The sequence below is a fragment of the Oreochromis niloticus genome, linkage group LG8 (genome assembly GCF_001858045.2).
Source record: "Oreochromis niloticus isolate F11D_XX linkage group LG8, O_niloticus_UMD_NMBU, whole genome shotgun sequence".
Taxonomy (NCBI): Eukaryota; Metazoa; Chordata; class Actinopteri; order Cichliformes; family Cichlidae; genus Oreochromis; species Oreochromis niloticus.
The window spans coordinates 10,128,875-10,236,214 of record NC_031973.2 but is presented as its reverse complement, the minus strand read 5'-3'; the positions used below and the strand labels follow the sequence as shown (position 1 = coordinate 10,236,214).

Here is a 107,340-nt window from a genome sequence, read left to right as displayed (position 1 = left end):
CTAACCCTGTTAGTTAAAGAATCAGTGTTGGTGAAACCCTGACTCATGTTCAGCAGTTTAGCCCTTGTGTTTGCTTCCTGTGCTCTTTGCTCACCCATCTCTCTGGTGTGGAAAAAAAAGAGATCATCTGCAGAGAATCCTGTGGAGAAAAGGAAACGGTGAACTTACCTGTTTCACCCGGCCTTGAACCTCACTGCATGAAAGCGTCTCCATTGAATCTTTGAACTCTTTTGTTGTAGGTAAACCTGTGAACGTTTACTCTACAGTCCCCCATTTGAGTCAACCTTTGACTATCAGTTGTGACAACTTCAGGGACTCTTTACTAAAACTTTTGACAACAAATAAAAGAGGATATACAGTTGTGGTCAGAAGTTTTAGTAAAGTACACACAAGAGCATAAATGTGCTGGTAAATTTGGGCTTTTAATGATTTCTTTAAAATGTTGTTTTTTCAGGGTGGAATTGTACAACATACATCTTTAATGAATTTAAAAACAAAGAATTAGATTTTGAATTTATTTTGGAGTTTCTCTAAACCACACAGGGATCCAAATTATGCATACAGACTCAAATATATACATACACCCCCACTAATATTTGGTTAAATGTCCTTTAGCAATTTGCATGTTCTTCAGACTCTTTTGGTAGCCATTAATAAGCTTCTGGCATAATTCTGGCTGGATATTTGATTGCATGCCTGTAATGGACCTGGCTTTGAAGCGTAGTCCACAAACATTCAATAGAGCTGAGATCCGTGCTTTGGGGATGCCACTCCAGAAGTTTAATGTTAGCCTACTTTATCCATTCCAAAACCAGTTTTGATGTGTGTTTATGATCATTGTCCTGCTGGAACACCCAGTTCTGTGTGAAGTTTTAACTATCTAATTGTTGATTTAAGATAAAATTGAAGAATTTGGAGGTAGTTCTTCTTCTTCATTATTCCATCCACACAGCTACAATGCCATGCTTGACAGTTGTACAATGTTCTTAGATGTGCAAGACTCATCTTTACTCCTCCAACCATATGTCTTGTCATTGTGGTCAAATAGCTCCACAATGGTCTCGTGTGACCATGAAACTTTTCTCCAGAAGCCATTTGTCTTGCGGGCAGCTGCAAATTTCAGGTTGAGTTTGAAGATGTCAGTTTTGAAGAAGGCTGATACCCTCTCAGTCCAAAACGATGTAAACTTCCTTCACTGTGGACAATGACAGTGGGGTCCCAGCAGTTTCCATTGTATAGCAGGCTTGAGTTTTAGTGGTTCCTGATCATCCTAAGCACTTTCCTCTCATCGGAGGGTGACAGTTTAGGTCAATCAATCACACCATGGCGATATGGTGACACATCTGTATAACTTGTGTTTATGACCTCGACATCTGCAGTTTTTAAAAAGACCTTCCTAACTTGTGTAAATCTACAGTTCTCCTTAGATCTTCAATGAATTCCTTGAACTTTCTCGATGTTCTGAGTGTTGGTCAGCCTGATGACTACTGTCAAATAAATCCTTTTTATGCTGGCAAACAAAAACTACTGGTTGTATTCAATCATAATCACTAACCAGAGGCTAATTGACCTTGTCAAGTTAAAATACAGTGAGACACTGTAGAACCTTTATCACAAGCCCAAAATTACTGTGACATTCATTCACATGACACGTGTCTTTCGACCACAAAAGTAAATGAGATCTATAGCTAGGATAATTTGGGCTATTTTTTGGCCAAATAACTTTCAGGGGACTTGAAAGGACATATAACAAACAATATGAGCATTTTAATTAATTCCAAATTTAAAGCTGAACTAAAAGGCCACTGGATCTAGCTTCTTACTGGACAGATAAAAGAAGGACTGATCTTCTTATCTAACTCTCAGCAAGAAAATAGGTGTGTTTTCCAACTTGGTCTATTATTTCTTAAATCACTCATTTAAAAGCTCGCTTTCCAATACTGAGAGGCACATGGCATGCAATGCCTTTTGTGTTCTTATAGGATCAGACAGCATTTCCTTGTGGGGTAATCGGACTGCTGACTTTATTTGCATAAACAGATGAGTCAACTAAAAATGCCAAGGGTAAAATGTGGTTTTTGGCGTGAAATCAACATTATCTAGGGCTCTAATGTACACATATCACACTGAGGGTACTGAATGGGGTTTACAAGCAGCCACGCTGGCATCCTTATGTAGTCAAAAATCGTTTAGGCATCTTAATCCAAATAAAAATTGCCCGTTGTATGTGACATGCACACTGCGCGCACACACGCAAGCGCACACGGTCTGGATGGTGTCCTGCTGCTCATCCAATTATGACTGTGCCATGGGGGATAGGGATAAGGGCAAATAAGCTGGTCAGCATAGATGAGTGGAAGATGGAAGTAGTAAGAAGGGGAGATAAATGTCACTTGAGGAATAAGAACTGGCCAGCATGTTCTGGACTGAAAGATCCAACATAGTCAGTCATTAAGAAATAGCTAGAACTTTTTTAGAGCACCAAACTGCCTCCAGTGCCTTAAAGTGATGCTGTCACCCTTTGCAGGTGCCAGTACAGTTTTAAAACAGTCCAAAAGTAGAATTAGCACTTGGCATTCATGTGAATTCATCAATGTGAAAGTCAAATATCAGCACTGCAGCTTCAATATCTAAACAAATATGACATATGATAATAATTTCCCCTTCTGTTCTTGTCACATGGTTATTGGTAAAATGAAGGGGGTCACAGTGATCAGCTAATGTTTGAGTTCAAGTGAACATTTGTACTGGATGGATGGATGAGCTCTATCGCCTCTGTCGTGTGGAGTGCTATGGGTTGTTCTTAATGTGTAGCAGTTTGCTCAGTGACCTCCTGTCCCTCACTGACTCAAATGCCTCCAGATTCTGGCCTTGTGGAATAATACGTAGATCCTGCTCACATCTCTTTCACTGATGCTCGATACGACAGACTTGTAGAAGATCTTCCAACATCTTGTTGCACACACTGAAGGATCTGAGCTTCCTCAGAAAGTAGAGTCTGCTAATCACTTTTTTGTACACAGCAACTCTGTTGGTCCTTTAGTCCAATCTGTTATTCAGTTGAACCTCCAGTTTCCTGTAGCTGTTTAGATGTTTGTAACATCTAACTTATGATGTTTAGTTACATTTTGTTTCTTCCAGAAGTCAACCACCATCTCGTTTGCAGTGCTATCAGAGAGGTGGGTGGGTCATTCACTGTTATAGTGCAAATCTGTGGTGTACAGAGTAAACAGGAATGGAGACAGGGCTGCCGTGGTGCTGCAGGATTACTAACCACACCTTCAGACAGCATGCTCCTCCTGCCATACAAATCGAAGCCTCTCTGACAGACAGACAGCAATCCACATGACAGTAGAAGTTAAGAGTACACAAATGGGACCAAAGATAATAAAAACTACTGAAGCCTGGTGCCTTTAGAAATGTCACTCATGTCTGCCGTTCCGCCAGACATAATTTTACATCTGCAGACTCACAGAGCGAGCACGATTTCTATTGTGTTCATAATCACAGAATAAATTTACAATTGTAAGATAGGGAGCAGAGCTACAAGAGACTTCCTACTTATTTCCTTTGAGAAGAAGAGATGTTAAAGAGTATGACAAAAATTAAAAGCAGGCTGCATGAAGAGCAGAGTTCAATTCATGGAACTGTGGACCAGAAGGGAAGGAGAATATTGGAGTAATAAATTATCACACTTGATATTCATCATCTATTTCTGTACAATAGATGTGTAAATGTGAAGTGCAGTATTTTCAATGTAAAATGCTAATTTTCTTGGCCATTTTAATTCAATGAGAATAAACTTGATTCTATAATGAGTGTCAAGTGTCCACGCCAGGAACTGCAGTTTTTGGCGCTTCCTCACAGGCATCATTTTCAGCGCTGGAAGCTGCAACTTAGTGACCCATTGCCTAATTTTATCTGAGCCCCATCCTCTTTGTTAGAACACATTAGAAAAATTCTTTACAAATATATTTTGTTTGACAGGAGAAACTAATTTAAATTCTAGCAATCAAAAGTATTTAGTTATGGAGAAATCATAAATTGTTTATCCATTTTTCTGGCTCCCCAGCTGCTCATCTGTGTTTTTTCTAGAAATAATTACTGTTTCCTCAGTTTGCCAATTTTAACGATAAAATACGATTTCTTTGCATGCCAAATTTCAGTTGATGGCTTCATAATATTAATAGTAACATCTCCTCTGGCTGTGGGGGCAATGTGAACGACAGGAAACAGGAAACCCACTTGTTCTGCGGGGATGAAGTGGAGACGTGTAAGATGTTGGAGAATGCCTGAAAATGGGCAGGATGTGAGTTTGAAGATGAGAAATGGGAAGGATTGTTATTACATGAAAAAAGTGTTAAAAATCAGAGAGATTTAGAAAAGATTTAGAATGACTTAGAGGGCAAGGAGTGTGTGAAGAGCAAGTGAAACAGATTGCTGGAGTTATGAATGACAATAAGCCATACAGAGGTAAGATATTGATTAGCTGCCCTCTTTGATGTCAGTGTTTTCCATTAAAATAAATGTCAATAAAATGTCTGGATTCTGGTGATGTGGTGGAAAACAGATAAAAGCAGGACTTGATGGAACAACAGAGATCAGTCAAAAATAGAAAACAGTACAGGAGTGAATGTTTCTGATACATTAAGGGTTTAACATCCAACTAGCAGCTCTCAATAGAAGAGTGCAATACATCATGCACACATGCAGAGAGAGGACTGACTGTGTTGCTGTGGCTGAGGGCTACTTGTTCGCATATCTCCCAGCCTTTATTCCCATGTCTTTCCCCCCCAAGCCAACTGCATAGCCTCCATTAAATCTCCTCAATATCTCTCGCTCTCTCAATAGGGATAGCTGAAAAGAAAAAAAATAACAGTGCACTGGAATCACAGATGGACTGCAGAAAATGTCATCAAAACCCCTGAAAGGCAGATTTGACTTTTATTTTGTAAAATAAATAAATAAGTCCAGTGTCTGTGTGTATGTGTCAGTGTGTTTGCTATCATTGTGAGGACTGGTTTGGGGTTTAGATCTTAGGATTGCGGACATTGATGCAAATCCTTGGTTTCTAACATGCCTTCAAAGGATGTTTGAGGGTTAAGTTTTTGTTTAAGGATTGAGGTACTTCATAATTAGGCTTAGATTGGGGTTTTAGTGAGGAACTCTTTGTACATTAAGAGCGATATAGAAATGTATGTACAACATTATTTGCCTATGTTGTGAGAACTAGCAGCGCTTTGTTGTTGTGAACACATGCTGGCAGGTTATCTAAGAAGATGAAGCTGATATACACTCACCAGCTATTTATTAGGTACACCTCTTCTACTGCTTGTTACTACAAGTATCTAAACAAGCATTCGCATCTCATCAACTCAGTGTATTTAGGTATATAGATGTGATCAAGATGACCTACTGAAGTTTAAACCAAGATATTTTGTCATTCTTGGATTACATTCTGTACAATACATGATACACAAGATATTTTTGAACAACATGTCAAACCTTGAAGCTGATTGACTAAGAACAGGAAAAGTAAAAGAACTTGAATCTGTTATGTAGGGCAAATGCAGTGAAAGGGATTTTTTTTAAGTGCATTCAAGGGTTAGCAGGTACGGGAACCCTGAGATCAGTGCAGTGGCTCAGCACATGGAAAAGAATCACAGCTCACAACAATTTCTCATGTGAGCTTCAGTAGGTTTTCTTTGTGTACATGCTGTGATCAGCTGACCTTTTGCTCTTTGTGGATTTACACAACAATTCAACAAGATGTCAGCAGACTGAGAAACTATCTTGGCTGATGTCCATCCCCTACACTGACACTACACCGTTTTTAAACTGTCTTTATACTAGACAGTATACAGTTGGTATAAAGTTGTAATTCAGTTAATTAATCTAAGTATCATTAGCTTAAAGGCAAATTCATCTCTGCTGCACCTGATGTAACCCAACTCTGACCATGAGCACCACAGGCTGTGTGCTCCAATCCAGCACAGTGCATTATTGTGAATTCACCCCAGTGCTGCAAACTAACCTTCTTATCATGCACTAAACTACCCTGTATTTACATGCAACATTTGAATAACACAAGTTTGTATAGCTTAGTTTGTTTAACAGGATGTTTCGCAATACGAAATTGCAGAGTTTATGAAAACACATCATATACATAACCAATATTTGATTAAGATTATGACATTACATGCAAGGTTTAAAGTTGCATATCAAGTGTCACTGAAGGGTCCTTACCTTTTAAATCTAACCACTCTTGTTCCTCTCCTGTCCTGTCTTTCTTATCTTTCTCCATCTATGAGTAAAATTAGCTCTTTCTTTTCTCTCCCTGAAAATAACTGTACCTATAGCTAGCACACACTGTCCAATATACTGCACACAAACAGTTTGTGTGTTTGCTGATGTTTGTTGAGCTGATAGAAAGGATTACATTTCAAACCGCCTGCCACTTAAAAAGAAAAATCACTCCCTTCATGTTTCCTCCTCTTCTGTATACCATTAGCTGAATGCTGAAGTACTGCAAACACAACTTATGGACACATGCACTCCTTCTGGCCCACTTAAAACCCCTGAGTATAAATGCTATAAATGAGCCTAAAGTAGCGAGATTGTTTTGAAAATGTTAGGAGTAGAAAGTACAGATATTTGTTTAAAAATGTAGGGAGTAAAAGTAAAAAGTTGTTCAAAAAATAAATACTGAAGTAAAGATACCGGAAAATTGGACTTAATTAATACTTTGTTACTGTTCTTAAGTGCATAGTTTACAGTGCATTCAGCATAGAAAATTTACCGGTTTCACTTGTACCATGTGCAATGGGACTGCAGCAAGAATCCTGCAGTAAACACTACCTTGTATGAAATATTCAGTTTCTGCAGAGACCACAAAGGCTCAACTTGCCGTTTGAGAATGAAAGTGTAAACCCTGGGGAAAAAAAAGGTTAAAAATAATCTGAGTCGAATTCCCTGTTGCTAATTCTCTAAGCTTTCAACTGACCCTTACTAACCTTTATTCAGCAAATGGAGCTGGCTCGATTGTCATCAGGTTGGCTTGATTTAACACTTCTTCTCAGGCAAATGAAAAATGCTGGTTTCATGTAAAAAAAGACTTTCCAGTTCTTTTTCATGGAGACCTCTTCCCAAAAAGAAAAAAAACTACTGTACTGGTCAGAGCCAACACTTGGCAAGGTGAAGGACATACCAGAAGACCAAATGGAGCTAATCAAATTTTTTTTTTTATTAATCTTAAAAAAAAAATCAACATAAATACAGGTTAATTACAGCTACTGTGTGACTGGCTATATCACCAATTAAAATCTGTGATCACAGTTAGGTCATCTTCTTAATTTTGCATTCAACCGTGGGCAGGTTACTGATGCACTCTGATGAGTGCAACTCTATTAACCTTCAGCCCTTGTCCTGTTCTCTGTGATCACCCATAATGTGTTGTAATACAGCCAACCTAACCATTTAGCTGTTCTCATTTACATATTTTTTCTCTCTCTGTTATCAAGCAGTCAAACAAGTAAAAAACTCTGCTCTGATAAAATGCTCCAGAACGGCACCTTTAGTATAAATGCTGTCTGAACCAAATTTAAAATATATAGAGATATGCTGAAATATAACTCAGCTCTCAGTGAATATGCCTTGAATGGTCTGATGACAAGTGTTCCCAAGTTATTTCCCACATCATGATTTATCATATCAAAATGTGCCTCTAATAGGATTCTGCAGGGATGACTCCTAATCCGCTCTCCCTCATCTCGAAGTCAGCAGGATTTTTTGCATGGGTTTTTTGATTAGATGGCTAAAATGAGTCTGTGATTAACAAAAGCTTTTCACATTTTGTCCTACAACACAAAATACACTTTTGTCAAGGCTTCATTTTTTCCAGAGAAGATGTTTGCTAACACGTAGCTAAACAAGACTACAGAAGTTGCTGGGGACGTGATGTCAAACACAAAAGCCTGGTGTTCGGTGTCACAGTTTGAAGTTATACAACTGAGGTGTAGTTCCTTTATAGCCTAATATTCGCATTTCACTTTTGTAATTACATGTATGCTTACAAAAACTATGAAAGTGGCATTATTTAAGAAGGTTATCTCTTCTTCCTTTGGTTGCTCTCTTTAGGGTTCCCAGTAGATTCTTATGTGTTTTAGTTGTTGTATGGATACTGATAACACTGTATGTGTCCAGCTAAACCATGCCCTCACAAACTTTTCACCAGCAGAATGAACCAAATTTTGGTGGGGAAATATTCTCAGCTATAGTTTGGATTACCCATACTCTAAATCTAACTAAGCTTGCCAACCAAAGCAGGCAGCTTGCTAATATTATTATTTTTACATCCTGTGACGCCATTATGAATATAAGCCTCTAGTCGTGTGTGGAAATATGCTTTATTTTGTTGATGGATGTATTTCATTAGAAAAAAATATGGCTCCTACATGAAACTGTTCAGTAGGTTTGTTGAGCTGTTGTATGTGTGTAAGATGGTCATGAGTTCTCTTTTGGTCCTTTGAGGACCATTTGATTTATTTCCACTATAATTCAGAAAGGGAAAGACATCTTTACATATAACATCTCCAAAAGTAACCCTGACTCACACCTAAATAACTAAAAACATGTATATTTGATTTTGGAGTGGGATGTCCCTTTAAGTCATCCCATTTCTTCTCACTAGCGCCACAAAACTGGACAGTAAGTATAAACCTACAGTTACATACATCGCTGTATGTTTAATATAGTTCCACCTTTGTTTCAAACAAGTTCCCGCAACTGTCGATAAAACACGATAAATAACCTTTTGCAAATTTACAGCCAATACACCTGAACAACAGCATACTACAGTCCCCCAAACAGATCAACAGGCACGAGGATGAATGAACAGCCTCCTGACACTTCTTCACAAAGCTACTGTTTGAATTATTTATTAGATTGTCATCTATTCTTGCCCAGTGTTCTCAAACCTATACAAAACCTTTAAGAGAGAAGTAAACGAAAATTTAAAAACAAAAATGAACAGTTCAATACATCAGTGCATTAAATATTAAATTTATTAATGAATGGATAATTGAGGAGTGAGGACTTGGAAATGAATGAGTCTGTGCACGTGTAGTGAGCTAATGGGTTTAAGTCGCGGTTGCTATGGTAACAGTGCTGTCAGCGGCATGCATACTGTAACTGCGTGTTTTACCCCCTTGCTAACGTTCATTCATTCAGAACTACACGCACACACATTACGGTAAAGTACAGTGTTTTGTCCGAAACCCTGAAACTGCAGCCTAGCCGTGAGATTATAAGAATGAGTCACCGCTTCATTCACGAAAAGAAAAATACAAGTTCAACTTTTAAAAGAATTTAATTGACAGGGGAAAGGGAGGACAGAGAAAAGACGAAAAATAGACCAGCAACATAAATAAATAAATAAATACTTATGGCACAGGGGTTTAGAGAGAAGAAGGAGAAGAAGTCACGCCTGTGTGCAGCACAGGGACGCGTGAGGTAAAAATACCCCCAAAGTTTCTATTTCTTTCTCATGTAGGCTCCTCTCCCTCCTCCGCTCTGCGCTATTTTTAGCTCACGATGACACGAGCGTCTGTCTGCCACCGCACCGATAACCGCACGTGAGTCCTCCGCACGTGCACCGCTCCCTATGACAGGCAGCTTTGGCGTCAGACACGACTCTCACCGGTGCCAGCACCACGGAAGACGAGAAGGGGGAGAAAAGAAAGACAGTGAGGAGGAGGCGGAGGAGGAGGAGGAAGAGGAGGAAAGATTACTTCTCACCAAAGAAAGCAAACAACTAAAAATATAGCCGGCATTTTCAGCCGTGTTTTAGCAGCTATTTGTGAATGTACTACATTGCTTGAGTTTGACTACCTGTTGTATGAGGCTAATATACCATGTTGTGCTGTCGAATATAAAAACAGCCCCCTCGTGTAGACATGAATAAGTTATCCATGTTTTGCAAAAGAGATAGATCGGTAGATAGCCCAAGTAAATGCAAAATGCTTTTTTTTTTAAATGATTTCATTTGTTAGGGGGTTGAATTTATCCAAACCTAACTGGTCCTACATTATTAAGTAGGCTAAAATTTCTCAAACAACAACACATCATGCTACAGTCTAAAGACACGCAAAAGCAGATGAGAAGCAAAATCACTGAGTCGAATTCAAGTCATATCAGTCTGGAAAAACCATATTTATGACTTTAGGAGCCATTATTCACAAATGGACAAAACTTAAGCAGGAGTGGACAGCCTACCAAAATGACTCAAAGAGTGTACAAACGACTCGCCCAGGAGGTCACAAAAGAACTCTGAAAAACATCTTACAAAGGCCTCACTTGTCTCAGTTAAGGTCACTGTTTATGAATTAACAATAAGGAAGAGACTGGGCAAAAATAACATCCATGGGAGAGTTCCAAGGAGAAAACCACTGCTGACAAAAAGGAGCACACATGTTTCATATTTGCCAATAAATATATTATTGAGCCCTAAAACTTGGGTACATATTCCGACTGATCTGAGGTCTGAGTGATTTCATAAAAAGACCATCATACCAACAGTCAAACATGGTGGTGGTAGTGTGATGGTCTGGGGTTGCTTTGCTGTAATTGACCTCTACAAGAAATTCCTGTAGCAGAATATCCGGCCACCAGTTCATTCACGGATGCTCAAGCGCGCTTGGGTTATGCCTCCACAGTGCCAGTTATTGACAACACCTGCTTGATAGGATTTTGTAATGAAACCCACTTATATTTTGATTGGAACACTCTGGCTAATGCTGAGTCAAACGCATGACCAATTATCAGTGGAAAAGGCAGATGAATAAATAATAAATATGCAAATTATTTCTCAGGGGCCGTTAATGCCACAGCTGCTGGTGCTTCGGGCAACAAATGCCAAAAAAACATTGCAGCATCTGGAAAAAAAAAAAAAAAAACGATCAAAAATCAGCACTCTGATCAGAAAGAAGGATTTTAGCTGATGATTATTTAGCCTATTCAGAAGGACCTAAGTATAAAGAAGCTCTTTCATGAAGTTAACAGTTTGGGGGGCAGCAAGTTGCAAAGCTGGTTTACTCTCAAACCATGGATTGAAGTTTGTTTACAATAAAGTGTAGCCCTGTTTTCTCACTTAAGGGTTTGAGGTTCTCCCTGAGCCGGAGGACCACACATGTCTCTCTGCATGATGTGGGTTGGATTTTGTTCTTTCTTATCGGGGTGTTTTGATTTGGGTTCTCGGATTTATCCTGGGATTCCTGTAGCCCATTCATTTTCAAAAGGGATTTTCTATTTTGTGCACTTGCCCATCTGGAGTTTGAACTATGTGTGACCTGGTACCATCGGTAGTTCCTTTAACTTCCACAGGACTCCTGCTTCTCTCTGAGCATATTATCTATCCAGTAAAGAGCTTCTCCGGACATTTTTAAGCATGGCTTTGACAGGTTATTGAGTTTACTGTCATCTGTAGTTGTGGTGATGTATTCTATTCCCACACTTCATTACCATGTGCTTTCTTTAGCATGAATGAGAAATTTCAAAATTTGACTGCAAAGTTGACTGCAGGCTCTTGAATCAAATCCTGCACAACTTATATCCAAAATGGAACCTTGCCTTCCAGGGAAGGTCATTTCTGTCGACCCCTTGAGCCAGAGTGAAATATGTGAAAGGCTTTTGGAGAAATTCCTATAAATTTTCTGGTCATCAGAGGGTAAGTGTTGTTGACGGATGACCCTTTGACTTGTCTACTACCAACGTATGCTGGCACTTTGGTGTTTATTCGAATATCCCGACAGGTCAAAAAGCCTGTGTATTTACAGTTAGCACGGCTTTTTGACCTGTGTAGGTTGAAGCTGTTTCCTTGCTTAGGCCTGCAGCATTATTAGAGCTCAGCACAGCTTTTACATATTATCACTGACTTTTGTTACACATACCCGACAGAAGTGAATGTGAGCTCTCAAATGTCTAGCACAGTAGGTTCACACACAAGCCAGTTTTTAACCTGTGAGCTGTCTGTGATCTCTTTTTGTACTATAGCCCAATTAGTGCAGCTAATAGTCCAGATCATTTAACCGCTAGCAAAGTGGACATTGTGTGATGTCATCTGGAAGCTCTTACCGATACTAAACCTTAAACACGTACCATATGTCCGGTAGTGGAAACTCATCTGAAGTGGATTTTTCCCTGCTGTGGAGTTTGTGAGAAAGGAAAACTCTGGAAAATAAACTGACCTAAGTCCTAAGCATCATTTTCCAGTGTGTAGAAGTCCCTAAATTACTGAGATGCTAAAGGACAATGGCTAAACTGTGATTTTTTTCTTAGTCTTAACCAAGTAGTTATGGTACCAAAATATTTATTTTGTACCAAAATATTTATTTTGGTACTTAAACCCAACCAAACAGCAACTGAACAAGAAAACCCAAAATAAAAAAAAGCCTTGTGATTCATGCCACCTCTGTCTCCCCAGCTGTGTGAAATTGTTTCTCCACTTCCTCAGTGAAGAAAATGCCAAGATTGGGATCTTTACCCTGCACAGCAAAAAATTTTCCTTCCCGCTGAGCTCGGATGATCTGATAGTTTCACAGATATGTTGACGTCATAGTTGCGTTTTTTAATACAGGTGCAACAGTTCACACTCATTTTCGAAGTGCCTCATCACACCTCTTGTCTCAGTGCTGTGCGCTGACCTCAGATCAGCATTCAGGAGTTAAGATATTCCTAATTACCTTCAGGTTGTCTGCATTAGTTTCAGCCCATCCTCAAGTAATTTGATTTTCTCTTTTTTTTTCTTTTCTTCTTTGAATTGTTCGCTCTGGCCTTCTGCAGAAAGGGATTCATGTAACTTCATAAAACCTCACACCAGTATGCGGTGTTAAAAATCAACACTAAGTGGGGCTATGAGTGTGAGCAAGTGAGAGCTTTTATCATTACAGACAATTATGTTGCCCAAATTAAATGTATTGTCATCCACAGTTGGAAGCTGGCAGCAGTCTCATTTTATTCCTGATGTAGATTTCATGGCTCACAACAAATTCTTTGACTTGCAGTTAGCTTTGCTTTTTCAGTGTTTGCGTTTTCTCATCCAGGGGCTCATCAGTCTTCTTAACAACTGTTTTCCCCCTTCTTTCAGTTATCCATGGGCAGCACTTTTGTTTAAAGGGTGAAAATGTGGCACTGCAATTTCCTTCAATGTTTTTTTTTTTTCCAGAAAACCAAAGCCTTGAAAGACACTTGAATCATTTATGCTGGTATCTTTGTTGAAGGCACCATCTCCATTTATTCTGTTTATTCTGACCCACTTCCTTTAGTGCAGCCTTATTGTCTTTACTTTTCCTTTCACTACTATTCTCAGGTTGAAATTACTTCTGCGGTTCTCACTTTAGTTCTATTGTTTAGTTTTATAAGAATGCAGAGATAAAGTGCTGCAGAGAGGATGCAGGCAGTCCAACAAGGTGTAACCCAAAATTAAAACTCAAAGTTTACCTGACAAATTGATAAAGATTTGTCTTTACATGCATATTTTTCTGCAGTGCTGTGGTGGTCAGACAGCTTGACTAATGCTGATGACATTTGCAAGGAAGATACACACTTCTCTTAGCAACATCTCATTAATTAAATTTGAAAGGATCCCACTTTCTATTCTGACTCCAATTAGAGACACTGGCATGACATCAGATTAATGCAATTTTATGTGTTTTATAGGTGGTCACTCAACTTTCTCTGAGTAGCTATATAAAAATATATTTTTCATGTGTTCATTATGGAAGCTCAGTTGTGTTCTTGATACATCATCATCACTTATACCATATTCACTGCATCATCAGTGTGCATCTTCTTGATTATTGCACTGTTCGTGGCTTCCGTCATCTCTTCATCTCAGTTTGAATCTTTTGCATCTGCTAAAGATGTAAAACATTTATTTCGTCAACACACAGTTTCATATGTTCAGTAGTCTTAACTTAAAGAAAGACTTTCATAATAAAAGGCTGTCTGGGTAAGTGCAATGTGTGTGCGTTTGTGAGGGTGCTTATGAATTATATCAACACTACTGTGCATGAGTGGGAGTGACTGATTGTAGCGGGTAAATGCAAGCGGCAGGCCAGTGTATCACTGCTTACATCTAGTGGTAGGCAGGCTAACTGCAGACTGACCGAATGGGAGACATAAGTAATATAGCTTCAGAGTTTCACACACATTTAAACACTGATTCAGAGAAATATGAGGCAAAAAATATTTTTGTAGCAGTTTTTTTTTAAGTACTGCAGGAACTAAAGCTGGTCAGTTACTGATCTGCAAAAATGAACAGAGCAATTTCTTTCCTCAAGCTAAACAATCCCTGAATAAATTAATTTTTTTTGTATTAGAATATACATAATATTTTTTATTTTGTTTTTGAATATTTAAGTTATTAAATCTTTAATTCTGCTATACTTATTGCAAACACCACCCCCACAAACACACACACACACACACACACACACACACACACACATCTTTCATATTTACAGTTATAGTCAGAAGGTCAAATGTATACATAAACTCCCACTAATATTTGGTTAAATGTCCCTTAGCAAGTTGCACCTCAACCAGAGACTTTTGGTAGCCATCAATAAACTTCTGGCATAATTACAGCTGAATATTTGACCACTCTTCTTGGTAGAACTGGTAGAGTTCATTCAAACTGGTTGGTTTCTTGGCAAAGACCCCGCTTTTAAGCATAGCCCATAAATTTTAAGTAGGGCTGAGAATCACCACTATGGTAAGGCCATTCCAGAAGTGTAATGTCATCCTGCTTGATGGATTCCAAAACGGGTTTTAGACCACTGTCCTATTAGAACAACTAATTATGCCTAAGTTTTAAGCATCTAGCTGTTAAATTGTGGGGAAGTTGAAGAATTTGGAGATCGTCCTCCTTCTTCATTATTCCATCCACTTTGTGGAATGTATCAAGATTACTGATAGCAAAAAAAAGTACCACAGCACGCTACCACCACCACCACGCTTGACAGTCTATACAGTGTCTAAAGTCTAACCTTTAATGATCCATACATATGCATATGTTTTGTTTTCTCCAGAAGGCATTTGGTTTGTCCATGTGTGCAGCTGGAAATCAAGCTTGAAGGTGTAGAATTTGTAACTGGGGCTTCTTTCTTGGTTGGCATGCTCTCGGTCCATGGTGATGTACAGTAAAACTTGCTTCACTGTGGACAGTGACACTGGTTTTCGCACAGTTGCCAGTTCATGGCAGACTTGAGCCTTGGCGGTTGCTGGGCTGTTCCTGAACATCCTAACCAACTTCATTTGAGGTTTGAGGGGGCAGTCAGTTTTTCACACAGGGTCATGTAGATTTGGATTTTTTTCCCCCCTTAATAATAAACATCTTCATTAGAAACTGCATTTTGTGTTCACACAAATATCTTTGTGTAATATTTAAAGTTTTTTGAAGGGCAGAAACACCAATTTTAAGCATTATTATTAGTTTCACTGACCAAAAATTCTTAAATTTTCTATATTTGAGGAATATTTTAGCTGTAGATTAGTATATTATATATAAATATATGAAAAACACTGCTTAAGAGCATATTTAGTTTTCCCGCTATTAGGACCAGACTGGTGTTGGTTTATTTTTTCTTGAAAGTTAAGTTCTTTTCGCTCTCCTCCCCCACAAACGAATAATGAAACACACGTTACGGTGGTTACGCCCCCCTTTGGGAGTGCATTGTTAATAACTTTATTGCAAAAATACAGGTTCCCTCTTTCCCCGAGCAACACCACCCCAGAACTGACACATAAAGTCTACACACACCCACAAATAACCATCTTTGTCAGTTAGCTTCCCACCCTCCTCTAACGCAAACACACACTTTCATCCTTTAGTTTACATTCATTCGCTCTCTTTCTCCCTCTTGCTCTCTGCGTCCTCGTTGCTCTCTTTTTGCATTCCATTGGTTGAAACATAGCAGTAGATGCAGAACAACAAAGTTCACCAGCAGCAATAAACATGAGATCATCTCTTCCTCCTCTCCGTGTCTCTGCCAGAGTCCATGAGAGCACCCGTGAGGGGTGGGCGTGTCTGCCTCCTGACTGTCTCCAGTAAAGGACTGTGAGGGAAGGTTGATTTGCATAGCGGACTCATGCGCTACAATTGGCTACATTCTCCCACATCCAAAAAAAACAACAAAAAAATCCAAAAACAAAAAACGAAGAAAAAAACTAAAATACAACCACAAAATCTGAACCTAAATGGAAAAATAAATTCTTACTTACACTCTCTGAGTTAGGTGCCATCCTTTGGTTTAGTTACAACGTTCAATCAACATCAGTGAAATCTTAAAGAACATTACATTGGCCTTTTGTTTAATAAGGACTTTGTTAATTTATATGATATTTAACAGAATAAAGCATATAATAAAAGTACTCTACACACATCAGAATGCTACCCAATAAAGGGAAGAGTGAATTAAGTTGTAATAACTGTTCATACAACTGAGGAATGGTTGACATCTCTGATAGCTCACTGGCTGAAAATATACCTCTAATACATATCTATCGTATAAAGCATGTTCGTATTAGACATGTCACTGTCTCAGGTTGAAGATGAGCATTTTTCTGAACACATCTGAGGTCTCAAAACCAGTTTCAGTGGGAGGAGGGAGGGGAATAATAAAGTGTGAATTCATAAGTGTCACTGAAGTTCACCTGAGGCCTTGGAGTGAAAACAAACGGCATCGACTTCTCTCCAGCTGCTCCACGTTCAAATAGCCTTCAGAAAGTGCACTTCTGCCGAGTCACCTTGCAAAGTGCACTTGAGTCATCTGTTTTCATTGTTAAAAGCCTAAGAGAAGGGTTTCCTAACCTACATTCTCTCATTCCTTCTAGACTTTCCTCCGCTGCTGGCCTATTTCTGGTGCTACTGTTTCCTGTTTGGAACAAAGAAAGCAAGCGAGAATATAAGAGAGCAAGAAAAGAAGAGCAGAAAGAAAAGAAGAGGGAAAGAAGCAGAGAAAAAAGGAAGCGCTTTTCTTGTTCAAGCTCCCGGTAGAAACGGGAGAGCTGTCATTAGGTCGGCGAGCGGTTTGGGGGCAGAAACTCCAGCTAGACACTTGTGAAGTGCACTCCACTCCTATTTGAAATGCAGACATGAGGAAGTATCACTTTAAGTTTATCAATATTTGTTAATTATCATTATCAACATTCCATAAGGTCTTATTAATTAACATACAGGTTTCATATGTGAGTTTTCTGTACACGACTTAGTTAATAGAGAGTTCAGTCTCGGCAGATTAACTGTGCGCACACACAGGAAGAAAAACAAACCCGAAAACAAAAAGAGAAAAAAATATGGCTGTCCATCTGAAACAGACCTAGTTCAGCTACGTGTGCGTCCAACAAGAAATGCCCGTGAAGAGAGAGGAAGAGGCGTGGCTACTTGGTTAGAGTCCCCCCCCTGAGCTAAAGGTCCTGTGGGTTGGAGGGCGAGTCTACTGAGAGCTCTAGTCCCAGTTGGATGCGGTTGGTGAGCGACTGCTAAAAGCAGCAAGCTCACCTGGAAACCCTCTGAAAACCCCAGGGGGAGACGAGAAACAGTCCCGGAAAGTAGGGGGAAAGGTTGAGGTTGTAGTTGGGGGTCAGAGTGACTGCATAGACAGAATAGTAGGGGGAGGAGGAAGGGAGGAAGGCAAGAAGGGGCTAAAGCAGGGTGCTGCAGGCGCTGAGGGAGGCTCTACGTCAGTGCAGATGTGCATGTGTGCGTGCATGTGTTTGCGTGTGCATGTCGTTTGAAGGAGGAGGAGGAGGAACAGGATAGGAGCTAAGTCGATCCTCCTGAGCCGATTCCAGGTCCGTCAAAGTGAAGCTGTTGTGGACCCCGGCACTTGTGCCCCACGTGGATGGGTTGCGGTAAGATATTAGTGAAGCACTGAAGGACCCTGGTCTGAGGACAGCTTGACCCCCGTCAGACACAGCCAGAAACTCCCTGAACTGCCCGACAGCTCCTGGACATGAAGATAAAAGGTCAGATTAGTAAGAAGGTGCATGTCAAACACGACAGATGTAGTCATTCACAGGAATATGCATACACGTTTAGATTTTACACATGTATCTTCAATCATGGGATTTACAGAGTGTAAAAGACACAAAATGTCACACACTGATGCTTTAAACACAGTTTTCAAAGACCTCAAGAATTATTTCCCCAAGCTCTACTTAAATTTGTCCCATACAGTCTGATAAACTATAGCTGTACGGCATCCCAGGGGAAATCCCTGTGGGACACCTTAAAAATACTACGCTATCTTTTCCAATTTTAATGGTCAAAAAAACAAACTGTATTTTTTCTAGATAATCAGTATGTTGTTTAAGATTACACACATATATATAGATATATATTTCAATGCATTAAGAGGTCTACCGTTTATTCACTTGAACAAATGTTCCAACTACTGCACTGAAAGAGAAGATTCTTTTATAAGAAAACAGGCCAAATAAATAATTAAGTAATACATTGATACAAAAGCTGAACATCCATATCAAACAATGTTGGATGTAGTGACATCTAGACTTCTTTTTAAGATGTCATTAACAGATATTTGGCTGTTGATAAATAAAAATAAAACAAAAACAGTGGTGATAGATGCTAAAATTTCAGAACAGCCATGCTACTTCTTTATAATCAGCATTTATTTGTTTCTTTGGCCCAAATGGGAAGATTAAATTATAAATTGTTATGTTAAACATGAGTATGGATGGAGAATTTCCCAATCAGTGCACCACCCTCAGCTTCATATAATCTAATTGGTTAAATCTGTTAAATCCCACATTTGATCCTTTTTATATGGAACATTTAAAAACTGGTCATTCTTCACTGTGTATACATGCATATTCTAAACAGTGCACGGTTTATTTAGTATCTTTTGTATCTAGCATATCCTGGTTTCTGAAAACAGCATAAAGCGCTGTTAATGCATAAAACCAAGCACTCTAAAGACGTGCACATGTGAATGAAGCGCAATGCAAGACAGCCAAGAGCATTTGGCAAGTAAAAGCATAGTGCCGGGAGGCAGGTTATGCATAATTTCACCTCGCATTTAAAACAGAAAAGATCAAACGTGCATGCTTGTTGATTCTTTTTTTTTCCTTGCTTGCTTATTATAAGCTGATAACAGCTTAGATGCATAACTTTTCCTATAACATACAACAATAAGACACAAAGAAATTGTATGTTAAAAACTACATATATATTCCAGTATTTAATGCATGTATATTTTTAGATTAGGAAGTTGAAGAAAACCTGATTACTCAATTGCTGACTTTTAAACCAATTGTTTTAAGCCATGATTGTGAGAATTTTGAATGCACTGCTCAATTATTACTAGAAATGATCATTTGTTCTTATGTTTTTCTCTGCTAAGAGAGACCATTGGTGTGCGACATGTACAGCAGCTTGTAAAAATACTTTGGATCGATGTGCATTAGCTTCAGCTCCCACAGCGAGGTGTTATTTTTGCACTGTGAAGCTGAAGTGTAAAAACCTGAAACGACACTTCTGCCTGTCAAACTATTCGCCACAATATGAGTTTAAAAAGAAAGACCTAATATGATGCAAACAGAGCTGACACATCTGCAGATATGTCGTGTGTAATACTGACATAACAGAAAACCTAACAGGCTGAAATGTTTTTGCTTCGGGGGCCTGTTTAAGACATCCCTCTTGTTTTTAGCTTTTTTCCCTATAGAGAGTGGGAAGGTGTCTTTTAACATCTAAATCAAGGTATCAATTTTTACGTTTCAGAATTTCAAATTTCCTTCTGTAAATTTTAGATGAACTGGACACATGACAGATTTGAAGGCCAATTTTTGGTCTTCACATTTTTTATAAATCAGTGAGCATTCCCTGGCTTTAGATATGTGGATATGCAGCCTACTTTTGTGCCAGATGAGCCCGGTTTGCCAGGAGGCGAATATTCACGAGAAAATTAATAAAAAATGAGGAGAAGATTTTGACTTTGCTCTAAAACAGACTTATCTGGCACATAAAGTAGCCCAGCCAAAAATCCACTCTTGATGCAGGCGAAACACACAGTGCAACATCATATGAGCCAGCGCGGTGTTTACCTGTGAAGCAGTGGAGGGAGGTGGTGATGAGAAGGTGTTGGTGATGAGGAGGATGAAGGAGATGATAGTGGTGGAATAGCAACAGGGACTCAGAAGAGAGGAAGTAAGCAAGGAGAGGCACTGACATCAGCCTGCTTCACCTTTGAGAGAGACAGAGGACAGAAGAGGAAGAGAAGAAGAGAGCGGGAGGACAGATTGCAAGTAGAATAGCAGGACAAAAGGAAGAAACAAGACAAACAGCGGGGGTGAGGGAGGGGGGGGAGAAGAGCACAGGGAAAAGCAATGTGACCGCAAGACATCAGGCAGGTGCAGTTTAACAGCATAGCCGCAAGGAGGCAGCAGAGCCCCAGGAGTCACACTCACAAAGCTGCGGGTTGCAGTCAGGCGGCTGCGGCGCGAGGTCACTACTGTGCCGCTCAGGCTGCGTCCAATTCTCCTCAGGTTTTCCCCATCATCAGGCTCCACCCCAAAATCCCGCAACATCATTGGCTGCAGAGGGAGAAAATGTCTGTCAGACGCTGGAAAATGGATCCAACTGATGACCCATGAACAGTTTCTGCAAAGGACTATGAAGGTGTTGCCTTGTTGAGGTAGGTGGGGGTGCTGGTGCAGTCCGCCCCGTACACACTCCTCTCCATGTCTGCGTTGGGGGTCTTGGAGCGAGCCTGCCCTCCCACCCTGGATATGAGCCTCTCCGATGGGCTGCAGCCTGGGAACACACAGATGGTAAAAATATGAACAGAGCGTGGTCTGCAAATTATGTCAGACTGACAGCTTACATTTCCTGTGTCGTTCATGAATTCAATAATAAGTAACTTAAACAAACTTTGCTCATGATTTGACAAAGGTTTACATACAGCATATATCAGGGGTGTCAAACAGAAGGCCACGAGGGCCAGAATCATTCCGGAAAAGACTCAAATCCGACCCAGTGGATGGCTTTGAGAAGGGGGTAATACATTTTGGACTATATTTTCAGAAGTTTTGCAACTTTTCCCACTAAAGAAGACCTCCCACATGGCCATTTATACTACACCAATGTAAATAATGTAATAGATAATCAATTAAAGGATTACAGATGGTTTTTCACAATCACAGAAATTTCTGTTTTTTAATGGATCCACGATAAAAACGAATAAAAAGAAATGTTCTGTGAATTAACAAAAACTTTCCGCCTTATAATTACAGCACAGTCTGGGCAATGAGCTACCAGAACATTTTATTCATTTTAAACATTTATTTCTTACAATTTATGCCAAAAAAAGTTATGCAGACAGATTTCTTTCATTTGCTACAGCAGCATTTTTTTATCATGTAGAAAACTGAGACTGTTGAAATTGCACATCTTTTTTTTAATTGAGATATTTAAGAGATTAAATGTGTAATTAAACTTTTTACACTGGCCAAAAGGGGAGTTTCACTGGTTTGCCCTATGTAGGATCAAAGTGGGAGATACAGTATGGTGCCCACAATGTAAAATAAGTTTCACATCCTTGGTATATATAATGAGCCACCGCGGTGTTTACCTGTGAAGCAGTAAACAGACCGAGACTGAGGCCTTCACTGAAACTCCAAAGTTGTTTTAAAGCATTCTTTATTTTCAGAATTTGTCAAAAAAAAAATCCGTTTGTTGGGCTTTTTTTGTCTCTAAAATTGTACATTTAACGCAGAGAGAGGCGACCCTATAGAAAAGTCAATATAAAAAGTGGAAAGCAGTAACATCTGCTGCAGTAGCCTGTTTACTGCAGTACTCTTTACTGTGTCTCAGTTCTATACTACATACTGATATGCACAGTATATAACATGAGGCAATCTCAACAGTGTACTGTTGTGCATGTTGGAAATTAACAGCTACCACTGCTAATTACAGTAAATGGACCAAAAAATATAATAAAAATAAAATATAATAAAATATAATAATTGTTAAATTGTTCCCATGTTTAAATCACTGTAAAAAAAAAAAAAATAAAGGTCTGGTCTGAGTATTTCAGAAACTGCTGATCTACTGGGATTTTTCCCACACAACCATCTTCTGATGACTACTTCCAGCAGGATAGTGCACCATGGCACAGAGCTCAGATCATCTCGAACTGGTTTATTAAACATGAGAATGAGTCCACTGCACTCAAATGGCCTCCACAGTCACCAGATCTCAATCCAATAGAGGCCTTTGGGATGTGGTGGAACAGGAGATTTGCATCGTGAATATAATTTAAGTTGATAGTGAAAATTAATAATTTAGTCATTACGCCACAACGGCATGTCATATTCTGAGCTGTCCCTATTTGTCATCACGATTAATTTCACTGAATGGTTTAAATGTTCCAGTAGTTACAGATTGTGTTATGGTAGCTCAGGATTTATGTGAGTGTGTCTGTGTGTGTGTGTACCTGTCTTTCCAGCCAGCAAACTGGCCTGGTAAAGGGAATCAAGCTCAGAAAGCTCAGCCTCTTCTCGGTCACAGCAGGGATTACTGTGTCGCCCTGGGGCATGCTGGGAGCTGTAGTGACCTGGAGAGGACTGGCAACTGTAGCTGTAGTTTTGACTGGATGCCTGCGGCCTGATGGGAATGCAGCGGTCTGGAGGCGTCTCATACGGCGTCACCACTGCGTCGGGGCGGTCCAAACTCCAGGAGGACCAATGACGTGTCTCTGAGGCGGCTTCTTCCCTCGGCCAATGCTGAGCAGCGCCCGCGGGGGAATGGGGCCGCGGTGGTTGCCAGAGCGGCGTGAGAGGTTTCCTTTGCCCGGAGGCTTCCAGAGGGGAAGACAGGGGTGGATTAGAGGTCGGAGGGGGAGGAGGTGGGGGAGGCTGTGTGTGAGTGGGTTCAAGGTGTGCGGAGTGTGAGGTGTGTGTGACTTGTGTATCCCAGAGACGCAGAGGAAGCGAGGGCAGAGAGATGGCTAAGTGCTTCCCCAGTGGTCTGACACTCACCCCCCCTGCCTGCAGCAACTCACACAGCCTCACCCCTGTCCCTCCCTCCCATCCTCCCCCTCCTCCCCTCTCCTGCCCGCGCATCCATCCTCCTCCTCCCCTTGGCTGGAAGGTGCGCAAGGGTGAGCGATGCTGAGGGTGAGCGGGGTCGAGGGGAGGGGGGCGATAGGGTGGAGGGGCGGGTTCTGGCCTTGGCCCAGAGCAGCATCCCTGTTGGGCGTTGCCTGGTCCTCTTCCTCCTCCTGACTGGGCGTCAGCAGTACTTGGACCGGGCCAGGCTGTTCACTGGAGGACACAAAAGAGGGAGCGCGTCAGTCAGCCAGCAGCAGGACAGAAAAAACAAAGCTGCTCTGACGTCAGGTGAGTTACTGCATAGAGGGAAGGTCACGACAGCACATCAGGTAAACAAACACACACACACACACAAGCTCACTTACATACCGAACAAACAGCCTTGTGCAAGCATCGCTTCGTGTATGAGATTTCACAGCCATGCTGTTTATGAATCAGGCACAAGCTCAGCTGCACTGACTGACTGATGACAAACTTAAGGGTCTGATTTGAGCATTTCCATCTTGCACAGAATGTAATCAGATTTCCACTACTCTGCACTGGTGCAGTATATCAGCACTGAAAACAATCTATGATATAGACTAATTCAGTCTCATATCCTTTTATTGATTTGCATACATTGATAAATGAGATATATGATATATGTTGAACATTAGTGGATTCTCTCAGAGACATGAGACACTATTAATGTTTGTGTGTGTGTGTGTGTGCGCTTGTATGTGTGAATAGAAAGTCTGTAAATTTGCACATCTATGTCTGTGTAGTGTGCACAGACACACGTGTGTCTACGTGAGCACCCACCCCCATCCCCCACTTTAACTTTCCTGTCTCTTTTCAGCGTTAGTAATTACCCAGCAGGCTTTGCAGCACCGAGCTATAAATCAGAGGCTTATGTTGATCAATAGAGGAGAGGAGGAAGGTAATAAAAGAGGCAGAACGCTGAGAGCTTTGCCTCCACCTCCTCTTTCCCTTCAGTCTCGCTGTTAACAGTTTGGATTTACAATTTATTATTTTAGAAAAAAAAGTTTTACTCCAGTTTAAGCTGAGTTTTAATGAAACACAGACTAAAATCAATATTAACATGGCTTAGTTTGCACATTCAATCAGTCTCTGGTCTCTGCTGGTTCTTCAGAGTGGAGCGGCAAAACTAATTACAAGATCTAACAAAAGAATATTTGAGGTTTTAGGAGTTTAATGACCGCCCTTTAAGGCACCTTTGAGATTAGTTCTCGATTATACATCTAATTTGCTGACTCAGTAAGAATCTAAGATCGTGAGAAAAGATCAGAACTTCACAATAAAGCCCACTAAATTCATCTTTTTTTTTTAATTCTAGGACTTTTTGTACATTTTTTGCTCTTGCATATGTTTAAAATCTAAAGACATTCAGGAGGCTATCAAAAAATTGACAAACAAATGCAGTGAGTTTTCCTTGGGAAACAGTTGGGATCATTAATTGGCAAAAAATCTGCAGGTCAATAACTAAACTGACCTTTTCAACTAACTTTCAGCTCTATTTTTTGTAATGTTTTCATCATTAAGCCTCGTGTCTCTAATTGCATGTGTTGCATCCAATTGGGAATTTTTAAAACTATGTGTGTTTGGATATCAAGTCATCAGTGCATCTCAGATTCTTAATACTTTGATCTTTCTGAATATTAAATCTGATGAAACTGATGTTAAAACTCACTTTCCCCTCCTTACGCAACAAAACTAACACATCAGTAGGAAAACGGACTGACTTTCTGTAACAGACAAACACAGAAGCAGAGAGCACGAAAACAAAGCGCGGCACAGGATCTGTGACTGCAATCGCACGGTAGCACACAGGACAGAAACACAGTGATGGACTGCAGCTTTGCAGTGCACAGAAGGACAGATCAGCAGCACACAAAGAGCAGAGGGAAGCCTTGGCAGCGCAAAGCTACAAAGAGCAGCACAACAACAATGAAGGGAAGCGGTGAAGCACAGAAAAGCAGAGAGAAACTCTCTCTCCCTCTCTCTCTTTTTCTTCTTGATGGCAACACAGAGAACAGCAAAGCAGCTTTTTACTGCATTGCAACAAACACACAAACACAAAGCGGATAATAAGTTGCTGTATATAGTCAAGGGTGTGTGTTTGAGAAAACGTACACATTCAGACACACACATACACACAGAGCTGGATGTGAGAGTGCAGTGCTGGGGGGGTGGGTTACAAAATCAAGCTTTCTGGGATTTTATCCAGCCAGAGCTGAAGACACACACATGAGGGTGTTGAGGCGTTTTTAGACAGCCAGCACCCAGAGGGGACACACAGAGGAGTCCTGAGGTGGGTTTGAGGACAGCTTGAGCTTGGACAAACACGAAGTGAGGGAGGAAGGGGAGGGAAGTGAGGGGTTTTGAGGTGATTTCGAGACAGGCACCGCTGTGGACACATAAGGGTTGACAGTGGTGGTACCTGCGTGGGCCCTGTGGGCGGGCGCTTCCTGTCTCCCGTTCCATTTCCTGTTCCTGCCTGCGTTTGATTGGGGCCCCAGTGCTCCTCATGCACGCAGCTACAGCCAATCCGCTATGAGCGTTAGCCTCATGCAGGGGTCTGAGCACAGCTGAGGATGTTAACAACAGAGCAGGAGATAAAAAGGAGAATAAGACAGAAAGATATAACGACAGAGTGGCAGCGAGAGAAAGTTTGAGGAACGGAACAAGAAAGGAGACACGAGGAGGGATGAGAGTAAACGATTATAATACAAAAGGAGAGAGAAAAGAGAAGCAGAGCAGAAGGAGTGTTTGTGAGGGGGCCAGCATGCATTAAACTCTGCTGCTGTAAATCAATGTGTGAGTATTTTACATAAGTAAAGAGTTGCAAAGTGGGATGTCCTCAAAACCTAACTTCAATCCCCAATCAGTTTGGTGAGAAATATCCAATCACTTAGAAGCTTACAATTCAGGTTTTTGCAGCAATAACAACAAGTTTTTACTATTGTGTTCAGAAGAAACTGGATCCAACACTCAACAGCTGCAATCAGTGGCTTTTAGATAAATGTAGAAACTGTATTGCTGTGTTTCCTCCAAATTTACTGCAAATTTCTTCAGTGCCACAGCTACTGCTGCTAGTACCGAGGCTCACAGATGTCATAGCATTTTGGCATTTAGTGCCTTTTGCAATGCCAAACTGACAGAAAATGCTCTAAATAAAGCAAAAATCTCACCTGACTTAAATTTGACTGCTCCCTCTTTCAAGGCGGTCTACTTGTGTACCTCTTGGCTGCCTCAAATGCTGCGTCTTTACTTAAATCACTCTGTGGAGGTCTCATTCTGACCACTTGCATGTGCCCATAATGTTCCTTACACTACCTATCCTCACTACTATGCTCGCTTGATTTAAATCCTTGCAGCCCCATCCCCAAAATGAGACCCAGACAGAAGGTGCAGAAAGAGGCAACCTTTTAGGGGCGATTAACAAATTGCACCACATAAACCTGTTAAATCTTTAAAACTGAGATTGTGAAACCATGAAAGAGATTTTTTAAAAAAGCAAATGAAAAGTTAAAGGCGCATGAAAGAAAACAGACCCCCGCTCCGTTTAATGCACTCAGATGTTTTGCTGCTTAAGTCTTCCTTTGTTTGGTATGACAACCAGCTTATGCAGGCTCACTGTCAAGTCAAAGTTTGTGCCTCTTCTCTGCCTGGGCTACATTGTTTACCCTGATCCTGTGATTTCAACTTGCACAAAACTGGCAGTTATGTTTTCTCCGAGGACACCCTCTTGTTTTCAAGCTGACAGACACTGACAATATCATAAGAGGAAACAATAGGAAGATTTCATAGCAGGGACCCAGCATCTTTTCCCACTTAGCAACTCTAATGTAATCGCATTAATATACTAACTTGTACTGTTGGTGACTCAAAAATTGAACATTAGATAAATGAGTTGAAATTGAGGCTGCGTTCATGAAGCCACATACACCAGACAAGGGAATAAACTAAAAAGATATTTCCAAGTCCAAGGTTTTTTTTTAGTGTGCACTCTCAGTGGTGTTAGTTGGTTATAAAGAATGCACAAGTGGACAACAAAAGAGCAGCCATCATCCGTTTTGGCTTGAGTTTATAGACTTCTGATTGATAGAGGCAGAAGAAAGGAAGGCGGATGGCAGCTCTGTTGTTGCTGTTGGCTGTAACATCCTCTGAAACACTGAGGCAGATTGTTTGAAGTGCGCCCGAATCCATCGATACGGATGTGGGAACCCAAATTCTGTTACACAATAGCACTGATAGTGATGCCATCTGTTCGTTCACAACTCGTCCTTTCACTTCATCAAGGTTGAATGTACTCACAGGGGTGAGTGTCAGGTACATGAGGCTAAACACAGTGAAGCAAACACAGTAGGGCAGACAGGACACAACATAATAATCCCTGATGTAGATTTAGTTAGTGCTGAGTAGGAGGGGAAAACCTGAACACCTGCAGTTTATATAAAACTCACTTTTGCACACCTAAACACACACACACAGACAGGTTTTCACAATATAACATGACAGAAAAGTATCTTTTGTGGATGGACTGATCAAATATTCATGAAAAAGTCACACACACAGGAATATGGACACATACTTTGGGAACACATATGGTGTTCCCAAAGTCGATCTAAAGTCAAGCCTGAAGTCACACAGGCCGTGTCCGAGTCTTTAATTTGAATGCTGAGTCGAGACAAGATGTGAACATAATTCTTTCAATGCTATTTATAAGCTGGTAGCTGATTTGCAGCTGAGGTTGTTTCAGGTATAACTACTTAAACAGCATGAATGACTTTGTAAGTGGTGCCTGACACGAGCTTATTTGTTTTTAATTGCATAAACAACATTTAAGATGTTGATTTTGTGTGTGAGCGTGTTAAAATTTGCTAAATAAAGCTAAATAAAAGGCTGAAAGTATGAGAAAACAAAACATTTGACTCAATGAGCATGCTAAAGGAAAAACTAACTGATGTCATCTGCTTTCAGCTGAAGTTATACTACTTCTATTAACACCAAAATGCTATCCACAGAGCTGCATTTCTGTTGTGGCTAAATAGCATGTGCAAAATATACTGTTCAGACCTGATTAAAGGAACAGCTGAAAGTTTTTGTGATTCTGTGTATAACAGGTAAAAATGCGTATCTGGCTAATTTCCAGTTTAATGCTGTCTCCCTGTGAAGCACTGCACCAGCACTGGGTGCAACTAGTATGGAAGTCCCATTCTGACAAGCTGCACATCTGCAGTGTGTGCTGGATCTCAGTTCAGTTTAATTCAATCTCATTTCTATAGCCCCAGATAACAATAACAATCGCCTGAATGAACTTTATATTGTAAGATAAAGACCCTGTAATATTATAGAGAAAACCCCAACAATCAGATGGCGACAGTGGGACGGAAGACCTCCCTTTTAACAGGAAAAAACCTCCGGCAGACCCAGGAGCAGAGAAGAAAAGCCATATGACGCGACTGGTTTGGGGTGAGGGGAAGGGGGAAAAGGGTGAAGGATGCCTAGGCTCCATCACCTGATCCAGCCCTAACTATAAGCTTTATCAAGAAAGTGGATTTCCAGAAAGCAATCTAAAAGCTGAAGAAGTGCAAGCAAAAGCCCAGAAATGCACAAGGAAGCAACCTTAAAGTGAAAGTTAGCTGTATTTTTAACCACGAAATGAAACTCATAAGATTTAGAATTTAATTTGGCATGATTTTTTTTTTTTGGCAGAAGAAATTGAAGCTTTCAAAGAAAACCGGGCATACACAAGGAGAACGTGCACGCCAAAGTTAGAATCCAGAACCCTCTTGCTGTGAGGGAATAATCACTAAACCAGGTGGAATTATAAAACTTTGTGATCGCACTTCATATGAGTCAGGCACCCCCATGAAGCAACTCTGAGAGTCTAATATTAGAGCCTCACGTCCTGGTACATACCCAAATTTTGAAGTCCATATGCACAGTTTATTATAGACATTTAAAGTCTCAGAGGGCATCAAGTTGAGTAATTATCCCAGAGCCGATACCGATTCTCCAGAGACGGAGAAGAAATCACAGAACGTTTTGTCACAGGCCACATAGCAATACTCATTAACTCACTGTAAAATTAATGGAATGACCCTTAAAGTGTGACTCGAGTCAAAGAAAGACACAATCTAAAGCTCACACCACAACACACAGGCACCCACATCATTATAGACCACACAAGAACAAAAAAGGTAGAGAAACACATTTTTGGAAGCAGAGGAATACACACACTGTAAACTCTGGAGGACAGCCAGGATATCAGAGCACTGAACTTGGATTGTGCTTGTGATTCTAAATAGGAATCACCCAGAAAGAGTTTCCCGCTCTGTGCCGGTCAGTGAACGCCCCACAGGAGTTTCCATTTTTGTAAAAACTAATCTGACAGGAATTTGTGCCCTGCTCTGTTCAGCTACACTGAACACAGCTGGAACTGCTAGATCCACACACACACAAACACACACACGTCCTCTGAAATAAAACACACTGAACTAATTGACGGATAAAAAAAAAATAAAAAAAAAAACATCAGAGAGAGACAGATGGAGAGACAGACCAACAGATGGGAACGAGGACAAAGACGAGGTCAGACAGACACATGGACGTACAAGTCACTGTGACTGTTAATCTAGACACAGGTGACCTCAAAGCTGCCCTAGGCAAGATTTTAGCATAAATATACATGTTATCAGCATAAAGCATAACATTTTAATACCAAAGATACCTTTTATTTTTTGGAAGCACAAATTAAGACACGGAATTGTCTAGATGGGCCTTTGCTACGCGGGTTTCCGCTTGGCGCAGCTTTAAATGCAATTTTGAGGTGTAAAGGTTTAAACACATTAAATTTACATAAATGGTTTCTCACTTATCAGCTGTTGTATAAGTAAATCAGTGTTGATGCGGGCAGTGAAATATTAGGAAAGATCCATTAAACATAGGCAAATGAAGCCCAAATGTCATTCCGCTGGAAGTATTTCATAAGCATATAACTCCCGTACATATCCACTACCAACTTCCAGCCGCTGTTTTTCTATTTTTCCATATTTCATCCATACCCTGGTGTTGGAGCTGGTCCAGGTCCATGAATTTGCTGGGTTTGGGATTAAATCCCATGGCTGCCTCCCGCTCCGCCTCCCTTCGCTTCTGCTGTTCCTGCAGCCGGGCTCTCCTCACTACCTCCTCCTGAAGCTCGTCCAGCTCACTACGCCCTGGGCCTGAAAACACACACACACACACACACACACACACAAGAAATATGGGGAATGAAAATATTAATCAATTTAAATGCATGTTGAAGAAAGTAAGCGTAGACACACACCTGCATTAGTGCCACCACTCCAGGTAGGTGGGGGCAGCTCCTGAAGGATGGCACTGCTGCTCTTGGACTTAGGCACTGAACGCCATGAAGGACCTGACATCAGCACCCGTTTTTGTTGCCCCACCTCCCTGTAAACAAAGGAAAAGGGTAAATGAAACGCAGAAATGTTGATAATGCAAACACACAAATCTGTATCTGTACGTTTCCTACCTGTCGGGGCTGCTGCTGTTCCTCTCACTGCTCTCGTAGCCACTCTCCATCCTCTGAATCAGACGTGGCTGGTGCTCCACCCCTCTCAGAGGTGGAGGGGCAGGGGGACCCATCGTCCGCCCGCTGCCCAGAGACCTGGGCTGCCCAACCAGCCCAAACCCCGCCTCCAACTCCCCGATTTCCCTGGCTTCTACTTCTTGCAATCCCAGCTGTGGAGCAGGTCCCGCTAAAGGGAGTGAGTCCTGAGGCCCTGGAGGGAGAGGCGGGCCAGGCACAGTGTTATAGCCCACAGAGGAGCCTCTCTGTCGGGTGAAGATGCTGTCGATGTTCAGCGCTTCTCTCCTGGGCCTCCAAGTTGGCCTGTAGCGGCCTCCAGAAGAACTAGAGAGCAAAGAAAAAGGATTCAATGCTGAACATGTCTACTGACTGAAATAGAAATATGGTGAAATCCTACACAAATTAGTCTTCTGGTAAAACGTATTCAAAAACTGCAAAAGAAAGTAAAATGTTCTGCAGAATGTCTATTTTTGTTTATGATTCTTTTACTTAAAAGTACAACATGTATAATTTTTCTTGTGTTAAATCCCAATTTCACATTGCACAAGAGATGAGAGTGAACAGTGGTTGCCAGGCCACTGATTGGTCTTTAGGCCTCTATGATTGTCACAGCTCCTCATGTTGTTAGTGGCTGTGTGTCTGCAGAACAGTAATACCTTTATTTATGTGCCCATAATTTAGGGTGTGCTTTAGAGAAGATCCAAAGTGACATCTTTTCAAAAAATAGAGTACACTAATCACTAACATAACAAAATGACCACCTTGCATTACTTTATTAGCAAATTTTACAAAATAAGCACTGCCAGATTCAAGCGGTATAGCTAAACTACAACTAACTTACTTACTGTAGCTTTTTTGCTAGCTTACATTACTGCAGGCAAATTCAAATCTCAGTGAAAATGCTACTTGGCTAGCTTGACAAGCTACCTGCTAATGTGATCCGTGATACTAACTTGTCTATAATGTTTTGATTTCATCAAACAATAAATCTTGCAAAGGTGTAAAATGTTCCTTCACAGAACTAGCCCAGAGTGATGCAAGGCAGCGGCAGTTAGTCGGCTAGCTGTAACTCAGCTAAACAGTCTGGTGATAGAGCTCAAGAGTGAGGTTACAGACTTTGATTGAGAAGCCAAAGCAATCTAACCAAGCACAAGTCTGTATGATATCAACCTTATCTTAACAAAAGCACATTTTATTCACATTGTCACTACTGGAAAAATTAAATTGAAACAGCAACATTTCTGATTGGTGGAGGTCGCTGTTACCAAGAATGCAAACTTCAGTCAGGAGTGAAGGACTGTAACATGTTGATAATGAGGCTATACTTTGTTACATACACATCACAAAATACAAAATATATTCCAACCTTTTATTATACACCAGTATGATAATGAAACCTATTAAATTCAAGAAGGCTGAAATTCCTTTGTTGTGGAAACTAGATTTACAAAGCGTTGCTGGATGAGAAGTTTCTTTACCTTTAAATGTAATTATGTAAACAGTCTTGCACCTTTGGCCTTTTTTTGTTTTCCTTTATTTTATTTTATCCAAATCAAATCTTTTTATGGTCACGACTCACCTCACAACTGTTTGGCTTGGTTCAGGACTGAAAACTCGTTATATAAGGAAATCTCCACTGACATTTCACAAATGCCATTTCAGAAATAAATTGAAAATTCACTTCCAGAACCAGAACTCTTAAAAAAGTGGGCATTCACAACCTTTGAGCATGTGCCCCACAATAGGATGCTAACCACAGTTCACTTAACATTCTTGTGCATCTTTTTTCTTTAAGCTGTGTTGTGTTATTATCGCAAACTTTCACTTAAAGATCAGAAGGAACAGACTGCTGTGTGTCTCACAGTGTGCAGAGCTGTTTAACTATGAACTCAAAGCGAGGAATCTGAGATTTTTCCTCATCTGCATTTTTTTCTAACAGGCTGAAGGGCAGCGTATTAACTTTTTAATTCAATCTGGGTTACAGTGTTGAAATATATATATATTTTATAGTTGTATTGAATGAGTAGCCTAACAACATGAAAATAAGCTCCATATCTAATAAGCACTTCTACTTTTTCCCCTGAAGAGATGTGAGTATTTACGTGTGATTTGAAGAAGGCATTACCGTGAAATATTTTCATTGCTTTCACCTAATTCTACAGCCGATGTGTACGAGTGCTGCAGTACCTGGACTTGCTCTCACTGCTAGTGCTCTCATCCTCCCAGTGGGGACCCCCAATCCCGCCCTCACAGCCCCCAACTCCGGAAGAAGAGGAGGAGGACAGAGGACGGGAGGAAGAGGAAGAGGAGGTCAGAGGCCTGCGGGAGGAGAGGAGGAAGACAGCCGTCTCCTTGTACTCCTGCAGCGGAGGAGAGGGAGGGCGGGGAGGACCCTCCACTGCTGACTCTGAACATGGGAGAAAAGGAAGAGAAAATAAATCCAATAACATTTTTATTTATCCCACGGGGGGCAATTATGCAGGCAGCAGTGCAAATAAATGTGAGAGTAACCACTAACGAGGCGCATAACCTGAAGACTCTGCAGAACCCATTTCACTTCACCGAAACTTGAAAACGCATAACTGTTTGCTCTTAACTATATCAACAATGATACTTTCTGCATCTCCCTGAAAACACTTGAGTATTTCCTGTTATTTTTTAAACCACTGGGGTTTCTTGACTGAAGGTGCAACTGCATTTTTTTTAAGGCGAAGAACATTTGGAGTAACATTACCTCCAGCGTCAGCACCAAGCGGCGGTGTGCCAGTGTCGTAATTACAGACCACTGTGGTCTGGGATTCACTGGAGAGGTGGCTGCCTGTAGACTGGTGGAGAGATCGGCTGCGAGAACCTCGGTGACTCGAGCTGTCCGTCGAAGAGTCCGTACGAGTATCGCTGGATATGGATGGCTCCCGACCTATGGGAGAAAAGAGAAAGAGAGGTGACCTTTTAGGTAATCCTGTATGCGCATATGTTTCCAGTTAAAGGCATGATAATACTATAGCACAGGCTCTGCAGTATGCAGAGGCAGATTATAGGGTTGAAGGTCAGAGCTTTAAAGCTATAACCCCGCATGTTCTCAAATGATAAAGACAGATCAACCCGATCTGATATTTAGCAGAGTGTATCATCTTTGCTGTACCAGAGTCTTCACTGTCGTAACCAGCCTTGCTGCTGCAGTGCTGGAGCTCCAGCTGCGGGTTGGAGCTGGTACAGGGGTTTGGGCTCTCCTGCAGTATCACCGGCGTCCCACGGGGGTCAGCGTAGAGCAGCAGCAGGGGCTGATAGTGGCCTTTGATACAGCGAGACACTACGTCCTTCCACTTAGGGCCGATCTGGAGATGCAGAGCACACACACAAAACCCCACACAACTATTATATTTATATAAGCACACACACATAAAAAGGAAGTATAACTATCTGTTTTAGGATATAACGTTACTCATATTCCTCTAAAAGTAGAAGGTCAAATACACTTTGTGCTGCTGTGTCTTCATTGATATCAAATTATCTCAGTCAATAATCTAATATGACCCTCATTGTGAACTATGATTGATAGTCTAGGACAGGTACATGCACACAAGTTCCTTCTGTTAATTCTGCTGAGTATTCATGAGGATTTTTTTTGCCTTTAGGAAAAGGACTCACACTTAAATTACATAAATAATATGAACACAGTTCTTGCACTGAGATTTAAGCGCATAGATTTAAACAAAGACAGGGATTAAACCTTAAACACATAATCAATCTCAAGCTGCCACTACTGCAAAAGACCTGACTGTGCAGCACTTAAACTAACATACAGCACAGCTCCTGTCATTCCTGCTCTCACAGGCACAAGTGAAGATGCAGCAGATGCTCCTCGTGTTGCAGCATGCAGATTCGGGACTCAAACTACGTCTCACCTCTTTGACGTGGGCGTCGTCGAAGTACATCCACTTGCGTATCTTGGTCTGGAAGAAGAAGGTGGAGTAGTGCTTGCCATAGTAGCACACCATGCCCACCAAGTAGAGCTCCGCCTGGCGAGCCCTCTCCTCTGTCACACGGTAGAACAACTACCGAGAGAGAGAGATAGGAGGGAGGGGGAGGAGACAAGAAGGGAGGGGGGCATGCAGGGGAGAGGTGTGCGGTATAGGAGAGAGAGAGAGGGAGAGAGAGAGACAGAAGAGTTAGTTAATGTGAATACAAGCACATTTTTGCTCACCTAGTATATGCTGTATGCAGTAATTCTTCACTCTCCTCACTTTCCTCTGCTTGCAAACCGCACACAACCCTACAGTGCTGCATACACGCTGCAGTTTTTGAAGCGGAAATGATGCACGGCTCTCACACTCATCTCTTAGTAAGGTCACTTGCTCCAGATGATGCTGCCAGTAACATGCACAGACAAAGGCAGTGTATTGATAGCCATATGTATAATTCTAGCCATTGTGCTTTGATGAACCATATATCTCCACGATTCAACATAATAAGCTAGAATAAATCTAGTCCTGCAACCAGCAATTGCTTTCATTATTTATTATTTTGAAATCTTTAAAATATCAGAAAATACATCTTAACAAGTTTGCACAACCACAACCCTTTTGTCCATCCAACAGCCCATAAATCAAATACATTCAATTTCTGCAGATAAACAACAAAGATCAGCATGAATTCCTTCAAAATTTAACAGCTGATTTACAGTTAACTGAATATAAAGTTTGGTTTACTGCAGCAGCAGCACTACAGTTATCTAATCTGAGGAGAAACAGGGCATAAAAGTGCAAAAAAGGAGGATGGGTAAGATACAGAAAAACAGCAAGTGAAAGTAACTGTGGAGGCAAATCCACACACTTTTCGTAGCTAAACACAATTTGGAAAATTCAATAGGTAACACCTCAGATTTTCTTATTCAACAGCTTGTTTTTTTCCTCACAGCTGCAGGATGAAAACAAGAGACAGAGCAGCAGGCGGAGACAGAAGATAGAGGGAAAAACTTGAGTCACTGTAACACATATTCATATTCACTAATCCATTATTCATGGATATCACTTCGAAATGCGGCTGGAGATGTAACAGGGGCATTAAAATGCATCAACATTACTCAGTCATGACGCGGACTATCAGAGGTCGAACACGTGTGTGTGTGTGTGTGCGTGTATGTGTGTGTGTGAGAGGTGTAAAAGCTGCAGCTGTAAATGGAGAAGTAGCGTTCTGAGCTCTTTATAAGAAAATTGAAAGTCTGGAAGATTGTGTCGTATCTGCACAGAATTTGTTGTTTTGTCGTGCTGAACTTGCACATGTTTGCAAGTTATTGTGTATTTGTTTACACACACACACTGAAAATACATATACATCCATGCTTGTGCTTGTGTCGGACAGTTTGCATGTGATAATGTGCTGAAAAATAATTTATGCATGTGCTTACATCTAGCAGAAAGCAGTTTGCTGTAGATCAAATTACAAATTACTACTCTTGGTCCGGAAATCTAGGAATCTACTGTATTCTGATTTTTCCCACCCTGGACCCTATTCACTTTTATAACAACTCTCCAAAAGGTATGAGATATGCATAAATGTTTTGTTTATAGAAAGAACTAAGACTAGTAGACTGTGATGCATTTTCTCTTAAACAAAAGAGAGAAACAAATTTCAGTGTATGATTGTCAGGCTTGCGCTCTGGAGCATTGCCACTAATCTTCCATGAACCCTTACTTGAAAGGACAGAAAACCAAAAAACTCCAGCACTCCTGCAAAACATTAGCATGCAAATACACTCGGTATGCCAGTATGCATGCACTGTTAGCAAGAGATTACAATTATTTGGCTCTAAGCTTTTAAAAACATGCAAATTTTTCCTGTTGGTGGCACTACAGTAAAAGTTTGTTAGTTTTGTTTTTTTGTTTTTAATTGAAATCAGTGTGAGAAAACCCAGCAAAAAAAGGTTGTATTTACTGGTTGTTGAAATGGCATCCCTTTATATCTAAATTTGACTGAACCTTGAAAGGAGACCTCTTCTTTAACAAACCCAGAACCTTCTTCCTGTGAGATGACTCTATAAACCACTGCAGCACTGTGCAACCAGAGTATCTGAGAACAATAGGCTTTGACTGTCCAGAGTGCAGTACAAATAAGCTCTGCAAGCAAAGATTTTTAAGAAATCCCATCCAGCACTAGTTTGTGTATTTGTTTTGTTTTATTTGTTGATAATGTGTTGCTGTGTAATTGCAAACCTTTCAAACCCAAATACAATGCAAATAAGATAAGATATGCATGCGTTTGCATTTTTGAACAGTAAAGTGTCATGCAGATGTCAACTAAACTTTTTAAATGTCAACAAATTTAATCGTAGACGTTTCCATTGTTCTGCAAAAAAACCAACGCATTTTCACCTTCACTTCAAATAAATTCAAGTATTTATGAGTATTTTTACAGACCCTGACTGGTTTTGAAATTAGTCTTGAAAAGGCCCAGGGGCGTCTGGTGCTTGCTGGGAGTTAACAGCCCTTTTGATTCACATGTACACACTGCACACAAAGCTATTTTAGCCACAGAATATTAGGGGAATTACGTCTGTGTATTCATGTCAGTTTGGGCTCGGCTGCTTGCATAGAAACGCACGACATACGCTAATTTTGCTCAAATGAGTGTATAATGTGAGGTCGCTTACATCTCCCAGACGCAAGCAGGTTCCCAGGCTGTGTATGACATCCTCTGCTAGGTCAGAGTGGTCTGAATCCCACACCAGCCCGATGGACACGATCTCCGGTGAGTTCATCAGCACCCGGCGGATACGCAATACCTCCCCACAGTTACTCTGTGAGAGAGAAAGGACGAGAGGAGGTTAACAAACAAAAAAAAGAGTGCGTGATTAAACAGCTTTATTCATCATGTGTGATGAGGCTACAGAGTGTGCACATCACTAAAGCCATCCCTTTTATTTGGCAGTAATGAAGACGCACACACACGGAAAACCTGAACAGTAGGAGCGTGAGGGACAGAGACAAAAGGCTAAAAAAAACAGAGAAATGATGAAAGGACTGTAAGAGAGAACGACAGAGGAAGAAGTGCTGTGCTGAGTTGTATTTGTCCCTTGGGCCTTCTGTTGAGTTCAGAACCGTGTGTTCTGAATCCTTCCTTTGAGTCATGACCCACCACAGAGCTGGTGCACACAGACACACACACAAACGTACACACATGTACACACGCAAGCATGCACGCAGTGCTGGCAGAGCGGGCTCGGAAACAGCCTGAGAACACCCTGGCAACCAGACACTTTGCCAAACACAGCACTCGCACACATAAGCACAATCGCACACAGAACTCTCCCTTTGTGGGCGGCGGGCCGTCTTGCACTGGCACCAGAAATGGCAGGAAGGTATTTTGCCAGGGTCTGCTTCTCAATTCTCAGAAAGGGACACAAACACAAGCCAGGGAGCAGCAGCCAACCAGCACAGCACTGAGACACGAGGCTATCTGTATGCTTAGGACACATGGATGGGACACACAGCTTCAGTTAGCCCTCAGCGCCGAGGGGAACAGCCGCTGACAACATCATTCATCAAACGGTTGTGCAAACAGATTTGCTCTGCTTCATAATACAGCATTGATCGGTGCAGCCTCATCGTTGAACTTTATATGCAAAGATTTTTTTTCCTACCAATCTTTTTCTTATTTTAATCACTGTGGCCATGCAGACCTTTCCAAGACACGGAGAGTTATATAACAGGGCTGCTGGTCAAATGATACTGTAGGTTTGCAGTATGCTGATTGTGGCAGTCTTCAGATTAAAATGACACAACGCTTGTTGTTGTTGCTTCCTGACAAATGAAAGAGCAGCGGAATTAAAATGCTATCTCATTTTTAATAATGGAGTCACTGAAGAGATTGTTCATGGAGGATTGATAAATGCCTAAACCACCACAGCTGATGAGAGAGGCTGTAAACAAGCCAACAGTTTAGCTAGATTATGTAAACCGCTTTATTATATCAATAAGGATCACAGCCAAATCTACAAAAAATCAAACACGCAGGCCCATTTCACAAGTCATTTGTCACCACCATGGTCACTGACTGCATATAATAAATGTATCATTATAGATAATCCATATATCAGGCCATAAATCTATGATCACTTATATATGTGTACATTTGAATCCTGCACAGCCAGCAGCAGCCAAGTATGTTAAATAACAATTCTAATGTTTTTCTTTCATTACATTTGAGAGTGACATGTCTTATTTTTTCTAACAAATGAACAACTACAGTAACTATAGTAATAGATTACTTTGATGGGGTAACATAGCGGTGCACTGTCGCAGATCAAACCAGTTGCTTAAATCAGCTGCAGTATAAAAACACTGCAGTCTAATTCTGGCTGGTTCTGAAGAAACTTGGTTACTTTATTACAGCACAAAAATGCAGTTTGAATTTGGCATCCAGGTTCTGAGCTCATGAGTATCGTTTAGATATGTTACGTAAAAACTGGGGAGCGGGTGGCATGAAGGTGTGGTGGTTAGCACGCAACACCACACCACATGCGTACTCCAGCGTTCTCCCACAGTTCAAAGACATGCACGGGATTATGCTAAGTGGTGACTGCAATTTGGCTGCCGGTGTGAATGTGACAAATTGGCGACCTGTCCTGGATGGACCGTGCCTCACGCCCTGTAACAACTGGGATAGGCTCCAGCCCCCCTGTGACCCTGAACTGGATAAGTGGAAGAAAATGGATGGATAAAATTGGGGCATAATAAGTAAACAGCCCTCCCGTGGGTGGATGCTGAGGTGGTGGAAGGGTTGAAAATAGCAGGCAGGGATGCCAAGCAACAGCACTAGTACATCGGAGGGGAAGATGAGAATTTCTGCAGCTTAAATTGTGCATTTATGTTATATGTGCTCTGAATTAAATCACAGTATGCACTCTATAAGTCTTATAAGACCTAAATGTTTCAATTAGATATATACACACCATTTCCTACTCAAAAAACATGAACGGGTGCACTGAGTAAATCCTATGAGTAAATAGCGTGTCACATTAAAAGACTACATATAAAACATGAACATTTTTATTTTTTTGTCACGTGTCACAGTGATCCAGTATAATGTCTACATTTTGATGAACATCTGAAGAGCTGAAACGCTGATCAACACATCTACATATTCACTTTATTGCACTGATATTAGTTCACACCTCGCCAAATTTCAAATCGCCTGTGCAAAACTTTGCCATCAATCACATTATCCAGTCCTCACACTGTCCTATCTTCAATCTCACACCTACAGTATCATCCAGCAGCCTCGCTTCCATCCAAATACCATCACTTTGTTTGAGCAAAGCCCAAGGTGGTATTAACAAAAGATCAGCGCTGCAAGTGATGGAAGATAAACACAGACAGGTTGTGTGTCTCCCGTGGGACTGCGCACACAATGCCAACGTTTACCGTGGTTAAAGAAGGGTGTGTGTTAGTGTGGCTGCAGCAGTGGAAGTGGTGATTGTGCTGTGTGACGAGAGGGGCAGCTGCTCGCCCGTGCCCAGAGAGGAGGCTCTTTGTACAGATACTTTGGCAGACAGGGGTGGGTGTGTGTGGCCAAACTGGATCTATTCAGCAGCAGCACTTCCCCATGTGGCATCGCAACACACAAACCTGCAGAACAAAGGAATCATTGAAAATTCCTCTGTTCACGTGCGCCATTCTTTCTCTTCCCGTTATTGCTTTTACAGTTCGCATTTCGTGCACGGCTCTTACTCCAAAAATACTCCGTCTTCATGTATAATTTCAAACCGATCTTCCTCTGAACAACCAAACGCAGTTTTCTCCCGCAAGAAGAAGCTGATGATTGCCATCATTTACTGTACGGGAGGTCGACGAGGACAACTTGGAAAATGCTTCCCGTAATAGAAAGTGAGGAGAAAAATGGGAAGAAAATGCAAATGAGCCGCTGATTATGTAACACAGACCCGCCGTAGAGAGAAGGAGGAAAAATAACAAAGAAATGATGAAACAAGTGCAAATTATATTTTCAGAATGTGATTTTCACCCTGCTTTAGTTTCCTGATTACATTCTTCTCTTGATAAAAGGGAAGCAAAGAACTTGAGCATGGAACGGCACAAAACGAAATGCACGTTTTCTGTGCACGTCGAAAGGCGTGCACGTGCGTCATGCAAAAGTGTCCTGTGTGTGCACGTTCTCACAGGGCAGTTGCGTAGGTCTCCCATGTTGCTGGCGTTGCGGAGCAGTTCTCCAAACATGTCCGGCGTGGGTTTCTCTCTGCACTCCAGCATCCTCACTGCCTGGTTACTGCAGCATTGGATACACACACACACACACACACACACACAAAATAAAATCAAACACCCGGCGAGTGAATGCATCCCAGAGTTAGACCAAAAAAAAGGAAAACTTGATAAGTTTGTTTGTTTCTTTCTTTGCATTTAGATACCGATGCTGGTAATGAAAAATCCCTCCACAGTGGGTAACTTTGCAAGACTAATTTGGCAGATACTAAGATACTTTTCCTAATGCAACTCAGGATTGAACAGGAGGTCTTGCACTCATTAGGCAAATGTGCAACACACTATACTACGAAGCCAAATGAAATTTACTCCAGTATTTCTCTCATTTCATAAACGTTTTATTCTTTATATGAAAAAATAATAAATGAGAAAATTTCTAAACCCTGTCTGACTGATGCTGATCTTTGACCCCACTGTAGTAATTGAGCATTAACTATATATCAGCATTACTGTTGAAGAAGTTCTTCTACAATTATCCACTCAGAAGGCTTTACTTGTGGACCATAAATGCATTTTTCTAGAACAATCTCCTTCACTACAGCATAAAGCAATGAGACTTACTAATACTAAGCTCTGTTTATCCCTTTTAAGTACAATTGTCCTCTGAAGGACAAGCTCAGATACACGTTATAATTCTCTGTGAATACAAAATAAACTTTACAAATCTGTCTCAGGCTTGGTACCATGTACGGGATAATGCGTGCATTTATTCGGCATTGTGCTTTTCTTTTTGTTTGGTTGCTTTTTGCTTTTTCTAGCGACATATTCCTTTCCTTTAAGAATAACAATTTTAAAAACCTGTCCTCCTCCCAGCCGTTCTCCTCGCCTCCTCTCACCTCTTCCATTAGCCTGAAATGAACTCAACCTCTTCTCTGTACACTCTCTCACTCGATTTCAACCCCTTGCTCAACCTCTCCTCTTCAGATACACAGTCAGACGAGGAGTCTAAGAAAGCAGAAAATACAACGACAACAACACACCGGCCGGGTACACTCTTGCACCGTGTGCTTGAACCACGCATTTGTTTTCTCTTTTTGGTGCCCTCTGATTATCTTACTCATGTTGACTTTTGCATATTTGCTTATCTAGACTGTAAACAACAGGCTTCACTAAGGGTAAAAATAGCTTGGCAGTGCTCACAGGCACAAACAGAGAGCGGTGGTACCTCTGTGCCCCACAACTACTTTTTGAGTGTTTATTTGTACTTTTGCCCCCTCCCCGCCATTCATTCCTCTATTTCCTCGGCTGTGTTTCATTTCCAAACGGGATATAGGAGGATCTATCCTCTTATTTCTGTCTTGTTTGGCCTTTCCGGAGCCCTCACTTCAACTTATAGATTTATGTCGGCCCCTGGGTCCGCTAAATCAAACACCTGATTGATCCCCTGCTCCTTATTTCATTGATTCGGCACATGTGCGATTTTTTTGAGTACGCACACACCCTGCATGTGTATTTGCCAACACAACATCATCTACCTGTACATGGGGGAGTTGTTTTGCACATCCTCACCTGCCCTTGCACGAAGATACACATGTGTGGACGTAATGTGTGATTGCCACTCACGGTTCAGTAAGGGACCCGTGCAGGGAAGTAGGGAACATGCTGTACCTTCCTTTACTGCTACCCCACCACAGCTTGCTGCCAGATTTACTGCAGTGTGTGTAGGTGTGTCTGTGTGTGTTCAGGTGTGTGTAGGTGTGCGTCTTGTCTTACCACAGGGATGTAGTGGAGATATAATGAACCATCTGAATGAAGGGCAGGGGGTCTGATGTGGCTCCACAGCTGTTACACACACACTGGAAATGAAAAGCATTCTGAGGTTCATACCAAGATGTCGCGCTCATGTTTTTTGGATGGTTTAATTAATGCATCTAAAAAGTGAAAGATGTAGCAGCTCTTTGAAGGGGCAGAAGGGACAAACATCCCCTTACCTGTTCGAACAGAGTCATGGCAAACTTCTGGTGTGGAATACAGTGTTTTGCTGTGCAGATGTCCTCTCTACTCTCTGCGCTGATGTGGAAGTGGATTCGCATCAGGAGGTTCTCCTGAGAAACACGTGGGAAAGACATCAGCTAACGTGTGTGGTATATACGGGAATATGGTTGGTTATAGTGTGTGTGCGTGTGTGTGCATGCGCGTGTTTGATCGCTCCTCTCTGTTGGTGCTCTTGTTAATCTGACCGTGGGAGCTGCATCTATATTTCATAAGAAGCCGACGAATTCCCTGACTGAACACATTTACTACCAATCGATCAGACAGCGCCTCTCAGGCACACACATAAAACACACACGAAGAAAGAGAGAGGCACAAAAGTGGCGAAAAGAAAGCAACAAGAGGGTTTGAAAAGAGGAACGCGCCGAGGAAGTGAAGTAACAGAACCTGTGACTGGAGCGTCACCAGAATATTTTAGCATCCGCTCCATGTAGAACTCAAATATTTTGGAAAGATCAATCATTTATTTTAAAAATTTTTAACTCGGATCCTGGGGGAGCATATACATTTAGAGGAAATGTATCAATCATGTACTGTACCCTTTAATGAACCCGATGGAGAGTGATTGCTGGAGGTTTCTGGCTGTCCCTAGGTGTACTATTCTGAACCAAGACCTCCTTGTAATTGTTTTGTTTGCTAGCACACAGTTTGAAGACTGCAAACACCTGCGATCTACTTACCAACTGTGAAGCCAGAAAAAAACAGAAAGGGAGAACATTAAATTAAATTTGTGCCTCTTGAATCGTGTTGGCTGCAGCACTGAGGGACAACATTCAAACTGAAGATGAACATTCTCAGTTTCCAGCTGGTGTTGCACATCTTCAAGTTACACTGCCACAGTAGTCCAACTGTGGTTACTGTGGGGAATGCACATTGTTCCCTAGCGACTGAAAGTTGCCAGGGGATGTTTTAAATGATTATGTTTTCTTCAGCTATCAGAAAGGAGTAATGATTTTATATTTTGGTCAGATTGTTGGCCAACAGAATAAGATAGCTGTTTAAGTTTGGTTGCAGAGCTCCTGAAAGGGCACTCAGGGGAGATGGTGTGTTTTCCCATTAATTTCAATGTTTTTCGTAAGCTTGAAGATACATCGGATGAGATGACAAGGAATCCCTCACAGCATAACAGTGTAACAACCCAACAGGCACCGGCGGTGGAGTCACAAACACAGAGAGTCTAAACAAAAAGTGAACACTCCACGCTTGTCAAAAGACATATTTCTTTGAGGCTGCTGTGCTCCATATCTCCTCTCCCCTGAAGGCTTCTGACTGCAGTAAAGATGTGGGAGTTCCTCAAACACTCGCTCAGATCAGCCTTTAGGCATCCCCTCACCTCTCTTATTTATGTGTGCAGGTGTGTGTGTACAGATAAATGTTGTCGCAGACTCACAAAGCACTCAGCAGCGTCGTCCATGATGCCCAGCTGAAAGCGCTGTTCGTCCTGGAAAGTCTTGGCCAGAGCGCTCCGCAGTGCATCTGAAGGCAAGACACGCTCACTGCTGAACTGGAACTGAGCAAAGATACTCTGCAAACAGAAAAACATCCACGAATCTGTTAATTTTTTTTCTTTTCCTCAAAGATCCATTACTTTACTTTTTCACAGAGCAGATCAAAAACCTCTAAACACAGCTGCCCTGTAAAGAGGAACCATGTTCTGTCAAATGACCCATAAAACAAAGAAACACACAAACACAGCTAGTTGTCATCTTGTCAGGGACAAAAGTGCGGCACAACAAAGTCCGAGCGGACTAAAACAAACGGCACAGCTGGCCTCGATATCAGACAGTATCAATAATAAATGGCATTTGTAGTGCACTTTTCTCTGACAAAAACAGCTCTGAGAGTGCTTTGTAGCCGTAAAACAGAAACCAAATCAAACTGTTGCAGGAGGCTCGGAGAAAAAGCTAGGCCACTGAAGTGTGTTTTGAGGGCAGCGATCAGAGTGGAGCGGAGGATCAGTCATTTTGAAGAGGAAGGAGATGGCAATGTTTACGTTCGTGCAGGTGTAGCGACGCAACGCCTCATTTGTTAAGTGTTAAAATTGTGTCTCTCTTTATCATCACGCAACGTCTCAGAGTTTAGATGGTGAGCCACAGGAGAGTCCTGATCCCCTCATTTAGGCATTATACTAGTCTACTTCTAACTGTGCAGCTATATGAAGTCATCTATGTATATTCTTTGATTGTTTGAGGTAATATCTATCAACACAGGTCACACAAATTTCTAATCAAAAAGGATTTTACATTTTAATACCATGGTGTAAGCAAATTTTATCTCCCTTTTTAAATACATTTGGAACATCAACTGCTGGGAAAAACTGATAAAATGTTTCTAATTTCTTTATAAATATTCCAGGTAAATAATTCCTGCCACAATATCATAATTCTGTATTTTTTGATCAGATTAATTTTAATAAGATTATTTAACACAATTAATAATTGATTTTTTTGGCATTAAATTCAATAAAATTCATCTGAAAACCAAAGAATCAGCTGTAAACTGAACTGAAGATGCCGAGCCTGGCGGGGGGTGTATTTTGGCTTTTAGGAAGCCATTAGCCACCACTGTGAAGGAGAGAGGTGTGCTGTGTTTATAAGACAGGGTAAGGCAAGAGAATAACTGCACAAAGAAGTAACGTTGATCATCTTGTCATTTTGGAATTTTCGGAAGCCAAACGTGTATTTGAATATAAAATTAGATTAATGAGACAAACCTTATTACCTTATTTGGTCAGCTCATTTTTGTAAAATTGCCTGTTTGACTTAAATACCTTAAATCCTAGATGCCAAATTTTAGTGGTTGACAGGTTCGCTCTGATAAAACTGAAAGCTCTATACCTCCAGTAATTCCACATACAGCATACTTGTTTTAATATTTTGGTAATATAATATGTAATAAAAATAGATATATTTAGAGCAATTTTGTAAATATTACTGCAGAAATAATAGCGCTGTACTTACTTGGGTCTCATGCAATACACCTGCTAAGGTTGAATTAGATTAAATTAAGGGACTAGATGAACAATTGTCAATTCAATTTCCATTCAATTTCATTTATATAGCACCAAATCACAACAGCTGCCTCAAGATGCTTTATATTGTAAGGTAAAGACGCCACATTAACACAAAGAAAACAGAGAAAACCTCAACAGTCATATGACCCACTGTGAATAAGCACTTTGGTGAAAGTGGGAAGGAAAAAGTCCCTTTTAACAGGAAGAAACCTCCAGCATAACCAGGCCCAGGGAGGGGCCTGAGACAGTTGTAAATAGTGGCAGTAGCTGCAGAAAAAGCAGGGGCACAAGAAAATGTTGTCTGAAACTTAAGCATAGTGATGTAGGTCTTAACACAAGCACTTCACCCAGTATTGAGTTCAAGCAGAGACACCAAGAGCAACTTTTGACTGAAGCTGGACGAAGGAGAGCTGCAGTGTCCAAAGAGGGAGAGATAAAAGCATGGATGGACTTCCTCCAGACTGCCAACGGATAAAAATGACCTAATTTTTTGATGGTAAAAATTCTCAGTAGGGGGAAAGAAAAAAAAAAGCAAAACCGAGCAACTATTTTTGACCAATACTAAAACAGCCCAAAACAGAAATAAACATAAGTCGCTCTGACATGTCGGAGCAGTGGTTGGTGCTCTGCTGGTTTCCATCCCAGTGGTATTTCAGTCACTGATTAGATGGCTGCACTGAAACGCAGCGGGTGCTCTGTGTCTGGAGGACTTAGAAACAAAAAATAAAATGAAAAATATTCTAACACAGTCACAGTTCATCAGCATCCATGTGTCATGATTATGCCTACATTGGTTCCATTTTTGTTTGGTATCCAGAAATATAAGATCACGAACACAGTTAATTTATCTTTATATCTTAAACACCAGCAAGTACTCCTATTTTGTGAATGTTTTTCCATCTATCCCCAGGTTACTGAATCAGTGCAGGTAAATATTGGAATTGTTACATGTGATTAATTGCATTATGGTGAAGGTTTTTAATCGCATTCAACAAAATGCTTATCTAGTTCAGGGTCCAGTGTGTGCTGGAGCCTAACCACCTGACAGGCAGGCTCCAGCTTGAACAGGTCGCCAGTCTGTTGCAGGGCTAAAACACATTTGACACTTAAAATATTCTGAGTGGGTATAACTTTAAATAGATTAGAGCTAGGCAAGCTAAAAAAAAAGTTAATCAGTTAATTCCTTAGCTTCTTAAAATCCACATGAATGCCAGCGAACCTCCTCCAGGTAGTTTTAGATTGAACTTTACTTTTACCTATGCAAAACAGAAAACAGAAGCTGTTCTGTTTCAAAACTTGCATTTCAGCCTAAGAGTTCTTTTTCTCTTATAAGTGTTTGATACTCTGTAGATGAAGATTCTGTTGAACTTGCAAAGACAACTTCAGGAAATTGTGACTTTTCTGACGTTTTACAGGCAAACATAATAAAAGATGATTTTTTAATATTAAAACAGACATTAAAACTATATTTTAAAAAGTGGTAAGACTTTCTGATTGATCCTTGAGGGGAAGCAATAGAGTACTTGCTGTAATATGAATTATATGGTAACACTGTATTGCACATTGTGCTGCAATACCATTCTGCACTTCAACTTGGCAAATCTCACATACAGCACTGGGCAAAAATCTTGACTGTGTCTTTTAAAAAAACTGAGGAAACTGGACAATTAGGGGACAAATAAAGAAGTGGCAGACCTAAAAAACTGTCTGCTGCAGTCCTTAAGAAAAAACTCCAGAAAAACCTGGAGAGATGCATCAAGCCCTTCAGTTGATCCTCAAGCCATTCTTCAGGAAGGGAAACAGGGATAAAACAGTAAGTTATGCTAAATTACTCAAGAAATGGACTGAAACTCTGTGGCAACAAGTCTTACGGAGTGATGAATCCAATTTTGAAATTGTTGCTTCAATATGTACAGAGTAGATAAGGAAAGAAGTACAATAGTGAGTGTCTACATGCATCTGTGGAGACTCTGTCTCCATTTTAACCAGTGGTTTGGGGGTTCTTGTAAAAATGCATGGAATCCAGAAAAATAAAATCATATTTGAACCCAGCCTCTGATTGATTGGCAACATTTTTCATCATGACAGTCATCTCAAACACACCCAGTGAAAGTGTGTTTGAAAGCATACCTGGATAGAAAAACACGCAATGAAACACTATCAGTCAGAGCACAGACCTCAACACTATGGACGCGTTATAGAGAACAGAACAAAAGGCAGCCAACATCCAAAGAACGTCCAAAGAAGAGCTTTGAATGTCCTTCACAGGAGCCTGGAGAACACTTCCCGAAGACTACTCAAAGAAAGTTTGCCTGAGAGAGCTAAAGCTGAGTTGCAGAATAAAGGTGGTCAAACCCAATATTGACCTTCAAGCTCATTAGAACTGTAAAAATTGTTTCTGCCTTATATGCTGTATTGTCATGCTTGCACCTATTTCCTAGCAAAATATTAAGGAAGAAATTAAGGGTGGCTTGAGCCTTTTGCACAATACTGTAGGGCTATTCTTAAGCTGCACTAGCCTTCCCACAGTTGCTGCTCTCCTCAAGCTACTTTGCAACACACCTCCACCTCAGCTCCGCCTTTCATTCCACCCTTTGATGCCTGCTCTATTCTGTGCTGGGGTGCTGTTCTACAAAAACCAAACTATAACCACAAATTGTTTTTTGACTATAGTGGTCCTGACTGTATTACAAAAGGGCGATCCAGCAGAAAGAGCAGAAAGAATCTTATCGAAGATAGAAAAATTTTGCATTTCACTACAGACTGTGACGGAAAATGTACACTCATTTTGATTAGATTACGTTTGCTGGAGGCTGTTCAATAATTTTCTGAAGCTTCAGTCAGTAAGAACAGCAAACAGTAGAAAAGGGAAAAGATGCTGCTGAAAACACAAGTTAACTTATCAGGCAACTTTTCCTCTTTCTTTTAGTAATTAATATATTCATTTGCATCAAGCCATTTACCTAAATTAATTATATCTTATTTTTATGAAATGTGGGGAAGTGGTAAAAATCCTACATGATAAATAATACAGACTTGATTTCTCAAACTGGCTCTCAATTATTATTATTAATGTCGTATCAAATTAAAAGTCAGATTCATTGAACCCTGCAATGACCCTCCGGGTTCCTTCAAAATGTATTTGCCAAAGCAAATAAGTCTGTTTGACAGACAGCTGAGAGTTCACTTCCACCAAACCTAATCTTCCTACGCTTAATCACGGAGCAACCGACTTCAAACATTAAGTTCACAACAAAATTAATGTGAGTTTAAACTGGATTTTCAAGCCTGATTGCAACACTAATCTTAGGTCTAGCCTAAATTAGGATCTAATTAAGCCAAATAAGCATTTAATGAAGCTGTGAAGTGTGATTTATTCTAGCGCAATTAAGTTAATGATTTCTTCATTTCAGGTGTTATTTTTGAAATTGTGGACGCACGATCTAGCAAGATGGCTGTGATCAGGTGGGCCGGGCATGTTATAAAACAATAGGCAACAATAGGCTTCGGTCTGTGTGTGTGCGAGCCGAGGGCTGGCAGTGGGAAAGGTAATGCAGTGAGGGAGAGAGAGAGTGAGCGAGAATAAGAAAGGGAAATAGAGAAAGAGAGAAGAGGAAAACGGAAAAGTGAGAGCAATAGGGTGTGCGTGTGTGTGCTGACTGCAGCAATGCGCCAAGGAGAATGGAGGGGGAATATACCCTACAGAGAGAGGGAGGGAGGAGAGAAGGAGGGAGGGGGAGGAGAAGGGGGAGGGATGAGGCAGAGTGAGTAAGAAAGGAAGGTGTGTGTGCGTGTATGTATGTTTGTGTGTGTGTGTGTGTGAACTCAGTCCGAGTGTGAGGGCAGGAGCAATCGACACAAACTCCCACATTCATTCATCTTTCTTCACCTTCTTTTTTCTTCCTCTGTCTTCTTGCTCATTGCAGCATGTGTGTGTGTTTGTGTGTTTGTGTGTATGTTGTGTTCAGGTACATCTGCATCCAAGTGTGCGCATGTGTTTGTGTTGTTGTTGAGAGAGATAAAGTGTTGCAGTGATTTCTAAGGGGATAGCCACAGGCAGCCTCTGAACTTATGTTTACTACGAAGGCAGGCGCCTTTATCTGCTGCAGATATCCCCCTCCAAAATAAAAGGATCCACAATCTGCATTTATGTCTTTGGCTTTTTAAAGGTGATGCGTGAAAATTTAAGCAACCATTAAAGTTCATCTGGCGTGTGTTTTTGGCTAGTTGTTCAGAGACTTTTATCTCCACTGCTGTAGGGACTACAACCACAATAACAGTTTAGAACAATGTTACATCTGTTCTTTGGTGGGACGGTTAATGGAAACTGACAGGAAAATGTAAACGCTTAGCATGGTGACAATACCTTTGATTTCTACACCTACAGCTGTTACACCACACACCCAAAAGCTTGTGGGTGTGTGTGTGTGTAAGAAAGATTTGTGAGCATCTTAAGACGTACGTGTGTAGCAGCCTAGCGTGTTCGGCATACAAGTAGGACCTGCGTGTGTGTGTAGTATCCCAGCGTGGGCTCTGCTAGCTCAGCGCTTTCAGTCAGCCAATTAATTACAGAGAAGCACTGGAGACAGAGCAGCGTGTGGAACACACACATCGACACCGCTACACACACACTGGATTACACCACACCACATTACACACAGCACTTCTCTTCACTCAGACACATATTTGTCATCACTGATGCAACAAATGGCGGAAACAGAGCTGCATAAGGCTCGTTCATTACGAGGGTCTCACGACTTCACCGATCTCCTGTTTCTGTTTGGTTACTTTGCCGCTGCTGAAAATATGAAATATAATAAATATTCATACATATAAATATGATAAATTAATTTAACCAGTACACAAGTCTATAAATGTGCTGCTTCTAAACACTTAATAAGATCTGCTCTTCACAGAACCACATGTTGTATTTTACACTATGTGCAGAAAGACAAAATACTGCATACGAGCAAATTTTAAATGCAACCAATAACAAAACAGGTAAATTGTGTAGATTAGTAGGTGTGTAATCAAGTTAAAACCTCATCTTTACAAGCTGTAATTTTTTTAATAGTTTTTAAAAAAAAAAAGAATAAAGGTCACAAAGTGGAAAGAAATCATACAAATACAGGCAAGAAAATATATATATAGTGTAGCAGCACCACTTATTCACTGCATCGTGTCTTTGGCTTGAGACAGACTAGAGTAAAAGTGTTGAACCCTTTAAAGCGTGAACCATTAAAGCATGAAATTGCCAAAACAATCAAATGTTTTATTATAATGGACAGTTTATTAAAGTATCCGACTAATTTGTTTAAAAAACAAATTAAATTTAGAATTCCATATATGACTTTTAATTTGTATCGTATTTCCCACATCTGGCTTTTTTAAAATTGCTTAAAATGTACTGTGCAATTTATTTTGTTAGTTGTAGAAGTCTCAAAAACTGTATGTATCAAATATTATACACTAGGCATTAAGGGGTTAAAGTGATCTGATATGAAAATACAAAGCTGGGATATTCATTTTATATATGAACACCTGAGCTGCTTCTTACTCCTGCTGCTTCAGATACCTCTTTTGTATCAGTGCTGGAGCCTTTTTGAGAACAGGGTAGCAAAGAAACTGGACAAATTTTCAATGCAAGAAAATCATGGCCAAAAGAATCTGCAACTGCATCTGCAAACCGTTGCTGAATTCCCTTCAGCAGTGGATTCAGCTCCTTGGTAGAAATGTGAACATCAAGTCTGGGCGACAGCACCATGTTGGTGGTAATGGCGTATCTTGAGGTAAAACCTTTAGCAACAATGAGGCTAATGTCCAAGACCAAACCTCCTTTGAAAATGGTTGTGTTTAAAAGTGGAAGTGAGCTGGTCTCAATATTGCCACTGCATCAATTCCAAAAACACTTTGGATCAATGCCGAACACGTAGGAACAAAATAAGTGTTTCACCATTATCTCATCCAGTTCCATCCAAATGATAAAGAAGCAGAAAAGATGCATTATTTTATTTTATATGTTTGTGTGTCATGGAAGTGTTCCCTTTCCCATATATTTCTCCCATATTGTGACAATGATATATTATATTTCTAACAATATAAAAGTGTGGCATAAATCTCACATTTCTATCTGACACCTAAACAGTTATCATTGAAAAGAATACATTTTTTCCCATTTCTTTAATATGAATGTAAAAATGTAAAAAGCAGGCACTTTTGTTCATTTTGTGTGCTTTTTTTACTCTTTTCAAGTAAGTAATCAAAAGTATTAGAGTGTTACATAACCAGTTGCAAGAATCCCTCCTGCTGAGTTGAAAGAGATAGGTTTCCCCCACCACTGCATAAATGCGTAAAAGAATTTAGTCTCTCATTAGCTTAAAAAAACCCAAAATGGTTTTTTGTTTGTTGTTTGTTATATAGCACAAATAAATGAATATAAAGACATGTAAAAATAAACATTCCTGTTTGTGCAGCTCTAATTGTTTCTAATAATCTTCTGTTAGCTGTTTATTAGTTTGTCTTATTTCATTTGCATCATATCTGCCTCTGTTTATCTGTCATGCTCTTAGTGATTTACTGTAATGGTTTTGTATGCTGTAACACTTCAGATAACAAATAAAAAGAAGGGCCCAATGAAAAGAAAACACAATGACATTGTTTTGTCACCCTACACTGGTTGGCAGATACATGTAATGGAATAATAAACTGTTTGCATGTTAAACTATTAAACTGAAGTATAAGTGAGCTGTGGACCATAATGGACCAACAGAAACTGTCAACCAGGAAAACTGCCACAATGACGTACAGCAGAGTAATGGGCACTGCTTTAGGTTTACAGTAAAACCACTGCAAGCCATTAGAGGACAAAAGGAGGGGATGTTTTACCTTCAAAGCACAGAAGATGCACGAGTCCTCCATGCACTTATGAGTGGTCAGCTGTCGAAAGCTTCTGCGGAAGATGTCAAGATGCCAAAGAACCTGAAAGACAGTTAATGAACTTATTACTTATCCAGTGTTCAAACTGGAACCAAGTCCTTTGTCCCTTTTTGTCTTAATTTTATTGTTTATTCCTTAGATTTCAGTTCCCTCTTGTTCTTTCTTTGAGCTTCAGCATGTTTAAATTTCTCACTTTTGTTTATTTCTGCGCGTTTGATCCTGCTCTCCATCACCGAGAGCTAGATTTTTAACATATCTGTTTTCTTATTTGTTTGCAACTCATGTGTTTCACATGACTTTTAATCAAAGGGTTGTTCTTGCAAAAAGGCAATTTTGGAGTCTCCCAAAGAGCCAAAGCAAAACATTTAGTTAATTAGTTCTTCATTTACTTAAGAATAAAATGCACTTTTGATTATCGAGTGATCAGAAATAGCAGGAAACTGCATTTGATTCATGTCATCTAAAATTAAATCATTCTGCTCCACTACCCACACAGCCCAAAGATCCATGTTACGCAAGTAAAACCCATAAATCAGATGTTGATTGAGCAATAAGTAAAAGTTTGAATACACCCTTCTTTTGGTAACTGATTTAAAAGCTTCAGTATGTTGCAAAAATTCTTAAAAGCTGAACTTTCATTATTTAGTTCTTAAAGCATGCTTGGAAAAGCAACACTTTCATCTATGTCCTTGAAAAAGATCCGATAGAGACTTTTTCTCTTTTGTGCCATCATATACTACCTGCACCTAAAAGCAAAATGCCTGCTTGTGTGCGCACTTTGTCTGTACTGATTTAAAACCCTCTGTCAGGACTTCTGGGAGAAAGGACGCAAACGCAGGACACAGAGGCAGGTTGAATAACAAAAAGCAAGCCCTTAATGGCTGTTATGAAAAAAAGAGATACAGGAAGTCCAAAAGACTAGAAAATAAAAACAGGGAATTAAAAAATGGAACAAAAGAGGAAAAAGATGAACAGGCAATGAGGAAAACACAAGTCTATATACACACGCAGTCGATTAAAGATATTAAAGAAAGTTGAAAACAACTGACACAGGTGAAAGTAATGAGGGTGGGGTATGCAATCACAAAGGAGGGCAAACAGGAAGTAAAGAAGCTAAAAAGACGCACAGTCATTACCAGAGTAAAACAGGAAGTGGGGACAAGAAAAGAACAGACTGGGAAAACATGAACTCTATAAAAACACAAGAAAGATATCAGATAAACTAAAACAAGGCCAAACTTGAACAAATACTAAATTAAAAACCAGGACAGCCAAATTATTGCGTGATTAAAATGAATTAAATCTCGATTTGGAGTGACCTGTTGTCACAAGATTTGTTCTCTTTCTGATGGTTTCGCTGCTTAGAAACTGCACTTGCGTCAGTCGCCATAATCAGTGGAATTACCATTTTTGAATATGCAGTAAGGCTAAGTTTGGTGGCGTGACAGCTCGTGGCTGCAGGTTGGCATAGTAACACAGCATGTTTTCTGGTATGTTAGTTTTGCAGGTACGCAGCAGCCAAAAATAGCGACTGACAGCACCACTGAAAAGGAAAGAGCAGGCCAGGTGCTCTGTTTTTCTGGAGTTAAAAAGTTTGACTAAAATCTAAAACAAATGAGATGCGTGAATTTAATCTGCACCCAGCAGTGTGGCAAAACAAGCGCTTTGTTCTGTGTTTGAAGAGATGAGGCTGCTCACTAATATTTTTGATGCATGGGTTCAAACAGACAGTTAAAGATGCAGCAAAGGGAATCCTCTTTTACTTCTTTCAGCGTGTTTTTCAGATGTTAACATGGAAACCTAGTTTACAATCAGTACATACACCACTCTCTCGGTCTCGATTGATTTAATTTCCATATGTGAGAAAGGATGCTTCAACCTCACGTGTCTGAACTATAGTTAAATGCAGTAATTCATGGCTTAGTGTGATATTTTGACTTTGATTTAAGAGAAAAATGAGACTGATGACATGTTGAAAAGCTAAGCAGACATCAGATTGCACTCAGCAAGTGGACTTCCTCTTTTGCCATCAACCTGATCTGTTGACCTGCATCCAACCAAAGTTTGCCATCCTCAAGAAACCTCTGGTAGTAAACCTCTTCTCTTGTCCTTTCCAAATGATTCTGCATACGGATTTGCAAAATCTGTTTATAGAGGTTACTCACACTGTAGCTTTGAAAATAACTGAATCAAATGACTTTCAGTAATGTGAAATGATTGCAGAGAATCAACACCCAAGTCTGCAGCGCGTGATGGCTTCCAGCCATTTTCAGCTAATTGTTTTTTTTCCATCAGCTTCCACTGAGTGTGCTTTCTGCTTTTTATATTTTCAGCAATAGAAGACAGTCAGCGGACAGAGCGATGGAAAACTACCAGCAAAAAAACTCAAAGCAACTAAAGAGAAAACAAAAAAAAACTTGCAGAAAGGGAAGGTAAACCAGCTGTTGCCGTTCTCCCTCTCTCCAATGCATAATTGGAAGAAAAAGCTTTGAGTGCATTAATTCAGCATGATGTTAAAAGATAATATTAACATAGAAGGTCCCTTAGGCCTCTACAGAGATCTGCAGAACAAATGCACAAGACTGCACGCACTTACAGTATGCATGCAAAAGAAACTGTATGGCAACCTAAGCATTACACTGGAATGTGTGTCTTATAAAGAGAGTGATAAGTGGAAGAAAGAAAAGACAGTTGATAATAGACTGCATGCTGACGCCAGTGTATCCCTTCTATCTTCCCCTCCTCACTGTTTCTCCTCCTCTTTCTGTAGTTTATTTGGTCGTGATGAATCGGCTCCCTGCACAGCACTGCAGCAGCCACAAGGAGGGCACAGTCTCTCCATGCCCATCTCTCTTCATCAGCATGTATCTATCCATCTCATTTTTCTCCTCCTCTAAGCACATCCCTCGCTTTGTTCCTCCCCCTGTCTTTCTCACCCCTGCTATCATTTGTATCATTTGTTTTTCCTTCCTCTTCATTTTTTCCCCTTTTTCGTTTCTTTGTCTTTCTCTCGCAAACAATGGTGAGACTGCAGGAACATCTTAGGGGGGAAAAAAACTACAGTTCTTTGCATGACAAAAACGATGACCTCATCAGCTAATGCTTTACTTGGTGTGCTAAGTGACAGGGTGATACCTGATGCACGAGTGCCAGATTTACGATGCCTTGGAAAAAGTTTGTACAAAGTACGCTCATGTGTTCACTGCATATTTGTGAGATTTATGGTTCCCTGAGACAGCACTTCTGCTCAGACCTGGTGCAGTTTTAGTAAGGCTACTTGTGCTGCCTCGGCTAAAGTCAAGAAAGGCAAGATTACACAGATTACATGAAAGGCTGCAACAATATTGGCTGCGGCTAAATGTAGATACAGACAGGTGGCAAATCAAAGGAATGTCTACTGCAGGAAGGAAACACTATTCATCTATAAGATTTTGCTGCTTTGATGATGGTGGTGAAGACTGCTGTCTAACATCACAGAGGTGGTGATTGGCTTTAGAACAGGGGCCAGAGCATCAATCAATTTTATACTCATCAACTCATTCAGTGAACCCTTGTGCCCTATGGATTGGGGAGCCTTGCCATATGTCAGAGACAAAGGCGATCACTATCAGCAATGTCTTATTGATTTGGCCCAAAACATGCCAGCAGAATGGCCCGCAGAGGTACGCAGGGCCATCAGGACCCCTGACAGGAGAGGTCAAGGGATCGGGCTTTTTTTTCCTTTAATGTGTCATTCCACTATATCTGTGTTACTTTGGCAAATACAGTACCACACACTCATGTGTAATCTTTATCATTCTACTTATTCATGATTCACAGGAATAATACACTGTAAATGTTCATGTTAAAATCAGTGTGTGAGCTCATGGCTCACTGCCTCATCTTGTTGTGTGCATCTCTATGGGTTTTGCAATTTTTGGGGGGTGTGGTCTGTCTCTGGCAAAACTCCCGTATTACTTAAAAAACATGCAGATTCACTTTTTTTAAGGAGTCAAACTGAATTGAAACTCAAAATCAATTACAATTTCTGGTACTTTATTTGAGTTATTATGGCCTGAACAACATAAAATGAAATGAGTATGGTAATACCCAACGCCTTATTTTTATTCTTGGACTCACCTAGAGTAGCTCTGCATGATTCACTGTTCAAAATAACTTACTAATTCACTGACCCTTGGTGCTATTAATCATCAGTCTGAGCATTCGCTTCAACTTTCTTCTAATTGGCTGAGCCTTACAAACAAAAGGTTCAAATAGCAGGTGGGTGGAGCTCTGTGACCACTTTAATGAAGCCTACAAATGTCAGTTGATTTGTTTATAAAGTGTAAACCAAGAGCTAAATAAATAGGTTACCATTACATATAAATGGTGTTGGGTTGTGACTTAGCCTTGATAAACAGTCTTATTATAAATGCCTGTTGCCTGTTACTTGAAAGGCTTCCAAAATGTACATACACACAGCTGCTGTCATTAATGATTGGAAACACTGTCACACGGAGGCATTTCCTGCACGTCAGCTGTTCAGCATCAGCTGACTCTCTTAAATACCAATCACATTCAAACATCCCCCAGTAGTATTCAATAAAGACAATAAGGAGGCCTTCATAATCGGATAACCGGAGCACCACCTGCCTCAAAGTGCTCTTAGGACTCTGTTGGCTGAAATCTGCCCTCCGTGTCCCCAGCTCCTTCTGTTCCAGTCTCCTATTACCACATCTGGTAATGCCATCTCATTTCCTGTGCTTTTTGTTTAACACATGATACTGTTGTCATCGCAAAAGCGAGTTCATAATATCCTGTACTTTTGACTTGTGTATCTGTCATTTAGTAGGTTTTTTAGAGAGATTATGCTCACTTCCATCTTCATATTTTCATTCTTGAAGTTAAAAATGAGCAAAACAGGCTCCCTTTTAGTATTTCTAGTCCATGCTATAGTATCTAAGTGATTTCAGTCTCTAAGGTGGTTGATTTGCAGCATGATGCTATCATAATATATCACGCACAATTAAAGTTTTGTGGATATGAATTAGGTAATACTGCCATGAAATTAAAATTATATAATGTTTTTCTAAGGTGTGATACAATAATGTGGAAAAGTCATGAGCCACCCGTCATTTCTTTATATTTTAAATCCACGAAGCAAGAATTTCTTACTATTTTAAAGAGGTCTTGAGTAGTTCTCCAGGCTTTCCAGAGGTTTTTCAAAGTTTCTCTTCTAGACGTCGGCTGCTACTTCACTCATTTTCAGTTCTGTCCTTGTACCTGACCATTTTCATTTTTTTTTTTGTTTAACCACTTAACACTGACCTTTAAATAATTCAAGCATTTGAAAAAATGTACTTAAGAGATGACACAGTTTAAAGTCAAAACATAGCAGGAAACCAATTTTGAAATGTGTTTTTAGGAATTTTTTAATACCAGCCTATTTCAAACACATAATTTGTTCCCATTTCTTTAGATGAGTCTATAAAATACACCAAAATAAAATAAAAATGTATCTTTGCAAACAAAATGATTTCCAAAGAGCCAACAGCTGAAAACTTGGTATATCTTGGCATGGCATGCTGTGTGTCCTCAAAGAAAATTAAGGAAGTTGGACAATTGGAAGACAAAAGAAGTGGCAGGCCTGAAAACCTGTCTACCTTAGGTGAACAGTATCTAAAAGTCATGTCTTTGAGCAATAGGACAAAAGTCCAGTAAAACTACTGAAACAGGTCCAGAAAGGCGTTCAGGACACAGGTACAAAAGTGAGTGTCTACAGTAATCTGTAAAGCACGGTGGAGGCTCTGTCATGGTTTTGGCTGCATTTCAGCCAGTGGTGTTGAGGATCTTGTCAGAATTGATGGATTTTGATCCACCATGCAATACCATCTGGAAAGGCTCGAAATATATCAAATTGAGGATTGGCTCACAACTTTTGCATATTTCTTTAGCTACATACAATTGCCACACTACAATTTTTTGCACTACCTTCGCAATGCTGAGTTTATTTCTCAACTTTAATCATCAACTGAACTCTGCTCCAACACTCAAACTTGCTCCAAATTCTTCCATCAATTGCTGACTTTCAGCAAACGTCCTTTGTTTTAATTCCCCCTGCATCAGTGATGAGTTTGCCTTTTGCTTCAAATCACAAATATCAGAAATGCTTCAAATGCATGTTTTGTTGGGCTCCGGTTCCTAGGATCATATTCAAACAAGCGAAAACCTCAAACTTGTCTCCACCGCTAGACCTTGAAATTGAGTAATGTTTTCTTTTTGAGTATTTTTTTTATATTGCCTTATAGATATTAAAGGGTCACTGGCATAATAATAACAACCATGCTAAATTTCTCATGTTCTTTGAATATTTTAAAAAAGCAAATTGCTTCACAGTTACAAAGTCAATGCAAAGAGGAGACATTCTCTCCCAAGGAAAACACTGCTGCTAAACTACCTGCAATCCCTTGTTTGCAGTCCAGGTTTTTCTTCCATAACTTATCAGTGTCACTATGTAACACATTTCCATAATGCTCACCTAGCGGCTAGTTTGGCACAGCCTCAAACAAAGAATAAGCAGCTACCTTGCACTCCGGCCTCTTTATTTGCTTGCCAGAGTCTCTAACTGTAAAACGTCTCAGCTACAAATGTTCTGCTGTTGGCAGTCAGAGTGAACATAAGAGTCTTCGTGCACTCACAGCATCCGAGGAACTGAAAAAACAATGCATTACTTTGACTTTTTTTATGGAAGTTTCTCTGCAACAAAATGTCCAAATACTGAACGGCTACTGCGGCTAACATCACCATTAGCTTTGATTGTATGCCCACTGAACAGAAGCTAGAGAATGTCAAAATGTTAGAGTTGAGTGCAATCATAAACTGCAGAAATCTTAGGAGTCAGCAAACAAGAACTGTGTGAATCATTTCTGCTAAGCCACAACCTGAACTCGGCTGGCTTCATTGTTAGCGTTCCCTGATGGTGAATACATGAAAAACTAGAAGGATCACTTCCACCTAGTTTCAAGGAATTAGGCTGGAAATTTTCATAATAATCTTGCTGACAGGCAGACTAAAGGCAGCGGAAACACGTCTTCACTGAAGCTTGGGCGTCAACCTCGACAGGATCAGAATGACCAGTAAAGCATGCTGACCTGCACCATGGCATATTTAGCATACTCCGTCTCTTTGCACACACTAAATATTTTTCTTTACTATTAAGTAGTGTGGCGTGTAACAGCAGTCTCTACTTGTTCAGGGTCAGATTCTGATTCAAGCAGGTAGTGTTGAACTCTGACATCAGTACAGGTCCTGCAGCAATGTGCAAATCTTACTTTACTTTCACTTCAGCTGTATAACTGCAGGAAAACCAATGCAAGCATATGATAAAAAATTTAATTTTGCAATCCATACAGACATGAATCCTAAAATGAAATTAAAATTTGTTTTTGATAAGAGTCATGTAGAAAACGGTGCACATCTTAATTTTGCTCTTCCCTACCCCTGCATCACACACACACACAAGCAGACGCACACGTGCACGCCGATGCCTGATGAGTGAACCCATGTTTCTTTTTTATCAAAGCCAGCATTATCCATACATCCTTTAGCTATGATATTTTTTTACCTGTGTTTACACAATGAAAAGTTGCTGAGCATACGCTTTACCTTGGAGCACCTCGCTCATTAAACTACATAAATTCATACAGAAAAAAAAACACTGATGCAGCTGCTGTCACACAGCAGCTCCACTGCAGCAGCAGCAGCAGGAGGTTAACTTCTTTGCCCAAGGGGCCTTGAGGAGCAGGAGAGACAGTATCTCACTTAGTATCGATGCACAATAGCAGTACGACATTATACAGAACAAAGAGCAAAGCTTTTTTTTTACAGCTAGCTGCTGAATGGACTGGTTGACAGTATTTTTTTAAAGTTAAAAAGATCTTTAAAAAGTGATTTATAAATAAACATGAAAAAATGAACCTAAATGAATAAATAATATGTGATAATGGTTTGTTTCAATGTACAAAAATAAGAATATTTTTGGATTTCAGGCAGAAAAAGTAGGGCTCTGTAAAAATAAAATGTTTCTCTATTTGAGACATGGCATTTGTACATTTTTACATTAGATAAACTAAAATAATCTCTGCAAAAATAATGTTAAGTTGCAGGATAACTGCTGATGAAGCAAGTCTGTCCTAAAGCTGAAATCTGATGTCTGATTGTTCATCTCACCTGCCAACAGATAGTTAATACAAGCAAAAACGCCCACATGAGCACCCCCCCCACACACAGACACACACACACACACACACACACACACACACAGTAAAGTAGTGCCAACAGCAGCTCAGTTCTTTAACACTGCCTCAGTTTATCCTCACTCATCTGTGTCCTGCTAAAAACATCCTCTCCCCATTCTATGTGTGCATGTGTGTTCATGTGTGTGCACATGTGTGCGTGTCCTTGAAGTGGCCCACTTCCTTTGCTGCTGAAGCTGCACTGCATGCCTCTGTTGAGGCATTTTCTTTATTTCGCAAAAAACACCCAAACTATATGTCCTTCACTTTGTCTTTTCATCTCTCTCCCTTTTCCCTGCCTCTCTTTGCTCTTCACAAACATTCTGTTCTTTCTTCTTACCTTATTGGACTCTTTAATTCCTTTATACCTCTGAGCAGCATCCCCTTCGGTCTTCTCCTTGGTTTTTTCATACTGCATACTCCTCATCCCTTTCTTCTCTACTCCTCCTTCAGCAACTTTTCCTCTTCACATCTATCCCTCTGCTCTCTCCGACTCTCCCTAAGCTTCTGCCCCACCACCCCCCTCCCTCTTCAGCTAACTTCTCTCTTTTCTTACTCTCTCTCTCTTCCTCGCTCTCTTTCAAGCCAGTACTCAAGAGGTATTTACTGTGTGTCTGTGTGTGTGTGTGTGTGTGTGTGCGTATGTGTGTGTGTTCATGTGAGTGCAGGTATGTTTGTGCCAGCTGGAAGTCTTGGGAGGAGGGAAGCAATCTTTATGTGTGTGTGTGTGTGTGTGTGTGTGTGTGTGTGTGTGTGTGTGTGTGAAGAGAGAGAGGAGATGCAGCAGCACAGCGTAAGCATCCACACACTCAGACTGGATGTCCACACTGAAGCCAGACGGTCAGCCGTGCCAAAACCAACCGAAACACGCAAACCCTCGTTAATATGGCGCTAATCTCATCCCCATCGCGCTTTAAGAGCAATTTACTGCAGTGCGAGGGTAGACTTGTGACCACTGGCTTCATGAAAGTGTGTGTTAGCATTGTGCATTATGTCCTAAATGTGAAAATATAGACACAGATGTTGAAAAATGAGTTTTTATATAAGGAAGTAGTTGCTATTTTTTGCCAATAATAGACAAACTTAAACTGAAAAATTTTCACTGTAAAGGCTTTCAGAGAAACACAGATTTTGTCATATTTAATCACTGGAGAAATAATCACCTGTATTTTGTGCTTTTCTTAGATAGAAGAGCAAGTTGTTAAGCAGCCAGAAAGAATTTGAAGCTGTATAAATTAGTATTTTTTTATCACTATAGGTAAACATGCAGCTTTTATTATTGAGTCTACATATTTTAGAGGAAGGTAAATGGAAGGGTAGACAAGTTAAACTGACAGATAATCAAATGAAGTCAGATTTTTTTAACTTCTAAGAAAACCTACGAATTTAGAGTATTTGAACTAGTGTGACAATTACTCATGCAGGTGGATTAAGATCAGCTGCCAGTGAATACTGCTTTAGTCGTAAGAATCTGCATGAAAAACATTTTATCCCCTAAAACTTTCTGCATGTGTTTATCTGACTGACCTGCAGGGCGCTGTTGAGGAAGCAGCTGTTCTGTCCCGGCTCGTTGCTCAAGCCTTTGCTGGGTGCGATAGAGGTCATGGTTCTCGGGGTCACCAGCCCCTGCACCCCACCTACTGCTCCACCACCCGACGCAAAGTAGTTCCTCTTCCACGACATCACTACCTGGACGCCCCCGTTTCCACGACAAGGCGGAGAAGGGGCGGGGCAGTAGACCAAACAACGGCCTCTATGTCACTCCCATGAGAGAGAACGAGGGAGAATGAGAGAAAAGCAGAGGAGGACAAAATGGACGGAGGAAGAGGAGGGAGGTGGCGGCCGTAGATTGAGGAGACGCGGTGTGTCTTAGACGGGGATTTGGCACCCATACAACCCTGCCCCTCTCCAGCCGTGTTTTTACTTTAAAATCTGTCCACTTGCATGAGCCAGCGGTTGGCTTTTTGTTTTTCTGTTTTTAGCTCCTCGGATTTAGCAGTTTGTGTTTAAAGACATGAGAACGTTTCCAAAGCGTCCTTTGGCAGATTCTGTCACATGGATTAGACAGCGCTGCAGCTCCCATGTGGGGACTCCGTCGATGCTTTCTTCTCCTCTTTTACTTTGCCTGCAAGACACAAAGACCAACCTGTTAGGACTCTGCACACACGACAACGAGCAACAAGAACCTTTAGCAGGTTTACCAACAGGTACAACTGTGGTACTAAATCCTGTTGACCCACAGACACAGTGATGTTCCTTTAGTACTAATGCAGCTGAAAAAAAAAATGACGAGGACTTGTAAAGACTTAAACAATAAACTCTGTTCCAGGGTATTAACCAGATAAATGAAAGTGAGACTACCCCTCTTGAGAGTTTGTTTGGCAGATACAAGAATATAACTGATAACTATTCCCTCTACTGCCTTTATAGTTGTTACAACACGCTAGCATGGAAACGGCATGAACAAGTAATCATCACATTCGATCGCTCAAAGCAAAACTGCAACTTAATGCAACTTTAGCCTAGATAGCGGCAACATTTGGTCCTAATCAGGATACTTTGGCACTTTGGCTCAGACTTTGAGACTAGATGTGGCCCAATAGTCACAACACACCAACCCAGTCTCATGGCATGGGAATAGTCCACTTCACGTTTTGCCGCGATATCAGGTTAAACACACCTATTGTCTTGCACATGTTAAGTAGATCATGTGGGTCACATGGGTTGCAGGTTGGGAACTCTGCAAGACATTTACAACCAATTTTTGCAAGGCCATATGTTGTTGGAGGGTGAACTTGGTCTATAATTATGATTAAGTGGGTGGTTTAAGTCATAGTATCATACACATGGTTGCCAGTACGCTAACAAGATGATTAATATCATTCCCTTCACATGTCAATGGTATCAATGTAATGGCTGATCACTGTATACTTCTGAAATGTGTCTTGGCCTTTTTTATGGCATCAACACATAAAAAAAGCAAAATAAAATAATGAAATACATTTAAACAAGCAAATTTTAAAAAGGCAGTAAAGGCTGTCGCTTTGCCATCATGTAAACATCATACGAACACAATAATGTGAGGGAGGGTAGCGGTGCATCAGTGATAGGACACAGGAAGAAATCTGTTATGTCATTTCATAATCAGTACTTAGGGACATTATCTGGAGCTTATGCTGGTTCAAGCATCAATATGCACGGCTTCTAAACATGCGTGTGTGAGATGATAAAAAAAGGCAATCTGTGTGTGTTTGTTACTCTACAATATGTGTGCGTGGGTGTGTGTACATGAAGTTGCATAACACCACAGGGCAGTAGCTAACATATCCGCAGTGCCCCCTCCACCCTCCCTTCCTTCCTTCCTTCCTTCCCCTATAGCTTCCCCACTTTTGGCAACGCTCCCTCGCCTGATTGCTGGGTTGCGTTACTGCCACAGCACCCCCTTGGCGAGAGGCCAGAGGGCGCAGGGATGCTGCGGCGAGCAGGTGAGCAGCGTGGGCAGTTGCTATGGCGATGGCCACATGGGATGGGTAACAGTGGGGTGGGGTGATGGGGGGGTGGGATAGAGCTTGGGGAGGGGACATCGTGACAAGGATGGCAAGTGAAATGCATCAGAGCGAATACAGAAGGAAACATTATGCAACTGTTAGGCAGCAACATTGTCAGTTCATCCACTTGTCAGAGACACAGAGTTCTACTGCAAACTCTATCTATCTATCTATCTATCTATCTATCTATCTATCTATCTATCTATCTATCTATCTATCTATCTATCTATCTCTTATATACGTTTATCCGTTAACAAACAAATCCAAATTGCCTGAGGATTTAAAAAGGGATTTGGTGTGCCATTTTTTTCTCTACAGCACAGCATTCTGAGCTTCTTTCTCAGCATACAGTGTGCATATGTGTGTGTGTGTGTGTGTGTGTGTGTGTGTGTGTGTGTGTGTGTCTCCCGCTGAGCCTGTGTGGAGTGTGTGATCACACATCCTCTCTCTGACTGCACCCTACAGCCCCACACAGCCGAGATAGCTCTGGCAAGCCTTCGCACAAGTGCTGTTTATGTGGACCGTGTGTGTGTGTGTGCGTGTGTGTGTGCTCATGTGTTTGTGTGTCCCCACATCTTCGGCTAGTTACCATGGAAATAGGCCAAGCAGCAGGCACGCGGGGGAAAAGCCGAACCATGTGATTTTACAGAGAGACACACTATGCTGCACTGGTTGAGATAGCGCACACACACTCACACACACACTAACACACACTCACACATGGGGCTGGCAAGTGATGATGATGATGTGTATTGATGCTGGAGACTTCCTGGAAGCCAGAGTGAGTCAAGGCACAAGTCATTCAAATTCCCTGACCCCGCACTGGCAGGCATAAGGAAACCAGGACCTGTGGATGCAGCACAGACAGCGACTACAGATGGAGGAGATTTTCCACGTGTGATGTTGAGGTGAGGACACTCTTTGTGCCGTGCATCAAGACACTAACCTGTGACCTCATGTCTGCCTTATCAACTTGGTGGAAGTCAGCACAACCTGGCTTTGAGCATGAGGCAGTTGTCACAGAGTGAGCAGTCACCTTTTCTCAGCAGTCAGTATTCATTTTCAGATATCCATCTCTGCCAGCATCTGATACAAATAAGCAGCGTGGGCTGTAGTGCTCTACTAATAATTTAACTACATTTCTCAGTGGTGTTGTGGTAAGGTTGCAGATTTCGAAATTTAATAACTTTTCAGCAAAGCTTTTTCTTAAGTAGTGCATTAGCATCCATTTTACATTTTACAGAGCATTTCAGAAGCTGAGGAACAGCAGTGGGTTCTGCTGCAGTCTGAGAGAAAACTAAGGGCCAGATTTCCTAACACGGTGCAGCACCGCAAGTTGGGTTCTGGTGTGAAAAGTGGCAAGACTGCATGTAAGAGGTGGGAAGATTTTTGTAACTGACCCTGTTACATATGTATTTCTGGGAGTTCTTTTCTCAAGGCACAAAATTTAGGGAGGACAACATTTAAATGAAGCGTGCAAACTGATTTATTAACATTTGCGACACACAATTCTGCTAATTGCACCAATATTTAATGCCAAAAAATGGCATATCTTATTTTTTGTGCTTGATATTGAGATGAATTGTCTGCAGCTGGGTTTAGAAAACAGTAGCTTTTATAAAATACCCATAAAAGTAACCCCACCTATGAGTGCTATTTGGGAATCACACTCACATGTTATTTTGCCCTGTTTAGTAAATTTGTCCCTAAAGGAGGATTTGGATGTATGGGTTGCTTCAGCATTTTCTAGTGCATGTGCCTGACATTTAGCTGATAACGTTGTTCACTGACCTGTTGTAGGCAGGAGCATCATTACAACATTCGCAGTTGGCATGACCTAAGCCAGCTGCCTGTGTCTTACAGGGTGATTACTCGCCACAATGATCAACTTGTACTTCATTCTGATGTCTAACAACAATCTGCAAAAGCCAGTTTCTCACCACAGTCATTTCCACAGGATTGCAGAGAGAAAAAGTAAGTACACCCTTACTGCTTCAATAGAAAGTAGATGCTGGTGTTGATAATCACGGTGCTGATCTTTAGCAAGTGTGACGACCTCTATAAAAGCAGAAGTTTTGGCAGTTTGCAGATCTGGAGCATAAAGGTTTGTGTTAACACAAAGGTATGGAGCAAAGACATCAGTAATGAGCTTAAAGAACTAAGTGCTGCTACCTATCAATGTGGGAAGCGTCATAAGGCCATTAGAAAACAATTTAAAGTCCACCATTCTCCTTAAAGTTTATCCACAACTGGAAGCCATTCAAGACAGTTGGCAGGAGTGGACCCCAAAGTCTGACTGTGCAATTCTCAGAGAAACTGCAAAATAACAGGTTTCCAGGAGAAAGCATCTTTTCTCTAAAAAGAATATGGCAGAACAGCTTTGGTTTGTAAAGATGTATCTGAACAAGACGCAAAAATTCTGGAACAATGTCCTTTGGAAAGACAAAACCAGAGTTAAGATCTTTGGCCTTTATGCAAAGCACCGTGTTTGGTGAAAACCAAACACAGCATATCAGTGTGAAAATGTCATAGCACCTGTCATGCACGGAGGTAGAGGGGTGATGATTTGCACTAGATTTGTAGCCACTGAACCTGGATGCATTATTATCATCAAGGCGACCATGAATTTCTCTGCATGCCAAAGATTCAGAGTGGCTAAAAAGAAAAGTATCAAGGTGTTGCAATGGCAAATGTGATTAAAATGAACTTAAGAGAGCTGAGCTTAAACAAATGCCTTCAAAGCACACAATGATGTAAGAGAGCAATTACTCTTGCAATAATTGTACTATATCTTCTCTCTGCATAGCTGCTTGAACGATATCCATCATCCATGCAATTAAAGGGACAGTTCACTCCTATTTTGGAGCACTGCAAGGAGTGGGCCATCTACTCCCATCATACACATGAGAAGGCAGTCATTTCTATCTCAAAAACTGGGTAACTCACACCAAAAAAATCGAGGTGAATAAAAAGCACTTTTGATGAATGAAAAAATGAATTTAAAAGCAGTTTAACTCAATTTAAATCTTCTGTTCTGTTCAACTAGTATCAAAAATGTTGATGAATGACACCTGAACGCACACAGCTGCCCACTGTCCCATGTAGACCTCTGTAGTGGCTCCATCAATGCCAGCCTCCATTATACTAGACCTAGAACTAATAAACTATTACCACTACTGCCACTAGTGCTGTTAATAATACATTGCTTTCAGTAATAATATTTTTGATGTCCTTTTCTCTTGAACTGTCTCGTCTTCTTCTGGCCTTTATCCATCTTTTACTCTCCTTCCTGTTTTTCAGCTTTACTTGAGCTCATCAAGTGATACGCAGGAGGTTTGAGGAAGTTTATCCAAGGACAGAATCTGACGGATGGATGGATGCCTGCTTGGTCCCCGGTGCACTATGGAGCCTCCTCTTTGATCCATATTGCGGCGATAAATGTTAACATTCGGTGAAAAACATTCCTCTACGTTCATCTGATATTCTGTGGCTCTATCACGTCAACATTTGACACTGTATGTCAAATAGAGCAAGCTTTTATTGAATTTTCTCTCCTAATCTCAGTCCTGTTCTAAGACTTCTTTCCATCTTTCTTGGCTTTGGGGAAAAAAAGTCATTGTGATCATTTTGTTCCACAGCTTCACTGTGGTCTGTATTATAGCCGTTGGGTTTCATTCAAAGTATGTGAGGCATGATGTATTGACCAGGAAAAACTGAATGGACATATCAAAACTTCTATGTCCCTCCTCCCTATTCAGCTAAGGTTTTTTTTAACACTCTCTTGGGCTTGATTAGTTTTCCAATTAGGAATAAAAATTATTTTATTATTCAGTAGGTCAGGATGGTAAGCCTTTTTAACCTCACATGTGATGAGGTGAGAATCGTCCTTAGAGTGATTTCTTTTTTTTAGTATGTTTAATATTTATAGAATTTATGCAAGGAAAAACAATCAAACCAAGTAAAATTACATAAAAAACAAGCAGTTTATGAAGCAGAAATGCAGTGTGCTCCCTTTTGTTTACACCAACAACCTCCAGAGAAATCAGATAACAATAGAAAATGTTATAATATGGCCAAAATATTAAATATATTAATATTTAACATTAAAAGTCGTGATATAGTTCTGCATCACATTCAAAAACCCTGGGTATTACTACACTGCTATTACAGCCACTCTCCAGATTTTCAGCCACTTCAGTGACGTCTGTATCTGCTGGGTGATGACGTCTGGCCCACAGCTCTCTCAGAGGTGTTGGGATTGTGCACAGAGCCAGTTTGGCTCTTCCACACCCAAGTAGGAAAACTATTAATAGAGCTCACTTTGTGAACAGGGCTATTGTCGTGTTCAAACCAGGCGGTGTCTTTCCCAAACTGTTGCCAAAAACTTGGAAGCAATAAGCACAGTACAATCTGAGCAAATTATACATCAGTAGCTCTTCTGAAGCTTGTGATCGTATTTTACACAGATGGAGTGGCCAAGCTTTAAGTCAGCAAGATTTCGAGTCCTTAAAATGTGTTTAAAATGCTTGGAAATCCGAACATTTGCAATTTTGTCAGAACTGAAAGAGCTCCATCTGCAGAGTAAGACTGAGTGATACGTTTAAAAGATGCAGAACAACAACATCCATCCATTTTCTTCCACTTATCCAATTTGGGGCCATGGGGGCTGGGGCCTTTCACAAATGTCATAGAGCAAGAGGCTACACCCTGGACAGGTCACCAGTCTGTCCCAGGGCTAATACAGAAAGACAGCTTGTATTCCTCTCTACAGCCAATGTAGACTCAACAAATAATCTAACAGAGAGAACCCACGCACCTCTAAAACAGTTTTGGACCTAAAAATCGAATATTTTTAGGTCTAAAACTGTCTACCGTGGCTGACTCCTCTGATTACAAAAATATAATGAAGCAGGGGAAGCTTGTTGGCAAGGCTACCTTTGTGTTTGACAAACATCTACTAAATGAGCCTGCAGTGACTCTCAGTTTCACAGAAACATCCTATCTCAGTTTTAAAATACCAAGATGGCAATGGCAAAAGTGTTCAGTTTGAGCCTTCACAACGAAACTTCACTAACCAACAGGTGATGTCACAGTGTCTTTGTCTTTAAATACAGTATATGGTTACATATACATGAATGACAAGTCCCAAGTGGAACTGATGGTGAATATTGGTATTTATTTATGGTGAACGCAGAGGAAGCGATTCATGACAACCAGAGATCACAGAAAGTCATCAAGCAACGGTTGGATCCTTGGATATGCTTGTTTTACCATGATTGTGTCAGTTTGGAGAGAGCCTATGAGGAGGGCTTTTCAACCTACGCAAACATGCTCCTGTGAAGTCCTCCTAAAACCCAACAGCATGTAGCTCGGCTATGCGTAGGTCGAATGCTGGTTGGTTGGCAAGTGGGCCAAAGAGGTTCAGGGAGTGCCAGGACACTTTTCACTGTTTTTATCACTCAGTCCCACTTTAGCTAGTTTACTGTTAGAACTTTGCTCTTCTGCAGCTGGCTGACAGACCAGCAACAACACAACCAAGAGTAGCCCACAAACAGGCTGTTCATACCTCCCCCACGGTCTGCACTGCCAACCGTCAACAATGTTCACCCCATAACTGCAAATTTATCATACAGTTGCCGGTTTGCATAAGCAAACCACCGATTGATATGGCAGGATGGTAAATATTGTTAGATGATTACCTAGGCAACCAGAAACTGTCTCATTTTATCATGTTTTTTCCCTTTAAGTTGCATTTCCCATCTTAAAACCTGACTGGGAGGTTATTACTTGACACTATTTGCTGTCTCTCTCTCCCCCTCTCTGCTGTGGGTTAGTATGGCTTGGTGACAGTGACACTGGTGTCAAGCAAGCTGAACAAAGAGCTGATACTGTCCCTGAGGACAATAGCCTGCCTCTCACGCTGTCTTCTTCCCTCTGAAGCAAACCTACAGGCGAGAAGTATATTTAAATGTTGCTGTAAAAGAAAGAAAGACTCGATCTTTCAGAAACTGCACGCTCCCTTTGTTTGTCCTTTGGCTGCACTTTCTTCACTCCTTTCCATTCACTTCATTCCTATTCTCTGCTTCTCACTTTCTTCCACTGACCTCTATTTTCCATTTTCATTCACTCTCTCCACTTCTCTCCCACCATTCATCTCTGTCTCTTTCCTTTCAGTTTCCGAAAAACCCCCACATGCATGTTCTCACATACACGTGCACATACATACACACACAGTGGTTTCCCTGTAATTGGGTTATGTGTAACTTCAAATAGCCCCGGCTGACAATAGGGAGAGCCCAGAGTTCATCCTCCCCTCCGTGCTTCTCCTTCTCACCCCTCTTTCCCGCTCTAAACTTATATTTGTGTGTTTCATGTGTGTGTGTGTGTATGAACATACTGTATGAGCACGTGTCGCTGCATGTGTGAGCATATTACCAAGACGTGGGTCTTTTTTTTTAAAGCTTCAAGGTTGTTTTCCTGATCACACTCTGCAACATTAAAGTTTACATGTGAAATAATACATGTAATTTCATGCACCCGCACAAAAACACACACACGACCCATTATAGCTGTGCACATGAGCTCACCCTATCCTATTAGTAGAAAACAAGAAGAGTGGTGAATATTTGCTTAATATTTAGGCTATTACATAACCATCAATATTTACAATGCATTCTGGGAATTGTGTGCAATTTTTGCGGTTTTGGTGAGAGAGAGAAAAGAGAAAGAGAAACGGCATTCAGGGTTGATGGAGGACAGGAATGGAAAGGAAAGGAAGAAGACAAAAAAGGAAAGGAAGCAATGTAAGTAAATGAAAAGAGAGAAAAGATAAGGAAATCAAAGAGAGGAAAGGAAATAAAGAAGAACATTAGAAAAAGAAAAGAAAGGGGAGGAAAGGTAAGAAAATCAAAAAAGGAAAGGAAAGGAGAAAAAGGAAGAAGTTAAAGAAAAGAAAGCAAAGGATGTTAAGGAAAAGGAAGGAGAAGAATGACATGAAGCAAATGGAAAAGAAAAGAAATGAATAGGAAGTCAAAAAAGTAAAGAAAACAAAGGAAGCAAATGAAAAAAAATGATAGAGAAGGAAACTAAAAGAAGGAAAGGAAAGGAAAGGAAAGGAAAGGAAAGGAAAGGAAAGATGAGATCATAAAAGACAGAAGGCAGAGATTGAAGAAGAGAAAAAGAAAAATAGAAAAGGGCACTGCAGACTTGGAGAAAAAGTGGCAAAAGAAGGGAAAAGAAAGAGAGGAGAGGAATAAGTGGGACATTACGCTGAACAAACAACTATGTGTCAAAGAGGACTGGTTACGGGGAAAATGAGAGAAAGAACACTCCAGTGGATGGTAAAGGTCATGGGAGACATGCAATATAAGCGTGTCGTGTCTTTACTCTCCTCCTTCTTCATCTTCCCTTTAATCTCCTCTTCCTTATACCTCAATCCTCTTATAATCGCATACATGTTGACCCAACTCCAACCACAGAGGCAGAAACACTTTAACTGAAACGCCAACAGCACGCAGGCCTATGCTCTGTAAAGCCCAGAGAGCCTAGTGTTAATAAAGGCAACCTAAAAACGGACCCAAAACTCAAAGTTAAATACAAGCATGAAAGAAAAGCTTTAGCCTTAGCTCTGAGGATGTTCATATCACATGTCAAGCTGCTCAGTCACATAAATCACCCTCATTAGTTTGAGTATTTAAATAATTTCAAAGCAAAGTAAATTCTCTCAGAGGGGAAGCCAGCATGTCTCTCTGGCTTTGTGTTCGGGGGCAATAAAGACAAAACAGTCAGAGTTATCTTTCGCTGCATCCCTGCCGCTTGGAGTGTGTCACAGCATACAACATCAAAGCAATCAGGTCATAAAAATACAGAAAAATCGGTGCATATAAGGATACGGCTTTGAGATGGTGTTTTTAAACTGAAATAGTGAGAGTGGCCATGAGTAGACAGCAAATAAACAGGGACGACATTAATATATACACCCTTATGTTTATATTAACCTTAACTTCAACTAAATTTGCTGCCTTCCAGAGCTTTTCATCTCCAGAAAACAAAAAATGATGAGAAAGACCAACTTAAATGTCAAGGCGACATTTCAGCTCAGTTTGGAGGGTGACGGTGGGCTGCTGAGTGCAAGAGAGAGAGAGACAAAAAGAGAGCGAGTGGGATCTTAACTCCTCATGTGGAGGCTTCATCCTGTTCAACCAATGCTCATCTCTGCAAGGTTAGCAGGTTTCGGGTTAAAGCGTAAAAGTTGGGACTTCAGGAGTCACCAGAATGCAAAACAGCCACAAAAAAACAAGTTGCGTGCTCCTGCGTGATGACAAGCCTATAGGAAAACAAGGAGAACTGCCAGCAGCCTATACCCTATTTCCCCCTTTTTTTCTAAGGTATTCACGTGTGTGCGTGCGCGAGGCACGCGGCAGAAGGCTGTGTCACCGTCTCTATAATGTGACGGTGCTGTGGGCCAAAGTCATCAATCACGCAGATCGAAGCCGCAACATTAAATCACTACAGACCCCCACCCCGAGCGATGACAGCGGAGCGTGAATCCGTCCCGGTAAAAAGCCGCGGTCTCTCGGACATCCATCTGTCAACAAGTACACGAAAAACACCGCCAAAGCCAAAACATGCTCTGGCGCACAGGAGCCACGCGCTCAGTAGTGGCATGTAGCTTACCTGAGTGGACTTAGTGGGACGACCTGAGCAATAACACCTGTAACTCTGGAGAAACGAACCCGGGGCTGGTTTGATGGGGAAGGCTAATTAAAGCTGTGAGTGCCGTGCAGCACGAGGGAGAGCAGCTGCGCAGAGAGAATTACTGACCCGAGACCACCTGATAAAATAATAAAACTGACACGAGACAGAGCAACAGAGCGAGCTCCGATCCCGCCCCTGCTGCTGCTCCTGATGATGATGATGATAATGATGATGATGAGAGTAGTGATGATAATCATGGAGATTATGGTGATGGGGAAGAAAGAGACAGCCATCCTCTGAGACTGTCACGAGAGCGCATCTGGTGGGGGGGTGATCACATCTGGCCGACACGCTGACTGCCTCCTCTCCAAATATTAAAAGAGAGACGCACGCACACCTACTCTGTCCGGTGCGGTCACATGCGTTTCGACCCGGTCTTTTTAGCGGTGATGCAGCCCGTGCGGTGCGCAGCGTGCAGGTTTTTACTCACCCCGGCTGCTGTCGCCGCCAGTCTCCGTCCGATCGCGTGTCCTACCCTGTGATTTAACGGGAGAGAGGGCGAGCCGTGGGCGCATCCAGCCCCCATCAGCGCCATCCAGCGCTGCGGTCGCGGAACACCGCTCTCGCGATACCGTGCCATCTCCTCCAGCTCTCTCCGCTCCAACATGTGACGTAGCGCTTTTATCACGCTGTTTGCTCAGCCCTATGCCGCCGCCTTCTGGGCACGAGGCGCGTGGAGTGCGAGGATGGTGATGATGTCATCCCACGGCTCACCTTCTGCCCTTACCTGTTTTTTGATCTCCCTGTTTTTCTCTCGTATCTGACCCGCTGGCAGCAACACGCAGAGGACATCTGTTTAGTTTTTGTAGCTGGAGACGTGCCAGCACCAGTTTAGAGTCACTAACAGGAACTGCTGGTAGAGCAGGTGAGAGGTCATGCGGATACCGTTTAGTTTGGCACTGGGAAGTGCGCGTGAGAGAATAAAACGGTTTGAAGTCTTTCAAGAACATATATGATGTGTCTTACTCGTGTTTGGCATCTTTATCTTGAGGGCCAGTCGAATTTGCCCGCCAATAGCTATCCATCCTCTGCGCATATCCAGACCATCTCAGTCTTGCCTCTCTGACTTTGAATCCAAACCACTCAACACTGACCTGTAGGTGTGATGTACTAATTTCTAATCCTGACCACTGAGGTCACTCCAAATGAAAATGTTAAACAGCTGTGTTTTAATACTATTGAAAAAGGTATTGAAATATTAGGCTACATGTCTGAGAAAGGTGCAGTTAAATATTTCTGGGGATTTGCCTTTTGTTGAGTTAGATATAAATTTTGTTTCGCTTTCTACTTTTTAAATATGAAACTATAACTGCCAGTCAATTAGCTTAGCCCAACACAAATTCTGGGAACAGGGAAACAGTTTGCACAGAGTTAGTCCAAGGTTCCCAGTATAGCCATAGCCTCCCACCAGTGTTGTCCCTCACTAACACCATGTGTGCCAGCGGTCAGGAAGATGAAGCAGCCACAGTTCATGTCACATGTAAAGCAAAGCAAAACAAGTGCAAAGAAGCATTTCTCTCCAGACACTAAAATGACTGAAGTTATTTGTGTGTGTGTGTGTGTGTGTGTGTGTGATGTAGCACCTACTCATCAAAGCTTTAAGCCCCCCCCCCATCTTGCAGACTCCCATGCTCCTTTTCCCACATTTTCTACCAATGAAATCGTTCCTGTTAATAGTTCTTATAAGTGTTGCACAGTTACACAGTTAAGTATCCTGAACCTTGCTGCACAACATGGCATCATTTATAACCTAATCAAATTTGTAATGCCTGTCCCTAGATGTGCTTTTAATATACCTAAAATAATATGATCCTAATTTTGTGTACAGTGATTTCAGTTTGCATGTTTTGCAGGCTGGGTGTTTCTTTTAAACTACATGCATCAAAGCTTCTCATTACTGAAATTACTGAATCATGCTACTTTACATTTTTACTGTTGTAGCACGCCCATAGCTATTGGTCAATTATGCAAAATCATCCATAACCACTAAAACAGTTTAGGGTTGCAGGCTGATGGAGCCTACATCAGCTGCCCTGGGACAGAAGGGGTACACATTCAACAGGTCACCATTCTATGCAGGGCCAACAGAAAAAGACAACCATTAATGCTCATATTCTCATCTACAGGAAGTTTAGAATCAACAATTAACTTAACATGTTTCTGGACTGTGGGAGGAAGCCGGAGCACCGGGACAGAACCCATGCAGGCATGGAAATAACATGCCGACTCTGTACAGAAAGGCCTCCCTGTATAAAATGATCCAAAAGCTAAAAGTATTATTCACTGCCTGATTGGTCTAACTAAGTACAATGTCCTTGTCATATAGTCTAAATCTAAATTTTACAGTGTTTACTTTGTAATTACTGGAATGGTTGTCATTATATTCCTTTTATACTCCACCTACCCCTTCTCAAAAATGAACTGCACAGTGGTTTACTTGCATACTTTATTCAGGAACATTCTTTGTCAATTAAAGTAATACATAATTTTAAAATAGTATTTTTTGTTTTGAGAAGACACTTTGTGTTAACTGTAAATATACTCGCCTCACTTTTTGATGGCTCATTGTGGATAAAGAATAGTCTCAAATAGTTTTAATAAGGGGACCTTAATATTTATAACTGGTTGTTTTGAGCATGAATATTCGCTCTCATGTAGTAGTTTTCTATACCACAAACTTTAATCACTATTATACCGGCTAGTTTGAAAAAAATGTTTATATATGTCATGGTCCGTGGGAGTGTCTGGGGTTTTTTTCACCCGTGGCTGCTGGTCTCCTGTCCATCCCTTTGGGGTGGAGCTTCCTGTGTCTCACCTGCCTCATCTGCAAGCAATCAGCGGGAGAGCTACTTAAACCTGTGCAACCTGCTTTTCCTTGCTAGTTCGTTATGCTATCCATGGTGGTAACGAGGCAGCTCCTCAGTAAAAACCTTTTCCATTAATTTCCTGGTGTAACCCTGTTGCCCCCTATGTTTAGAGGAAATTGTCTCCACGGTTTGGAGTCTCCTGGATATCTGTATGACTTTTGCCCTCCTACCCTCCAGCCTGTCACTATATACAACCCCCTCCCAGAGTCTTCAAAGCCTGTACCTGCAAAGACTCTCAGTTGACAGCTCGTTATCCATACAATAACTCCCTCTCCGTCTGTTAGGACGAGGCGAAAGGATCCCTTTTGCCTCTCTGTCTCCTCCTCCTCTGTGATCAGTTTCCCAGGGCCGCCCTTCTCAGCTCCAGTTGCCACTTCCCTGTAGCCATTTCTAATCTGTCTCACAATCTCTGCTATCAAATAAACACTCTTGTAAATAGTTTCCTCTGCTTCTTGGTGTCTGCATTTGGGTCCACTCCCTGGGCGAACTTTCAGTTCATGACAATATAACGTTAGGTCATTAAAAAATAGTGTAAAATTTTTCAACCTTGAGTTGTTTTCTTCTTTTTCTATTAATTTGTCACTTTCACATAGAGAATGAGAAGCCAGCAGACATTCTGTAAAGGGGAAGTTTATTGCATAAATTGTTCTAAGAGTGCAGAGTGTTTGTCTGTTTCAGGTCTCACAGTATCTCATAATATGCAAAGTCACAGGCTCATTCATAGGTGAGGATGTAAGGGCTAAGACAGCACACAGTAGACCAGGGGAGATCATTTGTCCTTTTCCATCACATCAATTTTAAATAATTTATGTTTGATTAGTTTTTTTTACAATTAAAGTACATGTTGGGAGTTCTTACTGGACTTATGAGTGATTAGGTGCTGCAAATTTAACAGCTCATCACAGGTCATCTGTCTCTCCGTCAAAGGGGATCTCAAGATCTGTGTGGATGTGTGAGTTGTCTTCACTGCAGACCCAGCCGATGGGCGTGCGGTTGAACGAGGGGCGCGAGCGAATGTCGGGCTGCAGTGTGGGCAGAGGTTCAGGCTCCTCGGTGGCAACATTGAGCTCTGGAAGCTCAAAGGTCAGCAACTTGGATGCCTTGTCATAACCACCGTATGGCAGTGCCATCCTAAGGAGAAAAAGGATGACTTCCAAATCAATAACTTTCAAACACAAAATGCAAAAAAAACCCCTCAAAATACATTAAAATTGTGAATTTTCTACAAACATTAAGGTTGACATACTCATCCCACACAACATAGTTTGCTGACTGCATGAAAGAATTACCAGCTTAGAGAGTGGTGAGGATCCTCATGGCAGAGGGTACCTCTGACACAGTCAATTAAACTATGACAAAGACATCTGCACAACTGCTAATAAAACCTCTCTTACTTCAATGCAGAGCCGTGTTAGCGCCTCATTAAAATTTACTGGTTTTATCAAACTCAGCAGAGATGTAGATTTTACCTACTAAACAGCATCTTTAACATTTAGAAATGTACTTTTCTACTTAACTGTGAGCAAACATTTTGCCAGGATGTCATTATCCTAATCTTATTTGAACCCTGGATCTCAGTCCATTGCAATACTGTTTATAATTCTTTAGAAGCACCATAAGAGCAGCTGTATCCTTTGCCATTACTAATGGGTCTGAATAAGCAATAAACCTTGATTGTATTACAACACAACAGGCTCCTGGACACAAATATGTAAAAAGGCCTCCTGCATGGGAGAATCGATGACAGCTAAGCTAAAGTTCACTGTAACTTCAACTCTGCAACATTTGGCTCAAACCTGTTGAAATGTGGGCTGATTGACAAAAGGACAACTGATCTATGTCAGCACCAACATACAGGCATAGATAGAGAACAATATACATAGAAACACTAAACAGTGAAAGGGAGAAGTCATTCACACTCAAGTAAAATGAGACAAATAAGCCAAGCTTGCTGGCATGTAACAAGATCCAAAACAGCCAAAGTCCAAAACTAACCTCAAGGAGTTGGAGAACAACCTCAAAGAGTCTCAAACCTTGAAGAGTCTCAAAATAACCTCAAAGAGTCTCAAAGTAACTTCAAAGAGTCTCAGAACAACCTTAGTCTGAAAACAACCTCAAAGAGTCTCAAACTAACATCAAATAGTGACAAAACAACACCAGAGACTCTCAATACAACATCAGAGAGTCTCCAAACAACCTCAAAGAGTCTCAAAACAACCACAAAGAGTCTCCAAACAACCTCAAAGAGTCTCCAAACAACCTCAAAGAGTCTCAAAACAACCTCAGAAAGTCATTTTTTTAAAACCTCAGTTCCAATTCAACCTCAATGACTCTCAAACTTACCACAAAGAGTCTCAAAACAACCTCATAGATTTTTAAAATAACTTCAAGAAGTCTCTCAATGACCAAACAGAGATTCAAAAGTTTCACAAGACACAAAGACATAGGCTCCATTCTCATCAGTTCTCCCTTGTATGAGGGACTTTTACATATTTGTTTCCAGGGGCCTGTTTTCTTATTATACATCCGAGATTGATTGCATAATCAGGTCCATTACTAATCACAGAGGACACAGCTGTGCAAGAATTATTAACTGTATTACAATGTACTGAGATCCACGGTTCAAATAAGATTAAGATAATGACATCTGGGACCAAATGCTGCTCAGTGGTAAGTGTTAAAGTACATTTTGAAATATCAGGAATGTTATACAGCAAGTAAAGGCTGCGTCTGTGGGGAGTAAAGCCATGGAAACAGATGGGAAGGAAGAAACTATTCACTGCTTCATGATCAAGGGGGGAAAAGCACTGAGCGTTGTTGTCATTATATACTTGAATAGTCATTCAATAATACAGTACCTGTTGAAGCTCTTGTACTGAGGTAGGTCTGGGTGTCTCTGGATGGGTCCAGGCATGCAAGGCTTCATCGTGGCTTTCAGCTCCTCGTTGTCCTTCATGGCCCGTTCCCATGGGGATATGTAAGTGCGTACATACTCCTTCCTCTTCTTCTGCTTCTCCACCTCCTCATCCACAGTCTCCTTTACTACTGAGACATACGGGAATGGGGAGGAAAGAGGTGAGCACCACAGAGATGATATGCATACTTTTAACAGAAGGAAGGCATCAGAAATAGTGAAAAGAGAATTTCTGTGATCATACTTTCTTCCTTTGGCATCTCAGGCTTTGGTGGAACAGGGGGAGGGGACATGATAAGGTTCTGAAGGTTCTGCTGAAATATATTTAAAAATACAGAGGATATAATCTTATCAGATCACAAACATATATAGACAACACAAACACTTAGCTTCTCATATACACAGTCACCATGTTCTCGTTGGTCACGATGAACTTCTCGACTCTCTGCTGCCTCATCTTGAACATCTTGGACCCCTTGTTCTTGAGCAGGGAGAGCTCTTCCAGCATCACATCTTTGGGTGCCTTGATCTTGGTACCCAGATCGAACTCAGAGGCCTCAGGGTCTGTCTCATCGTCTGACAGTGTGCAGAGAGAAGATACCGTTACCCTAAATCACACATATACTATAAAAATACAGTGCTGCAGTGCTTCAAGGTGAATGTCAGGGACAAGTCATTCAAATTAATTGTATTTGTTATGAAAAAGTGGTGCTAGTTTCTTATTTATTTGTTAAATATGTGCAATAAATTAACTACAAAGAAATTTATAATACATTACATGAGAAAATTACGTGTAATAATGTAATATTACTTTTGGATTACATTGCAATACCAGAAATGCCATTAAATCAAGCTACTGTGTCTTTCGGCATAATACAGTGTTGTTAGTAAAGCAACCAGTCAAAATCAATGAAATAATGGCAATGCTGAAAGCAAAGACTCATCGAAATGTCAATATTTCAGCTCAAATGGATTTAATAGTGTTGCAATGGTGGGGTGAGTACATAATGTTGCGGTCCAGGCTCTGGAGAGGCCAGTCCATGACTGATATCCACTGTGTGTTTTTCTGTCCTGGTATGGTTTTGTTCTATTGGCAGTGTGTTTGGGATCGCTGTCATTTTCCAGATGGTTTTGCAATGTTGATCCAAATTTGACTGTACTTTTCTACCTTTATGACTTTATCTATATTGACAAACTCTTCACTGGCCTGAATCCAGCACCAACCATGACGAAGCCGTCACCGTGTTTCACAGACAGATGTAGCATTTCTCTCCTGAACTCCTCCATATAAACTGACAATGTTTCACCATCCAAAAGACCTGCTTGATTTTTCAGTAATTTCAACATCTGGCTCATTGGAAGTGAAATACAACAAAGCTTAGCTCAAGACTTTGCTACTTTAAGACTGACATGTCGGTACCATGTTTGTAGGCAGTTCCTCTGTCACATCTATCCTCTATCAATAATATGCTTTTGTTTTTTCAAAGATTGAACTCGGGGTGGGCAAAATGCTCAAATCAAGCTCCAAGTGTTAATTTCACAAAGTCAAAACAACACAAGCCTTCAAAAAGTGATGTGTGACATGTTGGTGGTTATGTTCATACATACATTTATTCTTTTGTTGCAGGGAAGTTATAAATAAACATTTACATTTTTATCCACATTATTCTCAATTCATATTATTTTTTATTCTGAAAAGTATCCTATATCTTGTCAAAAGGGGTAACTATCGTGTGTGAAAGATAAAATTGTTCAAAGTGAGCCAAGTTTGGGAATGGCTGGATTAGATGAACATGTCTGCGTGCTAACAGTGAAGAGATCGCTTTCTCAACTTTGCAGAAATGTTGCAAATGGAAGAGTCTGCTTCTGCCAGAATGAGTGTAAGAATGTCCACAAAGTCTATCCTAAGCTAAGCTAACCACATCTTGACACCCTCATATTTAAAAAGTGGTCGTTTGGTCAAATACTTGGCAGTGAATAAGCATATTTCCAAAGATTTTTTTATTTTATTCAGTTTTATTAACATTTTCTTCATTTTCCCATTTGAATAAAATAAACCGAGCTATGATTTTCACCTTACACAATTTTTAGTCATTAAAATTGTGGATTCAGAGGTTTGCACACCCATGTCAGCGGTACAGTTATTCTCACTTAAACCCATTTGGGAAATAAAAAGTCAGTTTAAGTGCCTGATATTGAATGAAGGATGTACAGCACAAGTCTCAAAAGTGTATGTTTTTATTGTCAGGCTTCCAGATCATTGTTACAGTGATAAATTGGAGTAGAAACCTGCTGTGTGGTGTTAAAGGATGTGTTCATGTGAAACTGTGGGAGTTGTAGGGGCTAAGAGGCCGTAGCAATATGGAGGAAAAGTACACTGGGGAATTTCACTGCAGCTTTTGTGGTAGAACTGTTTATGGAGGGAAATCCTTATAACACACTACCTCCATCTAGCTTCTCCTCTCTCGGTGATGGAGAGATCTGATAGATTTTACTGCTCCACAGAGCTCCTCATTAAACACTCTTCTCATCCACTACATACACTCTGATATCACTCATAACACCTGGAGTTGAGCCATAAACCAATGCACGTTCTCACTCACATACACACACACACACACACAAACACAAGCACATCTATAAAGCAGGGAGTTGGCATTGCAATGCTGCAGAGAGCTGTTAGCAGTACCTCGTAAATCAGACTTGGGCAAGTAGGTGTGTAGATTGTGTGTGTGTGTGTGCATGCATGAGGGAGAGAGAGAATAATTGAGGCTGCTGAGCAGAGCGAACTCTCCCATGGGGATATTGATTAGAGTGTTAATTCAGAAGAATGTGAAACTGGAGCTGGCTGTTGCTGACTGGAAGAAAATTGGACAGACTGATCGAGGCAGGGGGTGGACAGATGGACAACATAGAGACTGACAGAGATATGAGACAAACAGTCAGAATGACACAGCAGCAGGGATGATGGATAGATCCAGTGGAATTAACCAGAGCAAAATAAGGGATAAGCAGGATAAGCCCTTGAATGACTAAGCGACCGACTGAAAACAAACTGGTGGAAAGATACAGATGTGGCTGCAGATGTGACAGCAGAAGGACTGATAGAGAAAACAGCAAGGGACACAAATGGGGAAAGAAGTCAACAGATTGTTAAATGACACATACAAGCATGTGCCCAGACAGAGCAGATTGCAGATTTCAGATCCAGAGTTTAGCAAATAATATTTTGTGGCTGTGTCTTTTTTAAGTAATACTGTATTATGCAACAGATACATGTAATTTTAACATGTTTGAAATAGCTTTAAACACAGATACCATGCAGCGAGGCTTTGAATGCTGTTAGTTTGCAGGTTTACAGCAACCTCCAGCTCTGAAAGATGAAGCCAACATGAAAGTGGCATAAAGTAAGCAAGTAAAATTTTTATTCATATAGCAGCTTTAAAGATAGGTATCACAGAGTGCTTCACAACAAAAATGCTAAAATAGTAAAAGGAAAAGTTACCCAAAAGCAATTCTAAAAACATCAGTTTTTAGCTGCTTTTTAAGAGACCACAGAGTCCACACATCTCGGGCTCAGAGGAAGAGAGTTCCAGAGTCAGGGTTGCAAAAGCTCTGTCACCTTTAGTTTTCAGCCTCATATGATGCACAGCCAGCAGGCCCTGATCACATGTCCTCAGGCACCTGCTGAAGATGTGATCCATGCAGAGCTCTAAAAGTCAAAACCAGAATCTGAAAGTGGACTCTGAAGTTCATTGGGGATCCAGTGTAACTGAATTAGCATTAGCGATGTGTGACATGAGAATAACTTAGAAGACTGGGTCAGAAATCTGCAGGCATTCCAGGGAGGTGAATGGTGAATTACAATACTCCAGATATCATAATATAAAAGCACGCATAAAAATTTGCAATTCAGAGCAACATAGTAGAACTCAACTCAAGTCAAAAGTTACCCCAAGGTTCCTCTCTTCATTAAGCTGAAGAAAATTATCGGCCATCCAACTTTTAATTCAGCATCTATGTAAGATCTGGAGCCTAGAGACATCGTGGGGCTTATAAGAGGCATACAGCTTGATGTCATCTCAAAATGAACTGAAGACAGTGCAGATATAACATAAATTCTAAAGGCCCCAAAACAGAAATCTGTGACATGCCATCGGTAAAAAAGGTCGAAGAGGACATGTACTTAGAAGCGGCCACAGAACAGGACTGTCACACAGAACAGCTCCAAAGCAGTCCCTGATACACCAGCCTAGTATTTCAGCCTATTGAGTGTAATGTGATGGTCAGCAGCATCAAAGGCAGAGCAATAATAACATTCTCCTGCATGACTTCTATGAAGTTTCATTGGAGACTAAGAAAAGCATTTACAAAAGCCAGACTGAAAACAAGAATGCTATATTTGTCTAAAACCACTGTAAGATGCTTAGTGTAATTTAGAGATTTGAGAATAACTCCTAAGAAGAGAAGGGTCAAGCTTGGCTTCTTTTTTTGTTGCTGTTTGTTTGTTAGCTAACTAAGCTAACTAGCATTAGATAATAATTTAGCACTCCACCAAATTTTTTTGAAGTGTCTGGCTTCAAAAAACAACACAGCTGTGGCCAAAATGCTAATATGTGGGGTCATAGTGGCTACATCCATCTTTTATACTGTTTAAATTGCCATAACTTGCCATGTTAACAGTTTTTCTCTCTAGAGCTAATTTGGCTCAATTTAATAACTATTTGGGTAAACTGTGTTGGTTTAAGTTATGCATGATTTGAGGCCAGGGCCCTTTTGGCTGACATGTGAGTCACTACACAGCTGATGAATGAGGTTTTGCAGACACATGAATGTTAACCACATGACATTGAGCTGTCCATCTTTTTTGGAGAGTGTAAAATTTGCATTCCCCAGCCAGTTTGGTGAGTGCCGTTGCTGGAGGTTGATGGTAGTCCTTGGGAAATGAGTTGCTAAATGCCCATTCATACAGGCGTATAGGGGCTGGTCAGAGACCCCCAGGCGATCACTAGTTGCCAAGGAAGAATTTCCCAACAAGTTGGTAAACCTCCTTGTGATTGCTTTGATCACTGGCAGATTTTAGTGTGCACAAAAGTTGCCAATTTGCCTACATACACATATTGGCTTTTCTCTGAGCAGTTGTGAAATGGAAGAGGAGACCATTTGCCTTCAAAATAAAAGTTGCACCTTTTGAAACTTGTTTGCTGCAACCATGCATCGCACTTTTTCAGTTTTCACTATCGTTCACCTAGTAGTTAGTGAGTGCTTTCCATGCAAACTACACGTGACAATCTGCTAGCGACCACAGCAAGGAGATTTTTTTGTTGCAGGATCTTCTTTGTGACTGATTTCACCTAGTGACAGCCACCACCCTCCAGGGAACGGTCACCAGTGGGTGAACTTGTATCACATACAATATGGCAGACAGTTCTCAGTGATTTGTATTTGTTAAAATGGTAGACAAATAAACCAGTGGGTAATACCAACATCCAAGAGTTGTTAGAGGAGAAGTGAGAGGATCACCAGATTCACAAGGATTCAACTTCTTGATACACGGTTGGTCAACAAGCTCTCCATGGGCTGTAACTGTCTTTGTTACCACAGAGCCAGCCAGCTGTCCCCTGTGAGAACAAACTATGCCCGCTTATCCTTTGGAGGTTTGTACGAGATTGGAATCGATCCAAACTGACATTAGGTTAGAGGCGAGGTACACGATGGACAAGCTGCCAGTCAATCACGGCGCTGACACACAGATACAGACAATCATTTAGACCACGAGTAAAAGCAGTGTAGAGTCACCAGTTATCCTGGATGTCTTTGGAATCTGGAGCAGAGGTGCAGCATTTTAACATCACAGCGAGTTAAAGTGTAGCTTTGAAATGAAGATCACATGATCAACAGTATACTACTCTATCAAGTGAGATTATGACAAACATCCTATCTGCTGAGAAGGTGAACTAAACTAAACAAATACTGCAACTATAGTAATCCTATAAATCTACTCAAGACATTTCCTGTCTTTATTTTGATACTTCTGGTATTTTTGGAAACTTTGGGATCAGCACCAAAATTATAAATAATGTTTATTGACTTTGAATAATTTTAACATGCACAGCATAACTTTGAACAGATGGGCTGTTGGATCTGGCATTATGAACATATTAAACTTTCTATTTTTAAAGTGTCTGTCCTACAGAATGTAGGACAGACACCTTAAAAATGTAACTAAACAAAGAAAAGCACACACATTATAAAGTTTTTAGCTGTTGCAGCTTACAGATATTGAAACATATTGAGAGCAGAGTCGCCCTCTGATATTTTGTGTTGCCCATAATGGTGACAGATTTGTGGCTGCTCTGCCATCTGATAATGACCCACATCCCTCCAGGAATTGCTGCGTGCATGTTAGATATTGTGTTACTGCTTGGAACAAGTGTGCATGAGCGCGGGTCCTTATTTAATTGTGGTATCATACAAGTGAATGCAATGATTTACACCCACACAGTTCAGTTTATATGAGTAGAGTGGGCAGATAGCAGACAGGCACTAAAGATTTGACATTTACTAGATGGGATAATAACATCATTTGGGAAATAAAGTACCGTTTAAGGAGCTGGAATGACTAGCAGAGTGTTTCATGTTTATACGCCGCATCTGAATATGTCGCCGTTGTGGTGTATGTGTGCGTGTGTGTGTGTGTGTGTGTGTGTGTGTGTGTGTCTGTGTCTGTGTGTCTGTGTTTACCATTCTGGCTGATGTTGGACAGGTCAGTGATGATTTTGTTGGCCTTGTTTCCCTTGTTAGAAGGGGCAGGAGTTGTGAGGGACATGGCTAAAATACAGAAAAGACAAAATATGTTTTAAACATTAATCACAGGTCTACCCTTCCAACACTTTTTTATACACAGAGAGAAAAGTACATGACACAGTCTAAAAGAGATACTGATGGTAAATATTTCCCCTTGATCTAATCGTCATCATCAACTGTTTAAAAACAGTCGATCCTTAAGAACTTCCTATCAAACCACTTCTTGCAAAGTCAGGTCCTTAAAAATGAACAGAAACAACAATATATTAAAGTTATGATATATTTCTTTAATTTTTCTAAAGAAATATATCATAAGGTTTGTTTCTATTTTTTTATTTTTTCATGTTTACTATACTAATGTAGATTTTAAATTCAATTATATGGCATATTTGTAACATGCATGTTCTCACGTGTATTACAAAAGTGGTCAAATTATCACCAACTTCTGCTTCCACATTTGAGAATCTTTTCACTCACAGCAGTTTTACAGTTTTGTTGAGTCTCATTACTCCTTTAATCAGTCTGGCCGAGGTAAACCGTTCCTTTCTCCTAAAAATTTGTAATGAACCTTTGCATGCTTCTTGTCTAACATATTTCCACATTTCACTCATGGGCTGGTGGAGACCAAATATAGAGCTAAAAGGAGAGCTCAACATCAATCCATACAGATACTGCTTTTGTATGTAGCAGAGGTGGAAGATAGTTACCTGTCCAAGGTAAACATTTGGGGTGGATACAAGGGTCAGCTTGAAATCAGACTCATCCTTTTGATATTTTAACTTAATTCAGTCACTTAATCCATTCTTGTTTTAAAAGGCAAAGACAGTTTAAATACAGTTTACAGCCTGTTAAAGCACCCCAGGAGGTCAAAATGCTTATAATATTTCTATAATAAACCACTATATACTAAGGACCAACAAATACACACCAACATCACTGGTTTCTTGACTTCACTCATTTTATACTTTTATTCCTTTGCTTTTGAATCAGAATGAATTTTTACTACTTTTATTTGTCTTATTTCTTACTCTAATCTTCTAATTTTATACTTCTTTTTCTTTAATTTTATCATGTCTTCCTATGTTGTTATCTCTTTTGATTATCTTAAATGTAGCACCTTGGTCGACAGTTGTTGTTTTAAATGTGCTATATAAATAAATTAGACTTTGACCACCAGAAAAACACCAAAAAGGCGAATTAATAACTAACATTATTAGTGACATTGGCATAATTGCTTTTATGATCTGTGTTAGACTTTGTATCCTAGGAATAAATTGTCACGACTCATTTTATACTTTAAGAGAGGTTTAAATGAATATTAAGAATCGCTGCCCAAAGTTTGGCTTACATCATGATAGAAATAGCAACAAGATAGTGGCTGGCAGCGAAATGTAAAACAGGAAAAGTGTAAAATGTTTAAGAAGAAGATGCAAACTTAAGTTGTATATCAGCCCCAACAGAATCTTACTGGGCTCCCTAATTAAATAAGGTGCTCTTTAAACATAAAGTGTATCTCCTGCATTCCCTTATGGACACTAAGCAAAGGTGGAAGCTCATGCCTGTCTTGACTAACCACTCAGATCGAGCCTGGCAGTATATCGTTGTCAATTGCTCAGGTCGAAAGCAATTAAGCGAAGCTGGAGGTGAGTCCTACTAAAAGAAAAAGCAGGAGGGCCTGTCTACAGGGAGACAGTTAATGTAATTGCTTTTCATCTGCTGTAATTGAAGCTCGTTTCCTAGCCGGGGATTCAGTCCTGTGTGAGCTATTTTTATGAGCCCATGTTCTATAGCACTCTGGTGAGTGGGACTGTCATCGGCATGAAACATACATATAAATTCAGCACACACACACACTCAGACACATCAACAAAAGCACACTCACACACAGATTTGCACTCAAATAGCTCTCCTCTTGTGATTAATGTGAGTCAGTGGCTGGTGGATTAAAAACTGGAGATTACAGGTGTTTTTGGATGTTCTCTGGGAAATGCAAGATGGAGGCAAACTGCTGCGTTGATGCAACTACAGGAGCTGAGAGTGAAGCCCTGGGTCCTGTTACCGCCTCTCTAAGTGAAGACACGCTCCTGTCCCCAACGAGCAGCCTGTTTTAGCTCCAGATAAATCTCGAAGGGACAGCTGGGGAGGAAGGCCATCAGTCAGCACATTCCCAAATACACACATACATCCTCGCGAACTAAAAACTCCACCGGAGAAGGCCAGATTCCTCAGGGACTACAGTGTTAGGTAAGAAGTTTAAGAGAGGAGATGGACTAAGCTGTCCACCAGCTGGCTCTCATGATCTGACATGATTTAACTGATTTTTTAAGACTGAAAGTGAAAAAAGAGTAAACAGTAACACAACTGTAAACTCATGCACCCAACAGTATTAATTTAAAGGCTGTCTTAAACAGTTGCTGTCTTTTACCATAGCAAACAGTCCAGTCTGCAGTATACTGCTGAGCATCTGCTGCTGATACTCATTAATTCATCCAGTCACAGAGGGCTCATAAGGCCTCAGATGGGAGTCCCTCCTGCAGCCAAAATCTGCTGACCACAGGATGTCAGCGAATTTAACTGGAACTGTCTGCTTGTACTTAGAGGATCGCAAACTATCTGACAACTCAGTGGCCATCAATACCAGATAATCCACAAACATTCAAGGCATGTGTGAGAAAGGTTTTAATGGGTTTTATCGACGCTATCGCACATTTTCACTTCTCCAGTGCCTTACCTACAAGACCCAGGGTATCCGCAGGAAGACAAAAGGTCCCAGAGGATGAGGAATCTAAATTCCCAGATAGATTTGTATCCCAGTGCTAATATTGCACTGCCTGCCCTGCTGTTCGCACTGCAGAGACTGAGACGCTGTCTGTAAGGCTCCAGGAGGGGTGGGAGACCAGGGTGAGGTGGTGTGGGGTGGGGTGAATTGAGTAGAGGGTCTAGAGGGAGGTGGGTGTGGTGTTGGTAATATGAAGCACAAATAATGTACTTTTTAGTATTAGGTATCTATCGAACTATCCGCTCTACCATAATTGTTCCCATCTGTCTCTCATTTTCCAGCAAACCTTCCAGCAACTTCCAAGAAAAGCAACTTAAATCACAGCATTTTGCTGGTAATGTTCAGCACCGAAATGCTGACTAACAGTAAGGTTTCTGTTTATGTGTAAGGGTTAGTCTCATCAAGACTGTTGTTCCAGTTTTAAAAGGTCAAGCTGGTATTGATGCCGATGCCATTATCAGTGCTGCTTATAAGTCTGACTCTTTATTGATTCCCTTGTTGATTCTTTAACACTTTTCTCTGCAGAAAGAAGCAAGCCTACAGGTGTTGGGGATTAACACTGTTTTATTATAGTGCTGGAAAAATGCATCAGGGAGTCTATTAAAGTCTTGACTTTAAAATTATCAGAAAAAATCATACCAGCGTCGACAAAAGGAGTTAAGAAGCTTGGAGACAGGTGGTTTGATTTGAAACAACAATTCGGATCCAGTTCGTGATTCCCAGAGGAATTTCTGATTGTGTCTCAGGCAGTATCCTAAATCTTAAAATCTCAGTCTGTTTCCCTGGCAACAACATTGCCAGGGCAATGATACAAACATTGCTAAGATGAGTAATTCAGTGAATTCCTCCAGCCTCTTTAGACTGCAGGGGGATGAGGGCTTTTGATAACAAACACAAAAGAATAGAATAGGTTTGTTGAAGTTTATTTGCCTGAGGCCATTTATACTCTTATTTATATCTTTTACTCCCCCTCTGACAGGCATTTGCCCTTCACCCTGCAAACCTTTGGGAGTGATCAGCAGCTTCAAGCGTTATTGGTGCCTGGCAGTAGTTACACCTGCATCCACCTCAGCTTTTCGGATTCAACCAGTAAGTCATTATTTTATACAGAGAAGTAAAACTCTGAGTCAAGACTAAAGGCTCTGTATTTTAACGTTCTGTCACTGAGTTTTGTGCAGGTAAGAAATGATAGTTGAAAAGCCCTCTGGGATCGACTGATCATCTGGAATAGCCAAAATTTTCTGAAAGTGAAACAAAATTTTCAAAGAAGCTATAATCCATATTTGTAACAGTGACAATGTATAAACGAGATAATCATTCACAATCAAAGTCTCTTGTACTAATTAATATACAGAAAATTTCTCATTTTTACATCAGCTTTACAGAACAGTTATATTTGAATGTATGTATTTTTCCTAGCACTGTTTTCAGGGGTCTCCACATATTTCCCTGGAGCTAGCAGAGAACAAACGCAGATCTAAAAGAGTTAAATATATAAGGAACTTTTAAAATATTAAAGAGTCGTAAGATTTCTCTTAACAAAGCTCAAATTTAAATGTTTAAGCATGTGTTTAAACATTGTCCTAGCGTGGTGTTATTTGCTTTTCAGTAATAAAAAAAAGTACAACAAAGTGAAGAATAAGTTGTTAACTAAACTTCATGACTATCCATTGAATAGCTGTTAAGACGTTTGACTTATGCAAAACCTAAAATCTCACAGCGATGCTAGAGGAAAAATCTGCAAAATTCATCCAGTAACCTTTGAATACAGTCTGACTGGATCACAGAGGTGACATATCCCAAGAGGCACACCTCTGTAGTGATCCTAAAACTGAATGGGTCAAGTGACCTCAACACAAGACTATGTGTGTAACTAGCCTTCAAATCCATCAGGAATTCAAACTCACACTTTGAGCATCTACTAACCTTGTTTTTTTTTTGTATGACAAATTTACCTCTATCAATACTTTAACCAGGCAGATAACAAAAAAGAAAATATTAAAGGAACAGTGTTTATTTTTAAATAACCTAAAAATGAGTCATCCAAATTTCAAAAAGTCAACAATGTCCCTTAAACCTGGACCCTTGACCCTAAATGCTTGACTCTGCTGACCCAGAAAGAGGGTGCAGGGAACAGCCTCTTTGGCAGAGCAACAAGAAGAGGCTGAATGTATGAGGTAGCACTTCCCCTCCTCTCTCAATCACATTGTAAAAAAAGCCATCAGAATTAAGAGTTGAGCACTGGGCCAAATAGCTGGAGATTAACGGCTCCTAAAATAGGTGAAATGGGCTCTGTATGTGTGTGTGTGTGTGTGTGTGTATGTGTGTGTGTGTGTGCCACTGACCAAGAGAGGAATTAACGGGGAAGAGGATGGCAATCAAAAGAGAGAGAATTATAGAACTCATTTGGTAAAAGGACCTTTAAGTCCTTATATAGGTGCAGTTGTAGCTTTTATGCGGTTTAAATCCAAATTTAAAAATTGCATGAAATTATCCACTTACCTGGTAAGTAGAAACAAATAATAGGCTGCACACTGGAAGCATTTTATGTATAAGTGTGTGTTTCCCTTCCACACAGCATCTAAACTTACCTTCAGACCTGAAGAGGACTAAAGTTTACAGCTAAAGTTAGCACTGTCTGTCAACTGATCCCAGTAAAGGGTTAAAGGTTAGATCCCTTTCTGGTGCCATGGCTGGGTTTCACAGCTCCAAGGCCATCAGGTGACTGTCAGTAAAGCACTTTGAAATGTATGCTATCAAAACTACAAGGACACTATCAAATACAGCAATCAATCATTGGAGCAGAAATAGCAGGTGGGGAAAAGGAATGTGAGAGTTTGAATTGATTTGTCTTCATCTTAGTCATTTGATTTATTAAATATTCTGCATACTTTCAGGATATTAAATAATAAGGGAGTCAAGTCGAATTACTGTTAAGTTTTAATAGCAATGAACTGTAAAATTTAGGAAGACACATAAACTGTTGTGGTGAAACATGTTTGCATGACAAATCTTACTTACTTACTTACTGTAAATATGCAAGAAAAAATTGTGTATGTTTCTGTTCTGTGTCCTGTGTACTGTTTGTTTGTATATGTGTCTTTCTGGCTGCTGTTACAACCAAATTTCCCCTTGTGGGACAATTAAAGGATTATTCTATTCTTACTGTGCCCCCCTGTGGTGGAAGTTTAAACTACTATGGAAACCACTTTCTCAAAGCCAATACTAATGTTTTAATACCTGGCGTCAACGCTGCGTGAATCCTTAGAGAACAGCTGTGCTGCCGGAAGGATCAATAAATGCTCACAGAAGAGGAAAAAATTGGAAAAAGTAATGGGTGGAGGAGATAAGGGGCACCAGTGTGGGAGTGGGTGGTGACGCGAGTGACACAGGGAGAAACCGAATGACAGCTGAGGTGAGTCACGTCTATTTTTATTCAGCCGCATGTCTCTGTGGGAAAGAATCAAAGCTAAACAGACGTGTTATCGCTCTCTTGTTTCATATCAACTGATGAGAAATCAAATCTACTGTAAAAAGCATTTCCCTGGAAAACTACAGCAAACAAAGCACACACACACACACACACACATGCACACTGCTGCAGAGTGAAACTACAAAAACACACTCACTGAACACAAATTCTTAGAATATATTTATCAGAGCGAGAGTAACAGTAGCTACTTCCTGTCCGTAAAGCAGGATATCTAATAGGATAGCAACAGGTTTGTTTACAGAGTGTCAAAGCTGCACTTTTTACACACGTCAGACAACTTTTCCTCGTGTCACTTCATTCTGCTCTTCCTGTGTTTCCTTTTCATCCTTTCCCATCTGACATTTCTGTCACAACAGTTTTACCGTTACACATCCTCTATTCTTCAGTTTTTTATGTTTTAATTTACAGAACTTATTGCAGTTTACTCCAGCTTCTTTCTTTCAGCCTTTTTAGCCTTTAGTTGATTTCCATTTCTTAAACCTTCCACACATTCCAACTCTACTTTTATCGTTCAGAACATAGTTTCTTTTAATTACTATATAACCAAATACTTGAGACGAATAAATGAAAGTGATTAAATGATCGAATTTTCTACAAGCATGGCCAACCCAAGCAGATGTTGTGATTTTTATCACCAGCCCTTAACTGCAGATTTAAAAAACAATATTACAACACTAAAAACGCATGTTTAAAAAAATATTGCTCTGTGTTCCTATAGAGCCCTTATTCATTTTGTCCAGTGTAGCATCTTTTCAGTGCGTGGTGGAACTGGGACGCCAGACGCAAGGCTGCAGACCCAGGTTGGAAGTGCTGAACCTAGGCCTGGGGACCCTGCTGGGTTGAGTGCTGCTGGAGGCCAACTGAGGGGGGTGAGCAGGTTGTAGGGGACTTAGATTTGGAGCACTCTTAAACTGCCTGTTAGCCTGTGCAGCACTGGAGGATTGGGAAAATGTAGGAGGTGAAGCAAGAGCAGAGGAGAAGGTAGGTAATTGAGGGAGTGGGGCGGTCGGTGCAGGAGGCGGTGGGGGAGACAGCGGGGAGGTGGCCCACTGAGGCTGGCACGGAGGTGAATAGCCCTGGAAGGGTTTGGCACCTTCACTGGGTGGAGGAGACATGATATCAGAGCGTCGGAGGGGTTCCCCAAGTGTCGTAGCTGATCGAGGTGCAATAACTTTGAGGGTGGGCCCTGTGGCTGTCGGTGGAGGTGTGGAGAAGCGTTTGACCTCACAGACTCGTGCTGTTTTCTGAGGACCACCTGTTAGTCCTCTATGCTGCTGCTGGGTGGAGGTGTCTTGGAGAGCTCCACTTCCATAGCTGAACAAAGAAGAGTTGAGCTGGTAGGGCTGGTGGCTCATGATGTCCACAGGCTTGAGGCCTGCTTTCTGCCCTTTAGGTCCAGCTGCCCTAGACTTCGTGATCTCGGGTTTCTTCTGTGCCTTAGGAGGACAGGAGGGAGATAGGAGAGGGTTGTAGTTGATGGGAGGTGGAGCACGGATATTGGATGAGTACTTCCATGTGGCAGGGAGGGAAGGTGTGGGTGAGGGCTCCCTTGTCTGAGCAGGAGAGTAAGGGGCAGCAGCAACAGATGGAGATCGCTCTACAATGTACCGATCCATCCTGTTCTGTCTCCGAGCAAACAGCTGGCCTCCTTTCCCTGCCAGCTGTGGCACTTGAGGGGTCTGTGGTTTGGGGGCTACAGGGGGTGGTCTGGATCCACGCTGTGCCTGCATAAAGTTGCAGGCCTCTGCCCCCAGCCTCAGCCAGTCCTCTTCAGGGCCTGATTCATGCCCAGCCTCCCCACTAGGTGTAACTCCAGATTCACCAGCCGGGGTTCTCTCAAAGCGGTCATCCATATTTTGGACCATCGACAGCAAGTCCGGGTTTGGGGAGACATCTCTGTTCTGGACTGAGCTGAACATTGGCTTCTTGTTGCTACGACGACGGGCATCTTGCAGGATGCCAGTGCGAGCCGCTGGGACTGAGATGCGTTGCTCACGTGTCACCAGGGAATCATTGACAGGAGCCTGGGCAGGTGATGTAGCATCTGTCAAGTTATTGTAGGTATGGAAAGATGGAGAAGGAGGAGGCTGGGGTGCAGTAGGAGGAGGAGGTGGTGGGGGGGTGTATTGGGCATGGAAAGAGGTCTGATTAAAATCGTGGGGGTGAGGTGGGGAGATGGGAGGAGCTGAAAAGCAGTTGGAGGGGGGTTGATTAGCAGAAGCAGGGGGAGAGAGGTATGACGGTGGAGCTGGAGGGGAGAGGGTTTGAGCCGGTGAGGCACATGGCAGAGAACCTGCAGAGGGAGCAAATGGGGTGGGAGGGGAAGCATGCACTGTAGGCTGTGGAGAAAATGTGTGTGCAGGAGGCTGAGCGAAAGATGCAGAAGACAGGGAGGAGGGAGGTGAGAGGGCTGGCGGGGGAGAGGTAACAGAGGGTGAAGTGTTGCTGGTGCTATTTCTTGGAGGGATATACAAAGATGTGCTAGACACTGCTCTCCTTGCATCTGACGGAGGATGGAAAGTTGGGATATTCATTGTGGAGACAGCGGCCACAGGTTTGGATACCATCGTTATGGGCGTGGGCTTGGGCTGGGGAGGCCGAAACATCACAGAGGTCACAGACGCACGAGAAGGGGTGGAGCCAGAGTTGAAAGGCCTCGCTGTGCGGTTCAGAACTGCAGGGTTAGGAGTGAAGCTGGAGTTATTGTGTGAGTCTATGATTGGGTTGGGACTATGATTAGGAGAAGAATCAGGGTTGCCATTTTGACTTTGGAGGGGTGTCTGTGAGGGCATGCTCAGAACAACGCTAGCCCGACTGACAACTGCTGATCCCCCATTGGTCAGAACCATAGCTGGTGGAGACATGTGTGAAGGGGAGTGGTTGCTGTTTGGTTTCTTTGTGAGGCTGCTCTCCAGGCTTGATTCTTGATAGGCTGAGCTCTCCAGTCGTGATCCTTCCAACCCTGGGCTTAGATTTGCAGAAGTCACACGTCCTGGGGTCTGATATGCTGAGATGTCCAGTTCTGCACCCTGATTGGTTGTTGGAGAAGTCGGTGTGGTCGATGGGCAGGCAGAGCTCCTTCTGTCCAGCAGGTCCAGATAACCAGTGTCCCACGTAGGGTCAAATGATTCCGAGAATCCCTCTTCCTCAAATTCTGAGCCACTTAGAATGGAACTTCCTCCTTCTTCCTCAGTCTCTCCTCCTGTCTCCCCTTCTGTGTCCCCTCCTCTATCTCCCTCAGCTTTGCCAAAGCAGGTGAGTGTGTACTTTTTGGCTCTCTGTCGGCGTTTCTTGAACATAAGCACCCCTTTCGAGTTGGGGTTGGGAGCATCAGTGAGCAGAGATGCAATAGAGCGGCATTTAGTACGAGCTTCCTTCACCTGTTTTTCCACCAAACTCTCCCCGCGCTGTAACTCTGCAAGACAAGAAGAGTATGGAAATAAATCAACTGAAAGAGAGCGGAAACAGAGGGGAGAAGCAGTAATGAGATTTTTGACGAATACAAAAAAAGACACAGGCGACAAGTACAGGAAACGTAACAATGTGATAGCGTGAGTAGTGGCTGATTAATACAGCATTATCACAGTGAGGAGCTGCGATGAACAGTGACAGACAGGAGTGTGTGTTGTGGATTTAGAACAAAGGATTCCTGCTGCTCTCCAGAGCTGAGTCACATAGTCCAGGAAGGTTAAATCACAGTGTCTCTCCTGCACAAATCCTTAACTGTGCGTCTGTTTGCGTCATGGATTTTTGTGGGGGACATTTACCCGGTCACGTTTTCATGGCAAAAGCCAGGCCCTGTAATTACAGCATTTTAGGTAGAAGGCTACTTTTAAGGTTAAAGTAATAGTAAAGGATAGTTTCATGTTGAGTCTCCAGCAAATTAATGCGATGCAAAGCAAAATAGTGTTCTCTGAAGTGATGGAAACTGTGTGGTGAAGCAGCATGTGCACATTTGTGTATCCCTGCTTAGTGCTATGCTATTTGGAACTTTTTAGTGTCTTGGCTCACCTCACGTAAATATGCTACTGACATAACTGTAGACTGATGACTGATGACCGACCCTGGCACACACAACATTGTGTAATATGTTAAAAGTAATAATGAAAATGCACTACTCCAGCACTTTAAAGTATAGTCAGCAACCTATTGTTTTAATTTCCTAACATTTAACAATAACTATAATATACTTACCATTTCTTAGCAATACTACAACAGTAAACAACAGAACAAAAGGCTGAAAATTTTAGGTTTTAAAGAAGAGACGAAACAAAGAATAATCTGAAAGTAAGTAGTGGTTACACATGCAAAGGCTCTTCACTCTTCCTCCTATTTGCTACCCTTAAATGCAATAACTGAAGTGCATTATAAGCTGGATGCCAAAAGCCCACACCCCAAATACTAATTATATGTCATTACAACATGAGAAAGGGAAACACTGTTGTCCTTTCCTCATGTTATGTGTCTGCTCTCCTGTTACTCCATATGTCATTGAATTACACCTTAAATCTTGAAAAAATTAGGTAAATTACACCACAAGGTGCTACTGCACAGTCTGTATCACATTTTATGGCATTCCATCCTAACAAAAGACAATCTGCTGGCACTGCGAGAAGTAAAGTCAGGGGGTCACCAAAGCTATTAGGGTTCAGCATCAGGGGACCATGAATTTAAAAAAAAAAAAAAACAACAACAACAAAAAAAACATTAGGTAGCTGTTTGTTTCAGTCTGGTCCACAGTGCTTGCATCCCTTGCCATTCATAAAGCCATGCCAACAGTATGCAGCATTAAAATATCTATTAATAATTTGTAACTTTTGTACCGTTTATTATTTGCATCAAGTCCCACAATAAGGAATATACACAGTTCAGATAAAGCACAACTGCATGAGCTGCTTTAAATTGTCTTTACAGCGCAGAATGGCACAGAGTTTAAATTTTCAGTCGTTTCAGCATAATCAGTCAAGTCTGCTTACATGACTCAGAAATTTGGTAATTCTTCTTGATCTGAAAATAAAAAAACAAACATTTCACTCCAAAGTGATGCTTCTAATAGTAGCTTATGTCTACTTCAAAGGGTGTCATTGATCTTACCTGCATACACAGTCCGTGGGACTGTCTGTCCACCTACATCTGAACCTGCAGAAGATGTGAGGTCCCTCATCTCATGAGTGTGAATGCACGCTAGTCCTTAACCACCCTCAGACCCTCCCACACACACCCTAACGGTGTCCAAGTCTGCTGTGAGTGGGGAGCCGTTTAGTCTGTGTCTACCAGCCCTTCTCTCAGGGCACAGCCCATGTAAAGACCTTTGTCTCTCTCTAGCACCAAACCAACACATGATGTCAGCCCTCTATTCCTGTCGGTGTGACAGGCATCAAACACCTGTCTGGTCTCTGTCACAGACGCACACACACAAACACACACACAAGGACGGGAAGACCCCATCACCAGAGGATATTTAGACACCAGTGTCAATGTGTGTGTGTGTGTACGTGTATATGAGTTCATAAAGCCAAATATAGGTTACAAAGAAAAGTGTGGTCATAACTCTTTGCTGATGTGCTGTTCTCTTCTGCTGACACCTCACACCTGACTAACACTGCACACACTGACGCATAACTCTTTAGAGCTAATAATCCCATATCTAAAACCAATGTGTGTGTGTGTGTGTGTGTGTGTGTGTGTGTGTGTGTGTGTGTGTGTGTGTGTGTGTGTGTAACATGAGAAAGGGCAGATCTCTGGACGCCACAGTCATGATTTGTCCTATAGCAAAGGCCTCACCATACACCAAAGTCATTCAGGTCTAGGCCCTCTTGTACTAGATGACAGATCTTTCATTTCTGCAATGTTTGCTCATATTAAATCTGAACTCAGTCACTGCATAGCTATTAGGTTTAATCAGCTATCATCCTTATTGCCTTGTTGAAATGATAGGTTAGCTAGACGGAGTAAAGAACGCTTAAAGGAACAGTCAAGCACGTTCTCATCTTAACATCCCAGCAGAGCAATAGTTGCATTCTCCTATTAATCAATTTAGAGTCACCAATAAATGTAATCTATACCGATGTGTATTTGGGATGTACTATATATCTGCAGCTGAGTAGCGCAGTTTCAGTGCCATTGCCCTCCTAATGCTTCATATGTCGCTTCAGAAAGTCGCTGGAAGGAGACACACAAGTTATGGCGTGGAATTGATTAACTTAAAGTGAGAGGACAAAACCAGCATATTGTGGAAATATTGGTAAACAGAGGATGAACATTCAAAATGACTAACAAGCTGCTCAGTAGATGGAAGACACTCTCAAGTAACTTGGAGAGTTTTTGGATTTTCTAACACAGAGCGCATTGTGTGGCGGTTCTACACAAAGAGAAACTACAAGCAGGATCAAGGATGAAGCAAAGAGCTTCCATGATCAGATTGTTGCTATGAGAGTACCACAAGACCTGAGGTGAGTGCTGCATAGAAAAACAGAGCGAAACTCAGGTTAAAGATCGCCTGGCAGCTGCTCACTATCCAAAAGACTGTGCCAGTCAGCTGACAGTAACATCAGATTGGCACAGGGGAAAATTTTTTATCTTCATCGGATAGCCATGACATCATCATGTTGCCTAGGAACCACCAAGCAATAGGATAAAATGTGCCTGTTTTAGCTTTTGTGCACCCACAGCATCCTCACCTTAATTCCACAACTCATTTACACTCACAGAAGCTGATGCCTAGCAATGGGATAAAATGACACTTTTTCTTTTTTCTTTTCTTGTAATTTGACTAATGATTTCCAAAGTGTGGACTCCAACTAAACCCCGGAAAGCCATTTAAATTTTTTAAGTAAATAAAATACCTAAAATTTTAATTTTCATTGTGATTTAGTTTGAAATTCCCTTTCATATTTCCATTAAAAGGCAATGGGATCTAAAAACAAGATGTCATTTTTATTTATTTTTTTTACCTACTTTTTTTGTAGCTTGGTGGTCATAGAAAACTAAAATGGAGTAGTGTCATTCAGGTCGAAAGCAGTGCTATTAATGGAGCATGAATGAGTCAAAACTCTGAAAAGAAAATATTTCATTGTGGGCTGTGTGAAGATCAGAGAGGAAAGGTTTGGGTGGACCACAGAATTTCAGAATTTAAAATGTGTTTTTAAAAGTGCAATTCACGACTGAACCACCAATTATCATTTGTTGAACAGAATTACAAAGAATTTACTGATACATGTAAAAACACACCCGTGTGACTTTCGTATACGCACATAATCATACATCTAGTCTGTCAATCTGAGGTTTGAATAGCTATAAATACACCCATCGGGGCAAATGCTCAGCATACTTACAGTGGAGATATGCTGCTGTTTCAGGGGACAGAAGAGGGGAAGAGGGGAGGTGGAATACCTCATGAGTATCTGGTTTATCTCACCCCATCACCACCAGCCTGTCAATATACACTTCAGTTCCAAGAAATGTCCACCAGAGGGTGATTTAAGACTACAAGCTAACTGCGGTTGGAGCTTTTTTAGACACACCAGAGAGAATCTTACCAATTGTAGTTAAAATGCAAAAACACAGTGGTAGCGACTGAAATAGCTGCTTTAGCAGGACACTGGTGACACTGGTGGATTGTCATGGAACTTAAAAGAAGTTCAGCAACAGCTACACGATATTACAACAGAGACCAAAAGCTGCTGGTTAGAATTTTAATGAGAAGAGGTGGCATTCACATACACAGCATGCCGTTAGGTATTAGCACTCTGATGTCAATTATGGATAATTTTCAGCATCACTGTGATTCTTTGTTTACGTCATTCCATTATTAACAACTTTATAACAACAAATGCCAAAAATCCCACTTTTTGTACACATAATCAAACCTTAAATTTACTCATTACTTTTCAATTCTTTAACTGGAACTGATTTAAAAAGTACTTGAAATGATATAGTTTTAAATTAAAATATATACTCACTGGCTTGCCGTGCTTTGTCCATGTAGGTGGTGGAGAGTTCATCACTTACAGGCATCTGCTGTGGTCCCACCATAGGCACCAGATGTTTCCCAGACACTAACATTAGAGCCTCTTTCGCCCTTTCTGGAGACACTAGGGGCGGGCAGGCAAGCCCATTGCAGCCACCAGCCTCCTGGAAGCCACTGTCCCCTTCTTCTTCTGCTTCCACCAACCCCTGATCGGGAGTCGGGGTGATCATGTGAGGAGTCAGCGAGTGGGGTGTGTGTGTAGGAGTGGTCCACTCTGTCTGGCGAGGCTGATAGATGAGCTCTCTGCGAGGAACACCAGCAGTGCACTGACCATCCCACATCGCCTGCGAGGTAACGCCTGCATCTGTAGCACTCTCATAGCTTGTAAAAAAAAAACCCAAAAAACAGGATGGAACAAAGCTAATCAAATTTATTATGGAGATTAGAAAGTGAACGATTTTTATTGTGGGTTAGCTAACTGTATACATCTTAGACTTCAATATATATAATCCAATAATATATAATGTGTCACCCTAAAAATGTTATTAAAATACAACAGGATGCTGAGTTTTCAAGGGTTTTTAGCAATTTGCTGCTGGAGCTCCAATTCTAAACACTAATAAAATATTTAAAATATTACTTTATAGTACATTTTCTGTTAAATGTGGACAGAAAACCGCAGCTCAGCTTTCTGGGAAGAATGGTTAAAGGGGTGGAACTTCTGCTCTCCATCTCTTACCCACTCATCTCTGAGGTCTCCTCCTCTTCTTGCCTGTCATAGCGTAAAGGTGAGCGTGCATGAGGAGGTGTGCGACGATGCCGGCGGTGTGCGCGCGAGTTTGTGTCTGCATCACTGTCTGTTTCTCCATAATAAGCCTCGCTGTCTGGAGGGGAGGTAATACCCTGGGGTATCTCGACAGAGGAGAGGATGGAGAAGCTGTTGGAGTCTGCAGGAGGAGACAGGACCCTCATGGAGGAGCGAGGGGATGCAGAGCGACCAGAGTAAGATGAGCACTGCAAGCCAGAAGGGCCCCTGAAGTCACAGGGACGTCAAGGTGTGAAAATACAGTTGGTATGATATGACAGCAAGACTGTTGTATAGTGTATATAAGTTTCCCTGCTCTGACCTTTTGACTCTGAGCATTAGTGCGTTGCTCTGTTTATCTATGAGGCTCATGGCCTCAGCATGACTGAGCTCTGCACAGGCTTGATCACCAATGGACACCAGCTCATCCTGTTCCTTCAGTCCGGCTCGGCATGCTTTGCTACGCTTGCGTACCTGAAGACAGAAAAAAGGTGAGTGAATCATTTATATTTGTGCCCGTGTAAAGGCAGAGCGGACGCATTGTTTAATCATTTCAGGCTCTGCTTTGCATCATCTTTTACACTTTATTAGTTATTTGACCTTTTAGGTGTGAAACCACTCAAAAATGATCCATATCATCAACCTGTTGTTATCTATTACAGTATATATGACACAGAGCAGGTCACTGAACCCTGATTCTTTCCACTGGCTAAGCAATACTCAGCTGAGTCAACACATCCCACAATGCTGCCCACAAAAAAACAGTTTTCTAATAAAGTTTGTCTAAAATAATATTTTTATGCTTTCTTTTCCATTACTTGAGGGAGATCTAGTGGGCAGTATATTGTTGTTGTTATATTGTTATTGTTGCACAGATTCCTGCCTTTATATTGTCTTCTCTCATGCTTTTAAAATAGTATTTAATCTGAAGCTGTTTCACAGAATTTAGAGCTATAATCCAGATTTCTTTCATAAAAACTTAGAGCTTGAAGTTTCTTTAGAGCTTGAAGTTTCTTTAGAAGTGCAATGTACCTCCTCCATCTCAACATTTTCTGCACTGGAGGGCACTGAATTTGGCTGAAAAGAGGCACATTATTTTTTTTCCTTTTGGGTTTTTTTTTTTTTCATGACACATGGCTGTATTTGGGTTTTTGCTATCCTTTTTTACTGGTTTAAACCAAGTCGTCTAAGTTTAAGTGTAACTATTTCGGTTTTTGTGGTGACTAGTATGCATGATGTATTTTATACTAGAACTTTAAAGTGAAACGATCTCGCACATCTTCTTCTGTTTGATTGTGTTTTTTAAATAGGATTTTATATCAGTACATACTGAACAACATTTACATGGATAGTGATATCTCTGATAGGCTAATATCAGCCATTAATACCAAACTAAATATCAGTCTGGTTCTAACAAAACATGGTGACATGTTTGAGGTCACTGCACGGTCCTGCTTTAGTATGTCACTATATTGTTTTTTCCTAATAAAAATCTTTGATTGCTCCTGCACAGGCACCGAAACACTGTCAAGTATTTGTTAGCTTCTTTTTTTATGCCTGACTATATAAAAGTGACCAAAAACATTCTGCAACATGCAGCTCTCCTTTAGCGGGAGTCATTATCGTCCCTGCATCGGAATTAACTTCTGAAGTCATGCAGCTGTTGCTGAAGGTCACTAAGAGATGATGTCATAGGATCCTTCAGGAAATATGTCTACTGGGGGGTAGACACTACTGGGGGAGTGATAGATCGTATAGATGGAAAGGCAACTATTCTTGTCTGCTAGATTATAATTAACTCTAAAAGAAAAAGATAAAGCTATCCAATCTGTAGCCTCACATAAACACACTGATACACACACTTTATCGCTGCTGAAGGTAAAAATGTTAAGTGTGTTCAAGCGCCTCCTTTGCCTTTATCAGTATCTCCTGACCCAATAATCCAACTCTGTCGTCATTCAAGCGAAGCAAGGACAAGCTATTTATCTCCAGCCAATGTACACACACACGTACACACACAGCTCAAGTGAGCATCATGAAAGAGGGGGTTTGAACAGCTGCTTCACCAGTCTGGACCATGGGGCATGCCTGTCATTCACCATATGTCGCCCACATACCCGAAATAAAACCTTGCAGGAAAATCACCCACATTCTTACACAAATGGGGGAAAGACAGATGCTACTATTATGGATAAACCACACACAGGCACAGACATGCAAAAGTAGAATTAATTAAAAAGGAAAGAAAATGTGTGTGTTTGTGTGTGTGTGCCTGTATTTTTTTATGTGACCAAGAGGTCGTCCTTTTTCCATGCTCAGCTTCCAGCTCCTCTTCGATGAGCTATTCTGATCCTCTGGTCCTCTCCATTCCCAATTGGGCTTATCTGAGGCATGTCCAACCACAGATAAACACACCAACAGACTGAAGCACACACTCATCACTGATCAACCTCCCATCAAAATCCCTTTTCCACTTGAAAGTCTTTAATGAACAGAAGCACATTTCCGAATCAGACGTTTTGGCTGCTCGTGGATGAATGATGGACTTTCAGTGTGAGCGAGTCCACATTCCTGCTTTCCAGAATAGCTTTTCCCATTAGAGAGCACATTCTGGACTGTCATCAAATATAAACAGAGATGCAAAAAGCCTTTAGAGAAACCCAGCCAGAAAAAAAAAATCTCTTAGGCTTAAAGATGGATTAATGTGTCACACAAATATGTGACAGTGAAAAATATGAAGCAAGTTCATTACCTGTTGTAGGTGTGTTCACAATAGCCGGACGTGTACTCATATACATGGATGACATATGAACCTGTTTCAAAGAAATCCAAGGATGGAACTCGAGTCAAACCCCAAACATGTGTTCACGCTGCTCACTGACCCACTAATTCCCTCAAAACAGGTGAGGCACAAAGTGAACTGGGCCACAGCCAAACGAGTGTCAGGAACAGTGGCCAGAATTCCCTTTCCCTCTGTCAAGTATTGTAATGCAATTATTACATTTTTTAAAACTAGTTTTGTTTCTTTGTGTTGTTTTAACTCAAGCAAAACAGTTTGTAAAATGACTAGAAGCAAAAGGAAAATGCATATTTCAATAAAGTTTTTACAGTCATTCATAGAGACGGGTAATCCTCTTTCCCCAAAAACCAGTTTGGAGCCAGGAAAAATCCTGAACTGTCAAAACTGTGTGAACTTGAAGGGACATTACTTTTGCTCAGAAGTTTATATTAGATCACACTCTAATTAAAATCATTTTTAAATGAATTTGCCCATCAAGGAAGTCATTCTTGCCTTTCTAGGCAAGAACAAGTAAATGTAAAATAGAAAGTATATAGTTTAGTTTCTGGATTTGCTCACTTTAGTTTATCTCCTTATTTATTAAAATATTATGTTAGATTTCATTTTTATACTGGAGTTTTTTTGTTTGTTTGTTTGTTTGTTTGTTTGTTTTTTGTTTATTATGTCACAGTAATGCTATTTTTTAGAGGCAAAGTTTCATATTTTCCAAAAAATACAAACATTGACTCACAATCACAATCAATTCATGGTAGTTGTATTGACGAACTTCACTAAATCGATAAAGGCTGAAATGTAAGATGTTAGTTTTGTAAGTACACAGAATAGTTTTAGTTTGTTTTGTTTAGATTTTGTGTTAATTCCAGTTAACTGAAATGTATTTTTGCTTCTAGTTCTAGTTCAGTTTTAATTAATTAGAATAACATAATTACTGACAAAAATACAGCACATTGAAACAGTTTCAAGCATGACTTAATTTAGGTGTTCAAATTCCTAAAAACACCTACAAGAACCAGAAAGTAAAATCTCTAGTGACTCTACTGCAGCTGATTCATTTATTCGTATTTCAGGTCAGATTACAGACCACAAGACTCGCTGAGGCCTGAGCCTACAGTTAACAGCTGCAATCTCCATCAAATCGTCTACTCACATTACTACCTTGGCAGCAGACTTAACTACAACATACTGCATGCATACACATATATCAGATCTACTGTACCTTGGCCACCTGTAGAGGTTTTTGCTGCTCAGCTCCTCCCTGGAGTCTGAAACCCCACGGGGCTCCTCCTGAGAGAGACACCACAATCTCCTCAGCTACCATTCCTGCTCTCAGCTCACAGCCTGCTGTGTGCCTGTGTGGTGGTGTATATGCTGCTCTCCCCTTCTTCAGTTCCTCACACTCTGTGAGTATCAATAGGTATCTCACTGCTTTCCGTCACTCCACCCATGAGGAGACAGAGGGTGGCTGGCTTTCATCTGCTCAGGCTGGAATGCTGTGTCAGAGGGTGGGAGCTCAGCAGGGTGAGAAGGGGCAAAAGTGTGTAGCGTGCTTGTGTGTATGTGTGTGTGCATTCGTCCTGACTTGGATTCAACACTTGCCATGTCACTCTCCAGCACCCTGTCCTGCAAGGGGCACTTACTGATATATCCTCCAGAAATAACCATCAGCACCACTCCCTCTTCAACCCCCCCCAGCTCAGCAAGCCTGACCAGCACCCGCAGCACATGGACTAGTCTTCTTAATGGGTGACTATCCAATCTGACAGTTTCAGAGTGGGTGCTAAAGGGACTTCTGGCTCTGAGGAAGTAGAAGTTTGGTGCTGTCGCACTTTGTGAAAACTGTTACAGAACAAAATGCATTATTCCAATAAATGAGGAGCTTGGCTGATGTATTAAAGCTTAATCACATCAGACGTCGCTAAAGGAAGGCACACGATTAAAGAATTTGTACTTGGCTACCTGATCAAAATTGCAAACCCATTTGAGATGATTAAAAAGAGAAATTGTCCTGCATTTTGCAAGCTCAAAATGTGGACAGATTTGGCAGTTCTACAGTGTATTGGCTTCTTCTGGCTTACATTTAGAGGCGCTGGAAGTCGGCCGCATCATATTCAGATGGCTTCCTCATATCACATTGTGATTATTTGATGAATAGCCAACACTCCTAACCAAGCAAGATAAAAACAGCACCCCTGAAAAGAGTAGCATGGGCTATCAGGAGAACTTTTTGGTGTATGTTCTGTATGTTCTGTATGGTCTGTTGTTAGCCAGAATGCTCAAAATGCTACAGAGGACAGGCATTTAAAAACTGATGGATTGGGGGTTTGTCGTATTACATTTTTTGAGGTTTTTACTGAGATCTTTATCTATTTTTTTTCTTTTTTATTTACTGGCTGTACCACAGCGAAGATGATTTACACCAAATGGCATTCCTGATGTATCCAAGCTTCAGACTTGTACAAGGAGTACAGTGGCTCTTGGCAAGAGGGAAATGGAAGGTTTACAAGATGGTAGTGAAACCTGCTACATTATATGGTTTGGACTGAAAAAAGACAGAAGGCAGAGCTCCTACGGATACAACAATACCATTACTATGTACATTTATAGCTACTTTTACTTTCTAAGTAGGTAAAATACTTATTCCACCAAAGAGGAAAAAGAATACTCAATATAAATAGATTCTGAAACTCTTTTTCAGTGCAACATTTTGCATTGCAACTCTTTTGCAGCACCTATGTTAGCACATAATATAGGTGCTATAGTTCCATAATACAGCGTCTATATCAGGGAAAGGGTTTTCTACACTAGTTTAAAGATTTGCCAGATGCCAGATGCCAGATGTAACCCCATGGGATAAAACTTCATTTTATTTTATTTTATTTATTTATTGGTATTATTGTAATGAAAATTCAGTTATTCCTAATGATAAGATATTGTCATGTATGTTGCGGGTCCTAAGGACAAATTTTATGTGGAAACATGTAAATGAAAATGAAATATACATTTATATTTTTAAATATTTTTCCACTACATACAAATTTTTATTGTATTTTATTGTAAAATTGAGACTGAATAAACTCCTCAGGAAGGTTAAGTCAGTTGTCGGCATGAAACTCACCACCCTGGAGGAGATGGTCGGTGACAGAATTCTGGAAATCATATGTATTAGTACTTATGTCTTGCTATATTTATATTGATATCTTTATTTCTTTTTCTCTGTTATATCTCTATTTCTGCATTGGATTTATTGTGTGTTGTATGTATACTGCTGTGACATCTGAAGTTCCCTCTGATCTGACCTTATCTGAAAAAACTGCTCAAAAGTGCCTCTTTTTTTTAGTAAGGGTTGATTACGCTGACCCCAGCAATACCCTTCCTCCACT

The 107,340-nt window shown here is 41.0% G+C and overlaps 3 protein-coding genes across 13 annotated transcripts; all 3 read right to left on the bottom strand.

Moving 5' to 3' along the window:
• Positions 1 to 22,947: 22,947 nt before the first annotated feature.
• usp54b (ubiquitin specific peptidase 54b) lies at positions 22,948 to 74,113 on the bottom strand. 5 transcript variants are annotated; one of them, XM_019362470.2, is made up of 17 exons: positions 73,868 to 74,113; positions 62,749 to 63,346; positions 52,898 to 52,990; positions 44,390 to 44,524; positions 42,939 to 43,052; positions 42,721 to 42,803; positions 40,906 to 41,011; positions 37,380 to 37,526; positions 34,636 to 34,785; positions 33,873 to 34,065; positions 33,465 to 33,647; positions 32,918 to 33,137; positions 30,674 to 31,054; positions 30,464 to 30,591; positions 30,201 to 30,359; positions 25,571 to 25,718; positions 22,948 to 23,343 (listed from the first exon to the last, which is right to left on the bottom strand). In XM_019362470.2, exons 2-17 carry the CDS (start codon positions 62,902 to 62,904, stop codon positions 23,088 to 23,090), a joined length of 2,652 nt encoding a protein of 883 aa, XP_019218015.1. In that variant the 5' UTR covers positions 62,905 to 63,346; positions 73,868 to 74,113; the 3' UTR covers positions 22,948 to 23,087. The 5 variants fall into 5 exon arrangements, with proteins under 5 accessions (XP_019218015.1, XP_019218012.1, XP_019218014.1 ...); XM_019362467.2 differs by having other exon boundaries at positions 73,957 to 74,113; XM_019362469.2 differs by lacking the exon at positions 73,868 to 74,113 and adding an exon at positions 73,446 to 73,631.
• A 2,894-nt stretch (positions 74,114 to 77,007) lies between these two features.
• On the bottom strand, positions 77,008 to 91,551 carry myoz1b (myozenin 1b). 5 transcript variants are annotated; one of them, XM_025909503.1, is made up of 6 exons: positions 91,396 to 91,551; positions 86,052 to 86,138; positions 79,717 to 79,883; positions 79,552 to 79,621; positions 79,252 to 79,438; positions 77,008 to 77,524 (listed from the first exon to the last, which is right to left on the bottom strand). In XM_025909503.1, the coding sequence occupies exons 2-6, from the start codon at positions 86,134 to 86,136 to the stop codon at positions 77,293 to 77,295; spliced, it is 741 nt and encodes a 246-aa protein (XP_025765288.1). In that variant the 5' UTR covers positions 86,137 to 86,138; positions 91,396 to 91,551; the 3' UTR covers positions 77,008 to 77,292. The 5 variants fall into 5 exon arrangements, with proteins under 5 accessions (XP_025765288.1, XP_025765287.1, XP_025765289.1 ...); XM_025909502.1 differs by lacking the exon at positions 91,396 to 91,551 and adding an exon at positions 88,846 to 89,030; XM_025909504.1 differs by lacking the exon at positions 91,396 to 91,551 and adding an exon at positions 88,846 to 89,030 and having other exon boundaries at positions 79,252 to 79,435.
• Positions 91,552 to 92,304: 753 nt separating this feature from the next.
• LOC100694402 (synaptopodin 2-like protein) lies at positions 92,305 to 105,551 on the bottom strand. 3 transcript variants are annotated; one of them, XM_013269533.3, is made up of 7 exons: positions 105,177 to 105,551; positions 101,483 to 101,634; positions 101,095 to 101,388; positions 100,348 to 100,736; positions 99,721 to 99,735; positions 97,481 to 97,525; positions 92,305 to 95,801 (listed from the first exon to the last, which is right to left on the bottom strand). In XM_013269533.3, the coding sequence occupies exons 1-7, from the start codon at positions 105,276 to 105,278 to the stop codon at positions 93,139 to 93,141; spliced, it is 3,660 nt and encodes a 1,219-aa protein (XP_013124987.1). In that variant the 5' UTR covers positions 105,279 to 105,551; the 3' UTR covers positions 92,305 to 93,138. The 3 variants fall into 3 exon arrangements, with proteins under 3 accessions (XP_013124987.1, XP_013124988.1, XP_005471496.1); XM_013269534.3 differs by having other exon boundaries at positions 99,721 to 99,732; XM_005471439.4 differs by lacking the exons at positions 97,481 to 97,525; positions 99,721 to 99,735 and having other exon boundaries at positions 105,177 to 105,545.
• Between the last annotated feature and the right edge of the window lie 1,789 nt (positions 105,552 to 107,340).

Coding starts and splice junctions, on each gene's coding strand:
- myoz1b (XM_025909503.1), bottom strand. CDS start 86,136: ATGTCCCTCACAACTCCTGCCCCTTCTAACAAGGGAAACAAGGCCAAC. Junction 79,884..86,051: donor GTCCAACATCAGCCAGAATG/GTAAACACAGAC, acceptor GCACACTGTCAG/ACGATGAGACAGACCCTGAG. Junction 79,439..79,551: donor TGAGATGCCAAAGGAAGAAA/GTATGATCACAG, acceptor CGTATGTCTCAG/TAGTAAAGGAGACTGTGGAT.
- LOC100694402 (XM_013269533.3), bottom strand. CDS start 105,278: ATGGTAGCTGAGGAGATTGTGGTGTCTCTCTCAGGAGGAGCCCCGTGG. Junction 101,389..101,482: donor CTAATGCTCAGAGTCAAAAG/GTCAGAGCAGGG, acceptor CTGTGACTTCAG/GGGCCCTTCTGGCTTGCAGT. Junction 95,802..97,480: donor CCCACGGACTGTGTATGCAG/GTAAGATCAATG, acceptor CTTGTCTTGCAG/AGTTACAGCGCGGGGAGAGT.
- usp54b (XM_019362470.2), bottom strand. CDS start 62,904: ATGTCGTGGAAGAGGAACTACTTTGCGTCGGGTGGTGGAGCAGTAGGT. Junction 52,991..62,748: donor TCCTCAACAGCGCCCTGCAG/GTCAGTCAGATA, acceptor ACTGTCTTTCAG/GTTCTTTGGCATCTTGACAT. Junction 31,055..32,917: donor AGCAGTGAGAGCAAGTCCAG/GTACTGCAGCAC, acceptor TTTGCTCTCTAG/TTCTTCTGGAGGCCGCTACA.